The 123,744-nt window shown below is 34.2% G+C and overlaps 8 protein-coding genes, 1 long non-coding RNA gene and 1 pseudogene across 10 annotated transcripts in view; 7 read left to right on the top strand and 3 right to left on the bottom strand.

Moving 5' to 3' along the window:
* Window positions 1–11,683: 11,683 nt before the first annotated feature.
* On the top strand, window positions 11,684–17,538 carry LOC108218906 (auxin response factor 4). The gene is made up of 12 exons (XM_017392066.2): window positions 11,684–12,279; window positions 12,382–12,444; window positions 12,933–13,118; window positions 13,218–13,302; window positions 13,371–13,461; window positions 14,100–14,264; window positions 14,891–15,010; window positions 15,096–15,171; window positions 15,622–15,784; window positions 15,958–16,700; window positions 16,796–16,986; window positions 17,110–17,538. Exons 1-12 carry the CDS (start codon window positions 11,911–11,913, stop codon window positions 17,225–17,227), a joined length of 2,370 nt encoding a protein of 789 aa, XP_017247555.1. The 5' UTR covers window positions 11,684–11,910; the 3' UTR covers window positions 17,228–17,538.
* Window positions 17,539–19,526: 1,988 nt separating this feature from the next.
* Window positions 19,527–23,876, top strand: LOC108218907 (general transcription factor IIH subunit 2). The gene is made up of 4 exons (XM_017392067.2): window positions 19,527–19,878; window positions 20,686–21,147; window positions 21,492–21,864; window positions 23,456–23,876. The coding sequence occupies exons 1-4, from the start codon at window positions 19,570–19,572 to the stop codon at window positions 23,599–23,601; spliced, it is 1,290 nt and encodes a 429-aa protein (XP_017247556.1). The 5' UTR covers window positions 19,527–19,569; the 3' UTR covers window positions 23,602–23,876.
* A 14,808-nt stretch (window positions 23,877–38,684) lies between these two features.
* On the bottom strand, window positions 38,685–56,108 carry LOC108218558 (E3 SUMO-protein ligase SIZ1). The gene is made up of 18 exons (XM_017391543.2): window positions 55,968–56,108; window positions 55,593–55,733; window positions 53,162–53,242; window positions 52,498–52,540; window positions 50,795–50,867; window positions 49,231–49,390; window positions 48,253–48,386; window positions 45,620–45,688; window positions 44,549–44,636; window positions 44,386–44,461; window positions 44,070–44,143; window positions 43,754–43,861; window positions 42,259–42,420; window positions 41,510–41,614; window positions 41,326–41,406; window positions 40,081–41,245; window positions 39,099–39,194; window positions 38,685–38,988 (listed from the first exon to the last, which is right to left on the bottom strand). The coding sequence occupies exons 2-18, from the start codon at window positions 55,614–55,616 to the stop codon at window positions 38,906–38,908; spliced, it is 2,622 nt and encodes an 873-aa protein (XP_017247032.1). The 5' UTR covers window positions 55,617–55,733; window positions 55,968–56,108; the 3' UTR covers window positions 38,685–38,905.
* Window positions 56,109–62,029: 5,921 nt separating this feature from the next.
* Window positions 62,030–62,839, top strand: LOC135151974 (BURP domain-containing protein 3-like; annotated as a pseudogene).
* A 3,939-nt stretch (window positions 62,840–66,778) lies between these two features.
* Window positions 66,779–70,349, top strand: LOC135151955 (protein FAR1-RELATED SEQUENCE 5-like). Its single transcript, XM_064091176.1, has 5 exons — window positions 66,779–67,119; window positions 67,446–68,352; window positions 68,448–68,706; window positions 68,801–69,358; window positions 69,518–70,349. Exons 1-5 carry the CDS (start codon window positions 67,095–67,097, stop codon window positions 70,109–70,111), a joined length of 2,343 nt encoding a protein of 780 aa, XP_063947246.1. The 5' UTR covers window positions 66,779–67,094; the 3' UTR covers window positions 70,112–70,349.
* LOC108217743 (uncharacterized) lies at window positions 70,314–74,649 on the top strand. The gene is made up of 11 exons (XM_064092140.1): window positions 70,314–70,330; window positions 70,442–70,523; window positions 70,679–70,758; window positions 71,193–71,373; window positions 71,620–71,692; window positions 71,784–71,963; window positions 72,047–72,108; window positions 72,200–72,271; window positions 72,356–72,429; window positions 72,516–72,657; window positions 74,462–74,649. The coding sequence occupies exons 1-11, from the start codon at window positions 70,314–70,316 to the stop codon at window positions 74,567–74,569; spliced, it is 1,071 nt and encodes a 356-aa protein (XP_063948210.1). The 3' UTR covers window positions 74,570–74,649.
* Window positions 74,650–75,537: 888 nt separating this feature from the next.
* LOC135152380 (uncharacterized) lies at window positions 75,538–82,142 on the bottom strand. The gene is made up of 17 exons (XM_064092529.1): window positions 81,769–82,142; window positions 80,117–80,541; window positions 79,196–80,011; window positions 78,945–79,112; window positions 78,736–78,864; window positions 78,474–78,572; window positions 78,245–78,343; window positions 78,085–78,169; window positions 77,898–77,977; window positions 77,701–77,814; window positions 77,519–77,569; window positions 76,933–77,438; window positions 76,679–76,856; window positions 76,436–76,582; window positions 76,204–76,341; window positions 75,928–76,125; window positions 75,538–75,852 (listed from the first exon to the last, which is right to left on the bottom strand). The coding sequence occupies exons 1-17, from the start codon at window positions 81,776–81,778 to the stop codon at window positions 75,715–75,717; spliced, it is 3,381 nt and encodes a 1,126-aa protein (XP_063948599.1). The 5' UTR covers window positions 81,779–82,142; the 3' UTR covers window positions 75,538–75,714.
* Window positions 82,143–94,170: 12,028 nt separating this feature from the next.
* On the top strand, window positions 94,171–102,261 carry LOC108215727 (uncharacterized). 2 transcript variants are annotated; one of them, XR_001805979.2, is made up of 4 exons: window positions 94,171–94,432; window positions 95,152–95,268; window positions 95,340–95,430; window positions 102,028–102,261. It is a non-coding gene; the product is annotated as an uncharacterized LOC108215727 (long non-coding RNA). The 2 variants fall into 2 exon arrangements; XR_001805980.2 differs by having other exon boundaries at window positions 94,172–94,432; window positions 95,340–95,396.
* A 7,395-nt stretch (window positions 102,262–109,656) lies between these two features.
* LOC108216749 (elongation factor 1-alpha) lies at window positions 109,657–112,153 on the top strand. The gene is made up of 3 exons (XM_017389587.2): window positions 109,657–109,726; window positions 110,377–110,853; window positions 110,947–112,153. Exons 2-3 carry the CDS (start codon window positions 110,392–110,394, stop codon window positions 111,832–111,834), a joined length of 1,350 nt encoding a protein of 449 aa, XP_017245076.1. The 5' UTR covers window positions 109,657–109,726; window positions 110,377–110,391; the 3' UTR covers window positions 111,835–112,153.
* A 7,153-nt stretch (window positions 112,154–119,306) lies between these two features.
* Window positions 119,307–123,744, bottom strand: part of LOC108215763 (ATP synthase subunit d, mitochondrial) — a 4,456-nt gene continuing 18 nt past the window's right edge. The window contains exons 1-5 of the mRNA XM_017388330.2: window positions 123,539–123,744; window positions 121,266–121,347; window positions 120,334–120,398; window positions 119,902–119,988; window positions 119,307–119,635 (exon numbers count right to left, since the gene is read on the bottom strand). The exon at window positions 123,539–123,744 is cut by the window's right edge and continues 18 nt beyond it. Coding sequence (XP_017243819.1) covers window positions 119,534–119,635; window positions 119,902–119,988; window positions 120,334–120,398; window positions 121,266–121,347; window positions 123,539–123,703 — 501 coding nt within the window. The 5' untranslated portion in view covers window positions 123,704–123,744 and the 3' untranslated portion in view covers window positions 119,307–119,533. The remainder of the gene's footprint in view (window positions 119,636–119,901; window positions 119,989–120,333; window positions 120,399–121,265; window positions 121,348–123,538) is intronic.

The following is a 123,744-nucleotide window of genomic DNA, read 5'->3' as shown; positions in this document are numbered from 1 at the left end:
CAGATTTATCCTTTTGTCTGATATTTGTTAAAAAGTTTGTTGTTTTGCAAAATCGAACTTGAGTGCATCCAATAACATCCACTTCTTTAATATCACTACGCTAACCTGTCATTTGTATTTTAATATCATACATATAATATGCATGTGTCGTGTGAACAAAAGAATATTTGATATTTTATCTTTTCATATTATAGTTTAGCTTTAATAATATACTCGCCTATAACCCGTGCTATACACGTGGGTATTATAATAGTTAATACTTTTTTTAAATGTGTTTGAATCAATAGTTTATTGTGATATGCTGTTGATGGGATTCAAAACTTGAACCTTTGTAGCATGAATGGAGAAATATAGAAAATTCAAGTCAAATAAAATCGTTCAAACGAGTAAAATTCTTAAAATTAATGTAAAATCGAAATACTAGAAACAATACCGGTGCCTTGCACGGGTTTTAGGGCTAGTTTTATATTATTTAGTACTCCTCCTCGATATATATTGCACCCAAAAGATCGACGATACATATATTTTGGGGCCGTTTGGGTGGGCTTAAAAGAAGTGTTTCTTGCTTAAAATAAATAAGTGGAGTAGAAGTTAGAAGCAAGATAAGACTTATAAGTGATTAAAGTGTTTGGAAAATAAGTAGAAGCCCTTAAACAAAAGCTAGCATTCCTAACTTTTTTTAAGTGTTTCTTGACTTCTTACACAAACGGTACGAATAAATGCTTCTAACTTATAAGTCGAGAAATCCAGCTTAAAAGGGCCAAACACCCACAAAGTAACTAAATTATTTAAAGAGAAACGAAGAGGCTCGAATTCAAACTCACTCCTGCATTGAATTTTGATATAAAATAAAATAATTAATCAATATAATAGAAGTAGAAGTTTAAGAAAAAAACATGCAAAATCTTATACTCAGCTAATAATCCTGGATCAAGTTCAGATATAATATAAAATAAGTAATCAATATAAAATTTTAAAGTATGTGACACCAATATTTTGTACTCGTTAATAACTCGATCAAACCTGTTTCAGGAGAACCCAAATTTATATACTTCTTGTATATTTTTACATTATACATATATAATTATTTTAAGAGAACTCAATTAGATCTCAAATTTATATACGTCTTGTATAATTTTAAATTATATGTGTCTAATAGATTCTAAATTTCAAAATCGCAAATTTTTGAAATGGGACAAGTTCAGCCGCCTATAGAAAGGAGCAGTCTTGATTTGAATGATGACGAGATCTTTTCTCAATAAAATTATATATATATATATATATATATATATATATATATATAATTGATTCTAAAATTTCAAAATCTTAAATTTTTGAAATGGGGCAAGGTCAGCCGCCTATATGAAAGAGCAATCTTGATTTGGACTATCTACTCACGAGATTTTTTTCCCTAATATATGTAAGTTGGAATACACACACATATAATAAAATTAGGACGCTTAGAATTCGAATATAAATTTATTTTTCTTCTAGTTCTTCTAAAACTATTATTCAACAATAAGCTAAAGACATCAGAATTTTCTTTCCCTTTTCATTTCTTTGATAAAAAAAAAAAAAAAGTCTGAAAACAGAGCAGGCGAGTGGACGATGAATTGTAATAATCAAACAGAGCACAATTTGTAAGTAGTGCTAAAAGTGGATAAGTTTGTCAGCATGAATTTCGAGGGCTTTCCTCTTTTGTTTGAAGGTGGCAGTGAGTTTTCGCTTTGATGAGTATGTGTGTCATGAGTATTATTGTGGCAGTGTTTTCTTTAGTAAAGTCACCCTTATCACTTTTCATTTGGTGTGACATTTCACATCATTATCTTTCCTCGCATCAATCTTACATCTTTATCATACTATTTTCCTTCATTCGTATCTTCATCTCATTTCCTTTTCATTGAGTTGATGAGATTTTATCATTGTGACAATTGGTAACTTGTACCAACTTATGTTTCTTCTTTTATTTTTCACTAGTATTTGAATTGATCAGACGTTTAAAATTATGAAGAGAAAAAGTACCAGAAAGTCCTTAATTTTCAAAACCTTGTGCAATAATAAAGTCAATCAATGACTATAAAATCTATTCGGAAAAACAATCATTAATTCAACTTTAATCTTTTGTCCACAAATCCGGATCCTTATAAACGTATACAACCCACTTGTATTACTATTTTATGAGAAAGAAATTACGCTAGTTTTATTATGTATATGGAGAAGGTCTGCGAGACTCATCATCGATTTTATTAGACATTGTTTTTAGAATTTTTTTTGTTTCAAGTATTTTATTTTATGATGGAAAGATTATGCTAATTTTGTTAAGTACATGGAAGAGTTCCACGAGACTCATCAGCGATTTAGATATTGGAGGGGATAGGAGGGAGTATAAAACGGAATACAAATATGACGAGAAGCACCTAGCTAAGAGAAAAAATATTACTATACTTTTAGGTACAGGTATGGACCACCTGCAATTTTGATAGAAGACCTTTGTAAATTTTGTTGTTACAAACATGTGGGCTCTGTGCAGACGAAGCCTTAACCATAACATAAGCATGACTTTCCAAATCGACCCACTCGTATCAATTTATACCCCTTTTAATATGACCTTTGATTATTTATATATTTTTTATTAATAACTATGTCATAAAGTTTAAAAGGAATAAAAATAAATTTTGCTCAAAACTTCACCTTATTCCTTTAATGTATGGTACGTCTTTCTTAACGAGAAAGCTTACAAATTTATGAAATAATAGGCATTCTAACACCTTATTTACTCCCTCAGTCTCAATATGTAAGTTCCTTTTGACTTTTGATTAGTCAAATTGACATAATTTGATTGAAATTTATAGATATCACATAATTAAAAAATCTCATCAAAAGGTAAATCAAGTCTATTTTAATATGTAGTTTTTTATTTCGTAAAATAACAAATAAACTTTATTTAATAGTTGGTAAAAAATTAGTCAATTTGACTCTTGGAAAAGCAAAGGGACTTATAAATTGAAACGGATGGAGTATTTTCTATAATTTTAAGACAGAAAGAACCTGATATGGTACCTCGCTGTAGTGCCCGCTACAGTGTTCGCCCCCACTACAGTACGCGGACATCCCAAACTAAATCTTATCATTACAAAGTACAGATAAACATGATAAAAAATACGCACAAATCCCAAAAGAACATCCAAAAGGACAATTGATACACCAAAACAGACAACCATGATGGGGGTAGGTATGGGTCCGCGGCCACCACTGTAGCTACAGTAGCGGACTAAGGCCTATATAAAGGGCTCTCCAACCAAAATCGAAAGTAAGTGCAATTTCTCTCACAAAACACTCCCCACAAAAGCATATCACACCTCGCACATCTAGAACTCTGGCTCTCTGATTACCCTACTGTTCAAGCATTCGCAATTGATTTGTTCTCGGGACACACCTCGTGCGGCGTTGTTTTGCAGGTTAGATCAAGACCTGGACTTCCCGGAACAGTGTACGGGTAGCCTAGACGAGAAAAGAAGTTATAAAATATAAATAAATATATTTTTTTATTTTAAACAATTGATTTCTTCTCGGATCACTCTCGAATAACAAATTAACTTACGTTAACGAAGTTCGTCGATCGTTTAATATTGACACAATTTTTATATCTCAATGATGTTGAGGGTATATATCGTCTGTTTTTATTAATGGAATATAAAAGTCAATAAGAATTACTCTAGCAATTGCTTAAAATTTACTTTTATATTAAATTCGTGTACAAATATTTACGAAAGTACTCCCTCCGTCCCAATGAATTATATACATTAGGATTGGACACGGAGACCAAGAAAAAGTGTAAGAAATGAGTAAAGTTAGATGAAAAGTGGGTAAAGTGATGGGACCCACATATTTTTTAATAATAGATTTGAGATAGTGGAGGAAAGTAGTGGGTGTAACAGTATTTTTATTATTATAGAATGGAAATGGTGGGAAAATGTAGTGGGTGGAGTAGTGTTTTATATTATAAAAAATTGCTATTTTGGGAATGTATAGAAATGATGGGACATCCCAAAAAGGAAACTGTATAAAATTGATCGGGGGACCGAGGGAGTATTAACGATTTAAAGAAGTCGTTTTCACTTTTCAGGGGCCGTTGGATCATGGATGGAGACATGGAGTCTTGGAGAAATGAAAGTGGGACCCATGTGAGGCAGTGGTCATGTTTTGTAAAAGACAAGTGAAGATTGTGTCAACTCATGTTATGGTGTGCCCTACCTGTCTTTCAAATATCTCGTTCCAAATTCCATTTGTCTACTTTACCTTTAATTTAATTTCTTGGTGCACAATATTTCAAAATATCTAAATGACAATTTTATTGTTAAGTATCTAAATTACAATACATCTTTCGAATATCACGATGCACAAAAATCAATAACTAGATATGAACTAGTACATCTTTCGAAAATCACGATATCTTTTTAGTATATAAATTTAAATAATTATATAAATTTCAAGTGAATAGAAATTAAATGTAGAATTCGTGACTGCAGGAGGGAAAAAACTTATCATACTGGAATAGCACGTACCTCCTAAACCATTATTTAAACAATAATATAAAATATGAATCTCAGCCGTGATAGAAAAACATATAGAATTGAGTAGGACAAATAATAAATAGTTATACCTGTTAACAGAGAAATTTGGTAGTTAACAAAATTCGAGCTTCGTGGCCGAAATCAAGATCTATACCGGTGGCTGAGCGGTGGTGATGAAATTTTAAGGGTGGCTGAGATTAGGGTTTCGAGTTGCCTCCAGATGCTCCCAACTCGTGTCCCCCTAATTTGCCTACGTACCCCTATATTTATAGGGGATCAAGCCAGTACGTAGTTCTTTTCTCCTTAGGAAACCTAAACCTAATAGGATTAGGCTTCCCCTTCTGCTATCTTCCTCCTGAAAGGGGCCCAATACGATGAGGCCTAGTCTTGGGCCTTGTAGACTCTCGAGCACCCAAGACTTACCCCAAATGCAAGGACGCTTCTCTACTCCCCGACAGGGACAACCCGCCAGACTACAGAGATAGAGCCTTCCAGGGCGTATCTTCGAGAAGGTTCCACAAGCTCCCCGACAAGGACAACTCGCCAGACTACAGAGCAAGGCCTCCTCTAATCTTCATTCTCTATCTCCCAAGGAGGGCAACTCCTCAGACTACAAGGTAGAGTCTTCGATAAATTAACAGTAGGATCTATACACACCCAAGGGCGTCCTCCTAGGTAAAATATGTCCCCTTCTGTCCTTCAAATGACGATCTTTCTCTGTAAGCTTCAACTTGGTGCGCCCTGAAGATAAGGCACGCCCAATCTTCTTGAAGTGGTCTCTTCTGACTGATATGGCTAGCTTGGGCTTGGTCCACTCTTGAGCCCATCATAGTTTTCTTTTATGGGCCGGGTCTTCATGGTGATTTTTGCGTATAACAATACCCATCAAAATATCCCAAACTTATAAAATTTAGTACTAAGCATGTGCCTATTGATACACACTAGACAAACCCAATAATAAATATAACTTAATTATGAGTTGAAAATTGATAAGTACTTTTACTCACGTCACCTATTTTATTATGACCCTGTTTGGAAGCCAGAGGTTTAGGTAAAATTAGAGATTTGGGAGTGGTTTAGAGGTTTGACCATTTCAATCCGCTAATGCTAGTGTTTGATGGTTAGCAGATTGAAATAGAAATTTTGGCTCAAAAAGCTAATTTTCAAAAAGCTAGTTGGAGGAGTTTTTTGGGTTAGAGATTTTGATATATGTCACAAAAAACTAATCAAACAGCTATTTTCCAAATAGATTTACAATAAACCGTTAATCCAATCCGCTAGTCAAAAAATCTATTTCAATCCGCTAGTCAAAACATCTAATTCAATCCGCTAACAGCTAACCGCTATCAGCTAATCCCCAAACAGGGCCATATTTAAGTATAAATGTGCCCAGGTAGAATTTTAAGTAGGGGATGAGCAGAAACCGAACCGAAAACCGAAACTGAACCGAAAACCGCAAAAACCACACAAAACCGCACCAAATAAAACCGCACCGATACTTTGATTTTGATTTTGGTTTCGACAATTTTAAAACCGAATACAAATCGAACCGAACCGCAATAATATTTATATTTATTTTATATATTTATGGGCAACAGCCTCTATTATAGTCTTTCGATGTTCTGTAATTTAAACTATATGAATTCTGTAATTTAAACTATATGTTCAGTAATCTAAATTCTTCCGTGTATTATGGATTCTACGGTTCTTATTTTCATGTTGGGTTCTTATTTCTTATTGCTGGTCTCTTTTCTCGTTTGCTCATAGCTGCGGCCATAATTTGCTCGAATTTAAATGATTAGCTCAGAATGTGTTGATATTTTTCTTATTGGTGATGTGCCGCGGAAATATTAACCGCACTTTCACAGTTTGATAACCGAACCGCACCATATAAAACCAAAACCGAAACCGCATCAATGGTGTTTGGTTTGGTTTCGGTTTTCAATTTTAGAAACCGCACATTCGTGGTTCCGGTTCCGACTTTAGGTGCAAACCGCACCAAACACAACCCTAATTTTAAGAGTTTAAAAAAATAAAACATAGTCCAAAAACAAAATATATTCGAACCCAAGACACTCTCATCGAAATGTTAAATTGATCACAAATTTCTTGTCAGGTCATGATCGGTAAACTCAAAATAATTTACCTATAAGTCTAGAACTCACTGCCATATACGTAGTTCACATTCAGAAAAAACCTGGCCATGATGTGTAAATTAGGAATCTTAAAAGTGCTGAAGAGAATATAAGAAGCGTTTTTGTTGTAATGATATTCTAACCCAAACAAGTAATTATTAATTCAAATATAATATCTTGAATCGAAATTTATTTGACTCTCACTAAGCGTTTGGATGAATATATATTTATTATATAGGGTTGTCCGTGTGCACGTCATGAGCACATTTTAAACACCAAAATTTATGTCCATCATTATCAAAGGGAGTTGGTCAATCAAAACAAGATGAACTTATCAAATTTGCGTTTATTTGTGCGCCAACGAGTACATCATAAAATATCGTATAAATATTTATCAGCTAAAGTTATTAAGAAAAGTTGAAATTTGAAATTAATATTCATTTTGTTTTATATTATTGATAATTTATAACTTATTCAACAACAATATAATAAAACTATATAAATAATTTATTCAAAGATGATAATAGCTAATTATAAAATGTTAAAATAAAAATATTATTAGTAAAAAATTTATTATCAATGAATGACAATTTTACTCGCATCCCACATACTAAAACTGTATGAACACGAGCACGATTGGATAGCCCAAGTGGTGGGTTTATCCTCTGTTGTCCCCGGAGACCCGGTTTCGACTCTGGCTCATCCGAATAGTACTAGAACAGATACTAATTTGTAAGGTATATAAACCTCCATTGTCAAAAAAACTGTATGAACACCGGTTTAACATAGATTTTTTATTTAGTAATGTTCGACGCCCAACCACAGAACAAGCAAATATACGGAACGGAAGGATACGGGGTTTTCTACCGAAAAATCGATGGAAGCCGTCGGAATGGTAAAAGAGGGATGCGGTTAGAAAAAAGAGAGAAAGAAGGCCAGGGTTTTAGCTGATACACTATAACATTGTTAAATTTTACTCCTATTGTCCCCCTCATTTTTTTACGTTACTGTTTGGCATTCTTTTCCACATTCATTTAAAGTATAATTCCTTGATATATTTTTTAAATTTTTTTCTCTGAATAAAAATTTGATATTTAAACTTTTATTCAAAGAAAGAAAAATTTGAATTTTTTTTATGAAACTATACTTTACAAGAGTCTCAAAATGCGTGGAAACAGTGAACGTAAACAACCACGGAGGACGGAGGGAATAATAAAAATTGACATCAATAATAAGATAATATATTTGTATTTCATTCTATTACTTTTATAATTTACTTAAAATAATACAAGATATGTAATACCAGTAACATACTTTTAGACCGTGTTTTGAAAATTAGAGATTTGAGGTAAAATTAGATGTTTTGAGCTGTTTTAGTGGTTTTACCATTTCAATCCGTTCATGCTGGTGTTTGATAGTTAACAGATTGAAATAGAGGTTGAGTTTTAAAATTAATTTTCAAAAAGTTATTTTGAGTAATTTTTTGGGTTAGAAGTTTGATTATGTCTCATAAAAAGTTAATCAAACAGTTATTTACCAAACAGTTTCAGAAGAAACCACTAATTTAATCCGCTAGTCAAAATATCTTCTAACAAGCTAGTCAAAACATCCGATTAAATCCGCTAACAGCTAACCGCCATTCCCAAACTGGCCTTGATCTACCCATTTTGGGCATGGCTTGGAATCTTGAGTGCCCGAACACAGGCTTTGACGGAATATAATTGTGATTCAAACAGAAACGACCAGAAACAGTTACGAGAATTATTAATTCATATACAAAGAAATAGTTGTACGTAAAAAACTCGTACAAAAGAGGAAAAAGGCATCATAAGTAAATGATTTGTATCTATATTACTGTCATACAGTATTGTGTAAGTAGGTAAGCAGAAAAAGTGAGAGAAGAGGGTAACCAACCAGCTTTTATAAATGCCCGTGCGCTGCAAGTCTGCAACAGCTCAGTTTCATCATGTACCGCAAGATGCGGGGGTTAGGGGTAGTCTCGGTATTTAACTACACCTAACTCGGTTTGTGTTTTTTGCTGTTGCGGTCTGAATCATGTGTAAGTTTCCTTTTTTTTTTTCCTGGATTTTCATTAGGGCTGAGAAAAAACCGAATTAAAATTGAAACCAAACTGAAACCAGAGGAAACGGGGAAAAATCGATCCGAAAAAATCGAACCGAAACCGAAAAATTTAAAACCGATCCGATTCAAATGGTTGGGTTCCGGTTATACGTCTAAACCGAACCGACAAAACCGAACTGATAAAACCGAACCGGTTATTAAAATATGATTTAAATAATAAATATTTTATATATAATTCATACAAATTTTTGGTTTTATATCTTTAACACTGAGATCTAGGATGGGGAGGCAAGTAATACTCAATTCTCTGTGAAGATGTGGAAACTTAAATCATCTATGTGTTTTTGTACTTGCATTTTGTGTAGCTATCGATGATTTTTTACTGCTTGGCGCTTGTTGATGCTCTGCAAGTCTGCCTTAATCTGTTGCCTAGACTATCCTTTCATTTATGTCATGTTTTATGAAGTTCTAACTTACTCCCTCCGTCCCGCTCAATTGTTTACATCGGAGGGGGACACAGAGACCAAGACAATTTATAAAAAATGAGTAAAGTTGGATGAAAAATGGGTAAAGTGGTGGGACCTATCAATATTTAATAATAGATTTGAGATAGTGGAGGAAAATAGTGGGTGTAATAGTAGTTTTTATTGTTAAATATGAGATAGTAGGGGAAGATAGTGGGTGTAATGATGAGAAAAATTTACTATTTATAGTAACGTAAAGAAATGAGAGGGACATCCCAAAATAGTAACGGTAAAGAAATGAGAGGGACAGAGGGAGTAATTCCCTCTACTTGAAGCCTAGAAGGCTAGAACATAAAATGCATTCATCCTATTATTTGTGTTGAATTACGATATAAAATTATTTATTTTCGTATTGCAATTATTAGCCTATTTTGTATTTATTTTCTCGTTTATATATTTGTCGGTTTATAACCGAAACCGAACCGTTTACAAACGAACCGAGGTTTTTTAAACCGAAATCGAAACCGAATCTGAACCGACGGTTGCGGTTTTTGATTTTAAAAATCGAAAATATATGATTGCGGTTCCGGTTTTATCCAAAAACCAGACCGAACCGACCCATGCTCTCCCATAATTTTTACACTTTCCTATAATTCAGAGTGTTAGAAAATTATTTTTAGTATAATATTACATGTATCTAATTTGAATTTTTATCACCGGTTTCGACTAGGATATTTCACAAGATAAGAAAAAAAAGTATTAATGAATCTTATATATAATCCTTCTGTCTTATTTAATTCTATACAATTTTTTCATTCCTCAACACGCATTTAAATATTTTAATGAAATATAATTCTGTAATTTGTTTTTAACTTTTTTTCTACATACCATTCTCATTTAACCATAAGAACCAGAAATATGTCATCCAAAGTCCAAAGCATCAATGATCTTCAAGATTGTAGTATAAACGTGTGAGAGCACCGTGACATTACTAGTTTATACCCACTCCACTCAGTGAGTTTGAATAAGAGATCCCTGTACATGAGTGGGGCAAGCATGGAATACAAAATTAACAGAGTTGATGAGACTAGACTAGACTAGGAGAGAGAGGTTTTAACCGATTCAGTCACTGAGTCATAAGTCATAACTTACATATAATGCCCCCACAACTACAGTTGCTGACAATAGGGTCCATTTTACATTTGACAACACATAATTATTTCCTCTTTTCTAAAGTTTATTTACTCTATTTTTTCTTTTTATTTATGTCTCATTTTTATCATTTCTTCATTTATCATAATCATCAACAAAGGTGTAGCCCATGTTTCCACTTTTATTTTCACAAATATCTTACCCCTAAAAGGAAATTTTCTCCTATTCAGAGTAGCCCCTTACTTTTGTAATTATATTAACAAACTATCCGCTATTTTTTATGACAAAAATACACGCCGGTTCATCCGTCTATTTTAGAACCCATTCTGAGATTTTTTTTCTCACATAAAAATTCACATTGTTGACAATGATCAATTACTAAGGACATCTCCCTTCTTATATTTCGACTCTAGAAGTCCGTTTGACTGAATTTAAAATTGTGACTTATGAATTAAACATGATTTAATGTGACAAGTTCATTATATAACAAAATTTTTGACTTATGGGTTATTAAAAATGTAATAATAAAAATAAAAGCAATTATTAGTATCTCATAACTTATGAATAATTTTTGTTAAAAAAAAAGTTTTAAAACAAGTCACTCAAAAAATTACCTCAAATTAACTTCTCAGCTTTACATTTCCGACTTATTTGTAACTTTAAGTTGATTTCTAACTTATTAAACAAAGAGATATTTTTCAGTTTAAAGTCGAAAATGGCTTGAAGTCCGGGTTTTGAGCTGGGCAAACAAGCTCTAGGTATTAAATACAAGTTTAGAGAACTTAAGATTGAAATAGCCATTTTTCATGGGGTGCATTTTCACCTGGAATATGCTCTTAAGTTTCACCAAAGGAATCTCTAGAATTAACACTCAGTCAAAACAACTGACTGCTGTAAGAAGTTATAGTGGTGCTAAGTTGTCTTGCATAAATTAAATAGCTTGACAATAAAAAGGAGAAACACATCTTTATCTCCTTGGTGCAAGGGGCCTTGAGCATGAATGGTTTTAGCAAGAAATGATGGTAAAGCATGAGGAGTGAGTATAAAACTAAAGTTAAATAAATGTGTGTGTGTTTTGTGGGTGCTGTAAACTGTCCCCCACACTCTCATACATCTCCATCTATCTAATACAGTTTTGTGTGTCCAAAAACACACTACCCATTGGCTTCTTTTGCCTTTTGTTTCAGTGTTTTCTAATAAACAAATATGTGAATAATATTAAAAAAAAAATTGTATTTTTCTCTGTCTGTTGTTTCTGCTGTGCCTCCCTCTTCTCAGAAGTGCAAATGGGGTAGCAAAGAATCAAACTTTGACACACTTTTTTATTTTTCACTCATCTTTTTTGCATTCTTTACCTTCTGAGCCATCCCTCCTAGCATGTCTTTCCCTTGTTTTTTCTACTCTTGATATACAAATACTTGACATCTTTATTGCTTAAGTTTCTTCTACTAGCACTTGCTTCTTTTTGTATACCAACTTTTCTGTTTTGCTACTTGGGTTTTCATGGAAATTGATTTGAACCATGTGGTGAGTGAAGTAGAGGAGCCTAATGCTTGTAATGGGGAGTGTAACAAGAAGGGAGATGCTTCTGTTGTTTGTTGCTTGTCATCTTCAACTTCTTCTTGTTCTTCAACTATTTCATCTCCAATGGCTGCTGCTGCTGCAGCAGCTGCTTCTCCAATGTTTATGGAGCTTTGGCATGCTTGTGCTGGCCCTTTAATCACACTTCCCAAGAAGGGAGATTTAGTTGTATATTTCCCACAAGGCCATTTGGAACAAGCTGCCTCTGCCTCTCCTTTCCCACACATTCAAGTGTCTAATTTTGACCTTAACCCTCAGATCTTTTGCAAGATTTTGGATGTTCAGCTGCTGGTAATTACCCTTTTAGTGTTTGATCTTTTGTTCTTTTTCTTGAAATTAGTTGATTTTGTGTTACTCTACATTGTGGCTTGATTTTAAAGTTTCTTGAAATAGGCAAATAAAGAGAATGATGAGGTCTATACACAGCTAACTCTACTTCCAGTGCCAGAACCAGAGGTATCTTTTTCACTTGCTTGTCAATGTCTTATCACTGAATTTTATGGGAAAGATATTATATTTTATAGCTTTTGCATTTTTGGGGGAGTTTGTTTTGTATGTTAAGCCTCTTTTGTTGCGATGTTAGCTCTTCTTGGGGAAAAAAACCAGTTCTTCTTTATATGTTCTTTCTTACTTCATATGTCAATTACATGGGCTGCTTATGGTAAACATTGTTTTTGTGCCTGTACTTCTGTCGTGTTTGCTAAAAAGAAGCTGAAACACTTGCTCCTTTGTTATAATCTTACTTTTTAAAATGTGCGCGTTATTTGGTTCATACGAGACATGGTCCAGCATTTTAGAACAAAAATCGCAGTAAAATTGGAAGCTAATCGATCTTACAAGCCATGTGTACATTATCAAGAATAAGTAGTTTGATATATTGTTATCTCTTTGTCGAGTTTCTGCAATGGAAAATCTTAATAATGACACATTTTGGTACTTTTTAGTTTCCGGACACAAATTTAGAAGAAAAACAGCATGAATGCCCGGGGATGGATGACGAAGAGGGTGGAGCTACACCTACAAAATCAACCCCTCACATGTTCTGCAAGACCTTGACTGCATCTGATACCAGCACCCATGGAGGATTTTCTGTTCCTCGTAGAGCTGCTGAAGACTGTTTCGCCCCTCTTGTAGGCTTTTTGCCAGCTTATTCTTTTATATCCTCGAAGGGGTACACGAAACCATTACAATTTAGGCATTCATATCTTTTTATTACATTCCTGTTGCAGGATTACACGCAACAGAGGCCATCTCAGGAGCTTGCTGCCAAGGATCTTCATGGAGTGGAGTGGAAGTTTCGTCACATTTATAGAGGTAACTGAGTGGATACTGCACTACGGATCATTATTGAGAAATTTTCATTCAGTGATTTGGTATTTTAGGCCAGCCAAGGCGGCATCTGTTAACAACGGGGTGGACTATCTTTGTGAGCCAAAAGAATCTTGTTTCAGGAGATGCTGTCCTCTTTTTAAGGTACATTTTGAAGCCCTGCACGATACTTATGTGCATCTTGTACAGAGGTGTGTAGTTGTCCATTTATAACAGATACAGAAGTTAATGTAGATTTGAAAGGAATAGCATGGAAAAATCAACGATCGCCTATATTTTGATATAGTCTAAGTCGACACAAATGAAGAAGATAAGATGATAATTATCAGCTGATAGAGTGTCTAAGCACAGTGCCAGAAGCAAATAAGTATGAATATGCCAAGACTTTAAGACAATTGAACAAATAGTGGAGAAGTAAACAATAATTATCAGCTGATAGAGTGCCTGAAACACAGTGCCATATTATACATCTTGATAATGTTTGATTTATAGTTATTGCATCATATTGCACAGAAACAATAACTTTAATTTCTGGATCAAATTTGATCTCCTTCCGTACTTCACAAGCAGCAGCTAGTTCAGCGCTCCATTTAGTAGCCTCACGGATAATTTCATTCCCTTGACGAGCAAGATCAATGAGCTATTCCAATTGACTAGTAGCAATGGAGCTACTAATTTATTAAACAAAGTGGAAATTATTACCCTGTCACTTTAATGGTTTGCTTTCTTGCCGTCCAGCTTAAAGTGCGAAGCACTTCAATCGTTTACTTTGATCTTTGCAGGGGAGCAAATGGCGATCTGCGTTTGGGAATCAGAAGAGCTGCGAGACCTAGAAATGGGCTTCCAGACTCGGTTATTGGGAGCCAAAATACTTGTCGAGATGTTCTCTCCTCAGTAGCTAATGCTATATCCAGTAATAGTCCCTTTCATATATACTATAACCCAAGGTACCACATCTATCATTTTCTTAATGAGTTGAAAGATAACTTCTGGTTGTTCATTGGTCGAGAAATGATCTCTATGTTCTAGGGACTTCAACGCTGCTTAAAGAACTCACTAGTTGAAGTAATTCGTGATAGCATACCAGACAGTACTTCACTTCATATTACCTAATTAAATATCACTTCTAAGACTAGAAAGTTTCGAGATGTCTTTATTTAAGTTAGTCTTCGGTTGCTCCACTTCCCAGAAAAAAGAACTGATGAAACTTTTTTGTTACTGGCCTTGACGAAAAGGAAAAACCATTGTATGTGTTTACTGGCAAATTTTTTCCGCAGAAGAGAATAATCATAAAAAGTGTTGTCGCAGAACTTCTTCTCAGACAAGAATAAATTAATTATCTCTGTGTTTAGTTGCATCTTGTTTAGCCGAAGAGAGGAAAAGTTGTGATGTGTATATCTAACTGCACAATGACTATATAATACACACTGTAATGTGGTTGGAAGATTAAATTTATTTGCATATAATAAAGATAAAAATAGAGAAATTTATTTACTCAATGAATTTAATCTCCTGGAATAGGTCAATGCCTGCTGATTTAAGATTATTTCTCTTTCGCAATTCTTTTATGCAGGGCTAGTCATGCAGAATTTGTTGTGAACTATCAAGAGTATGTCAAAAGCATCCGAAGTCAAATTCCCATAGGTGTAAGATTTAAGACAAAGTTTGATAAGGATGATTCCTCAGAAAGAAGGTTTCCATTGAAAATTTCTGTCAAGCATTTGTTGTATTCCGTGGTCGCGCTTTTCCCCTGATAACATGTACTTACTCTCTGGCAGGTTTGGTGGTGTGGTTACTGGTATCCAAGATCTGGATATATACAAATGGCCAAACTCAAAGTGGAGATGCTTAAGGGTAAAGACTACGTTCCACCTGTATCTGCCTTCTAGTTCTGGTTTCTATACTTTTTAACTTTACACTGCTTATGTTTGATACTTGGCACCCTGTTTTAGGTTTTTCTAGCTGATAATAACAATCTGCAGGCAATTATTTATAAATTGTTTTTCTTTAAGCACAAAAGTTGTATTAATTGTACTTAGTCATGCAAGCTGATCTTAAACGGTTATACCGTCGTATGCAAGCTTATCTTAAAAGTTTCATGAGCTTAACTGATTTTTAAAAATTACCTATATTCTTTTTCTAATTCACATAAACTTGTCAACCTAAAAAGCGGAACTATCAAACTGGCATTTCTGTATGTTGAAGTATCTGCAGTGTTTTATTGCTATATAAAAACAACATGAATGTTTTGAATATTGCATGTCTTGTAAAGTGAAGAAGAACAATGTTGTGACATTTTAACAGGTCAGGTGGGATGACAAGGATGCAATTGGTCGTCATGATCGAGTTTCCCCATGGGAAATAGATCTTTCTGTTTCACTTCCACCCCTGAGCATTCCCTCCTCTCCAAGGCTGAAGAAACTGCGGACCAGTCTGCAGGCAACTCCCCCCTCAAACCCTATTCCTGGTACATGGATTTAATCTTATTCATTGAACTAGTATCAAATATTGTATTATCAAATCTTACTATAACAAAGAGTTAGAAAGCAACACTTTCTTACATCTCCTTTTCTTATTTTATGGACAACATTTATAAATCTCTAATTTTATGCAACTCATATCCACTTTTTCTCGTGACAGCAAGGGTTGGATTTCTAGACTTTGAGGAATCGTCAAGATCCTCTAAGGTCTTGCAAGGTCAAGAAAATGTCGGTTTAGTCTCATCTCATGATAGAGGTGACAAACTAAACTACCCAAGTGAGTTTGAGATGCAATCCATAATGCATCAAAGAATTGCATCACATAGGATGAGCAACACAGGTGCCAATAATTTCACAAGGGCTCAGCCATCCAACACTTACACAGGCTTTTTGGAATCCAATAAATTTCCAAAGGTCTTGCAAGGTCAAGAAATTTGCTCACTGAAGTTCCTGACGGGGAAGTCTGATGTCAAACTCAGTGCTTGGGGTAAAACAATTGGTTATGATCTCCTTGACATGCATCAAACACCCAAAGCCAATTTCTACCCACTAGCTTCAGAAGGTACTAGGAACATGTATTTTCCTTCTAACAATGTTAATAAAGCTGCTCAAGATCATGGCATGCTCGCCTATACCAACTTCCCAAAAGAGAAACTTCCCTTGATTTCATCTTTTAATCAAAGTGGATATACAAACCATGAAGCCACAAAGTTCAACTCTTCAAATGAATCTCGGTCAGACTCTGTCATATCTTCGTTTCCTGAAGTAAAGGTGAACTCCAAATACGAGAAAGATGACATCTTAAATGGAATGGTGACTGACTGCAAACTTTTTGGTTTTTCATTAACCGGAGACACTTCAAATGTAGTCTCTTCCTGTTCATGCAAGAGGATCTGCACAAAGGCAAGCATGGATATTCAACTAACAAATTAATGTTATTAAATGTACATTCCCTTGTCCTTTGCTGTCTAGCTTGAATTTGTGAATATTTTCCTCAGGTCCACAAACAAGGAAATTTAGTGGGAAGATCCATTGATTTGTCAAAGCTGAATGGTTATGATGACCTGCTCATCGAAATAGAGTCGCTCTTTAGCATGGAAGGCCTCTTAAGAGATCCCGCCAAAGGATGGAGAATATTGTTCACTGATAATGAGAATGACATGATGGTTGTTGGTGATGATCCTTGGAAGTAAGTTCTTTTCGTGTTTTGCTTTTCTGAAAGTGAAAATCACTTTGGCTTTGCTTCATAAACAATTTTATGAATGAAATTCAGATAACTTATTATGCATTTGCTTTGTGTATTACTTTACAGTGATTTCTGTAAAATGGTATCCAAAATACATATTTACACCCAAGCGGAAGTGGAGAAGATGATGATTGGGATGATCAACGATGACACTCAAAGTTGTCTAGAAGAAGCACCACAGTAATGGATACTACAGGTATCCATTGGTTGGCGAAATTTATTGTTGCAGTCGGATAATTTTCATAGCCTACTTTCTAGTTTCTACCCTAATCGCGTGGGAGGAAATAGATTTACTCTTCTAATATGTATTGCTATGTTCATGTTATCTGTTAATTTCAGACCTTTTTATTTTGAAAATATGAGTTTTGGACTCCAGTCATGCTTAGACGGGTTCGTTTCTGTGGAAGCATATGAAAATTTGAAACTAAGGCACTGCCTCAGTGGCCTGTTGAGGCATGTACTATAAGATCAACTTATGCAATACTGTTTTGTCCACAGAGTTTGAATATGGTAGTTGGTAGCAACTGGGAAAGGGTGACTAACCTAACTTTATAAGGTCATTAGAAGGCTGAGTAAAATTGATTTCGGGCTTCTTCAAGACTCAAGTAGTGCATAAAGTATGTGTATTTTGTGAGCAAGAAAGAGAAATATAAAAGGGTAGGAAAGTAAGGTACAATACAATCTTGTTGGTTCAAATTTTTGGACGATTTCTTGGCTCAAAAAGCTTGAAAAAGAATGAGAATGGGAGTATTTAAAAGGAAAAACAGGATTTTGGTAGGGATGATGCTAAAACAAATTGGAGCTTTCTAGAGTTGCTGGAGTGATTTTATTTTCTGTGTGGTATGAAAGAAAAAAACTATGCAATTTCTTGACTCAAAAAGCCTTACATATTGCTGGCAAAAAAAGAAAAAAGCCTTACATATTTAAAGGGAAAAATAGGAAGCGACTGCGATTTCCTACGTTAAAAAAAATAATAATAATAAAAAATAGGACTTTTCGTAAGAGATGCGGAAACATTTGACCTTTAAATTAACGATGGATGTGGCCTTTTGTTTTCAAGGTAAAAAAGAGCTGTTAGATAGCATTATAAGGACTTGAAAAAATGTATGAAGCAATTTTAAATAAATGAGAGCATTAAAAAGTACATACAAAATGAAATGACTCGAAAAATTATATATATAAAAGATTTTTGGGAATATGGATCCTGCAAATTTAGTACTTGTTTTAGGCTTTTAGCTAATAATCATTACATGAATAATCAATAAAATGGAACTTGAGAGCAAAATTTGGCTTAGCATTCGAATGAAGTAAATCGATAAACAAAAAAATAGTTAAAAACACATATATCTCTCTTAATAGAATGCTATATTTTTTTTTTTTTTTTTGATAAACGAGTTAATTCAATAATAAAAAGCCATACGGCATCTACATAAACAGTCGCGTCGAACAAACAAAATACATAAACAATCACTGATTAATCCATTCATCTTCGCCACTTTCGCTTCCGCCACAAACAGTTTGAGCTATCGACTGAGAATGCAATCCCTTGACAGTTTCTATTACTAAATCAAACATCATACTCACACAAACGGTGAGAAAATAACAAAACTCACACAAACGGTGAGATAACAAAAAAATCAAAACCAAACGTGATAAACTAACAACCAAATGCGTAAATGAAATATTGGCTAAACCTAGGTAATCTTAGATCTGGGGAACAAAACTCACAAAAACAAGATAACTCGAACCACTTTGGAGGATAAAAGCACCGGGAAGAACGAGAAATCCGTAGTTCCGTGGATTTGAGATTTAAGAAAAAGAAGGTCAAATCCGAAAAGGTTTTGAATCCTTAGATCTGAAAAAACAAATGCCAAAGAAGTTTTATTTAAAGAAAAAAGAAAACACAAATAAAGAGAAATAAAAGATTTTGGGCTTTCCACTGGTACAGATCCGGTGGAAGCCCCCGCCGCTACTAAGCAAAAGAAAAGACAGAGGAGGGGAAATTAGGGTTTGCGGAGGATTAGAATGCTATATTTTCTAAACACTTTTTTTTTGACTGAATATATTTTCTAAACACTTAATATTATTAATGTTAGTATCATGAAAGTATGGATGAGTAGCAATTAATATATGGTTTTAATTTAGTAAAGTTGAAAGTTATGCTTGTATTTATTGTACTACATATTATTATTTTCGATTCAAATTATATTAATAAAATAGTTATGTATATGAAGAAAGTATTTAAAAGATTGTTAATTCAATTTTTGTGTAATTTCATCGAGTCCAAACTTAAATTTAAATTCAAATATTTATAGCTAGTCATCAGCCACCGATCATAAAATTTGTTATTGTCGGCAATGAAAGTTACGACATTGGACTAATACTATTTTGTTAAAAACAAAATATGATATATATTCCTAATTATTTGGGAGTTTAAATTTAATTTAAAGTAAAATAAAGGACAAAGAATAAAAGAGCAAGGTTAAAAGTAGTCCCACCCAAAAACACAGTGATTAAGGTATCAAGATGTTCCAGCACAACAACAATGGAGGAGGACACCAATACAACACAAACACAACAAATCAACAACAATCCCAAGCAGAAGAAGAGGAAGAAGACAACGATGTAGAAGGATTAGAAGCGTGGGAGAGAGCTTATGCTGATGAGAGATCCTGGGAGTCATTACAAGAAGATGAATCTGGTCTTCTTAGACCAATCGATAACAAGACCATTCAGCACGCCCAGTATCGGCGACGTCTCCGCACTTATTCCTCTTCTGCCAGGATTCAGAAGGGCCTCATTCGATTTCTCTACATCGTTATTGATCTCTCCAGGGTACATTTACTATTTTGCCTCGATAAATTAATGAATTATTCGTCTCGATAAATCGTGCAGATATAATAGATTGGTAGAGACTGTTTAGTGCACATTGTATAATGTTATGCTAATTTGGGACAGTAGTAAGTGGTATTTGAATGACAAGGTGATGTTAAAACCCTTTTACGGAAAATCCGGATTTTTTTTAGAAAAAAATTTGAGATGTTTTAATCTATTTGATTGATAAATGTGAGGATGAAGAATGACATTGGTTTTGGAGTGCGGTAATTGGTATGCTTATGATACTGTATAAATTTGGTGAGGAATTTATTTGTGTCTACGCTTGTGGCTTAATTTGACAAAATTTGGGATTTTTGGATATCTTTTTCAGTAAGGGTCGATTAATGTGAAACTAGAAAGTAAAGAGTTACATTGAACATATGGAAAGTTGTTGGCGGGTAATGAGTTTGTGAGAGAGTATATTTATATTCCGTGAAATGCCATGACAAAGGAATGGGTTGCTAATTATAAGTTTAATTTGGCTGGATGTTCATATTCCTCCTTTGTATGACCTGTAAGTTTGTAGTGCATTGTTGGTTATGTTTTGTTACGTCGGAAAGATATAGGCTGCTAATAAGTATAAAATGTATAGAATGGGTTGCAATGTTTACAATGTAACATGACCTGTAACTCTGTATATATGTTTTCGTCTCCAGAAAGAAACAAATATCATTCCCAAATATTAGCAAATGTATTTTATTTCAGTCCGGTTCATCAAACAGTGTAGCATTGTTGGTAATGTTTTGTATAATGATGAATATGCAGGCAGCTGGGGAGATGGATTTTCGACCAAGCAGAATGTTTGTAGTTGCAAAACAAGTTGAAGCTTTTATCAGGGAGTTCTTTGACCAGAATCCTTTGAGTCAAATTGGTTTGATAACTATTAAAGATGGGGTTGCTCAGTGTTTGACTGATCTTGGGGGAAGTCCTGAATCACATATTAACGCGTTGATGGGTAAGTTGGGGTGTTCAGGTGATGCCTCTCTTCAGAATGCCTTAGATCTTGTCCATGAATATCTAAATCAAATTCCGTCGTATGGTCACCGTGAAGCTCTTATCTTGTACTCCGCTCTCAGTACTTGTGATCCGGGTGATATAATGGATTCTATTCAGAAATGCAAGAAAGCTAAAATTAGGTGTTCTATTATTGGTCTTTCCGCAGAGATATTTATATGCAAACACATATGCCAGGAAACGGGGGGATCATACTCAGTTGCACTGGATGAGGTGAGTCCAGCTAATTTGTTGTTCAGATAGTAGTAACTTAAGTCGACACAATAGGACCAATCTTTTAAACTTCAAACCAACTGAATAAAGTGTCCTTTTACTAAAATAGTATGATAGAATGGAGGTGGAGATTAATATGGAATGTAAAGATGAAAGCCACATATACAAAAACTGCTTATTAAAAAACTTGTGAGAAATGATTTAGCAGAAATAATTAATGGCAAATGTGTTAGTCATAGAGAGATTTGTAAATCTACTCTTCAGCAAGAGTCGCTATTTACAATATCATTCTAAATGAAGGATACTGTATCGTGCCTTCAATTTCTCTAATGTCTATATGGCAGGCACACCTGAAAGAGTTGGTGTTAGAGCATGCACCGCCCCCTCCAGCAATAGCAGAATTTGCAATCTCTAACTTGATTAAGATGGGTTTTCCCCAAAGGGCAGGGGAAGGTGTTTTATCAATTTGTTCATGTCATAAAGAAGCAAAATTTGGTGGGGGTTACACTTGTCCAAGATGCAAGGCCCGTGTATGTGAACTACCCACCGAATGTCGAATTTGTGGATTGACCCTTGTTTCTTCCCCTCATTTGGCGAGGTCATACCATCATTTATTCCCAATAACACCATTTGATGACGTACCACCCTCACTTCTGAAGAACTCACAACTCCTGCCGAAAAGTTGTTTTGGTTGCCAGCAAAGTCTGTTGGGTCCTGGTAAGTGCACTAATTTCTTTTATACCGTTAAGTCTATCCGTTGTTCTGCGACATAAACTACATTTGACAACTTTTCTGCATTTTTTTTTTGTTTGAATTCTGTGTGTTGTCCATCATGTTTTGCATATTACTTGTAAATGTCTCTACTTTGAAGCATTTGAAAATATCTGATTCCCTGTGCTTACTTAGGGTAGCAGTTATTTGGGTGTACTAAAGAATCTACAATTATTTTAAAGTTTGCTGTGATTATAGTTTTAACCCTTGCAAGACTGAGTCTAATTTGTAGGTTAGACATTATGTTTACCGGTTTGTGAGTTTGTCTATCGAAATATTTTTTATCTCTTTCTTTTGTTTTAGCCATATCACATCAGTTACCCGCTTGAGTTGAGTGGCTTGCTGTGTGATCATTGTCCATCACATACCAAGTAATATATATGTTTTGATATTGGAACGAGATACAATTATAAAGACTGCTAGGAGCTGTATCATATATTAAAATTGTTATTAAATTTATCATAAATATTACTCTTTCAATATTTATGGTCAACGAACAATCTAATTTTCCAACTATACTGATAGATGCAGAACCTCCACTATTGTGTGTGGCTGACTGTGGGTTTAAGTTTATATTTTTTAAATAGATGTTGAATGCTAAACCTCCTCTCGTCCCTGAGTGATCATTAGAGAAAGTACAGGTGTGACGTATGTGATGACATGCATTAACACTAAATCAAACATTAATTCTCGACCACAATTTCTATCTTAACAGCTTGGCATGTCTGTGCAGCGTGCATGTGCCCATGTGTGTGCATGTGTGCACTGGTGCATTAGTGGCAGCTAGTGAAATATTTGAATGACTTGATTAAACTTTCATCTCGGTTTATTTTGTCATTCATGACTTGCGAGTTGCAAAAGGACCTCGGAAATTCTCTAAAGATTGTTATATATATATATAGACTATATATATACAGTACATATGTATATGTATATACATGTATTAATATATATTTGGTTGAAGCAATAAAGGTTCTTTTCATTAGTATAGCATGGATAATTAAAGGAACAGATAGATAATAAATGCTTATCATATTCTAGATAAATCAAATTGTAGTGTACTGTAGCAGTTGATGTTTATTTTGTTATGCTGAATATAATACACATGGATCTCTATGTCATCTACAATTTTCTGTCTCGAGCTGCGGATCATCAAATTGTTGTGATGAATTTGGTGATCATTTTTTTTGAATTAGTCAGCTCCTCAGGGGAATTTCCATCAGCTTGAAACAGAGTACTGAAGATATCAGTTGTAGTGCTCTATGCCGAGGTCTAGGATAAATTTTTAGTCATATTCAATATTATATTCTGCATAAAGCTGGTTCATCCATTCATTGGGAATTATGAACTTGAGTTATTATGGCATTTCTTATTTTTTAAGACATTAGACATTTATTGATTTGCAAGCAATATGCAAGGTGCCCAATTTGTAAGTTTGTAATGCAGACAGGCCATGCACGGCCCTGATATGTATTTTAATGTTATAGGTATTTTGTTGTGTCGTTCTTTATGCTAACTGTTTTAATTGAATTTGCAGCAAACTTGCCCGGTCCTTCTGTTGCCTGCCCAAAATGCAAACAATACTTTTGCCTTGATTGTGACATTTACATTCATGAGAGTCTGCACAATTGTCCTGGTTGTGAGAGTTTTAAGCAATCCAAATTGGACAGGGGTACAGAATAGACAATCTTCTGAGAAATTTAGTTTCAGAATTTTCTGTGTTGCAAAGACACGGGCACTTTAATGGTTACAAAAAGCTTCGGAAGCTTATTGTATCAGTTTCTGGATGAGTTCAGAAGTACTTAACAATATTGAATAGTTGAAGCAACCAAACAACAAAGTAGAAGTAAGATACAGTGATTTGGCCGTTCAACACCTGAAAGTGCAAGGTCCTTGTAAAATATTTTTGGGTGTGCAATTTTGATTATATATAATTTTGTGATAGACTTGATATCCAACAGTATCTTTCTATATTTGGAAGTCAGGTCACTGATCACTTAAAACATCAGTAGATTGAAGGATATGAGAAAAAATTGTTCCCAGTAACCAGTTCACAAAACCTAGGAAATTATGCACCAAGTTCTATCTGTTCATACTGTTGTTCTATTATTAGCCTGGGAGGTTGGTGCCTTGGATTAATTATTGTTGGCTCGTCTTGAATCAATTGTCTGATTTATTAAATGGATTTTATATCTGTAAGCCTTATGAGTTGAATCATTTTAGTTCAAGATAAATGGAGCTAAAATCTGGACTAGAGGGCGGACAGCTGCGGAGGTCTTTCTTATAAAAAGTATGTAAAAGGGATATTTTCTTTCTGAAAATAGGGAACTTATTTCTGTAAATAAAAACATCAATAATTTTTTTCGAAATATGTTCTTATAAGTCATAATCATAAACAAATTGGTCTAGAATTAGGATTTGAAGAGTTACCTACCATCCTCTCCGTCTTTTTCAAGCTCAACTTTTTGTTTTCTTTCATTTTAGGTGATTTTCTTTCAACGAAATCATATTTTTCGGGTGTTCGTGTTTCTCTTTTCAGAATGCGTTTGTTTTGTCTTTGGAGTATTTTCTTATGTTTTCGTCGTTGCGAGTATACACTTTCAACATATGTATAGTTGCTATCTAGCATTTAAATAGTTAGGGTGTTTGTAACATCCCACATGGGTTGGATAAAGAGTGTTTGAGTCCTTTGTAAGCACAAGTAAATTATTAATATATACCAATTTGGTAGCACTTTTATGCCGACCTCTGTGAGTTTTGAATATGCATCTAGTTGTGGGTTTGAATGTTTCAGTAACACTCCTCTAATCTCATTTAATGTGATTAGGATTTCTGAATATTAGTCTATCAATATTTTTTATGTGAAAGGAAAGTCACGAGATGACTGCCCATATATCTTAATACTTGGTGTGTACCCGAGAAACTAGCGCGTAAGAGCATCTCCAACCCAATATCAAAACACTAAAATGGTGTCACTTTTGGTGTAAAAGTTACTCCAATGCAACACCAAAATAGTGTTAAAATTACACCAAATAAATTGGTTGACACCAAATTTGGTGTAAGTGTTCATTTGGTGTAATTTTTACTCCAAATTTGGAGTTTTTAAAAATACCTATTATACCCTCACACTTATGAGACAAAACAAATTTATTCCTTCTATGTCCCATTACACTTATTTTATATTATGTTTTTTATTTTTCAATCATAATCACTATAAATTTTCTTCCTTTACTATTTAATTCACATTCCTTATTTATTCCAAAATTTCGATAAATTTATATTCTTGTATAAAAAATTAAATAATTAAGTTGTTCTCTTGAATTGGTTGATGAATCTATAATTATTTGAGATCCTTGTTTAGTTAACTTGTTAAAATTCTATGTTAAGCAATGATATTGATAAATTTTGATATAAATAATTTAAAAAGTGGAGAATATTCCATTTTATATGTAAAAAGATTCTTTTTGGTGTAGGATATGGTATTGATGGGTTGGAGTGAAATTTTTAAATGGTGTAATTTTCACACCAAAATGGTGTTAAAACTACACCATTTTGGTGTTATGGGTTGGAGATGGTCTAAGCTTCCGGATTAGCCAAAAAATTGTAATCCCTCCGTCCCATTGAATTGTGTACAGTTTCTTTTTTGAAACGTCCCATCAATTGTATACATACTAAAAATAGTAAGTTTTTATAATATAAAAACTTAACAACACCAACTACTTTCTTCCACTACATCCACTTTATACATTAAATATTAGTATGTCCCACTACTTTACTCACACTACAATCATTTTACACATTAAATATTAACGAGTCCCACCACTTCACCCACTTTTCTTACTTTTCTCCACTAAATTACACTTTTTCTTAACCTCCGTGCCACTCCTCATATGTATACTAATCAATGAGACAGATGAAGTAATAGCATTGCGAATTATTGCGAATTATTGCGAATTTTAATATACAAGAAAAATGTTTTCAAGTATGTAATATACAGTGTTAAATTTATAACTTTTTGTTTAATCTAATTTTTAAAAGTATATAGATATCTGTGTTCAAAAAATATATAGATATCTCCGTATATGTATTAAAAATCACATGTACTCACATAATATGTACTTGGAAGTATCAATTTGATTAAAAAAAAAAATATACAAACGACATCTAATCAATTGAGTTGAACAAACATAAAATAAATCACATAATTTATTAATTAGTTTTTCTCGGAAAGACAATCAAATGATTTGTTTGAGTTGTGTACCTGCTTTATCTCAACCGGTTTAAACTATCGCACGTTTTGCAATCCCATAATTTTTTTTATCACTCAATCAAAATCTTAGAAATCGAGCGGATCCAATGCCCTAAACATTGAACCCTACCACAACAACAAAAAAACTCAATTTTTACAAGAAGGGATAAATAAAATTTTAAATAAATTGGGAATAAAATTCACCAATAACATATTTAATCAAACACACAAATGATCTAAAAAGCAATATTCCCGCGAGGAGTATCATTAAAAAACAAGAATAAATTAAAAAAATTGACTGTTTGGAACTTCACTACTGAAAACTCTCACGACTATTAGGAAAAAAGAAAAAAGCTGAAAGGCTTATTGAGAAATTTATGTTTTAGCAGTATAACTTCTTTAAGAAACAAGAGGAATGTTCTTATTCTGATGCCTTAGGGTTTGGGAAAAAAAAATTAAAATGTTTTCAAATAATATATATAAACAAGAATTTTCTTATCATGTTGAATCGGGTTCCTTTGGTTTGGTAAGAATTTAGGTACGATTTGACCAGATATAAAAACCTGATTTAGCGTTAGAAATAATTTATTCGTACTATTATTATAAACAATTTACAAGTCAACATTTGATTTATAAACCCGAATACCCGAACCCGAAATCTTAAACACTAAACCCGAAACCCCCAACCCTCAACCCTGAACCATGAACCCTTAACACTCAACCACAAATCATAACCCCTAAACCCCAAACCCCAAACCTTAAACCTGTAACCCCTAACCTCCAAACCCAAAACCTTAAACCCCTAACCCTCAAACCTGAACCTGAACCCTCAAACCTCAACCCTAAACCCCTAAACCCTAAATTTGAAACACGAAACTCAAAACCCTAAATCCAAAATTCGTGACCCCTGAGCATGTCAGACAACTGGATAAAGGATATAAGCAAACAGTGAAGATCATAAGGAGTGATAATATCAATGAGTTCAAGAATGCAGCCAAGGAAGATTTTTGTAAAGAAAAAGGATTAGTGGAGAGAGAGAATAAAACTTTTATAGAAGTTGCTAGAACCATGCTTGATGAAGCACTGTCAACTCACTTCTTGGTTGAAGCTTTGTAAGCTGTTTGCATCACACAAAATGTAAAACACATCAACAAGCATGGAAAATCACCATATAAGATGGTGAAAAACAAGAAGCCCAAATCTGAAGTATTTCCATGTGTTTGGATGTAAAAGTTTTGTTCTTAAGACTCATCTAGAACAACTTTCAAAGTTTGATCTAAAAGCTGATGATGGAATCTTTGTTGGATACCCGTTGTCCACACAAAAGCATTCGAATCCTATAATCTAATAACAAGGCTGGTCATGGAATTAATTGATGTATCTTTGGATGATAAGAAGATAACATGACTTGAAGATTTTGATGACCATGGTTGATATTTGATAATGAGGAAATAAATGATGATCTGCCAAACTCTAATAATCCGGAAGACTCTGATATCCCAAACTCTAATATCTTATTATCAGACTCTTGTTCAAAAATTACCAGTTGATCAGACTACATCACATGTTGAGAGGGAGCAAGTGAACACTAAAACTGAACCCTAATCAAGTGAAGAAACATTAGAAAACACATCTTCTGATAATGGTTCATTAAATTCTGATGAATCAAACTCTGAAATTTCTTAGAGCATGACTTTAGGGGACATGGAGTAGAATAAATTACACACAGAGACAACATGGATCAATGGGGAGGATCCACTTCTAGAAGCCAACTTCCACATGCTAGGAAGTGGACAAAGTCTCATACACCTGACATAATCATTGGAGATCCTGATACATGTGTATAGACAAGAATTTCCATTATAAATGAAAGTCTCTATCATTCATTCCTATCTCAGACAGATGCTAAGAAAGTGGAGGAAGCTTTTCAGGATGTTGACTCGGTTACAACAATGCAGTAAGATCCGTCTGAATTTGAAAAAAAATTAAAGTCTAGACTAATGGCAAAATGACACTCCCAACAAGAAGGTATTGATTATGATGAAACTTTTGCTCCTATTGCCAGGTTAGAGGCCATCAGAATATTCTTGGCCTATATTGTTCACAAAAAATTTAAAGTCTTTCAAATGGATGTCAAGAGTGCATTTCTCTATGAAGAATTGAAGGAAAAAGTATATGTACAACAACCTCTAGGATTTGTGGACCATAAATAGCCAAATCATGTTTACAAATTGGATAAGGCACTCTATGGACTTAAGCAAGATCCAAGAGCATGGTATGAGACTCTAGCACAATTTTTGCTGGAAAGTGGATTCACTAGAGGTACAATTGATAAAACCCTTTTCTATCTCAACCATGGAAAGGACTTGCTGTTAATTCAAATATATATTGATAATATCATTTTAGGATATATTAATAACTAATATTCTATTTGATCCTTGAGAAAACATGCGAAAGTTTTATCTAGTTTTCCAATCAAGAATCGTAGAAGTGATATAGTAGGCATATTTACCCTATATATAAGGGTTCAATCTACCACTTAATTATTTGAAAACAAATAACCTATATAGTTTAGGTTTTGTTCGGTCCATCAGGGCATAGGTTTAATGGACCGTGTAAGCCACCGTCAAGAAGTTTGGACTCGTATGGCCCAAGCCTCAGATGGCTAAAAAGGCTGACATGGAGCAGGTCGCAGAATGGATAACCATCCAGTGCATGGCGGTAAGGAGGAAGAGACCTCAAGAGATATACTCATACGGGCCGAGCCGGGAGTAGCCAGAAGCCTTTATGCCTTGTTTATCCTCTTAAGGGCTAAGGGAACCACGATAAAGCGTAGAGAGAGTCCATAAGAGAATTAGAGTCTTTGTCATATAGTTATATATTATATTTATAATTATTTTAATATATATATATACACACACAATTTTTTAAATCATAATAATTAAATATCCTAAAATCGGTCGGTTGACTAATAATCAGACGGATTTTAATCCGATTTGATAAAATTCGGTTAAATAGATGATTATTTGGTCAAAACTTGATTAATTAGACGAAAATCAGGTAGAATATTAAAATTTACAAAATTTGTGGGGGAAATTTATAATTTTAGAAATGATTACATATATATTATTTATACACATAATATTAAATTAAATCCAAATAATGATCATGTTAATATTTATAGTGAGTAAGGATATATTAGTCTCTTTGAATTAAATCACTCATTAGGGTTGTATTAGATATATAATATAATTTGACAAAATTCGGTTAAAATCGATGGCTAATTGGACAAAAGTTTGATTAATTGATTGAAATTAGGCCGAATATTAGAGTTTACAAAATTTGTGGGGGTAATTTAAAATTTTAAAAATCATTATATATATTTATTATTTTTACATATATAAAATAAATTTAATTCTGAATAATGATCCTACTAATCATTTTGATTAATCGTCGATTTTATGATTTCCGCTTATTATAACAACAGATATTTATTTATTTAGTATTAAATCATAAATATAAATATATTACACATATATGTATTGGAGTTTTAAATATGAAGTAATTTAATGTATACTAATGTTAAGACATTAATGTCTAATAAATACGTTACTGCTATATATAAAAATTTGTATTTTAAGTAAAAGGTAGTTTAGACATTTTGAATTAAATTGATCAAGGTTACTCTGTTAAATATATAATAATAGATAGATGAGAGCTGGTAGCTCAGTGACTCCCCACCCCTTTCAAGGCTCCATAATTCCTTTATATCCAAACATGATATATTTAAGAAAAATTACGTAAAATGCTCAAAAAATGTTACTGACCTCAAATTTTTTTTAAATTTAGTTCTAAATTTTAAATGTTAATATCTTTTCAGGTATACACATGTGCATCACCAACTAAAATATTTTTTAATTCAAAAATATAATAATATATTTTCATGTATAATAACATACTAGCTTATAACCCGTATCATTAGGAGAAAATGCCTTAAATATTATATTTTTTAAATGTAAGTGTCCAAAATATCAGATTTTGTGTTATGTATCCAAAATAACCAATAAGACACGCATCTGTAACGTGCGTATATCTAAGTTGAACATGTTTTGATGAAAAATGCATTCACACAATGCATCACTTTCTAATTGCTTATTCTGGAGAGTACTGTACTTAAATTGAGGTTATTTTAGATTGTTGTATTTGCAAGTTATGTGTCATGTTAGTGTCTTGATGTGTGATGATTGGCATATTAGCGTATTACATGTGAGATACAGGTGAAGTGCGCTGTTCGTACAACCGCAAGAGAGAAGAATAGCGAAGTCGCATCACGCGGATGCGTGCATAATTGGTCTTGCGCATCCCCTAGATGTGTGTGCAAGATTAAACAGGACACTCGCATTTGTTAGATACGTAACAAGAACTGTCGGATACATATATAATGCTTACGCATTTCATGAATACGCATACAAGTGGGTATATCGGGCACTCCTTTCGCTAATAGTCATTTTGGGCATTTCGTCATAAAAATGTGATAAACATGGCGTTCACCCTGCCATGCACTGGTGGTCATATTGTAATTTGTTAACAATCTTATATAATTTTAATAAGTCTAATGTCAATAATATTAAAATAAAATACGATAATATATATTTCATTTTTAGAACTAAATGATATATACATAAATATATAATATTAATATGTTGTGTACATGATTCTAATCTTATTTTTTTTTATAGATGTTATAATATAAATATTTTGATATACTCTTGAATGAGATTTGAACCTTAAATCATTAATAGCATCTTATACAATGTTAAATAGAAAATTCAGTCTAACGATTCTTATCAAATTTGGTTAAGCCATCTACCTGTTATATTGTATTGTATGGGACTAGTGACCAGAATTTTTTACTTTAAGTTTTAATAATATAGCATAGATATATGAAAAAGTCAAACATACAGATAATATATGTTTGATCGAGCATTGAATAACAAAACAAACAAACAAGTATATTTTATAAGAGATAAAAAGTCAACTCCAACCAAATTATTAAATGCACTTGTAAAGTCAACTTAGAGATTTACATTTGTCTAATGTTTATATTTAGTAATATCCACATAACTTAAAACCATATTATAATTGAAAACATATTTCTGATAACATAGAAAACACACACACACACACATACAAATATATGTATTTATAACCTCAATGCATCAACCATCAAAGACCATCATATCCATTTAACAAACCTCCAATGTCTTCCATAACAAAAGAATCTCACATCCACTTCTTAGTTCTTGCATTTTGCATTTCGATATATTTTACAAACACACAAAATGTTTCAGCTAGTATTGCAAGACGTGTTGGTGTGCATATCACAAACGCATTCTCTAATAGTAAATTAGATCTTCATTGCAAATCAAAGGATGATGATCTTGGTCCTCATGTGTTAACAAAATACCAATATGTTGAATGGCACTTTTTTCCAAATTTCTTTGGTAGAACTTTATTTTGGTGTAATTTTGATGACAGGTTTAGAAGTAAAGGTATTGATGTTTATAATGAGAAAAAATATGGTAGTTGTCCGATATATCATCCAGCATATTCTTTCATATGTTATTGGGAAGTGAGAGATGATGGCTTCTACTTTAATCATTATCCTAGCCCTAATCCTCCACTTCCGTGGAAGAAAATGGCGGACTGGTCTTAATAAATATAGTACAAATTCTTGTATTCATATATTCTCTATGTTGGGATGTGTTTATTGTTTTATTAGTTTTTGTACTTCTTAGAAAAAGATTGTTTGGAACATAATTAATTGCAATACAACTATCAAAGATTACCTAGACACATAAAAAATTAATAGGTCTTGTCATAAAATTGTCCTTGTTAAATTTGATATAAAATCAGGATTATTTTATTACTCATTCGATAAAACTTTAAGTATGCTACCTTATTAAGTCTTAGCATGTCTATCATTTTAAATACTGAATATATCATCAATAATAATAAATTTGGTATTTAAAATTTATATCACTTGATATTGGGGACATAATTAATATTCATTAATATTCATTAAGGAGTCCTCAATGTTTCATTGAGGATATTGTAGATTTAGATATAAATTTTGTCCTCATTCACTTTGTATTTTTCTTAATTATCTTGACTCATATGAAAATTTGTTGCCTTGTTTAGATATGAGCAAAATCGAACCGAACCTAACCTAATCATATAAATTCGTTCCGGTTTGGTTTGAAATTTTTAAAAAATCTGGTTAGTTCGATTTTCAGTTAAAATCGTACAAAAAATTCAGTTCGGTCTGGTTTCTAAAATAATAATTTTGGTATAACCGAAATGATACACACACACACACACACACACACATATGTATATAGATAATTACTCAAATAGAAACCACTAAAATGGAAACCAAGAGAAATTATACCTAAATGACCTCACCCACCCCCTATATGTCATCACCCACCCCCTATATGTCATCACCCACCTAGGGCCCACGCTCCCACCCTCACCCCCACTCAATCCACTCCGGTCCCGCTAGGGCCTCGCCAAGGCTCGTCACAGGCCCTTGACAGGCTCTAGACAGTTTTAAAGAGCCAAACTTTGGCCCCACCATGGTCCCACTAGGCCCCGACCTGGCCCTATTAGGCCCCACTTAGACCCCGTCTAGGCCCATCTCGGGGTCCATCCCTGTTCCCAAAACCCGCATCATTCTATTTAATCGCATTGGTTTCTATTTAGTTTCTATTCTAGTAGTTTCTATTGGAGTAAGACTATATATATATATATATATATATATATATATATATATATATATATATATATATATATATATATATATATAGAGAGAGAGAGAGAGAGAGAGAGAGAGAGAGAGAGAGAGAGACAGAGAGAGAGAGACTCCAATACAAATCAATTAGCCTACAAACTAAAAATCCAATTTTTAGTTACTATTTTTAACTGCAGTAATCACTATTTTGTACATCATAGATCACTATTTTGTATATAACATATCTCTCAAATATAAATACATACATACATATATAGAGTTGGGCTCAATGGAGACCAAAAACTTTGGAGTCCTTAAAGACTACAAGATCTACCGTTAAAATAATCTGGCAATTAATGGACATGATTAAATATTCTTTGTCCTACATTTGTTGTCCTGCATTTGTAGTAATCTAATATTAATAAATTACACTATTCTTGTCCTGCATTTCTAGTAATGTATTATTAATATTTTTGTCCTACATTTCTTGTTTTAGTTTTAATTCAAAACTATCTTTATAATTTACACTATTTTTGTCCAGCATTTCTAATAATGTAATATTAATAATTTGTCCCGCATATTTCCTGATATATCTAAGTGTTATTTTGTCTTGCAACAAATTCAGTTCGTTGCAGGACAATGATAATGAGTTCAGTGCCAATCATAGCAATGTCCAACTACATCTTTGTTTTGTATGCAATTATTATTTTGTTTGTTAGGATTTCGGTGATTAAACATTAATATTATGGAATTATTATTTTATGTTATGCGGGATTTAGAAGTACTGCTTGTTGTTCACCGATTTAGAAGTGCATGACATGATAGAGAGAGAAAACGAATGTGCTGGACAAATAACATGAGCCCTTGGATGTGTAAGAAATGGATGGCTATGATAAAGTCTCTCCATCTTCCACAAAATTCGGTCTCCATAGAACTTTTCTCGACATATATATATATATATATATATATATATATATATATATATATATATATATATATATATATATATGGGTTGCACTCCACACAGAACACTTTTAAAAAAGAACAACACAGAACACTATCAAAACACTATCATAACACTTTTTCCCTTCATAAAAAATGATTTGTTATGATTATAATTACATAGTTAAGCACTAACTAAACTTAATATATGAAATCTAACATCCAAATCTATCCAAATTATTAATATGAAATATTATAGAATCCTGAACAGAATACAAAACAGAATCTAGAAAAGAATCATGTATATATTCTTTACATGATTAATATCACATAGAATCATGTTATTTTTTAATATATATATATATATATATATATACATCTATATATACATATATATATACATATATACATATATACATATATATATATATATATATATATATATATATGATACGTATACTACCATCATCTTCACCCGAATCGTAATAACAGCCCTCTTATCATCATTACTAGCCATTTCTATGACTTGCCGTCATCGCCTACCATCACCAATAGTCACGGACACTTCGCATCATAACTTACCAAAACTAGCGACTACTTACCAATACCATACACCTTCTCTTACGGCGTGTTACCGTCAAGAACCTTCCTAAAATTGAAATTGATCATCCATAATCAATCATCAATAGTATAGGTAAGTAGATTTTCTAAATTTTAAGTAAATTTTCTAAATTTTGAATAAAAAAAAATCACTATTTATATACTGTATAAAACAATGATTAGTGCAACAAAAATTAGTGATAGTCGTAGTTATAAATACTGGTAAGGAAACTAGTTTTTAGTTTGTATTTAAGAGTTGGTTGGTATTTGATTATTTGCTTATATATATATAATTTTTAAATTATATTTTTATATAAAATTACTAATAAACCTAATAAAACAAGGAAGGTAAATCACCATGGAGACACATCATGATCATTAAATTCATATTCATATAATGAAAATATGTGGTCCTAAGTTCTAGTTTTAATATTGATTCTAATTTGAACCTCACTCTATATTGCTCAGATACGGAGCACTAAAATACAAATCAAAAGAAATTACCCGTAAACAATAACACCCACCAACTATATGTCGTCACCCACACCCACTCCTTATATGTTGTTACCCACCCATCCTCACCCTTAGACTTGACATAAAATAGATATGAATTGGTTTTAGATCAATAAATTTGGATTTGGATTTGGTCGCGATCCAAAACCATATTTGATCCATTAAATATAGTTTAAAATTGATTTGGGTAAAAAAATAGCTTAGGGTCAAAATATAGATTAACCATTTTTTTATTTAATTAAATGAGAAAATTTTATACGTCCAAAACTACTAAATGGAAACGTCGGTTCACCACATGGCAAATAACAGAAGCCAAAAGTGTGCTTGCTTCCCGAAAAGCATGTCCCTCTTGACGATAACACCCTCATCTCTCACGCGAAATGTTCACGTGTAACCTTAACCAGCTCGTACAGAGCAGTTGCGTTCCACCCGCCTGTGCGTGCTCCTCAACTCCAGACGCCACTCATTAAATATAACAATCAAAACAAACATGTTCTTGATTGATATTATGGGTAATGTGGATATCAGATATTTTTAACTCATATAATTTAAATAAATATATATACCTTAAACCCAACCCATATCCAAATAAAAATATGTAATATGTGATATGGACTGGTTTGATTTGGATTATTAGATTTGGATAAAAATTGTCATGCCTACTCATCCTCAATCCATCCTGAGTCACTAGAACCTCGTCAAGACTCTTTGCAAGCCTTTGGACAAGCTCTACACAGCCCTATGTACCCGAAAAATGTAGATCAATATAGTCTGTGAGTTTATGACTAATAAGATCATGAATAAATATATCCAGATCAATTTCATGACAAATAAATTAAAATAAAAAAAAGTAACCCTCATAAGAAATTAAATGTAGACAATTGTACAGCCCACTTTTACAACCAACAAATCGTGATCGTTGGTTGGGTGAGATCTACGGTGCCGGTTGCGTACATCAGTGACTTAAAGTCACTGATACCGTGACTTTTATCACTGATGTCCTCTCCATAATTTCTTTTCCTATCATACCCTTACCGCATTGATAACAACAGTGAGTTCAAGTCCCTGATGGTGTATACATTAATAACAACGGTGAGTTCAAGTCTCTGATGATGTACAATATTATTTACATTTTTACTAAATGATCCAAACTTACGGATGTTAAGGTTTAAATGTATTAATGATATTAGATAAATTTCAGAAGGAAAAAAATAACTCTATTTGTATTGAGATTTTAGTAGTCAAGTAGTAGTTTGTTTGACTTGTACTATTATCGTGTACTTTATCATGTATTGCTCTTTATATTTTTAAAAAAATATTGATTGATAATCCAACAGTACGGATGTCAAGGGTTATATATTTTGATGATATTAAAAAAGTTTCAGAAGAAAAAAAATAATTTTCGTTTGATATTTTAATAGTCAACTAGTGGTTTGACTAATATTTTGGTTATTTGTAAATAAAATTATTTTTCAAAAATATGTCTGAATGATAATAAAAAATATAAATTATATTATTAGTTATAAGTAATGAGTTTTTATGTCAAGCAAAATAATCATTTAAATTGAAAAGATACTATGTGTTGTGTTGAAATTGTGCAAAATTCCATCCTTTTCATTTTATTGTTCTTAAAAAATCATAGACTTAGTTTTTTTTCGTTAATTGTAGATATAACGAAACTTCTATACCTTATGTTAATCAAATGCTAAACAAAAATCAACATTTTTTTTTGAGTTTTACTTAAAATCATGTTAGTGACTTGAAGTCACTTGTATTTACTTGGAATTTTTTTCCTGTGTCGTTTATTTGTTACTTGGGATTCTTTACAAGCCTCTATATCAATCTCCAGAATTACAACAGTGACTTGAAGTTATTGATATTCTTTATTTAGAATTTTTTTCAAGATTACGCATTAGTGACTTCAACTCACTAATGTTCTTTACTTAGAATTTTTTCCAACCCTCTAGTTTTGGGGAGCTACTTTAATGATTTCATTAGTGACTTAAGGTTACGAATATCCCCAGAATTACATTAGCGACTTCAAGTCACTGATGTTTTTGACTTAGAAATTTTTTCCAGCCCTCTAGTTTTGGGGAGTTACTGTAACGTTTTCATCAGTGACTTAAGACCACGGATATCCCCAGAACTATAACAGTGACTTGAAGTCACTGATGTTCTTTACTTAAAAAAATTTCCACCGCTCTAGTCTTGGGAGCTAATATAATGATTTCATTTCATCAGTGACCTTATTTATGATTTTTACTAGGTAGTTGGGGTGTTGGTATGTTGTTGGCTGATGTAAATTAAATGCAACATCAGTGATCTCATGTCACTGAAGGTGAGAGGGATAATACCGATATTTTAGATTTTTCGCTTAACGTCAGTGACTTCCAGTCACTGATTAGTGATTTAAAATCACTAACATAGCTATTTAATATTTTCTTCATGCGTCCGGTAGATCATGTCACTGATGTACTTCAATTAATGCACACTATTAGTAACTTGAAGTCACATGATGTGTGCATATACTGTGACTGATGGTGTACACCTTCCTCCCCTCCCCTGTACAATTGTGTACGTGTAACCGGCCCCATACATAAAATTAAAATGGGTAAAGACATACCAATATGATCAATAAGTATCTTGATAAGATGATTTCATTTATCAGCACGTGTTAATAATATTTAATCAGATTTCAATATATTACAATTTTCAATATAAAAAATATGTTGATCTTAAATATTACAACTATAAAATTTTGAATTATATACTTATCTTTGATTTGCATAAATAATTTTGTTTAAAAAATAATTTTTTTGACAAATATGACTTATAGCCTTAGAAGTGAATATTTATTCTGATGAATTCTCAGTTGAGTGAGAAATAAGCTCTTAACCACTGAGCTATCCAATAATAAGAGACATATCAGCATGTATATATATATATATATAACCCTTGGGGGCCATGTTTGCTTCTGAGGGATTATGTCCCTAACGATGAACTTATTTACACCAAATCAAATTCAAAGTTATTAAAACTAATCTGACATTTTACTTCATAATTTGAGTCTTTTATTTTAAATGACCTCTTGTAATGACACATCAGGGAATTTGCCAACATCCCGTCCCGAGGCCGCTTGCTTTCATGCAAGGCAATTCCCCAAATCTTATGCTGACTCAATAAGATTCTGATAATTATATTATTTATTACTCTTGCTCCTCCCTTGTTAGGGTATACACCATGGTGTGTAAATCTACCCAGGAACCTCATCATTCGGGGTCCTCTAACAAGGTATCTATCTGATAGTACTGGAAACTTGTCAAACATTTCTTTCATGAGCTATACGCCACAGTTCAGACATAAAAAACCACACTGGTTGCAATTTGCAAGTGCGAATAACCCATTCTGATATTTGTTGTAAAAAAATCTATTTTCACAAGTTGTAAAAATACAAAACAGGAAAGAGTAAAATTGAGATTAAACAAGCTTCTTCTAGAAAACATTGTTTTTCATAGAAGGGGTCTATCTATGTGTATGTGTATATATATATTAAGATGCTACCCGTCCCATATTTATGTATATATTACAAATGCTCACCAGGAGACCAGCGAGCCCGAAAGATGCCTAGGTAGAAAATCTATTGTTAACCTGCAGAATATAAAACACATACACAATAAGAAACTTGTACATATAAAGTTTAAAACATTCTGAAAATTGACCAAAAAAAAAAAATTGACAGCTCACCAACAAATATATATCGCTGAGTTCCAACTAATGTTCAAACTGTAAATAACTTTAAACTGGTTCTACTCTGTGCACCTTTGTACCCAAAACTCTTGTGGACAAGTAAAATGTTGGTCAGACTTCAATATCGTATATCACAGACCAGACTAACTGTTAACTCTAGATAGATCACCACATTGGCCAATCTGAAGGCACAAATCAAGAGGGCAGCAATCAAGGGCGTTTCTCTCTAAAAAACAACAATTGTGCATTGACGCCTTCAGTCAGAATCTGAGTCTATAGAAAGATATAATCTGTGTCTTACAGAACGCCGCTGGCGAGGAAATGTGAATGGGCTACCTGAAGCTGATTCTTCTCTATTTGTATTGCGGGGTCTACTGTCATTTGAAGAAAGGTTGGAAGATCTGTTGTCATTCCTACCAAGATGCAAAGAGGCTGCATAACCATATATGAAACGAAATCAGCAACATGCAAATTTTTCGTTTTTTTGTAGATGATACAAAGATAAAAGTCTATCGAAAAAGGAGAAGGCGAGACCCAAAACAAAATTTAAAGTCCATTGAGTTATAAACTGCAGGACAAGCAAAATATTTGGAGAAGTATAAGGAATACCGCTGAAAGAAATTGATTATTTGTAGCATGAAAAATAAGAGTTTGTCCCATTAGTACAACATATTGCATGCTAACACTGGTCTCCTTGTCAACTAATCAGACTGTCAGGTAAGCATTTAATCTCGCTACCAGGACTTCTCAATTCTGCCATCATCCATGTGAGACATACTTAACATGGGTGTGGTTACAACATTTAATTTGAAACCAGACAACTAACCCACTTGTGGTCGAGTCCAAAATGTATTCTGTGGACTCTATCCAACAGGATATTAACTCAACCTTTTATTATTATTTAATAATATTCATATATAATTAATTCAAGTGACTAAATTTATATATAATTATTCAAGTAAAAGCCAATATTTTACTGAAAAAACCATGACACACAGACACACATATATTTATAATAATTCTATAACTTACTATAAACGCTTAATTCTCACCCCCATGTCCAATTATAAATCTAGATACAAGTTCCCTAAATTTTTAAAAAAGAAATCCGAAGTTTGGATGCACACCCTTTAAAGCAAGAAAAGAGCTTTGCAAAGGTCACATGTAAAGTAGCTGTTATAAAGAGACAATATTCAGAAAAACAAACAGAACAGGCAAAAAGAAATGTCACATATACAAAGCCCATTGTCACGGGTTTAGAGTTTGATTTATTTGGGGCGTGACACCATGCACGTGCTGGCCAATGAAGTGATCGTACCTTCTTCTGAGGGTAACTGCTGCTGTTGATTTGAACCACTTGCAGCTGTATGCTCAACGTGAGTTCCATTGTTACAGTTCCCAATCCTCAGAGAAATCCAATCCTCAGTAGATATTCCATGTGACATATCTGGTTGGCCGCTCAGACCAGTCTGCACTGTTTCATCAGACGGCCTTGTAGGAAGAAAAATTTGAAGGGAGGGATCATCTCTACCAAAGGCCAAGGGGTTATCAACCAGTCTATCATGGGTGTCGATAGAATTATGGAAAGAAGAGTCGGGGAGAATAGCAGATGAGCCCAATGGGGTATCGGCATCTAGTGAATAGCTATTTATTAACGGACGTGAGACATGTGGCAGATCAACTATTGTAGTTGAGATATCTGCTTCAGAGCCAAATAACTGAAAACCCGCGCCTCCTTGATTAGGAGGTGGTAAATGCCAGAGAGGCACCCCAAATTCTTCATCATTAGTATTAAAAAGTCCCAGACTCGACCCCCCTGCAGGATCAATGGTAGAATTTCCAGGATAAGGATCTGAAATTCCTTGTGCAGGAACTGTATATGTAAATCCAGCAGTTGATCCATTGCTTTTATAAGTTGGTCCAGAAGACATAATAGGCTCAATTTCTTCTTCTGAATCACTGAGGATGATAACATCAGGCTCTCCTATAGGTGCAGATAGATTTTGGTCCCCAAATCCATATAATGGGTCAGTGAGGAGAGGAACAGAGTCGAGCTCAATCCCATTGTTCGTCGTGAAATCACAGTTCGTACCCCCTTCCTGATTGACACTGGGATCTTCATCTTTACCACTTCCAGTGGCACTGCTGCTCATTATTATATTATGACCATTATTGTCAAGATTACCTTGTCGTCTATTCCCAAAGGAGTCGTCAGGTTTGCTGACTTCCCAGATCCCATTATGGTTCTTTTTTATCCCAAGCTTTAAACCAGTATGTATTTCTGAAGTGCATTCCTGTTTAACTTGATTGATTCCTTCGTACTTAGATATAGCTTCTTTGTCTGTCTGCATACACAAAGTGCCATCGGCGAAGTGCCATTGTGTAAGATCCCCAAGACCTCTTCTTTCATTTACCGGCTTCACACGCCAAGAACCATCAGGTTTTACCTCAATATCCGTTATATCTTCCCCACAAGTTAGCATCTTTATTCAAGCAAAACAAAGAATTAAAAAAATGTATCTGGTGTAAAATTTACAAATGGAGTTAAGAGTATTTGATTTACCTTTGATGTAATGCGATTAAAATATGGGTCAACAATGATATTCTCCAAAGAATAATTCTTTAGACAAATAGGGCACTGCCACTGCAGAAACACAAAATGATTGGCAAGTTAAATAGCTGCTAAAGGAAAAAAAAAATGAATGAACTAACAAGATACCACGGCCTAATTACTCGTAATTGCTTGCCTTTCGTGATCTTTGATTCATTTCCACGAACACATCAAGATCAAAGCATCCCATGTGGACGCAAGGTTTAAATCTTCCAGCGACCTTCATTCTTGAGCCACTCATCTGTATCATATACACATCAATTAGAAGGCAGACCTTACCTTCATAAATATCACAATTATAAAAAAAAAATAAAAATAAACCAATGACCTTACTTCAAACACAAATATTCATATTGATAATAACTAATACACTGTATTTTTCCTGAACCATGACATAATTGAAGTCTTGCACAGCAGCTGACAACGTTCAAAAGCAATATTTATAAACAACAAATGGAGCAATGCTTTTATTTCCAACTATATTTTAGATGCTTGCAACATGATAACAAGTTCTGTATTGATAATTTAAATTCATATATACAAAGTAAACTAAAAGAATCGAGATAATTTTGTCAAAAAAGAAAAAGAAAAAAAAAGAATCGAGATAATGGAGAAGAACTAGAGTTACATAATCAAAATCATAGTTTTCAGGGCTAGGAGGAATATTATGTGAACATTTGTCGTGGCAATAAATCATAAGAAAATTAAGCAATATAATTCTTATTAACCATGTGCCACATATAATGACAAACTTAGCAGCTCAGGTACAAGAACTTCAACGGGGAAAAATCTAGAATTTTACAAGATTCAATTGCTACAATTATTAAAATAAAATTAATATGAGCAGTAATATTATATAATAGAAAATCAACAACTACTACTTACAGGACAACACAGCTTAACCGGAATAGAATCAGCAACTACTTCCAGATCACTGTCGCTATCAGCATTCTCTGTGCTAGCTCCACCCCCAACACACCGCCGAACACGGGCAAGAGAATCTTCAAATCGCTCTCCATCAGATTCCTTTGGAATCAGCGCAAGAATCTATTGAACAAGAGAAGAGAAGATAACCAGAATATGAAAATAGTTAAGAGATGCCTACAAAAAAGAGAAATATTTATAGCCAGAAAGTTTCGTATTGAGAAGATTTCAATTAGAATGCGCATGCTAGTAGAAAATTTGAGTGTGCAAAAATAATAAGTAAACGAAATAGAACAGTACCAGAGAGTCTAAGCATGTATACTAGCTAAATGCAATACCCGAAATGAAAATCAACTTCAAAAGCAGATGAACATTATCAAAATACCCAGAAAACATTTATCTTAACAGAAAAATGAACCTAAACATTTGTTCACGAGGCTACTAGTATAGTCATCATATGTAAGTGCCACTATGATGTCACTCAACATCACAGTTAGCAGTAGAATCCTACAATCAGCACACTACTAATATAAATGTATGGAAAAATCATTTTACACCAGGATTGAACCAATAATGCAAAACTACGGCAGGCCTACAAAGAGTTCACTCCACTTTAACTGCATTCCCATTTTCATTTCTCCACTTTTGGAACATGAACAAAAACTATATTCCTTTCCCCACCGATAACAGAGTTGGAGCATACTGTGCGTTTGTACTTGCATAACCAAACAAGACAGTCTACTGCAGCAGCATTCTAAGCTCCTGTCTGACTGTGCTTCATGCAATATTATGGTATATTACTACCCTCGAATGAAGTACAACTAAGTAATGTTTGAGTAATTGCATGAACTACACATACAATATACTGTAATAAAACTGCTGTGAGGCCTGAGGCTACCAAGATTCTTGGACATCAAGGCACACACTTAAAGAGTTTATAAAGACCTTGAAAGCGCCACAGCTTCTAATTATCTCCGGGCATGCACACCCATGAGGCTTTTCAGTTACAACTATACAACATACAGATAGTTATTTGTACAATGTAAAAGCGTTCCTGATTTATGTATATGGAACACTTCTCACTATTCCATAATTATTGATAAATTTGATTTCAGTCCAAGTTCAGTAGCCATTAGACAAGCCATAAATTCATACGTTGTGAATTAATAGAACTCCCCATTAATTAGCCACCGCTTAGAAATTCCAAGAACACTTGATTTATGATCTTATATAATAAATAAAATCCTATATAGTATTTAAATTTGGAGATTCTAAATGGTTTATGTTAGTTTAGATCGAAGGCACATAATAATGTATTACATACAACTTCATGTCAACTAAGAGGTACAAACAAATTACAATATACATAAACAATAAGCCACTTCTTCAACAGGAACACTTTGATATGTGGTTTTACAAAAAGAAAATATCCTACTCGGGAAAGAGGCAGGCCTACCTGTTGAATTGTACGCCTCTTTACAATTCTTACGCCCATACAGAATACTCGAGCATCACATCCTGTCAAGGAAATCTTATTGTTTCCATCTCTGGTGCAAGGTGTTATCTGACAAAAGTACAACCACCACTGTCAAACAAGGGGACTCAAGTGTTTGTAAAAGTAAATACGATAATTTTAATTTAATTCAAAAAAGCTCTATTCTCATTTGATCAAACTAAGAACATCACACAAAGGAAAGGAAGATAAATCATGGATGCATGTTTGCAGCAATTATTTGGATATATATGGAGTATACAGAAGTAAAAACACTCACAACAGGACCATCATCACGACCATTGGCTCCTAATAATTGCGAACCAGGTCTATTTATTACTCGCACTGGCACACCTATTTACCAAAATACAAATTCAAGAGTAAGTAAAAGAAGAAAACTATAAGCTCAGAGCAATTACTTAAAAAACATCAAATATTACGGATAAAAAAAAAAACAAGATGGCAAGTCATTATTAATATCAAGGTAATGCAGCATGAATTGACAAAATAAGTCCACAGCAATGATTAGGATTTAAAATTAGAACAAGGAATGTTGCTTAAATAACCCGTCAAAAAAGATATAAGAAAGTCCATACCATTGACCTGTAGATCTGCATATTGCGGCCACTGCATTCTAAAGGAGACCTTGTCATTTAGAAGGATACACCATGCCTACATATTGATGAAAACCATTATGAGAATAGCAAATTCTTAATACAAACGTAGAAATTATAAGAAATCAAATATAAGAGATCAGACCTGAACATCATACTCTGGTCTTGCCAACAAGTCCTTGTCCGCTCTTGTAAGTTGAAAAGTTTTCTCAATACTCTGAACTGGATTGGTACTGAAAATTTATTTTAGTAATTGCACCACAGGCTAAAATTTAACTCGTCTACAATATATTGTGCATCACACACATTACCACACATTTAAAAATCACATATTCATCATTAAATTTAAATTCCCGGTAAATAATCCGAATATCCCACAAATATGCCACAACAAAACATATATAAAAAATTAAAAAGCATGCTAAGAATATAAAGTGAAATCAGAAATGGATGCATAACCTTCGATGACTAAACACATTTATCTCCAAATTTTATAAACATAAAAGTCTTTTTTGCTGGTATGTCCCAACTATTTATAGTTGTAATTTCAAACATGTCCTACTAACAAACTTCTTCATCCAAATAATTTTACAGAGACACTTTACCCTTACAAAACAAAATCAATTGAAATTATGAAATAAATGTAAAACAAATATAATACAATATTTACAATTGCAATACTTTAAATCTAAATTTGACATCAAATCATATAAGTGCATATATAAAATAAAATTTGTTCCTAAAACTTTAACTACATAACTTGGTAAATAAAAACAAATATTACTTTTAAAGTCCAACCAATCATTATACATATCACAAGAATCAAAAATTCAACCTCATCATCATTCAAATAATTAGATAATAAAGAATATGCCTTTAAACATCCATTCTTAAAATATAATCGGTATTGATCAGATTATAATCCATAAATTAAAGCAACAAAATAAACTAAGGGTACTTAGTCTTAGATCTCGGATTGAAGTGTGATAATAAGTTAACGGACATATGTTAATGAACAGTTTTAAAAACAAAATCAGTTCCAAACAGAAAAGTAAGAAAGACACTGCGGAAGGCATTCGTTCAACTAAAAACAGTATTAAATAGATCACCTGACATATTCACAATAATCACAAGGTTTTTACAATGAAATGTACAAATTTTATGCTATAAACAATCAATTTAGACAAGGAACTATAACAAAATATAACTCCCTCACCCATCAGTTGGAAGATTCGTAGTGATCAACTTCACAGGATATAAAGGATTTGCAACTGTCACCCAGAATCTGCAAAGGAATACATTCAGAAGATCATAACCAATAGTTCTTACTGCCGGAAAGAATTAGGAGTATAAAGAATGACATCAGCTGAATAAAAAAGCATCAGGAAATTAACCAACTACAGTAGCAATCAATTAGAGATGGTTTATCTCCCTATATTTTTCCCTGTAGGATGTATTTGTTTAATAATGACATTGTGTCCATTAGTAAGAGTATAGCAGATTGACACTAGCTATTGAAATGTTGTACAGTTTCAACACTGGCATCAGCTACATAAAAACCATCAGGAAAATTAGCCAACCAAAGTAGCAATCAATTACAAATAGTTTATCTCCCTATATTTTCCCTGTAGGTATGACAGAGATCAGCATTAGTCTCTTTTCCCTCCCTTGTGGCCGCTGGCCAGAATATCTGAAAGAAGTGTCTCAATTTGAAACTCATCTTATGCAGCACAGGGACGTATTTGTTTGATGATGCCCCTGTGTCCTTTAGTGAGATTATGGCAGCTTGACACTATGATATTGAAATGGAGTACAATTCCAACACCGGCATGGGTTTCAAAATCAAATATATTATATTTCCGCGTAAAAAGCATCAAATAAACCTGTTAAGACATTTCTTTTTTCAAATATATGTTACATGTTACCCAAAATTATGCATCGACTGCATATTGGTCCAAAACCAATTTATCTATTGCAGCACATGTGAAAGTTTGCTCTGTTGGTTTCCTATATCAAATAGATTAAAACCGTTAGACATTTTAATAATTAAAATGCTTGCAAAGGTTTAAGGTTCAAATCCCCTCCACGATATATTAAAATTATATATATACATGTGTGTGTGTGTGTGTAAGTAGTTGTAGAAGTAGAAACAAAACATGTTATTATATTTTATTTTAATGAGAAACTATAATTTATTTACACTATAATTTTTTTAAAATTATATATATATATATAGGCACTTGCTCAAATGAGAACTTTCTTAAAATGAGAACCGTGAGAACTTTTCTAATTTATTAATATCTCATTCATTTGAAGGGCCCCGCCAGGGGCACCTTCACAAAAAATGTATATTATTAAGGTCTCCACCTAGCTAGACGAAAAAAAAAATAAAAAAAAAAAAAATCACTGATGACGTGGCAGTGGACTTTTTTTTTGAATTTTTTTTTTTTGACTAGTTAGGGAGAGACTAGTTTTATATACACTTTTTATATTGGGTACCCACTAGTTTGATGTTTAGATTAGTCAAAATATGATAAATTAAGTAAGTTCTCACGGTTCTCATTTTAAGAAGTTCTCAATGGAGTAACCCTCTATATATATATATATATATATTAATAAAAGTGTATATAAAATAATTATTAAACATTAAGGTAGACCTGTGCATCAAACAGGTCATAGGTTAGTATATGTATACAAACAATGGACCAGAAAATGTAAAAAAAGAGCAAAAATGTACTAAAAGAATAGCAAGACATAAGTATTAGTCTCTTTGAATTATGACACATTCTAAAAGTGCATTAGATTTATGTATAATATTAATTTTAATTAATAAATTTGGGAATTACAAATTATATAGAATTGGATTTGACATAATAATTAATATTTAATAATAAACATAAATATTTTGTTTACACTTTAATGTGTGCCAAAAAGTCAGAAGGACTACTAAAAAGGACAGAGTGAGAATGGAAACAAGGAACATGGTACGCAGCCACGTATGGCGATCCGCCGGAAGTGACAACGCACAAGAACACACTTGATTCTTCTTCTGAACAATATATCTATGTCTCTGTCATATGATAAATCAATCGATATTTGTTAAATAGATTATGCATGCAGAGAGATGAAAAGCAGCGAGAAAAACAAAGAAGAATACAGATATATGTATATGTAATTATCTGTATTAATGGCTGCTGGATAAAGTGGGTTTACGTTTACCCCATTGCATCAAGGACTTAAATATGCAGGCCCAATACTAATGTTTTTATATAACTTACTTTTTAATGTTTCAATAACACAGCCCAATAAACATTCTACTTTTTAGGCCCAATTACTGAAAAGGTCAGTAAATTTATAATACACATGTTGTAAACAATTTTATCAATAAAAGTGTATCTCTTATTTGTTAATGAAAATCTTTGCATTTCAAAAAAAAAATGGCTTATTAATTGTTGGACTGGGTAACCTTCCTCTAAATGAATTATAAACATACAACATATACCAATCCAGTTTGTCCTTCTCTGGCACCATATCATCGTTCCAAGTCCTTTGTAAGTTTGTACAACCCCACAAGATACCGAGGACGAAGTTAATAACATACGAACTAGATTAATCCACTTGACTATCTTTAAAAGATGTCACTTTTTACTACATGTTACGTTCAGATGAGAAAACAGGCCCATGTATGGGACATAACATATGCACAAATTCTCGCAAATCAACAATAGAATTTATGCTATCAAATAAAAATGTTATAACCAATATTAGGCTAATATCAATTTAAAATTTAATGCCATATATACATAACAGGGAACTAAAATGTCAAAAATAATCACCGAAATCACTTACGGGTCTGCACGACTCAGTCTGCAAAGCTCACAGTAAAATTTCTCAGGAGGAACTGGTACAACACCTTCTGCATATTTTTCCGGAATAATGACACAACTTTTGTGCTGTCCTATATTGCACTGTGAGTCCTCACACTGCATAAAAGATAGCTATCATGATATGTTCATTTCCATAGTAAACAAAAGACAGAGTTTACATCATATGTGTTTAGCAGAGCCACCTACTAGCACAGCGGGCAATATAACCCCATTATAGTATATATAAAATGAATAGAACCATCAATTACCAGGTACACTAAACAAGTTGTAACTTGTAACTAAGTCCTGGTTTCCTCGTTAAACAATTTTCTATTATTAGTGCAAAGAGTAGCTACTACAAACTCAAGCAAAAAACTTGTATGACTTCTCCATCCTCAGCTGGCAACAGTACAACAAACAATACCCATCCTTCACTATAGACTCCCATTGAATATCACACACTTGTCAGAAGCTACAGGAAACATCTAAAGTCACTTAAGATACATTAAATCCCTTATTTGGCCCCACCACATGATTCGTGTTTTCTAGTTACAGGGCAAGTAACTAGATTAAGTACATCCAACGTTTAAGAGAAAGCAAAGGATAGCACTAACAGTAACTTTAACCAGGTATATTCAAACAGAGACTCAAAACGTAAACAGGTAAGCATAATTGAGCAAGAAAAGCTACTTAATCGTCAATATGTAATCATCAGCGAACGCATTACAGCAACCTACACATGTGAATACAGAACGCACGATAAAACACTAGGGAGTATAAAATCCAAGTTGCATGCTAGTAGTACTGCTATATATCAATTACTAGACATTACAGACAAAAAAGCAAGTCTGTGTTACACATAAATGTGCATGCATGTGTATAGTATATGTGTGTATATCAGTAGAGATGGGGGGATTTGGGGTATAATACATTGATGAGATAATATATATATATATCTGACCTTAATCAATGAATCCGGTAATGAACTGCCACAGGGACACCGAATCTTTTCCATTTGATAATAATCTTTAGGATCTTCATTAAGCTTCACATTACTGGTATCTGAAACAGCCTGCCCTTTGGATGCTATGTCAACTGTTGCACCGGAGACCTGCATTTTTCTGGTTGCAGCAACAAAATTTGTAAATTATGCTGGACTACTTTTTAGCAAAAGATGGTAGTGTGATGCATCAAATAAGGGAAGAAAAATAACTTAATCTGTCCCGGAAATAGCCTTGCATTTTTTCAGAAAGTCAATTGTAACAAATATAAATTTAAAAAATTGCAAGTTACTACGTTTAAACCATCAAAAGAATAAATTTTGAATTTTACAAAATTGTAAGACAGTAGTGATTCTTAATTGTTATTTACTGTATTGTCAATTTGTTAACTAAACCATAAATAAGCAAGTTTTGCAGGAAATTTGAGTAATTCAGAAAGAGGGAATGTAAACCAGATATATAGATATAGCCTAAACATCCACAAATCAGTACTAAAACAAAAGACAGACAAGAAGAACACTAAGCAATTAGGGCCTACTAGATTCCTCGAAATTCACAGAAAACACATACCAGTAAGCAGAAGCGGAAAGACAAAATGCCAATTCTCTTTACGCGTCTAATTAGCAATACAGCTTGCCTCACAGAATAAGAATTTTGGTTACTCACAAAAGTAAAACTTGAACCATTCGCCAACTTTAGCATATTACAGAGCTATGCTCATTACGAATATAATTAATTAAGATGGGCATGTTAGCTATGTTACTCCAACTCTTCTATTTAAGTAGCCGTACCCGTGTCGGACACTTGGACACTCGGACACGATACTTATTTCGTGTCGGATCCTTTGACTAAAATGAGGACACTTTGACCAATTTTAAAATCAAATATGAGTCAAACTTACAATTCAAAAGGAATATGTGAGAAAAAAGAAGCAAAAATGTGATTAAAGCACAGAAGACGCCTAATTTGCAAGATCCCCTACAAAGTCATGTCTAATTTGAGTTTTATTGTTAATTTTTGTTAAGATGTCCAACTTTCCATATTTATTAGTATAATACGACGTGTCCCCGTACCCGTGTCCAAAAATAGGACAGTGTCCCCGTGTCCCCAATTCTCAAAGTTCCCAAGTCCGACACTCGGATACGTGTCGTGTCCGACACTCCTTACCCGAGTCCGAGTAACATAGCATGTTAGTACTCCCAAAATATGAAAACCTTTTCTATTTGAGAGGGGAAACAACGGGAGCAAAAGCTTATTATAAAGATGTGGTCTGTGTGGATATTACTTTAGCAGCAATTACTATGCTACATAATCTTGGTATATAGACAAAGGAAACAAAATCTGCACCCTGAATCTGTAAGTCTTTCGACTTCTGTTTTCTTCGAAAAAACTTTCAGATTAACAGGCATGTGTCGACATACATATTACACAGAAATCATAGCAGAAGTATAGGATATAGCACAACCAAGATAAGTGCATGGCATTATTCAAAGGTTAGCTACAGCCATGAAATACATAGGCCACCTGTATGTGTCATCAATAAGTTTTGCCACCATGTCCTTCCTGGCAGCATTTTTAGGCGCCAACATTCCAGAACCTGCTCAACAATGTACAATAATATTGGATAAGTGCAGAAACAGGATTATACAAAAGAGCAAGACAGTTGAGTTCAAAAACTACTAAAGGATAAAAGATATAACAATCTACTTAAAAGTTTTTCTATATCAAAGCTTAAGCAAAAATTAATACCAATAAACCTATTCCTTTTTAGCATATCCAGAGCGTGTATAGTGGAATAGTGCAAGTTTCATGTCAACACTTCAAGCTTTAGTGAACCACAGTTCGTAACACACACACACCGAGCAAGTAGTAATTACATATGGTTTATTAATTATGGCTTATTATGGCCAACTCAATATATTTTTACATGTGAAGCCCAAGACTTAAGTTAAAAATTATAAATTATTTATAATGTGTAAAAGCCTAATTAGAAATTCCAGACCAATTTCAAAATTGACCATGAAGTTGTAGATCATGCGAAAATTTTACATAAAGTTAATAACATATAACTTTAATTATATGTAGAGTATAGTACATTCAACATTGTAGAGTCAAAAACATAAAATGAATTTAACTGAAAATAAGGTCAAATTTAATTCATAAAATGGGGGACTCGATTTTTAAGCCAGAAAATTTTGTTCGAACTCAAACTAGAAAATATGTTCTGAGTTGAGTTGAGTTGAGTGGAGCCCAAAATAATATCGAGCCGGCTCATCTCAAATTACAGCTGAAAGACTTTCAGAAATAAGCATTTATAAGCCACACCAAACAGACACTTCATAGCAATATACAAGTTATTACATCAACCAAATTTTATGTTTTTGAGTAGCACTTAAAAATATGTCATGTGTGATGAGTAGTGTTCAACAAAAAATAGGAACGAGATAATAATGATAAGATGGGTAATGTAGGGAAACTAATGGAATCCAGTCCTCCCTAGTTTAAAGATCACATTCATATCTCTTTCCCACTGTTCAGCATTCATTAAATTTTGATTCCTACCTTGTGCCATCTCAACACTGTTTGAATAGAAGTCAATTGTACATTGAACACATAACAGCAAGCCAGATGCTAAATGTTCTGAAGTGTCTCATAATTTTAGTATTGAAGCTTGACTACAATATACAGGTGTCAGGTGGCATCTGAAAAGTGAAAGGGATTGCCCAAAGAACCTGTGCTTATTAAATTAAATATAACTTATATCATGCACATAACAGAATTATGCATATATAAAATATAGATACATAATTTTATTATTTCATAGTTCTTTACTCCCTCTGGTCCTTATTATAAGTCACTAAGACTTTTTGCACACAATTCTAGGTGCTTTGACCACACACTTAAAATTATTTTTTTTAAAATTTTCTTTTTCTGAATTAAAATATATATCACATATTTTAATTCAGGAAAAGAAAAAATTTTAAAAAAATAATTTTAAATAGGTGGTCAAAGCACCTAAAATTGTGTGCAAAAAGTCTTGGTGCCTTATAATAAGGACCAGAGGGAGTAGTTGATTACATATGTTGTAATTTATGTGACCCAATTTAAATTGTTCAGGTCAAACTCTTAAACCATAAAACTCCAACTGCATCTTTGTGTGAATGAAAGGATAACTGCATAAAAAGCAGTGTCTGCCGTATTTGAACACGTAAGATAAAACAGCTTACCTTGCTCTTCAGAGATAATTGTCAATATCCGACCAACTAGGTCCTACAAATGGAAATGCAAACAAATCAGATGTAAAATCCACCTAGACAATCCGTAATTAAAAAAACATTACAGAGAACAGTACGCAGCAACACTCGATAGAGAATAGCTAATTGTTCAAAATGTTACATCACAACTTAATTAACTAACTGTAGAACACATGTAGTACACTATACTGCAGGCATGATCATATGGACACTGTGAGAATTCTAGACTAAGAATGTGCGATATTAAATTAATTCCAGAGGTTGACAATTTCCTGTCCAACAAACATTCAGTTTTTATGTTTAATGTCAAACAAACATTCAGTTCTTATATTTCATCAATTCAGGCACATATCATTAGCCACTAAGGATTTATCATTTCGCTTACCCTACTTCTACTAATTCAGCTAGCATCTATTTTCAACTGAAAATGATATAAAGGAAATCCATTCGGTGAACCATGTTGACCTTCACTTTTTATACGAAAGGGGATAGAGATTGAGAGCCACGGACATTAGAAAACTACTTAACTACTGACTGGATGATTAAAAGGCCTAAGGTATTCAACAGAATTGAACAGTGCAGTAAAGTTTTCAAGCAAATAAGATGATAAAATAAATTAAAATTGCAAACACTGGACCTGCTTCTTTCCCTGCTTAGATAAACCAAGATGTGTTAGAACATCCTTGAGCTCTTTTATTCGAAAATATGCCAATTTCTCCTGCAAATGAGATCAAGATGTGCAGACCACTTGTGACCAAAGAGACATTTATAAATTTCATGTATGAGAACAAGCTAGAAAATCTTATTATAATATGCAATCACGCATGCATGCAGACTACTAAGACTAGAGCCGGCCAGTCGGGCAGTTTGGCTAGGCATGACCCGGCACAGCACGTTGACAAATCCAGACCGAACAGGGCCGTGCTCAACCCGACACAGCAAGCATATGTAGACGAGCCAGTAGGTTGGGGGGTGAGGACCATGAACCGGCACGGACCGGCCCGGTGTGCCAATCCAGCACAGGCCGTGCGGCACTGATCAGATGAATAAAGAAAACCGAGAACAAGCTTGGTCTGCCCAACTCGCGTGGTTGTTTCCCAGTATTAATATGTACACAGATTTCCCGAACACATTACATTGCATGCATTATTATCTTTGGTTCTCTCTCTTTGGCTTCTCTCAGTTTTCTTGTCAGTGGAGAGTGTGTAAGAAAAAGAAACTGTAGTTGTATGAAAACAACCGAAATCCGCCAACCCACCCCGCCTGGCTTGCCGTACCGGTCACTGGTTACTTTTCCTGGCTCAAGCCCGGCGCCTACCAGTAGTGCCAGTTCCGTGACTGAGCGGCACAAGCATGGCCCGGCTGTGAAGCGGTAAGGCACGGCTCGAACCGCCCATTTGGCCGGCACTAACTAAAACTGCCGATTCTTGTCAACAGTAGTTCGCTAAATTATCCCATAAAAACAGGAAAAAAATTATTGTGGCCGAGAGGCAGATAAAACTGAAACTTTTACTACTAGTATTTTACTTTTTCAAAGAAAAAAAAAAGGAAACTATATGTAGGCAAAAAAAGAAGGAAATTATTATAATGAAAGCCGTAACTATAGATTCATGCTAGTAAATCCATCCGAGACACTGGAAAGTGAGATACTTTAGATAATATTATAGAGTATAAAAGATACTCGTACTGCAACACACTGATCTTGGAAAAAACAATACAATAAAAAGTCTTTTCATGTTAGTTATAAGACAAAGCAGCACTCACAAGTGTGCATGTACGAATGACCCTCCCTTACATATTTTATTTTAAAATGAAATAGGATTAATCACTGTAAAATGAGTAAGCCCCTCTATTAATATAAATGCCCCTCCCACCCCCCAATTGTCGGTATAAATTACCTCTTATTCAGCTTTGTCCCAACTTCATATGCACATATTTACATAACCCTCCTGTCACATGGTTATCAAAAGCGTGCTTTAAGCGCAAAGCGCACCTATTGGCCTTTACTTTTCCAAAGCGCAGAGCAAATGCAAAAGGCCCACTTTATGCACGCTTAATGTTGAAGCCCAAAGCACAAAAAAGCGATAAAAAGCACGCTTTTGTGTAAATGGGTGTTCTTATTAGATCCGGACATAATTTTAAAAGGGCGGTTAATATTTTATTATATATGGCTTGTTTTAAAACCAAGTGCAGTATACATTCTAGACTTCTAGTCATATACACAATCTGAAAAACCTAGCCTCCTCAATCAACCTCTACAAACCCTCAACAAAGCACAAGTAATTCCCAACGGCTACAAATCTGCGATGCACACAAAAGTGGATCATCTAAATGGCAGCTAGTTGATGAGATCAAAGATGAGGATGTCAGAATGTGTAGGAGATTCAGTTTTCCATCACGATTTTGATGATGATTTTGGTTATTTTGAAAGTGAAGAAGACATTGATGCCCAAACATAAATTTTATCCACTTCTTAATATATTTGAGTACTGTGAATATGGACCTACTTTTTTCTTTTGATTTTATAAATAGTAAGTAGCATTACCAGTAATCTTGGTATATAAAAATATAACACTGACTGTGCATAATAAAAATGGTACCCGACTCTCGTATTATGTCTGCAACAAATTGACACGTGCATTTACCTATTAAGACATCCCACTGCCAATTAACAAACAACAGCCCATTTACATTCTAATCTCACAAATCATCGAATTGATTGGTAGGACCCACACATACACATCCCAAAATGTTATAATTTCACTTTGCTTACACGAAAAAAGGATCTTTTCATTCTCTTCTAGAGAAGAAGTTCAGATAACATATTCCGTGAACCAATGCAATGTATTATTTTTCTTCGGAAAATAAAATGCCGCGAACATACATATAAACATTTAAAGTTAACTTCCGTCACCAAAAAACCACAAGCAGTCAACTCATAACCACAAATACAACTATACTGCAGCAAAACGATATCCAAAAATCACTTTTTTCCCATACAACAGCAATCAGCTGACGAAACACCGAGACCGCAAGCAACCAAACAATCAATTGGAGATACATATTACCTTACAACTTGTAACCAAATCCATATGATTACGTAACCGCGAAAAACCAGCACAAAATCGTTGTTTCTTCAGCCGAAACAGCTCCGCAATCAGCAACCAACCAATCAAACCAGCCTTTCACCTCTCCGACTCCTAATCAATCTAACCACAACACAACACAACAATCAATCAATCAAAACTCCACAATCACACACACACAAACAATCAATCATAATTCCACAGTCAAACACATACAAACAACTCAATTACCGATTAAATTCAACAAATCATCACAAAACTATTGAAAAAGTGTGCGTGTGTGAAGTGATTGAAGTGAAGTGATTAGAGAGATATATAGATACAGAGAGATATGTAAGTATAGAGAGAAGAACATACCGAGCGGTGAGAGGTGTTGATACAGCAAAAACAAGCCGGAAATCTAACCCTTGTGCCATTACATACATTGTGAACCGGACTTATTCACCATTATTCAATTGGGTTTAATTCATGCCAACACATCCGGGTTCTGATTGTCTGTGCTCACGTGCAGTTTTACTCTCGAACTTATCCATCTACTCGGAAATTAAATTTCGATAATGATAGTATTTTTTGGAAGACCTAGTTTTTAGGAACGTAATGAAATTTTTCTAAAAGCAAATTGTACGGAATTCCAATAAATTACCATTAAAACAAGTTTATAGGCTTCCTATTTTATGGGAAATAAAAGAAAAGTCTAAACATTTCAAGAAATAAAAACGACAATTTTAATTTTACTAATTTCAAAAACGATTATATTAGAATTCGGATGAAATAATATTAAAATATTATCATTTTGAAGAGTCTGTGTCATATAAAAGAACATATTATATTACGCATTTATGCTTTTGAAAAAAAAACCTTAAAATCTTTTAAAATTTTATGAATAATTTTGCAAATACGATATGACGAAATCACTCAGTCAAATATATATTGAATGTTATAAGGCAAAAATATGTATCACAAATGAGTTCTATGTATTTTAAAATTTGTAAAGTTTCTAAATTTATGTATTTAATTAAAAGGTACATTACTAATTGAAAGTCAAAAAAAATTTCCAGCAAATGAAGATTTTGACAAATCAACAAATTAATATCGATAAGTAAGAAGTAGAAAATGTAAAAAATAACTCTTTTCAGGGATCATGTGCCCAAAATAATCATCTACAGAAAAAATGCCTATTTTACCCACTCAAATACGCTATGCGTATATACTTTTTTTTAGATCCGGGACTTGCCTGCCCCCCCTAGATTTGTATAAATACATGTTATATAATCCATAATCACATGTTTTATGTAGATCAAGTGGTAGAACATGGGGTGTAGCAGTGGCCCTCCCTGGTTATAAACTCTGGCTCCGCCACTGATCTAATTTTTTTTAACTTTTATCAACATAATCTGGCCTTTCTTATGGGTAAAATTTTTCAAGCATATTCTGACCCTCCCTGGTTATAAATTCTGGCTCCGCCACTGATCTTAACTGAGTCTGTGCAATAATTGCTTTAAGCAAGGACAAGACATACAAGATTTATAGGAAGACAGGCCAGTTGGCACGTGACCGTCAGTATGATCCTATTTGCAATATGTGGGCGTATCAGGCCATGTTGTTACTTGCTAGAGATTGCCCGAAATATAATATTACTGTGTAGCCTTGATGATTGTCATAATTGTGGGAGCCGAGTGATGGCATACGCATGTGGAAAATGCGTGAATGTGCTTAATCAATACAATGTACGCATACACGGGAATGCGTATTATTTGTTTGTTTTTTTTGTTTACTATACACGCAGATTATGAATACGTGTTTGAGTGGTCATTTAGGACACTATTCCTGCACATGATCATTTTGGACATTGTTATGTGAAAAATAATTGTAAAAGACACTCACCCGGTATAAAATGGTTATATATATATAAAGTGGTTCTTGACTATTGGTATGACACGCTTCACGGTCTACAGAATCGAGTCAGAGAAGAAAATCGATATATCGTTTATGTAGCTTACCCATTAAACCTTTTCAGAGAAGGTTCTGCTACTAACATGTTTATTTCTATTGCAGGTAATGTATTTGGGTTTAAAGTTTTGTGCTCTACATTAGAAGATTTGCGAATTCCTATTGCTTATGTTAAAACTACATCTAATTAAAGGTTATAATTTATTATATCCAGTTATATTTAATTTTGTTATATTTGTTTTTGTTTGACATACTTATTATTATTTATATATATTAATTTAAGTTGTCAAATTTATTTTACAATATTCAACACATATTATATACTTATATATAATAAGCGTATGGGAGATAATTTGGTCGCATGGTCACATGGTCCAAAAGCTTATCATCGGTTGGATCGTATATTGAACAAATAACCACCGTTAGATTAGAACAAAATTAACTTCTAAATATATAAGGCAAGTGATATCTACTTGCATGTTTATAATTCTTTTTCCTAATCCAAAATAAATTATGTCTATAATATAAATTTATATGATTCTACAATTAAAACTGGTTGGAAATATTTATTTTGAATTAAAATATCTGGCTTATTAATTTTAAAATATATAAGATAAAAATAATTTTGTGACGGTGCCATTTATATGATTCTACAGCTAAAACTTGTAGGAAATATTTATTTTGGATTAGAAAAATCATAAACATGTGAACGACAAATTTTGTTTTGGATTCAGAAAAAGAATTATAAACATGCAAGTAGATATCAGTTGCCTTATAGAATAGAATTTAATTTTGTTCTAATTTAACCGTGTTTATTTGTTCAATATACGATCTAACGGATGATAAGCTGTTGGACCATGGAACCATGCGACCAAATTATCTCTCTTACGCTCCATGGAACCATGCGACCAAATTATCTCTCTTACGCTTATTATATATAAGTATATAATAAGCACCGTTAGATTAGAAAAAATTAACTTCTAAATGTATAAGTCAACTGATATCCACTTGCATGTATTTTATACTACATCGCCACTGTCGAGGATCCAACATGTGTGATTAGTTTTTTTTTACACAAACATGTCTGAAAAGTAGAACCTATATATTTTTACAATAGTTCTGACTTACAAACAAATCATAATTTCAAATTTTATTTAATTTAAAATTTTATCTTATTATTTATATATTAAATTCTTTCACACCATTTACAATATATTTTAAAAAAAAATTATAAATAATTAAAAAGCTCTCGTGCTTTGCACGGGCTATAAGCTATTATAATTATTTAGGTTACAATATTTTTATTTTAGAAATAAAACATAACATAATTTTGAAATATAATTCTTGTCAACTTTTTTAAAAAGTGATAAATTGTTAAGATTCATTAAGTTACTCGTATATATCTTATAAATTTGAAATCTTTTGTTACGAATAAATCATTTTAAAAGAGAAAATGTATTTTTTGCCACTCAATTTATTGTGTCTTCAGAATTTTATTACTCAACTATAATTTTTTTATTTTACTCACTGATGTTAGGTTCGGATTTTTTTTGATCACTAAAGTTAGGTTCAGATTTGATTATTAATAATTATATTAATTTTTTGTTGCATTATTAAAATATAGTGATAGTCTATAATATTTTGATGATTTGATATATGTTTGTATCTTTATATACAGTACTTCTTATGTCCCGAAGGTCTTTCACTTTGGGTGATAAGAGTTTGACACACATTTTACGACTTTTAAAAGATGTAGTTTCATAAATTATTTTATTTTTTCCTTATGAATAACAATTTAGCGTTTGAATAATAAAATCTCAAAAATAAGTTATGAAACCATGTTTTGTAAGAGTTTTAAGGTACGTGCTAAGTAGTAGAAAAAGCTGTAAACAAATTAGAGGGACGGTAGAAGTAATAATAACATAAAATGATGCATTATAGAAGACAATTATCGGAGATTAAGTTTTCCTCTCTGTTTTTATATCTTTATCTTGAAAATAGTAAAAAGATAAAGTTTATTAAAATTTATGAAGATAAATTTAAGAGAGATCTTAGGCTGAATTAGTCGATTGAAATTTTAATAGTGAAAAATGATGCATTGTATTAATCAATTAGACTTATCTTATCAGTGACGATGATTTGTTTGAAATCATTGATTCCATATAATCTTAATTAGATTTTTCACGATTTTAATTTTTTATTGACTCATTCTATGTTATTATTGTTATATAAAAAGATACAAACATACATGACATACAAAATATTACATACTATCAATATATTAATAATGATACAAAAAATTATCATAATACTAGCAATCAAATCCGAACCTAAGTTAGTGACTAAAAAGAAATCCAAACCAAACATCAGTGAGTAAAAGGAAAAAAATTTAGTTGAGCGATAAGTTTCTAAAACACAATAAGTTAAGTGACAAAAAAATCTATTTTCCATTTTAAATAAAACAAAATGGAGTACATATGATGCCTCGAACCGAGCTATTCGCGAGCAAACTCGAGCTCGACTCGATAAAAGATCGGTTCGGCTAGATTCGTTAAGAACTCGAGTTCAAGTTCGAACACGTAAATGTGTTCGTTAACAAAACGAGCTCGAGCCGAGCTTTTAGTGTGTTCAGCTCGAGCTCGACTCGAACTCCTTAGGCTCGAGTTCGGCTTGTTAAAACTCGAAAAAATGCAATATTTTCAGGATATTTTTATAATGTATACATGTTATTAAACTCAGAATTTAACATCTAATATATCTATAGATTTTAGTGATGTTACTAAAGTTTCGGAAAAATAATTTTATTTGATTTACTATTTTAAGAGTCAGTTAGCGGTTTGACTTTATTTTTTTTCTGGCTCAGCTCGGCTCGACTCCGCTCATTTTTATCCGTGAACAAGCTCGTGTTCGGCTCGTTAATTAACGAGCTCGAAAACGATTTTTGTCAGTTAAAAAAGCTCGGATCTCTAGAAAAAAATTAAAACTCGGCTTGGTCAAAACTTGGATCGTCTCTGTTCGTGAACAACCTACTCCTTAATAAGAAATGGTCCCTCGTCCCTGTTGGCACAGTTTAGAAGAAAAAATATCCAGAACAGTAGAACTTGTACGCTGTAACTCAAATTAGTCGAGTTCAGTTTTTGGCTATTGAGCTTGAGTTCAATTTTTTGATCGAGTCGAGTCTAAAATATATAGATTCTATAATTTGGTTCGAACTCAGATATATATTAAATGGAGTCGGAGTCGAGTTTGGTTTTGGGCTCGAAGTCAAGCTTGACTGCTGCTCGAGTCAAGTTCTAGCTACTCGATGTAACATGTAATTAAATCTTTATGAACCAAAAAGGAGGTCAGGACAATATCATCTGCTTATAAATACTAGGCTACACTTCACTTCTCTTCATGCATTCAGCAGCTAGATATACACAGTAGTCTCCAAAGGCTTAATAATACCACCATATGGAGTTCAATCTCTTCCTTTTCTTTGCACTTCTTTCGGTATGTTCAGATTCCTTACCACTTTCTGGTACAACAATTTCAACTTCTTTAAAATCGTCAAAGGAGTAATATATTGACAGAGGCGTCTTCAGGGGGAGTCTCATCTATTTGTCTGGGGCCTCCATCCATACACGGGCCTCCTATATATACAGTCCTTTAACTTTAGGCCCATGTAATAAAATAAAAAATAGATAAAAACCCAATAAAATATAATGTTTTTCAATATTTTAAATTACTTTAAGTCTTTAATATATCCAAAAAGGTAGAAAACCTCAATTGAGCCAGAGCAGCAAACCAGCAAAGGTAATATATACTATATAGTGATCTCTTCGATTCTTCTCTACTTTGAGATTTTTATTTCAAAATTAATTTTCTATACTAGATACTACATATTTTTGATTCTTTGTAGTATATTACTAGGGCCTCCGAAATCCTGGAGACGCCCCTGTATATTGAGCATAACATCATGTGCAGAATTGATGGATGACAAAGGCACAAGTTTTAACAGGGAAGTCGATCCAAACAAATTCAATAGGCTTAAATGACCTTTTAGCCCTCGAAGTATGGGTGAAAGTTCCGATGCGGCCTCGAAGTTTAAAAATATACCTGTCGACCCTCAAAGTATCTTTGTCGTACCTTTTAACTTTTTAAAAAATACCAGTATAAATCGGGGGATAAACTTGACAATTCATATTCGGGGTAAAGTTTGGGCGTACCTTTTAACCCTTAAAGTATACATCTCATTCCTTTTAACCCCTAAAGAAAGCATTAAAGTACATTAGATGTTCTTTTTAACTCTTAATGTTTAATGCCCCTTTTAACCCTCACGTGTGAAATGTCAACTTTGTCCACCCCGTTATATACCGGTATATGCCATAACGGCTAAAAGGTACGACAAAGATACTTTGAGGGTTGAAATGTACGTTTTTAAACTTCGAATCCGCATCGGAACTTCCACCCAAACTTCAAGGACTAAAAGGTCATTAACCAATTCAATATATACGATGCCTCTGCTGATCAGTACACTCTCAGAGGTGGTGTAGCAGTTAAGTCAGGCAACAAAGAAAAGCCTGTTGACGTTGGAATCGAATCATATATGTTCTTCTATAATGGCGCCTTGGGAGAACATGTTTCGATGATACCGGCACATCCCTCTTTTTCTTGAGAAAAGATTTACACCAGGAACAAACATGAATCTACATTTCAGCAAGTCCACTACTCCAACACCTGTCCTGCCTCGAAACGTTGCAGACTCCATTCCATTCTCATCTAAAATAGTACTGGAAATATATACTAACCAAATTCTCTATAAAGGAAAACACATTGGAATCCAAAGCAATGAAAAATACGATCACTGTATGTGAAGCACCAGGAATCAAAGGTGAAGAGAAGTACTGTGCAACAGCACCAGAGAAAATGATTGATTTCACCACTTCTAGATTTGGGAATAAAGTCAAGGCACTATCAACAGATGTTGAAAAAAAGAGTAAAATGCAAAAGTACAGAATTCTTAGATAAAAAAAACTAGGAGAAAAGGCGTGATTTCTCACAAGCAAAACTAGGCATATGGTGTGTTTAATTGCCACAAGGTAAACGATGTCAAGGCTTACAAAGTTTCACTTGTTGGATATGATGGAACAAAAGCGAAGGCAGCAGCTATTTGCCACACATATACTTCGTCTTGGAATCCAAAACACTTGGCGTTTCAGGCGCTCACTGTTAAGCCTGGAAGTGCTCCTATTTGCCATTTTCTTCCCGAGGATCATGTCGTCTGGGTTCCATACTAAATATTACTGCTAGATTTCTCAATATATATGTGAAGTACAATCTTGAAGGACTTATGTGCAAGCTGTTGCTTTCTTCTGCAAACATTAGTAACATTATCCCATATCCTTAATATCATTCTTCAGAACTCAACAAATATTTAGATGAAGGACTTCATCTCCGACCACTTAGTTTGCGCTAGCCAATATATATGCATTACTAGTGGGACTGATATAAAGATTCACTAAATCAAAATAATCAGATACAAAAAATCGAGGAAGAAGAACAGGAACATTAAACAATTTTGTTGCAGAATATTTTTCTAAATACACATCAATTCTGCTATTCTTGAAAACACATATCCAAGTCGGACTTGATTTGCATGGATACTCGATTTGAAACCTAGGACTTGTGGAAATTAGTTTTGCTGCCGAACACTTGTATGAGAAAAGAAAATGAAGTATGGATACACTTCTTATCCTAATCGAATTCGGCTTAATATGTGATTTTATTACCTAGGCCTTGTGGGAATCAGTTTTGCTGCGCAACACTCCTGTGAGAAAAGAAATTTAAGTATGAACATAAGTATTAGTTAGAGTTCTGCTGCAGAACTTCACATGCAAAAAATGTCAATATCTATGTATTATATTTTAAAATTATTTTTGAACACACACAACGATGAAAAAACATGATAAAAACATGTATTTGGATTTAGATACTAAGAATTTAGGGTTCTGCAGCAGAAGTTCTATGGTTTCATTTTAAGATCTGGTTCTCTCTCGAGCGCGACCCTTGAAGTTTAATTAAATTTTATTAAAAATCTGATTATATTTTTCTCTTAAAAAAAGTTATTTAAATTTACTTAAAAAAAAAATTAAGTTCCATGCTTTAAAATTTCGCACGGCTGTTGGGGGGACAGGAATAAATTTCGCACGGCTGTTGGGGGATTCGAGAGATCAGTTCAGTTAAGGAAAACATTCCCTTTCTTGAAGTAACGAGATGTTAATATAATTCGACTCGACGAAAATCAGATGAACTCAGTGTCCAGAGAGCTAAAAAAGCTCATGTCCTTGAATGGCGAAGTATACATGTCCGTATACGCGAACAAAAAATCTTCGTTTTCATGTTTCATCAGTTCTGCAGCGCCTGAACGAGCCGCAACAAGTGAAATATACATGCACTGTGCATACGTGACTTGGACATACAAAACTTACACACAAGTAAAGAAACTCAACTCAAGCCTAACAAAATGCGAAGCCTGATCTAGAAAACAATACATGTACACTTAGCGGTGAGCATACGCGATACATACCGAAGTTAATAACGTCGCGCATAAAAGAATTTCTACGCCGGAGACAAGACGCCGCCGACTCATATCGAATCAACCAATGGAATTCGGATACAGATGGTGGGCGTCATCTCTCCTGCGTAGTAAGCCATTTCATGCTTTTCATGTCTTGTTCACTTGAAATCTGTAAGACTTGGAGTTCATTTATAATGCAAATTTAATTTATTTTTTGTTCCTTCTTATCCTGAAAAAAGTGATTCTTGTTTTGTGGTTGGGAATATTATTGTGCCTTTTGATCCACCAAATCCATGCATATTTTGACCATTCCCTTTTAGTGACGTAGAATCCTCTACGTCATCAATTAAAAATATCTTTTGGCTGAGGAAATTACTTCTAAATTTATTTTTAATATTTAAATTTATGTATTTTATAAGTAAATAAATATTTAAGTAAGTCTCAGGAAGACTAAGATTAGGATGAGAAGATACAAATGTTAGAAAATCTGAAAATTATATTAACTTTTAGATAATTTTTGTAAATATACTAACTTATCTAAAATTTTGCAAATTTACTATGTTTTAAAACATACAAGTAATTATACAATAATATCATATTCACACCCATTTCTTTTTTACTTCTCTCTCCTCTTTCTCCCCTCTCTCTCACTAACTCTCTGGCCAACAATTTCTCTTATGCACTTTTTAAAAACATAGATCCGAAAGTGACGGCGGCATCGTTGGGGATTCCCTGGAAAAAGAGAAAATAGCGCCGGCGAGAAACTCCCAGTTGTCACTCCTGCACTAAAAATGAGTAGTAGATGGAGGTGGACGCCGAGCTCTGGCAGCCGGGAGGAAGTCGGAGCTGGTGGCGGTGATCCAGACGATTGAGGCCGATGCGACGTTGACGGAGAAGGAGAAGGATCGGAGGAGATAAGAGCTTCTGAAAATTAGTTACTTTTAATTGATTTCATTGTTGCTTTTGTTATATTAGTATTGGCTTTTAAAGACACTCACTTTCGTCATTTGCAACTTATTATGTAGATAAATGTATATAATAACAGATTTTTTAATTTACATCTATGGTTGTATATATAGTTGCTAGTAGTATCAAAAATGATTACAAATGCAACTTCCGTATTTTTGCAAATTTTTTAGAAGATAGTTTTTTTTTCAATTTGTTTTAAAAAATGATAATATTTTTGCAATAATTCTTTTAGGCTTGGGTATTTATGAATAAAGCTTTAAGTGTTATCATTCTTATTTTTCAGTATCTTTGTATTTGTCCTTTAATTTTTATATAATATTGATATTTATATAAAAAAAATTATATAACACATATATAACTTTTAGATTTAGCTTCAAGCTAAGTATCATAGCTTGAAATAGAAGAATTTCAAGTTGAATAAAAAGGGATCTCAACTATTTATACATAATATGCCCGTACATTAAAATCTTCTAAAATTTAAATAATTATATTAATTGGAATAATCAAGCTAAATAAGAACACTATTTTAACTAGATCATGACGACAAAGCATTTTAAGATATATGGTAATCTATCTGCTGACTTCGAGAATATAATAAACACAAAAATTCATTCATCATAGTAGAGTTGAAAAATAATCTATAAATGAAATAAAATGATTGCAAACATCCTGTTGAATCAAGCCAAATAACGGAGTTAGGAACAATGTTTAAAATCATTACAATCACTTATTAATACAACAAATTCAGAGGAAAAAATTTCATGAGATTGATTCCAGACTTTAATTTCAACAACGACAAGTCATTGAAACACGAAGCAATTTTTATTTATCATGCATGAACAAGAACTGTTTTAATATTAAACCAACTATTGTGTTAATAAGAATAGTAAAATAAACAATCAAAACTGTATACAAAGACCAATAATATAACCGTCTCAATTTTCTTGTTTGACAATTTGGATGAGCTTGGTGTATTACTAGGAGTGCTTTCAGATTCATCAAAATCGAATACACTGTTTTGTGAAAAAAAAAAATTGAGTAAGATTACAGCATATAGTGGTAATGAAACATACAATGTCAAAGATATCCATATAAATATTAAGACACTCACATTGCCCATTGCAAAAGCTCGTCGAAGTTGTTGCCTCATCCCCCAAAGTTGATGAATAACCAAATTCACATGCATCACGTACATATTTGAGCTTGATTTTCATCAAGATGTTCTCACTTCTAAGATGGATTTTAAGCGTGATTTCCTTACCAGCAATATTCTTAATCATTTGAGAAAATTCTATACTTTTCAACTGCTGTGGAGATAAGCACATGTGAAAACTTTACAAAACCTGACTCATAACTGATTATAACAAAAAAAAGATTGAAAAACCAACCGCAACATTCATGCATGGCTTTATTGTAATTAGGGATGGCAGAAAAGACCGATCCGAATGGATACCCGACTGTTTCGATCCGAATGGATTTTACCGAACCCGATATTTTGGATTTGGATTTGGATTTGGATTTGATTTTTAGACCCGAACGAGTTTGGATTTGAATTTGGATATTAGGTATTCTGTATCAAAACCCAACCCGAAATCCAAAACCGATCCGAACCCGATCCAAATCCGAAACCCAAAATAAAATCCAAATAATATATATAATATTATATATATATATATAGAAGAAAGTTCCTTGTAGACCACAAAAAGAGTGTAGTATCGGAGACTAACATCACAGCCATCCATCCTAAACAATCCAACGGTTACAATTATTTCCACTTTTTATTAAAAGATATTTACATATTAGGCAAATACAGCAGTATACGACAAACATACGCTTTTAACCGTCTTTAAGGAGTTAAACGAGCGGTTTCCTCCCAGAACTGAAGATTGTTTCGGCAGTTAAATATGGTATCTGTGGCTATCCACCGGAGTAGCCCGTTCGTGTAAATGTCGCACTAATTTTTTGTATCAACCGTGAAGGAAGAGATTTTGTTGTGCTGCTAAATCATGAGTAAAGAGAAGGAGTCATCAGGTTTGTAAATTTGTATCCTCTTCTGGTTTAATTGCTGTAATTAGTTACATAGTTCATATTTTTTTTCTTGCCACTCATTGTTTTAATTGTATTTCGTGTTCAGTTTTTCTCAGTGATTCATTTCATAATAGTTGTCCTGCATATGTCCATGTAAATGTGACAAAAAACTATGTTTGTTATATCTCTGTTTAGGTTGATAATTATTTGTGTGGAATTTATTGTCCTATATCATGTCAAAACTTCATTTTCTGTCACTATGATTGTGTGTTCATGGCATCAATTGCAGAAAGTTTTGTATTGTCTGACCTTGTTTAGCTAATATGCAGATCCTATTCCCCATGTGGAAAGTTCTGATTCCGAGGAATTCATGGACGATATGGAAAGGGGAGGTTCGGATTCTGATAGTCATGTAGAAGAGTCTACAGAAGACAACAATGACGAGTACACCTGCCATATAGGTTTAGATGGTATTAAATTCTATACTCCTAAATGTGACGAGGAGCACAAGCCAAAGTTAAATCAACATTTCCCAACTTTGGAGCATGCATATCAATTCTATAGAGAATATGGAAGGCTTTGTGGTTTTGATGTGATTAAATCAACAGAAAAATCTGACAGACGTGGCAATTTGTATGCAAAGTATTATCAATGCAGTCGTGGAGGCAAACCAGATACCAACTACTCTGAAAACTATGTTGATAACCCTGTTCAGGGACCACGTAAGAGGACAACATCTAAAAGATGTCAATGCAAAGCTCGGATTATCATGAAAGTTGCTGGTCTAAGAGGTTTTGTTCTAATGGGTTTTGTGGAGGAACACAATCATCCCCTTGCTACTGGAGCTGCTAACATGTTTTTGCGCTGTAATAGAAATTTATCATATGCTTATCAGAATTTCATAATGGATTGTTCGCGAGCCAACATAGGTCCCACACGTGCTCATAATTTAGTGAAGGAGATGACTGGTTCCTTCGATAATATAGGTGCAACTGTGGAAGATTTTAAAAATTTTAACCGAGATGTTAAAAGTCGTATTGGTGCTCATGATAGTGATATGATATTGGATAGGTTCAAGAGCAACAAAGCTGCATCCAAAAACAGCTTTTATTATGACTATAAGGTTGATAGTGAAGGGCGTTTGACTGGCCTTTTCTGGACAGATACTGTAGCACAAGCTAATTATGATGTGTTTGGCGACATAGTGTCCTTTGATCCTACATTCCGCACCAACAGGTATTTACATAATAACAGGTTTTTTTTGTGTGTCTGTTTTTTTGTTTTTTGTTTCTACAAGAAACTCAGTATTCTCTGTTTCCCCTATATCTTAGGTACAACATGGTTTTTGTACCTTTCACTGGTGTGAATAATCATTGGAAGAACGTGACTTTTGCTGCGGGACTTTTGGAGAAGGAAGATTACAAAAACTTTAAGTGGCTTGTAAATGCCTTTGTCGATGCAATGGGACGCCCTCCCAGAACGGTTATAACCGATCAATGTCCTGCCATAAAGAAGGCTTTGGATAAATGGTGGCCTTCTACCACTCACCGCCTCTGTATGTGGCATATCATGAATAAGCTACCAATGAAGGTTAAAATCTATTTCGTATATCTCATACATTTTTTTGATATACATAACAATTCTTCCATGCTTTTAAAAGAAATTATTTCTTTGTTTTGCACAGGTTGGTCCTAAACTTTCATCAAACAAAAAGTTTGTTGACAGATTGAAGTCGGTTGTGTACTCTGATCATCTAACACCCTCCGAGTTTGAGTCTGATTGGAAAGCTGTGATGGCAGAATTCAATTTGGAGGACAATGCTTGGCTCAATGAAATGTTTGACATTCGCGCTCAATGGATACCTGCATATTTCTCTGATATAGAAATGGCCGGCTTACTTAGAACAACATCACGGTCTGAGAGTTCAAACTCTTTTTTCCAGCATTTTCATGAAAGCGGTGACACTTTACGTGAATTCTACTCCAGTTTTGAAAGCGCTATGGACAAGCAGCGTCTTATAAATGCCACTGATGACAAGAGATCTCATGAGACTCCAAAGACTGAGACTTCACTGCGTATAGAGTTAGATGCTTCCAAAGTGTATACGCTGGAAATTTATTATCTTGTGCGGGAGCAAATTAAGTCAGGATGCTATCATAATATCCTAAATGACAGGATGATAGGCACTGACTCCTCATACTTTAAATTTAAAGATGAGCTGCTTAACAACAAGGTGTTTGAGGTAAATCACTTTATTAATTTATTGGCAAGAGTTTATAAATTTCTACATTTTATAATTAGAGAATAATGATATGCTAAGACAAGAAAACTATACTGTGTAGATTATTAAGTATTTGGTTGTATATTTGTTTAACTATAAGCCTGATATTCCTTGCCTTAGGTGACGGTGCGCCACTGTGATAACTATGTTGAGTGCACTTGTAAGTTATTCTTTCAAAAAGGATATCTTTGCAGTCACGCCTTTGCAGCTCTACACCATTGTGGTGTAAAAGAAATTCCTCGTGAACTTGTGAAGGCACGCTGGACTAAGGATGCAATAAAAAATCACTCATTCCTGTTGTCTTCTGAATTATCATATGGAGGGCACAAAAAGGACAGAGCAAAGCTTAAACGCACTAGGGCGTGGTTTGAATTTAATAGCTCGATTAACCTTGCCGGTGATGACATGGATCAGCTTGATTTGATAGTAGCGGGGTTAGAGTCCATCACTAATTCTCTGAATGCAAAGTCTAAGTCTGCTAACACAGATGATTCAAGTCATAGAGCTGACAAGTTTGTTGGCACAGTACCTCGTGATGAAATCCTTATTCAGAATCCGAATATTAGCAGGAATAAAGGCTGTGGTAGTCGGTTGAAAAGCAGTCGTGAACTCTCTGCTCAGGACAGGAAGAAGCGAAAGTGTGGTATTTGTAACCAGCTCGTACGCCATAATGCCCGTACCTGTCCAGAAGCGCAAAAAGATCCTGCAATTTGATAATATTGTTATGTTAGTCTGCAATTTTTAATATGAATTTGCTAAATTTTCTTGTTAAAAGTTTGTAGTTCAATCTCTACTAGGAGCTTAATTTTAATCATGGTTTGCTTTTATTTATTTTTTTCCAAAACCAGATGTTGATATTTACGCTTTCATGTTATAGTTAAGCATCCCGATTAATGCTATTTCAGTGCTTAACTTTATGCCTTCAGTTGCTGGGTTTTTTTTCTGTGTTATCTGACAGAAGGACGATATGTTGTTATGAAATTTACATTGTTTAAAATATCTTGGTTTTGAATGTTTTTTCTTTTTCTTATTCCTTGTTTACAGGGATTACTCTGGTGTTAGTTCGTATTCTTGTCTTATATCTGCCAAGATTTTTGGTTTTAAGATTAGCATTTTTAGTTTACAGGTTTTTTGGATAGGTTTTTTGTTGTTGTGACTGCATAGTTTACAAGTTTTTGGTCCTGGGACTTTGGTCTTACACATAGTTCCTCAGACATAGTACTAATTTTGAAGTGATATGTTTGCAGGATAATCTGTTTAGAAAATGTCATATGTTTGCAGGAAGATGAAAACAGCATGTTATTCTTCAACTTATTTTTCGACTCTGCTAGAGGCCCTGGTGGTCGCATGTCCGGGAGAAGGTGATTAGATCCTCTCTCTCTCCCTCCCTCTCTCGCTCCCCCTCTCCCTCTCCCTCTCCCCCTCCCTCCCTCTCTCTCTCTCCCTCCCTCTCCCTCCCTCTCTCTCTCTCTCTCACTCTCTCTCTCTCTCTCATTTTATGTGACCCTTCTAAGGGGTGAATATGTTTGTGAATCAATTTTATACAATTAGTGAATTTGGTATATTTATGTAGTGAATCTTGTAATTTTGTAGACTTTTGTTGTTTAAGATGGTTTGGAGCAGAGCTTGATCATATCGATGCTTTCCTATTTAGAAATTGATAATTGCTCTGCAGATTCTTTTATTGAGCCCTAATTTACAATATAATGTATTCATTCGAAGTACCAGTCTACTTGAGGAGTGCAATTAGTAAAATGTGGCTTGCATCTACTGAATTTATTATAAATTTTGTCAGAGAGACTACTGAGGATGGGAAGGAACTGGTATTTGATCATGGTGCTCCTTACTTCACGGCTACTAATGCTGACGTGCATCGTGTTGTTGCAGATTGGGAAGCAAGGGGTTTTGTTGCTGAATGGAAAGAGAGTTTCGGATCTTTTAATTTTATCTCCAGAACATTTTCAGACTATGAAAAGGTTTTCCCCGCCTCTTTGTTATATTTGTGTTTCCTGAACTCATTCATTATCATTTACCAATAGTTAACAACCAATTTAGCGTGTCTTTGTCGTTTTAATTATAAAATTTCATATAAGTATCATCTATCGCATCAGAGCATCAAAGTTCAGAAATTTTGCAGAACTAAAGCGTCTTATTAGGTTCAATCGAGCCTTTTGTCTAAATTTTGCAGAACCAAAATGCCTCTAAATGTTAGCTCTATTTAGGATGGATCATGCAAGAAATTTGTCGGCACCCCAAAAATGAATTCTATTTGTAGAGCTTTAGTCTCTGAGCCAGGTGTGATTTGGATTACTGATATCTTTGTTTCCACTACGGACATTCTATTGTTGAAAGGATATCTTACCTGGCCTTTTCGTATTGTCCTCAGGAGTGGAAACTAAATTTGGGGTAGGTGTTGGGCGATTAGAATGGTTGGAAGACGAGGGCTCCTGGTCCTTGAATGGAATGGATGGACAAAATCTTGGACACTTTAAGGGAGTGATAGCATCTGATAAAAATGTTTTCTCTCCGAGGTTTACAGACTTAACAGGACGACCACCTCCTCTTGGTAAGACTTCATATTAATACATAGGACCTGATTCCACATTTACCCCCTACGACGATACAAGTCTGACTGTATATTCTGAACAGGGGTGCTGCTTTTCCGGCTGCAAGCATTTCAGAAGAAGGCGATCAAGCTCATCATTGTTTTTGTATTATACTGTACTGTTTCACTAAATCTTTATCTGGATTCACTATTTTATCTGACATTGACATTGATGTTTTTCAATAAATATTTTGAAGAGAGTTCTGTTTGAGTTGGTTAGCGATCCAAAGATTGTATATCACTCAGGATTGACACCAAAAAAGTTACCGGTATGTTTTACTCTATCTTGCTTTCATTATTATACTAATAACTGACACTTCTTTATATATTAAGGCCTCCTATTTTGCTTACAGGAAATGGTGGAGAATAATCCTTTAATTGCTGTTGAAGTCCTGACCAAGATGATTCATTCAACTGAGATTTCAGAGTATGTTCCTTATCCTTTTTATTCCTGATTACTTTCTCAGTATAATGTTTCATATTAGTTGTTTAATATATGTTCAATTAGTTCAGGTACTTCACAGTTCTCGTTAACATGGACATGAGTCTTCATTCAATGGAAGTTGTCAACCGACTTACTACAGCTGTTGACCTCCCAACTGAATTTGTACACATGTACATAACTAATTGCATATCATCCTGTGAGAACATTAAGGTATTACTTAACTCGAATTAATAATCAATTTGTTTAATTTTCACTATTTTGTACTAATTTGCGGCAGCTCTTTTCAGTAATAATCTATTTGTTTAATTTTCACTATCTTGGACTAATTTGCGGCATAATAGCTCTTGGTAGGACCTTCATATGCTATTAACCTTAATTGTAAGTCTACTAAAAAGTTTATGCCTTGTCTCATTTGTTAACAAACATTCAACTGGGAGGTGAAGGCTTTGTTTCCAGCCCTCATGTTGTGGTCCTCCGTAATCTACTAATCTGAATGAACTGTGGACAGGAAAAGAAAAAATAGTTTAAAATTGTACAATCAAGACATTTGCAGTGGCTTTCAGTGTGTCGATATTATATCTAAATAACTACTTTACACATGTTAAAGAGGAAGTGTGTTCAATTGTAGCTAAATTATAGCTGAAGGGATGATACTAACAGTTGCAAATTAAAGGGGAAGAAATTTCTTACTCGTGCAATCTCTGTTGATGACTGCCTAGTTAGATTGATTCTTCATATGATTTCATACTCTGAATATTCTTTTTCCTTCTATTTTTACTCTCTGTTCTCTTGTTAGTCAATATACTTGCTTTAAGTACCAAAAATTTCTGTTTATTGAGGATATAAACTAAGGGAACTATCCTGTGTTGTAACTCACCTTGCCCCTACCCCCAAGGAGTAGAGATGGTTCTGTTGAGACACCCAGCTTTTGAAAGACATACATGTATGGAATAATTGTAATAGAACTTGTGAGGGGGTGAGGCAGAATTTTGAAGATCGTAATGTAATATAAGGATTAGTTTTCTGCTTGTTGCCCAGGCCATGTACATGAAAGCCACAACTGAGACATGGGTTATGCACTTTATACTTGTTTATTCTGTTTATAACTTCTCTTCCTTCTCACATCTTTCTCTATTCTTGTTTAGTTGTTTGTTACTGTATTTCTTATTTCTTTCTCTCTTCCTAGCTAATACAATTTCTCTCTCAGGATAAGTACATGCAGAACAGACTTGTGAGGCTTGTATGTGTTTTCTTGCAGAGCCTGATACGCAACAAAATTATCAACGGTAAGGCACTCATGACTCGACCAGTTACTTTCTGTTCATTTAATTTACATATAGTTATATATTGTTATTTCACATATGACACATGGAAGCAGAAAGCTTGATGTTCCAAACTCTATATGTGGAATCTGAGTAGAAGTGAGAGTGTAAAGTTATTGTATAAAGGTTTTTTTCCCGATATAGTATGAAGAATGCATATGTGCAATCAAATTTTTACTAAAAGCTTTCTGGATTATATTGCATGAAAGTATATACTCCCTGATACTTTGAGGCAATCACACATCTTATTGTATACAGGGCAATAGGAAATATATAGTGGGAGGACTAGCAACAATATAAAACTGTCAGATTATTTACTGATAACTACCAAATGTACAAGTAGCATTTTGCTTTCGATAATTTGAGATTTTATTATAGTAAAGCTGAATTGATTTTTTTGTGAACATGTACATACCAGGAAATAATATATGTCAAACATTTGATTATTTTATCTTATTCGGCTGTTAAAATTACAGATTCAATATTAATGCGTTCAAAGGACAGAGTACAGTGTTAATTAGCAAGAAAAGAGTGCAGTGTAGGCTTTTGGAAAAAAAAAAGAGAGAAGAAGCTTGCAGTGTTCGATAATCATGGAGAGCCCAAACACCAGAAGGTGTTAAAGGCACTCCTAATACTAAAAGAGGTTTAGAGCTTGATCCCCTCCCTCCCCAATACTAAAAGATGTGAAAAAGAGGCTGGCGATATGCGGGGATTTCTGTGTCAGTCCTAATGTAGAAGGCGCAATCTTAAGCGGCCTGGCTGCAGCATCAAAGTTCAATGATATCTTCAGCTCCTTGTGATCATACTGCCAGCTTACCTCTTTAGAATTCAAACATGATCATCTTTTGGTACCTAATTTGAGACTGCTTGAGCTTCACCATGTATATGTTCTGCTTCTTTAATGAGCAGGCCCTTCATGTTTGTGTAGTTTTCGAGGCCAGAATTGCACTTGTTCTTCCAATATCAGTTCCTCATACTACTGAGTACTGCCACAATGCTACTATATTATTTCAAGGAAATGATGTTGCTACCTTTAAGATGTGCTTCGGGTGTGTGTGATTATTTGTATTATTGGATTTCGTTGAGATCCTGTTCCAATTTATCAGTTCTGCTTGATTTTCTGTAGTTAAATTGATCAAAAAAATTATTGGGGTAATTTTAGAAATTTATAAAAAAAAATGTCACAAGAAACTATCACTATTGTATGTTAAAATGTATTTTTCATCCAAAAGCAGATAGTGACCTTGCAATTATTTATGAAGCATGTACACATCACTTACCTATTAAGATTCTAACTCAGAATTAACAAGAATCATTTTTAATTCTTTTCAGAATAAAGATTCACAAGGAAACACCTACAAGTTATCATAAGACCTATAGAAATATATTAATAGCATAAAACTAATGAATGTATATACTAATCTGCTGATGTTGTTTAGTGATTGATATTATTTGTGAAATTTTATCTAAACTTATCAATGAAATCCACTGCAAATATAGTATAGTTCCAAATTAAAAGTTTGCAGGATAATGAAAACACATAGTTATATGTTTGCAGGATACTCTATTTAGATAAATCATGCAGTGTGCAGCATCACAACTTTCACTTACAAGCAATAATGCAGTACAATGTAAATACTGCATCATGACACAAGTCTTGTTCCAACTCAAAAGTTTGCAGGACAATGAAAACACATAGTTATATGTTTGCAGGATAAGCTGTTTAGAAAAATCATTTTGTGTCAAGCTTCACAGCTTTCACTTACAAGCAACAATGCAATATAACATAAATAATGCATCTGGACAGAAGTCTAGTTCCAATATATTAGAATTTCATAAGGTTCGAAATCTGAACATAAGTCAACGAGTGTGTACAGAAATCCAATAAAAGATATATTCAGTACCCTGCGTCCGATAAAAACTTATAACCTAGTTATATCCATAGTCACATTGCAGACTTTTTGGCCTTTGTAAAGGTTGCTACACTGCGCATTACCATCGCCCTCCGCTTGTTTCCATTCCAAGTTAGAATCTTATGGCAGTAGATCATTCTCAACTTCTTGAGCAAATCCCTAGTTTTCCCCTGTAAAATATTGTATTAGACAACAAGTATTTATTTGCAATTTCAAATTTTTAATTAGATTATAAAATTTTTTACATCTTCTGCTCGTAGTCCAGCTTTCCATGTATACAAGGATCCCATGTACGTCTCCAAGTGACGCATCACATATACGCCACAATCCATCCAGTTGTCAGTTGTCTGCCATCCAAATTTCACGACATTTGGGAGCATGTTTTTGATCTCGTCACCCTTAGGTAGATTGTATTGCGAAATCCAATCACAGAAAAGATCGTGCTGTCACGACAAAGGCAAAAGATAAGCACCATATATGCGTAATGGTTAAGCTGTTGTTTTTCAATTGCGATTTCTTACCAAAAGAAACGGGAGATCTCCAAACATTTCTCCAAAATGTGATGTCTGCACTCTATTGTCAATAATTTCCCAGCTAGGTTTCTTCATGTTATAGCAAATTATATAATGGTGTGTCGCATTATATATTGGGAATACAAACTGCAAACAATTCAACAATAATAGTCATAAAAAAAACTAGCAACTATTTTTAGGCAATTAAATAAGCCAATCTGTAACAGGACATGTAGATTACCATATCAAATTCTTGTACATTATAAATTTTCTGATGGATCCCGTTGACCATTTCTAGTACGATTTGCATATTGTCATCGAATACACATTTACGCTTAATTATGTCATGAACATCATCCTTGTTCACCAACATATTCATTGGGCCGTACTGTTCCATTTAAATGGTTAACACAAACAATTAAGATGCTAGTATATTAAGATCTTCAAGCAAATTATAATAGAAGGATCTAAAATTAGCATATACCGTGGTCTCCGTGTTCAAGAACAGCCGCATGGGAGATGAATCAGATCTTAGGATCTCATTTTCATTTAGTATGCACGTCCAAGCATCAATAACAGTGCCCTCTACCATCTTGTTGTAATCCAATGACTGAAAGTGTGCCTTCGTGCACATTCTTGTATTCCACTCAAATAAGTGTTCCCTGCCCAAGATACATATTAAAATCTACTGAAAATATTAAAAACAGTTATCTGTACATAAAAGTTAGAATGTCGTACTTTTTGTTTCTTTTGTTTGAGAACAACCATTCCCAAATTCTCTTTTCCTCCGCGCTGATAGCATGACTACTGACATCAACCACTCTGCTGACAAAAGGTGACCTACAAATCTGAGAAATCTTAGTCTCTCGTCTTGGCCGAACGATATCAGTAATACTACTTTTCTGGTTGTCACACTCTTGAGCTACCACGATGCTCTCCAGAACACTGTCCAGTTTCTTTGGTGTGACTTGTGAAATGCCAAGTGAGAAGCTCGGCACTACTGTTGAATCATTGCAATGCGCGGTTTTGGTGGTATCTTTATCAGCTTCTACACGTGTAAACAATCTCTTTGAAAGCGGACTAGTATCACCGAATAACTTGAAAAAATATACAAAGTTGGTCCTCAATTCCTGCATCAAAGGATTATCAGGGTACAAAGCATGGGATACTTCGTATCTGTCCAAGCATATCCCAAATAGGTCTCTCAGTTGTGTCAGTTTCTCAGCAAATTCTTCTAGATACATCTGCATATGTAATAAGCAGTACAAACAATTAAGATATAGACACGCAGACTTGTACTTAATTAATTTAGAAATACAATTACCTGCTCATCGAAATGTGTATCAATGACGTCGTCTGCCCCCGGAAATCTTTCCTGGATCATCTCAAAATTGTCAATTACAGCCATAAGCATGCAAACAATAAAATTCATCCACTCATATCTACTAAACGCAAGAAGGTTTTACTTTGCTTCCTACTTTAGACTTTAAATGTTATTGTACTGACCTTCTTTTTGGTCACATCAATTTCTGGAGTTTCCAAAACTTTCCCTTGTTCTTCATTCAATTTTGTAGAGTCCCCCTTTTTGGCGACAGTTCCAGTTGATTTCATTTGCACTGCCTGCTGATATTAATCATTTAGGAGAAAGTTGCACTGAACAAAATAAGCTTTCAAAGGGTCGATGTGCTGTGATTATTTTGTACCTTGCTGATGATGTCCTCAGTATTTACGTCCGCGTTGTTCTTCACACATGATACCACTTCTATAATCCGCTCAAGGAATCCTTCCTGTGCACATTATTTAATTCATCTGAAAATGTAATTTTACAGGCCCCCCAATTTTCATTCAAACAATATTCAAAGAAAGAGTCATGCCACAAAAAATGTGTACTTGCCATGTAATCTGTCATAGTCAATAACTCAGATGTTCCTCCCAGGTACTTGCTTTCCTTTCTCGCTTCATTACTTCTTTTAACCTGCTTAGATTCATGAATATAAGATCCCAAACTTTGTACTACATGAAGACATTGTTTTGGTTTAATGTTACAAACTTTATCTTCATCTGCAGCTTTGCTTGTACCGTCTTTTTTTGTAGCATTGCAACCAGCAGGTTCACTAGGCTGTGCAAAGTAATTCCTTAAGTCGCCATCCTGTTTAACCAAAATTAAGTAACCTATCAAATATTTTAGGATTCATGTGTAACACAAAACTCATTTAACTAAATTTGGTGGACATAGTGACTCAACTCTAACTGTAAATATATATTATTTTCAAACTTACCTCGTCTTCCCACCCATCATTTATACATTCATCATGGAGTGTAAACGAATCCTCGACCACTAGCTCTTCATCACTGATATTGTCTCCATCACGGTTCCCCTTAGACACAAACCAAAAAAATTAATATATATACCTCTGCGATGCCAATTATTCCTAGAATAATAAATTTTACCTTACTATATAATTTTACCTTACTATACCTCTGCAAGATTAATATATATACCTCTACAATGCCAATTAATCTTAGAATAATAAATTTTACCTTACTACCACTGTCGTCCATCGCATCCAAGTTTTCATTCTCAGCTGCCATAGTTTCTTGTTTATCTTCACCACTAGCTCTCTCAGAATCTTTGACTTGTAGCCCTATTTCCGTGGAGCTTGTAATTCCCTGCAGAATTTCAGAAGAACAGAGACGTTATGAGTACAAATCTGGATTCAAATAATTCAGATTATGATTTATTGTCCTACCTCTGCCTTATCCTTCAGAGTTACTAAATCACCGTCTCCAAAGCAATCATTGCTTGCTTCAAATTTCTGCCTCTCACGTAAAAACCTATCTGACCATCCTCTAAATGCTGGATACATTGGTGGAATATGTATGGTTCCCTTGACCCTCAATGTGCTGACATATAAATACTGCACGACATGATATTTGAAAAAACTGAGCAAACTGTCATCAAATTTTGGCTATTAGAAAAGAGAAAGGAAGGATAACTTACAATTAGGAATGTCAAAGATCCTGTAAAGTAGCGCGATTTCACCGCTGACCAGTAATCATGTGACACCCTAAGCTTTTCGATAAGCAACCTGCACCAGTTGTACTTCCCGCAGTGGTCTATATCCATTGAGTATCGGAGGACATCACGATTTAAATACATATTCTGGTTACCATCAATAAAGAAGTTGTACAGCAGAACGAGGAAGTTTAGTTTGAATTCTGTGTTCGCTTCACGATTTCCTTGTATTCTATTGCTCAACGTCATAGGGGAAACTTTACAAACTAAACAGCCTTCAAATTGTTCCCCCCACAGACTCACCCTTTCTTCGTTATCCCCTGGTTCAATAATCTCACTTCCCATTGGTAAGCCTAGCACACTCCTCACTGTCTTGTCTGAAATTTCAATAGTACCGGCTTTCAACTCTAGACTACAATTTCTGCTATTGAAAGCACTAACAACATTGTATCCCAACGTGTGTGCGTACCACATCTGCCTAAAACTCAGAATATCTCCAAATCCGGTTGTAGTCACCCATTTTCTCTGTTCATCGGACAAGTTTGCAAGAACATCACTCATTATTCCAGGGGAAAACTTTTTTTGTATGTAGTTTTCATATGTTCTCGTCTTCTTCACCTTCTCTTTTTTCAAAGCCACAGCACTAGACTTCTCTGCTGCTAATTTTCTACGCCCACGTTTTGCTCCAACAGTGATCCTTGTATCCTGTTTTTTTCCTCCATGATCATCATTTTTTGCAGTACTTGCTCTGGTTTTAAGCTTATTTGTCTCAGTTATACGTATCTTCGTTTGTCCAGCAACCTATTAAAACCAATCAATACTTGTCATTAATACCTGAGATGAACTTTATATAGTAGATATACGTCGAATTAACAACATTTTTGTCATTAGTAGATGAGACAATACCTCGCTCTGCCTTGGTCTCTTGTTGCTTTTCATTTGATGATGTGCTTTCTTCCCTGACCTCAACATTATTCCCTTTGAACTTTCTTCTGGAAGTGCTGCACTATCCTTCTCACTGTTAACCTTTTTTTTGCTGTTATCAAAACACTCCATCGGAGTCCTAAAGTCGGTATCTTCATCACTGAAGTCATTATTGTTCCCCACCCCTGCAGATTTCCATTCATTTATCATGTCTGCAGCCACTGCTAAACCTCTGCTATCACTCACAGCCGCTGCTAAACCTCTGCCATCACTCAACTCCTTCTTCCCAGAACTGTCATGCACAAATACAATCTCTTGACCCTCTTCTAAATTGATATAAACCGGTCCCTTCTTCGGCCTGTTATGAAGCCAAGGGCTTTCAATAAGCCGATTACTACGACGCAATCCTGCAATAAGTACAAAAAAGTAACAGCATTATTACTCATGTACAACAACATAAGGACAGCTACACCAAACGGTATCTATTGCAGTACAATTACGTATGCTCGGTACAATTTAAAATCTAACAAGACCACCAATTAAGTTGTGTCAAAAACGATTTCACTATTACTGCGCAAATAATTTTGTTTGCAGAACACTTCCAACATTGTAAGATACTTCCATTTTGCTCTAAACAGTTTCACTTAATTAAATTGTTTCCTCAAATTGGGAGATAATATAAAAAAATTTTATGGACATATGAAAAATAATAATTCACATTTTAATACATTGTGGAGTATTCTGTACTAGATTAGCTTACTTATTCCCCATTCAAAGTTTTATATTTGTATTTGTCCATATAAAACAAGACAAGGGATCCGTTTTTAGATGCAGGAACAAAACACCTTAACTGTAATACAAAGTACATCACTGTGGTTGCATCCATTAAAAGAATCTCAGTACAAAGAGATTATAGCATTTAGTAATTAGTAAGTGTTATGCTAATTAGATTTTACTGCTAGTACAATGAGGTGCATTTGTTCACAGATTAAGTAAACAGGAAAATGGTTGACCGAAATTAGTGATCATTGATATATATGCTCGGACGTTATGCTCACTGAAGTTTGAGTTTGCAGCAATAGCACCTTTAGTAAATGTTCTACAGAATATCGCGCGTGCAGTACAATTCCACTAAATGTTCTACAAAATACCGAGTGTGCAAAACAGTTCTAATATTTTAAGGCACCTCAGAATCTAATTTACCGAATCGCAGAGCGAGCACTAATACTCCTAAGCAGTGAAAAACCTTAAATAATTTCATTTAACCTAAGCTCTGTCTCCTCTAAAGACAACTTATAATATACTACAACACAACAAATAAAGCAAAGAACATACACTTTACAGCACCATCTACGCTTACAAATCCAACCAAATAATTAACTCAACAATTTCCATATTGTTCACAGAACTTTAATCCACAGGAAACAATCACATGCAACAAAATATTAGGGGTTGTGATCTTGCCCACCAAACTCATAGTTGTAGACAGGCCATGCATTGTCCAAATTAAAAAATCAACTACAGAACAACAATGTGGTTCATAGACCTACCACACCCAATATATTAATCAATTTCACATTAAAAAACGACTACTCACAACTCTAATTACATTAATAAAAAATTATGCTACATACCTCTGAACATCTCTTTTGATGGGCGAGCTTGAATGTGTTGATGCTGCAATAACCGGCCTTTAAACAACGTTTTCACCGACTCGTGCTGCAAGAATCGTGCTTAAGTGATCTTCGTGGTAAAGGATTTGATTTTGAGTTTGTAACGGTTATTCTCTCGAGAGTGCTTTCCGGGATTGTAGTCGCGTGGAGTGGGTTTAGAAAACTGTTGTCTGTACATACGTATCTTTTGGATATACGGTCATTACTTTTTTTATTTTAATAAAAGTTTTAATTCAGCGGACAATCTCAGCCGGACGTTGTTATGCTCATCCAACGGTGTCTTATGTGGTCTTCATAGTCTTTAAAAATATAAGTCCTACACTGAACCCAACTCTATATATATATATATATTACATACTATACATATTATTTATAATTTTTTGGGCCATTATATATATATATATATTATATATATTCAATTTTCAAAATAAATCAATTTCCAATTATTATTTAATATATTATATATTATAGTAATATAGTAATATACTACTATAAATTACTAAGCAGTAGATAGTAGTCAATTAAATATTCATTTGAATCATCTTAAAGGGTCAATACAAGTCTCAGAGCCCTAATATCCTCATTTCTCAAGCCGCCTTCGAATCGCCGCCTGCAACCTCGCTCCCACTGTCCGCCTCCGCTATCACTTGTTCGCCACCGTCTCTCGCTTTCCTTTTAATCAAGCTTTAGGTGCAACCTCATTTTCTTACCAAATCCATTTCCACGGATGTAAAGTTGGGTGCAATAGGTGTACATACTCGATCCCTTTCTGTTAAATATTTTTATTTTTATGAAATGTATGTGATATGGGTCAGAAATAATATTTAATTATTATTGGATATTAAAAGCCCAAGAATACTAAAGCACAGTTAAATAGGGCCTGAGGCTCTTAAATATTAATTAATTTCGTAATTAATTAATAGAGGCCCAGTTAGAGGTCCAGTTGCGAGTCTAAATTCTATAATACATCTGATTCTAGCAGATAAATATTCAGAAGTTCGGATAAACGTCAACAACAAGAGGATGAGAGTTCTATCTTATCTCTTGCTTCGAGGCATACTTCGATAAGAAGTCTGATACACGGAATCATACTTCCACCCGACTTCTGACTCCGAAGCGCCTATATAAAGGGCTCTACCCCTCATAACTAGAACTACGTTTTGGACTTGATTCTTCTCCACGCAGAAGATACGTAGGCATCTCGCACCGAGACCAGTCCAAAGCACGAATCGCTCACCCCCGTTTTTAGTTCTATAACATTTGGCGCCAACTGTGGGAAAGACAACAACAACCATGACGAACCCAACCGGACCACGTTCAGAAATTCATGTTCCACGCGGTCGAACCACCACCGGAGTCTCGACTGAATCAACCCCTGTGACTACCTCACTCCCGCTCAGTACGACCATTGCTCAAACTACTACTCCCCTGACTTTTGGCTCGCTGCCCCCTCTGACTCGAGTAATTGCAACCGTCACCGACGCCGGCACGCATTACTCAACAGTCACGACAACCACTCGTGGAGGCACGGGTGATGACTATGTGCACGTAACTGATTACGACTCCTCGGAGTCGGAGCAAGAGCGTGATACCCCCCCTCGAAGGAGGAGAGAAACCGATCATACTCGGCACCGTCGACGTCGCCATAGACAAGAAGCTAATGAGCCCCGGGGGCCAATAACTTATGAGGAAAGGATCCGGGCCCATGAAGAGGAAATCGCACGGTTAAAGAGAGACCAGGCAAGGATGCAACCCCCAGAATCTAGGGAGGAAATCCCTCGTCAAACCGTGATGAATCAAATTCACTTGTTACCAGCAGGCGATCCTGATAACCCGGTTCCCCCTTTTACACAAGAAATCATGGGTGCAAGGATTTCCCGAAAATTCAAGCTCCCCACCATTAAAGCTTATGATGGTACGGGTGATCCCGCTAATCATGTTCGGACCTTCATGAACGCTCTGCTACTCCAGCCCGTCACCGAAGCAATTAAGTGCCGCGCTTTCCCCCAAACCTTGAGTGGGATGGCCCAACATTGGTATAGTCGCCTACCCCCTAATTCTATCTCTTGTTTTGCTGACTTGAGCAGGGCTTTTATAGGGCAATTTGTTGGAAGCAAAACACATGCTAAGAGCTCTGCCTCCCTAATGAATTTGCATCAAGGTAAGAACGAATCGCTCCGAGAGTATATGAATCGTTTTACCAAAGAAGCCTTGAAGGTCCCAGACCTTGATCAGAAGGTAGCCATGATTGCCCTCCAACAAGGCACCACTGATGACAATTTTCGCCGATCCCTAGCCAAGAGGGCTCCGGACAATATGAACGATTTACAAGAGAGGGCCGGAAAGTATATAAAGGCGGAGGAAAGTTTGAGAAAATCCCAGAACAATCAGGGACCGAATACCAACTTCAAGAAGCGTGGGAATGATACGGAGTATAATGCTGAGAATAAGTACTCCCGGAAGGAAGATGAGGAAAAATCGCCTGCTAAAAAGAAGATGGGGCCGAGGTTTACTGAGTATGCCAGGCTTAACGCCCCGAGGAGTCAAATCCTGTTGGAAATTGAGAAGGACGAAAGTGTTAGATGGCCGAAGCCTATAAGGACCGATCCGGAGAAACGTAACAAGGATTTATATTGTCGATTCCACAAAGACACGGGACATAAGACCGATGATTGCCGACAGTTGAAGGATGAGATTGAGTTCTTGATCCGAAGAGGCAAGTTATCCAAATTTACCAAGGATGGAGACAAGAATCATCGAGATAGTGATAATCGTGGAAGAGACAACGATGACAAAAGAACTCAGCCTCGAGGGCCTGTTATTAATGTAATCTCCGGAGGACCTACGGCTGCAGGCACTTCAAGCAATTCAAGAAAGGCTTATGCAAGGGAAGTGATGAGTATAGTTGGAGAACCCCCGAAGCGGGCAAAAATTGACTATGCAATGGCATTTGATAACGTCGACCTTGAGAAGGTAAAATTCCCCCATGATGACCCCTTAGTAATTACACCAGTGATTGGAAACTCGTCCGTAAAAAGAGTGCTCATTGATAATGGAGCCTCGGTGGATATTTTGTTCTATGATGCCTATGAAAAGATGGGATACTCCGATAATCAACTAACACCCTCGGATATGCCTATATATGGCTTCAACAATGTGGAAACCAAGATTGAAGGCATGATCCAACTCCCTGTAACTATGGGTACCGAACCTAGACAAGCCACATGCATGATAAATTTCTTGGTTGTTAAAGCTTCGTCGACCTATAATGCCATCCTTGGAAGGACCGGGATACACGCTTTTAAAGCAATCCCCTCCACTTACCACATGAAGATCAAATTCCCGACTAGGAACGGAATTGGAGAAGAATTAGGAGATCAGAAAATGGCCCGAAGCTGTTATATTGGGGCATTAAGATCTGGAGGAGCCGGGGGGCAAGTATTACCTATAGAGGACCTTGATGTCCGAGAAGAAGAGGAAAGGAGAGGCAAGCCTGCCGAAGATTTGGTTCCAATCCAATTGTATACAGAAGAACCTGAAAAGGTCACTTATGTTGGAGCATTACTCCAGGAAGATTTGAAACAAGAGTTTGTCAGGTTCTTGAGGAACAACCGTGATGTTTTCGCTTGGACAGCAGCTGATATGCCAGGTATCGACCCCTCATTCATAACACATAAGTTGAATGTAAACCCCGCGAGGAAACCTATTAAACAGAAGAAAAGGAACTTCGCCCCTGAAAGGCAAGAAGCCATTAAACAGGAGGTCGATAAGTTGTTGGAAGCAGGTTTTATCGAAGAGATACAATTTCCAGAATGGTTGGCGAACCCTGTTATGGTCAAAAAGGCCAATGGAAAATGGAGGATGTGTGTAGACTTCACTGATCTGAATGATGCTTGTCCCAAGGATTGTTTCCCTCTTCCAAGAATAGACACGTTAATAGATGCCACCGCTGGCCATGAGATGCTGAGCTTCATGGATGGCTTCAGCGGATATAATCAGATCCGGATGGACAAGGACGATGTACCCAAGGTATCGTTTATTACTGACTTTGGTGTATTTTGTTATTTGGTTATGGCCTTTGGACTTAAGAATGCAGGAGCAACGTACCAACGCCTTGCAAACAAGATGTTTAAACATCTGATTGGAAAGACTATGGAGGTATATGTAGACGATATGTTGGTGAAAAGCTTGAACAAAGCGGATCACCTTGAACACCTTAGAGAAGCCTTTGAAGTCCTGAGGACGCATAAGATGATGTTAAACCCAGCTAAGTGTGCCTTTGGGGTCGGTTCTGGGAAGTTCCTGGGTCTAATGGTCTCAAAGCGTGGTATTGAAGCCAACCCCGACAAGATAAAAGCTATCCTAGATATGGAACCCCCAAAGAGCGTAAGGGATGTTCAGAAACTGACAGGAAGAATTACAGCCTTGGGAAGGTTTGTATCCAAGTCGGGAGACAAGTGCTTGCCTTTCTTCAAAGCGTTAAAGAAGGTTAAGAACTTTGAATGGACGGATGAGAGCCAAGTGGCCTTCGAACATCTAAAGAAATATATGGCAGAGCCACCACTCTTATCAAAACCCCTAGAGGGCGAAACCCTGTATGTATACTTAGCTGTCTCGGAACAAGCGCTAAGTGCCGTCTTGGTTCGGGAGGAATCCAAAGTCCAGAAACCAGTATACTATGTGAGCAAGGTGCTGCATGGAGCGGAGCTCAATTACTCAGTGATCGAAAAGTTTGCCTTGGCCATGATTACGGCCTCGAGGAAGTTGAGACCTTACTTTCAGTCTCATAAGATAGAAGTCCTGACAGACCAACCTCTCCGAAATGTTATACATAGCCCTAAGGCTAGTGGAAGATTGATCAAGTGGGCAATTGAGCTTGGAGAATTTGATATCCGATACAAACCTCGAACGGCGATTAAAGCTCAGGCCTTAGCTGACTTCCTAGTTGAATGTACCATTAGCAACCAGGAAGTCGGGGGGCAAGGAGACAAGGTAGAAGAACCTACTAAGGAAGAAAAACCTAAAGAATACTGGCTACTATTTTTTGACGGGGCTTCAAAAACAAAAGGTAGTGGTGCAGGACTTGTGCTCCAAAGCCCTGATGGCTTTACTGTGGAATATGCTATTAAGCTAGACTTTCCGACCACCAATAATGAAGCAGAGTATGAAGCGTTGATAGCTGGACTTGGTCTAGCCAGAACCTTGAGGGTAAAGAATTTGAAGGTCTGTGGTGACTCAAAGCTTGTAGTCTTCCAAGTGAATGGAGAGTTTGAAGCCCGTGAGGAAACTATGCTAAAATACCTAAGGATTGTAAAGACCCAGATGGCCCTATTCGAAGAATGCTTGGTAGAATATGTGCCAAGGGAGGAGAACACCAAGGCCGATGCCTTATCGCAATTTGCATCCTCCGACGATGAGGTATGCTCAGGAAGTGTTTACTATCAGGTTCTGAGAACCCCTAGTATCGAAGCAAAGTTAGTTGCCCCCATTGACACAGGGGCCACTTGGATGGATGAGATTAAGTTGTATTTGCAAAGTGGTCATCTGCCGCCTAATACTGATGAAGCACGAAAGTTACAGGTAAGGGCCCTTAAGTATGTACTCATTGAGGGGGTCTTATATAGAAAATCGTTTGTGATCCCTTATATAAGATGTTTGAGGCCGGATGAGGCTCGAGAAGCCCTTAGAGAAGTTCATGAAGGGGTATGTGGCCAACACCTCGGTGGAAGAGCATTGGCTCATAAAGTGACTCGCCTTGGGTTCTATTGGCCAGATATGCTAAAGCACGCTCAAGACTATGTGAAAAGGTGTGATCGTTGTCAAAGGTTCGCACCTGTTGTACGACAGCCACCTGAGATGCTGACATCTATCAATACTCCTATCCCCTTTGCAATGTGGGGAATGGATATTCTTGGACCGTTTCCACTTGCTAGTGCACAAAGAAAGTTCCTCTTGGTTGCAATTGATTATTTCACTAAGTGGATTGAAGCCAAGCCGCTGGCCAAGATAACCACCAAGCAAGTTGCACAATTTGTGTGGGAGAACATTATTTGCAGGTACGGAATACCTCGAGTCATGGTTACAGACAATGGGACTCAGTTCAATAACGCTGAGTTTAAAAGTTATTGTGAGGATTACTCGATTGAGTTACGCTTTACTTCAGTGGCTCACCCTCAAGCTAATGGACAAGCTGAGGTGGCCAATAGAATAATCCTCGATGGACTGAAGAAGAGAGTTGAGAAAGCCCAGGGATCATGGGCCGATGACATACTTCCTATACTATGGGCGTATCGAACCACTTGCAAGATTTCAACAGGGGCAACCCCCTTTCAGCTGGCTTATGGAGCCGAGGCAATGGTGCCACTTGAAATCACTCATACATCCTCCAGGGTCCAGCAGTATGAGCCAGGAGCCAATGAAGAGGGTATGAGACTTGCGCTTGATATGATCGATGAGATTCGTGACGAAGCTCATGCTAAGATTGTGGAAAACCAGAAACGAGCTTCCTATTACTATAACCTACGGGTTAAGGAGCGATATTTCAGGGAAGGAGATCTGGTACTTAGAAAAATTGAGGCTTCGGGGGTAGGTCCCAAAGGCAAGATGGCTCCAAATTGGGAAGGCCCCTACCAAGTTAAGACTGTCACAGGCCATGGCTCATACAAACTTCAAACCCTGGAAGGAGTTGAAGTTCCCAGAAGTTGGCACGCAACCAACTTGAAGATATATTATATCTAATACTTATCGTATGAAAGTAGGAGTTAATAGGTATCACGGGAATAAGGTCATGTCGACCACTGCCATATAGTTGAATTCAAGCTTAGTTTATCTCTTTTACTATGATATTAATGAAAATCCCGAGGATTTTAGCCTTGATTTTGTTAAATTGCTATGAGTTTATTTGTGCTTACCTTTGAATAAAACATCCTGAAAAAGGATACAGGCTTGAAGCTGAGAAAAAGTACTAAGTAAATTCCAAATATGACGGTCAAAAGTCGACTAACCCTGAAGGGTCATCTTAAGACAATTTGGAGTTTTGAAATTCTAAGTATGAATCACTTAGATTCATATAAGTTAAAATCCCGAGTGGACTATTTCGAGGTTCGAATTAGCGAATCTTATAAAAGTTGGCCTAAAATATTCTAAGTAAGGAATGTTAAAGGCACAAATTGCAAAATACGAAACAAAAGCGACTTAAATAAATAAGTTAATAAAGTTAAACCCCGAGGGGCATAAACATTCGAATAATTAGATAATTACAAAAATAGCCACGCAGGGCATAAAATTAACTAAGGCAGACCGTCGTCAAAGACGTCATCCCCTTCTTTGGCGTCCGCCACCTTTTCTAGAACCTCCCCCACGTCCTCGGGTTCCTTCGCCGCGTCCTCGGCCATTGGGGAGTGAACTTCATCCTGGGGGACTCCATCCTGGGAGTCGACAGGGTGAGAATCCCCGAGCGCCTCCTCCTCGAGGTCGATCGGAGAAGCAGGAGTCTTCCCCGGGATAGGAGGGACGGGGAACTTCTCTAGTGAAACCCCTTCTATCTTGGAGCTTAACTCCGCGATAATCGACTCCCAACACAGAGTGAAAGTCTCCGGGAAGCTGGCATCATACTCCGCCGCCAAAAGGTCGTCAGATTCCTTGGACTTTTTGTAGTCCTCGATCGCCTCCGCGCGCGTCCGTGCCAGCTCCGCCTCCAAGGTCCGAACTTTCTCTTGTTCGGCCACTAACTCGGCCTCCACCTTTCTGAACTGCTCGAAGTTGGCGGTGGAGGAGGCGAAGTAGCGGTCGCGGTCGCGTTCCGCGATTGCTTTCTCAGCTCTCACCGCCTTCAAATTATGAACGGCGGCTTGCAGGTACGTATTAACCTGCACAGTGAGGGGAACTGTTAAAATAGAAATCTTAAGTTTAAAGATAGTAAATTACTAAGTTGAAAAACATACCGAGGCTACGGCCTGGGCCCCCAACATCTCGATCTGTAGATCGTCCGAGGACTCGACCACATGGGCCCTGTCCCGCGGAGTGACCACATTTTTGGACCACTCTGTGGCGGCCCGAGAATCACCGACCACAGTGTCCTTGTTCAGAAGCCCCCACTGGACCACGTAAGGACTTGAATCCTCATCAATGGCAGTGGGCCTTGGGCTTAAGAAAGCCGGAACTTCCTCCACGGCCCCAGAAACTCCATCCTTCCTGGCCCGCTTAGAGCGGGGAATCACTGTCGCAACGGCCTTTTCTGCGGCCGCCTCCCGTTTCTTAAAAATGCTCCCTAAAGCGGCTTGGGCTGCAAATAAAAAAACACACAAAGAATTAGAAGCCCATTTTGTAAGGATAAGAGAAATACACAAGTAAACAGGGCATACCCTCAGGGCCCAAATCGCTAAGCCCATGCAATTGGAGGGAGGCCTCTGAAATAAGCAACGAGCAATGATGGAGATTATCTCCTGTCAAAACCCTGATGGCAGCCTCTTCCTCGACCCCCAATTTAAGGGACCGCATCGTTCCGTCCTCGGCCCGGCTAAAATCCGAGTAGAAGTAATCGGCCCAATCGGCCCCTTCCATGTATAGGTAAAACCACTGTTTCTTCCAATTTGGAAGAGAATCGGGGGCCGAGTCAGAAACGAAGATACTGCGGCCCAAAGTCCGATATTGGATTTTAACCCAGCCTTCGTCGTTTGGGGCATTCACAAACTTAAACAGATATCTAAATACAGCCACGCTGGGCTCTAAGTTATGCTTCTTGCACTGGACCAAAAAACAATTTATGAACCTCCAACCATTGGGCTGGAGTTGGGTTGGGCATACCCGGGCTTCGGCTAAAAGCCTATAAACGAACATCGGGGGAGGCAACCTAAACCCAGCATAAAAAGTCTCTTTATAAATCCTAATTGTCCCGGGCTTCGGGTAACAAGCCCGGTCATTTGGGCCCGGAAGTTCGGCCCTATAAGGGTGTTCAATCCCAAAGAGTTTGCTCATAACATCGATATCTTTCTGGGTAAGCTTAGAAGGGTAGTTGTAAGCATCTAAGTGGAGCAAGTTGGGGAACGCTTGGCCAAACTCACTTAATAAATCTCTAAGTGAAAATACACTTGCATGAACAAGAGATTTTTTACCTCGGTTTGCGCGCGAGCGGGCGGCCTGAGGCTCAGAAAGTTGAGATTGCTGGGATGATGAGGAATCCGCCATTGATGTTCTTCGTAAGAAGGTTTGAAACCCAGAAAGTGAATGAAAGAGATGAAGATTCGTCGGAAACTGGAAAAACGCTTGAAGGTCGCCCGGATTCTGCAAAAATCTTGAAGATCGCCGGAAAAATTGCCTTGAAAATCGCCGAGAAACTAGAGAAAACTAAAAGGCTAGAGAGTGTTTGAAAGTGTTTAAGCTCTTGAACTTGTGAAGTGTTTTGAGTGAAATGAGAAATGAACTCTCAGTCCCTCAATTTATAGAAACCCACAGCCGGTTCCCCTACCGGTAAACCCTAAAATGAACTGGCCACAGCCCGTGAAATGGGCCTTGGGCCGGTCATCCAGCCATATCAAAGGCGGGAAGCCCATAAATTTAAAAAATTGAATCCATTCTAGAAGGATCTCAAGAATTCTGGGGACACTTGGAAAATTAAAAGAAAAATGAGCTATATAGGCCTGACAAGTATAGACTATGGCCCACAACCTATAACGGTAATATGCACCTAAGACAGTTATAGGGATGTATATTACCCATAAATATGCCTCCTTGGCGGGTGTACCCACGCCAAGGGAGCAATTACAAATCAAGCCTGTGAAGGCCTTAAAGACAACCACGCCCAGGGAGCATATTTCCTAGGCGTGGTACAACACTATGCCTCCTTGGCGGGTGTACCCACGCCAAGGGAGCAATTACAAATCAAGCCTGTGAAGGCCTTAAAGACAACCACGCCCAGGGAGCATATTTCCTAGGCGTGGTACAACACTATGCCTCCTTGGCGGGTGTACCCACGCCAAGAGAGCAATTGCAGATCAAGCCTGTGAAGGCCTTAAAGACAACCACGCCCAGGGAGCATATTTCCTAGGCGTGGTACAATATTGTGTCTCCTTGGCGGGTGTACCCACGCCAAGGAAGCACTAGCAAATGAAGCCTAGGTAAAAGCTTTGAAGTCAACCACGCCTCTAGGCGTTGTATGGAATTATGTCTCCTTGGCGTGTGTACCCACGCCAAGGAAGCATGTCACAGTGGAAGCTACGTCAAGCACGCCTAGGAGACATAACTCCTAGGCGTGGCATGCTAAAATGCCTCCTTGGCGTGGGTACCCACGCCCAGGAGGCAGAATAGCCAAGACATCAACCAACCACGCCCAGGAGACATAATTCCTGGGCGTGGCAAGCTAAAGTGCTTCCTTGGCGGGGGTACCCACGCCAAGGGAGCATCTCAGGGAGAGGGATGAGTTTCTATTAAAGAATTATTTAATTCTTAAAAAAGAAATGTCCCAAAAATTCCAAAAATAGGGAAAATACAAGAAAAATTCCTGAAAAATCTGGAAAATAGAATAAAGCTGAGATTTATTTCTCAAAAATTATTTTGAAAATTCTTTAAAGGCTAGAAAAATTCTAGAAGATTGAAATTTAATCGTAAAAATTTCGATTAATTTGAATTTAGCCCTGGAAAAATACGAAAGTACTCGAAAGTACCATTACAAACGTAATTTCGAAAAATACTTGTTGACTCGTAGTATCGTGGAAACGATTCGAAAGGTCAAAAGAAAGACTCGTGTCTTCCGGTACTCCAATCGAAAATGAAGTACGATCCCGAAGGATACGAAACAGAGCTATCTTTACTCTACAGTCAATTCAAGTCATCTCTTGAATTGTTTCAAAGTAGTCAAGATCGGTGAGATCCTTGCGCTATTTATGGAACTTCAGACCTTGGATGATAAGAGTTGGCAAAAGTTAGCTTTCTCGCATGATGTATGAAGCTCAGAGAGCCGATAAGGTCTCAGCAACTTTTGAAAAGTTTCTACAAAACTTTTCGAAAGTTGGGGGGCAAATGATATGGGTCAGAAATAATATTTAATTATTATTGGATATTAAAAGCCCAAGAATACTAAAGCACAGTTAAATAGGGCCTGAGGCTCTTAAATATTAATTAATTTCGTAATTAATTAATAGAGGCCCAGTTAGAGGTCCAGTTGCGAGTCTAAATTCTATAATACATCTGATTCTAGTAGATAAATATTCAGAAGTTCGGATAAACGTCAACAACAAGAGGATGAGAGTTCTATCTTATCTCTTGCTTCGAGGCATACTTCGATAAGAAGTCTGATACACGGAATCATACTTCCACCCGACTTCTGACTCCGAAGCGCCTATATAAAGGGCTCTACCCCTCATAACTAGAACTACGTTTTGGACTTGATTCTTCTCCACGCAGAAGATACGTAGGCATCTCGCACCGAGACCAGTCCAAAGCACGAATCGCTCACCCCCGTTTTTAGTTCTATAACAGTATGGGAAAGAAGTACTGCTGGATGTGAGCTGTGAAGTGTGTTTCTTTTTTATGCTTGATGATTCTGGTTTGGATAAAACCCGATCCGATCCGAAATCCGTTGAATCGGGTTCGGTTTTGGTTTTTCAAATCCGTTCGAGTTTGGATCGGGTTCGGGTTTGGTGAATATATATTTTCGGGTTCGGGTTCGGATATCACAGATATCCGAACCGATCCGACCCGTTGCCATCCCTAATTGTAATGTATTTCAGTATTTTTTAGCAATCTTCCAGATCAAACATTTAACAACACAATCCAGGAGAACAAGATTATACCTTTTAGTCGGGTCTTTTGCCAAAATCACCATATAATAGCCAAACCAAAAGTAGTCAAATATTTAGATGACCTTGTTAAGAATTTAAAACAGTCAAGAAGCCATAATGATAAATATTTACTATCAACCTCAAGCTAAGACACCTGCATTGACTGGATAGCTTCCTTGGCATTTTGCAATACATTTGAATTTTCCCTCTATTGTGTAAGCCTCTTCCCCACAGCCAATGCAACTAAAGAACCACCAAGCATTAAACTCTTCTACGATTTTTCACTACGTCATATATGGGCTTCAGCAACACTTATTTTAGTGTTTCAAGCAAAAGTGTAGCCTTATATAGTCTTGAATGCATTGACTTTCATCTACGGTTACACTTTTTTTTTGTGTTACAAGTGAGATTAATAAATGTTATCATAGACATAATCAGGTATCTATGGTAACTACAATCTCGGTGTAGCTGTTGTTCTTTAAGAAAAATGTAACTAAAAACTGTAAAAATGAGCGGGCTAATGAAAATATTGAGGCAGGCTTCAAAACAAAACAAGCGGGCTTCTAAAAAAAATCTCTACTTATCTAAATAATAAAACACTCTCATAAAATTAAAAAAATCACTATCGCAGGTAGTCTTCAGTCTCTCTCTCACTCTTTACTCTCCATCTCTTTCCCTCCATGGTGACCAGCTAGCAATAAAGGTGAATAGCGACCAAAGAACACTTCTCTCTCACTCTCCTCTTCAGGTTCTCCCACTATTCTCTCATCGGATTCTCTTTTCGGCTCTTCATGATTTCAAATTAGGGTTACAGAAATTGGGGCTTTTTCCGATTAAGCATTCTACAGGTCTTCTTCTCCTTGTTTGAATGTCTTCTCGTTTAAGCTATGTTTAAATCTGTGGATATGTGCAAATATATATAAATATGTTAAGATAAATGGATTATGAAAAAGACTTGTATGTGCTTTTAGTATTCCTGCTTGAAACTAGGTAAACAGCGACCCAATATCACTATTCTCTCACTCTCCTTTTCATGTTCTCCCACTATTTTCTATTCGATTTTTCTGTCAGTTCTTCAGAATTTCAAATTAGGTTTATAGAAATTTGGGCTTTTTTGCGATTAAGCATTCTACTGGTCTTCTTCTTCTTGTTTGAATGTCTTCTTATTTATGCTATGTGTAAATATGTTGATATGTGCAAATATAGGTTGGGATAAATGGATTATGAAAAAGACTTGTATGTGCTATTAAAAACTTATTTTACGTACTCTGTTTTTTTTTATAATACTTTTAAGCTTGATGATTGTTACCATTGAGTTATGAAACCAGCTGCTAGGGTATTTAGATATCTTCTATTTCCTATTTTGGCTTTTAAAATTTTCTGTTTGATATTGTTCTTTGTAGTAAAAGGTCGTAGCATCGACAATGAACCGGAGCATCTAAGCGCCTTAGTTAATTTTCTAATTTTCTAATAGACTTTAAAATATTGTTTCCTTTCTCCAGGTGTGTGAGTGACTATATATCTTATATATTTTTGCATCTACCTTTATTATATTTCTTAATGCCAGGACTTAGCAAAGGCTTTCATTGAGGTACTTTGTAATGAAAAAGTGATGAAACAATCATTTAATATATCTGGGAACAAGTATGTTACATTTTATGGATTAGCAAGAGCATGTGCCAAGGTATGTTGTTCAGTGTACATACTCTACGCCTCATGAAATTTTAAATTAATGTCTATGCACGTTTGTCACAGGATGGGGGATTCCCTGAGCCCGAACTTGTTCATACAATTCCAAAGAATTCAGTTTTGGTAAAAAGAAAGCTTTTCTCTAATCAGTGACCTGGTACATTGTTGTAGATTCTGCCAATGTTTTACTAACATGATACTACACTTTTGTGCTCTACTTAGTCTAATAATTATCTCATACTAGCTTTTCTTGCCCGCGCTCCGCGCACAGGTGTCTTGATATTATAGTTGGTTTTTTGTGGTGTAGTAAAATAATTTTTGTAATTAAGAATAAAAAATTAAACTATCAAATAATCCCAAATGAAGAATAAAATTTTTAAAAAAATATAATCCAAAATAAACATAGTCCGGATGATAACCTCATAGTCTATAAAGAATTTGAGCATAATCTCAAATACTTATTATATTATTATTTCATAAAAATCTAAATATTGTAGTACGATTATTCAGCATTCTTGGAGATGTTATAATCAGAGATCTAGAAGCTATATATATCCATCACGATCAAGTCTGGAACAATATAAAAAATTTATAAATTATTCTCATATTATTTTGATATGAAATATATAATTATACGATTCTGTGTGAATAAATGAGCAAATTAAATAAATAACTATGTCTTATGCTATATACCGCACTCAAATTTAAATTAACATCGACTTTTGATATCGGTGTGTTGATAAAGCCGATATTTTTTGTAGTTGTATAGATTCATAGATTGTCACCAAACATGTTTGAGAATTAAATGTATTTAGATGTGTATATGATTGTGACGAATGAAAATTATGATCCAACATTCACACATTTGAACCTTCATACTTGCTAGAACCAAGATCACCGTCGTTTCTAATCGTCTTGATAAATATGAATCAAATATTCTGCGAGTTCTCCACTCAAGTCAACAATGATTGACTCCCTACATACCTATACATGCATGTAATAAGTTAAAGTATGAAATATTTCTCAATTATTATTTTATTGTATATCTATTTATCATTTTACCTCCCATTACAATACATTACTATACCAAAAAAGTGTAACTGTAAATTAATATATTTCTTCAATGTAGCGGCAAAAATCTTTGTATATATATTGTTACTGTAGCATATGCAATTTTATAGTTGGAATTGACGTAGGTATTTTATAATAGTAGATATGCAGTTTTTTTTGTGAGAATAGAGATCTGCAATATATACAAAAACAACATTTAAATAAAAAGGAAACTAAATAAATAAGAGTTTTTGATTTATGTAGTTTATATTAGTAGCAGATTTAATTTAGCGAGTAAAATAGTGAATGAGATTTTGTATTATAATATTTGATGAGTATTCAAATTCAAAATTTATAATAGATAGAATTTATTTTTCAGCATTATCAATGATTAAAATGCATTTAAAATAGATATTTTTTTGTTAACGTTTTTTGGCATAGTAATGTATTTAAATTACGTAATATTTTTTGGCATTGTACTAAATTAAGACATTGATTTTTTATAAAAAATTTTACTAAAAAATTTAACTATGTTATAATATTTTTATAATGAATTATTTAACTAAACTATGATATTTTGGCATACTAATGAATTCTATCGTTTTGGGAATAGTAATGAATTATTTAACTAAATTTAAATATTTTGAAAGTGATATCTATATCTATATCTATATCTATATATATATATATATTATTTTTATACACTTTATTTTATCACAAATTAATAAATTGATAAAAAATACGTTAGCAAGCTAGCAATTTAGATTCTTCAGATCGAGTATCATCCATGAAATTTAGGTCTGATGTTCCATGTATTAGTCAGAATACATGATTTGTATTTCATCGAGCATTCAGAGATGACAATCAAATAACACCAATTAATTATGTCAATTAAATACAAATGCTATAATATATACAGAAATTCAAGGATAGTCAACCTACATATATAATTGATTCACTTCACTTGACATAAATATAATTTTTTTAAAAAAATATATAATATATACATCTTTTATAAAAAAATATAAATAGATTTCGTTTCTACACTTCATTTGATTAACAATTAAATAAAATAAAGACGTCTTTAATAAAGAAGTAAACTAATTATATTGTTGATATTTTAAACCGCATTGAAATTTAAAATTTGCAACGACTGCCATGTACTTAACTGAATTTGAATGTTTCCTAAATCTAGGGGATACGCTATACCTAAATTTACATGGTACATTTTAGTTGTTTAGCATTGAATGAGTAACTATATATTTTAATATTACCAAATGAAATTGATTAATCATACTTGTGAATTATTCCATCTAACTTAAAAATCGAATAAATTAAAGAAGCATAATAGTAGATGCGAATTTTTTTTTATGATGAGTAACTATATATTTTAATATTACCAAAAGAAATTGATTAATCATACTTGTGAATTATTCCATCTAACTTAAAAATCGAATAAATTAAGGAAACATAATAGTAGATGCGAATTTTTTTTTATGATATTATGATTTACAGTGAGATTAGAGATTTGCAACAGATACAAAGACAATATTTTAACAAAAAAGAAAGTAAATAAATAAGAGTTTTTGATTTATGTAGTTAATGTTAGTAGCAGATTTAATTTAGCGAGTAAAATTGAGAATGAGATTTTGTATTATGATGTTTGATGAGTATTGAAATTCAAATTTTGTAACCGATAGAATTTATTTTACATAATTATCAATGTCTAAAATGTATTTATAATAGATATTTTTTGTTACAACTTTTTGGCATAGTAATGTATTGTAATCTATGTGATATATTTTGGCAGGATAATGCATTAAGACATCGATTTTCTAGAAAATATTTAACTAAAAATTTTAACTAAATTATAATATTTTTAAAATGAATTATTTAACTAAATTATAATATTTTGACATACGAATGAATTATATCGTTTTGGGAATATTAATGAATTATTTAACTAAATTTAAATATTTTAAAAACGAATTTTTTTTAAATATATATTATTTTTTTACACTTTATTTTATCACAAATAAATAAATAAATAATACATAAAGAAGCTAGCAATTCAGATCCTTCAGATCGATTATCAGCCATGAAATTTAGGTCTGTTGTTCCATTTAGTAGTCAGAATACAGGGTTTGTATTTCATCAAGCATTCAGAGATGACAATTAAATAACACCAGTTAGTGTATGTCAATTAAATATAAATGCTATAATATATGCACAAATTAAGGGATAGTTAACATAGATATATAATTGATTCACTTCACTTGACTTAAATATAATATTTCTAAGAAAATATATAATATATATGTCTTTTATTATAAATATATCTAGATTTCGTTTATACACTTCATTTGATTAAGAGTTAAATAAAATAAAGACGTCTTTAACACAGAAGTAAACTAATTACATCATTGTTACTTATATATGTTACCTCAATGAATAAGAGATTAAATCAATAAATTAAAATCACGGATTATAATGATATTTCCATCCGCATTGAAATTTGAAATTTGCAACGGATACACTATACTTAAAATGTTTCCTAAATCTAAGGGATACGTTATACTTCAATTTACATGGAAACACATATTCTTTTCATTATTATCATTGTATTTGTACTCAAGTCCTTTATGTTCTTATAAGTTTTTATAAAAATATTATAAAATACAAATTATGAAAATTTTATTATCTCTTTCAAAAACAATAGATAAAAAATCTAAAAACCCGTCAATGATTAATTTAAATAGATCATGTGATCAAAACTATAACTTACTCCCGAGACAATGCATGAGCCAAATGAGAACTTGCAATATAAAATTTATGACTAAAACAACTACTTCTCAATGAACTTGAGTGACTAAAAGTGCTAACTTGCGAAATTATATATTCTCAAGATAATAAACAAAGACTACACCAATGTAAATAAGGAGACAATTACATTGACATCATTTCGTCAGACTTCTCCATCTCACGTGATGCTTCCTCAATGTTAACTGCATTGCTAGCCTCATTGTCTACTTTTCTCACTCCCGTCTGACCATTTCAGATCCCTTTACAACTTCCTTTGTATTGAGAATCTGGCTGATGATCTTTACCAAAGTTTCACACACCAAATAGTCTCCGCGTCAACTCCTTTGAATACATGCTGCTCAAATCAATAATTAGTTGTTTCAAAGGACTTTGAGATTGTTAAAAGAGCACCCAAACTTTCGTCATTCCTTTCTAGATGCTTGTAGACAACTGACAACTATCTAAGCAATTGTATCATACATACACATAAGTTATACATACATATGTAAATTCTAATGATTGATATTAAATTAATAAATGATTCCATTTGTTATATAATCAATCTAAATAAGTATTAATAAATTTTTTCACAAACTTGCACAAAATAGGCTGAGATTCAATTTACCAAGTGAGACAACAATAAATCATTCTCCTTTTATTGACAACTCTAAAATTTGTATCAGATGAATCTGTATAGCCAGATTGGTGTGTTGCTAATCAGAGGAACTGAGCGGCCAGACAAATGGTAGTTTAAGTATTTTATATACACATACACAAAAATTAATAATTAGTGTTAATTAAATGATAAATATGATAATCAAGCTAGCAAAAAATATGATAACACCAAAAATCAGTTGAATGTAGTAGGAAATACGACGCCTTTAGGTTATTTGAGTCTCACGACTTGTCTCAGCCATGCTTTCTTCATTGTAATGTAGTTTCCCCGGCCTTTGATAGCTACAAATTGTAAAAAGAGATTCCATTAACATTCACATTCACATACCTTGTAAATTAAAAACATGTTTGAAATTTTAAAAGAATTGCTTACGGATATAGAAAAAAGAATGAAAATCTCAAACTATAAACTCAAAAAAGAAAAAGAAAAAGGAAAACAAAGATAAATACAAACAATCAAAGATATGAGCATGAGGTCTTGATAACGGTTATATATATACCCAATCTCTACCAAATATATAGATATATAGACATATACATATAAATAGATGTGAAATCAATCAAACAAATTACCATAAATAAAATCATTATTTTAAATCTTGTCATACTATTGTTCAACGAAAGCTATAATCAAGGAAATTTGAATATCAAATTGAAGAGAGACAACCAATATGATTTCAATTTTGCAAATACTTACTTTGAATTCAAATTTTTAGATGGAAATGGAGAGAAACAAATGAAATTCACTCCCTTCCCATTCTGAAGCACCAATCATGCATATAATCAATAAGCTACATACTGACTACACGCGTGCCTTCTAAATTGCTTACAATTTCTGATCCTCAAAAGATATTATTCTTCAAACAAAATTAAAAAAAATTCAAACCAATTAAATATTTAAAAAACACCGATTATGCAGCTGATTGAGCATGCTTAAATATCAACTAAATGCTGCTTCACACACCTTACCATTACGACGCTCTGTTACTGCTCTGATATATAAATTTGAACTAATTTCATATTTATTTTAAAATAAAAAATTATAGAGTAAAACATATATAATGACGTATCTCAAATTTTTTATATATAAGAATTACTTTATTAAAATTGAAAAAAATAATATAATGAAGAAAACGATAACACATAAATAAATTTAACAAAACAATAGTCGAATCATAATTTTCTAAAGTATAACATATTTAATGGTGCATCAATACCTTAATCTTTTTTGTATAATCTTATGAAAATATTTTAACACTGCTTTATTTTTAAATATTTTAAGAAAAGACTATTAGCAGTTTAAAAGGTAGTAATCACTGTTTCAATATATTGAATTTTTAATGAAATATCATACAAAAAATCCTCTAAGTGCTTAGGAAGCCTTTCCATATTTAATTCGAAAGAGATAATAAGCTAACAATTACAATTAAAAATAGGTTAATGTACAAAATATACATGTAGTTGTGAATAAATTAAATGTATAAAGATAAGAAAATTATTGTTTGAAATTTTTTTAAATACATTTTAATTTTAAATATTTTAAGAAAAGGCAATCAACCATTTAAGAGATAATTATATTTTTAAATTTTTAATTTTTCATGCAACATCGTACAATAAAATCTTCAGAGTGCTTAGGAAGTCTTCCCATAAATGGTAAGATGAATTTGAATTTTTAAAATAAATGATAAGAATTGATTTGATTTTGAATTTAGAAATAATTAATGATGATTAGTTTCATATCTTGGAGAGTACTTGAGAAGTCTTTTCATTCATAAATTAGAGAGAGAGGAAGTCAATAACTACATTTAAAAAATATGCTAAAAATTAGGAATGAAATGATTTTTATTTAAGACAATTAAAATCAAAAGAAAGAATGCATGCATAATTCGTGGGACTGTCTAAAACTTGACTTATATAAATCAGTTGATTAGATGGCGCTGCTGATGTGGCATGATTAAAATATGTGGCTTTATGACGTGGCATTTTATGAATTACGTGGACTTCTTGACGTGGCATCGTTCAGGAATTATAAATAGAAAATAGATAAATAGATTTACTTTATGAGATCCTATAATAGTAAAAATAACGACTTAGATTATCTAATAACGAGAAACTATAACACAATCCTAAGCCTACTGGAAGTTTGAAATATGCATATCTAAATTTAAACTTTCTTTCAAAACTTAGTTGTTTGGTTAACTAGCTACATTTTTCTTTTTAATTGCAGTAGTTCTTCACCTGTGGTTGAAAAATTGAAGAGTGTGCTTGGAATATATAATCCCAGACTATGGTCTGGTAGAAGGTTTGACAAGGTTCGACATTTATGCTCATGAAATGTATTCATTAACTTGTTTTTGCATTCCTTGTACCATATGATTTGAATTGTAAATGGAGACTTAAATTATCTAATATTACTCTACAGTTAAGTGATGAAATCTAAATTTTAGATCTTTGTGAATTATATTAGAGCACTGCTTTTAGTATTCCTACTTAACACCATAGCTTGTTGGCACCGCTGCCTCTCAGTTCATCAAATTTTTCTCTTTCTTTTTCCACTTAATACTCACTCTGTGCCTCTCATTTTATTTAAGTTTTTTTACATTGCTTGGCAAGCATATAAAATATAGTTTCATACTTATTTTTAAAAATTTTCATTTTTGTATAAAAATTTAGACATTAAACTTTTATTTAAAAGAAAAATGTTCAAAATAATTTATCAAACTATATTTTATGTGAGCAATAAATGCATGCTGAGCCCCGTCCCTCAATGTAATTAATTGAGAGGGACATAAGGAGTAATAGTCACGGTCTTACCTCATGCATGTCAGTGCTTGAATTTTGACTAATCTTTTAGTGATACAATTTGAATAACTAGAGCAGATGTAGTGGAAGAATTAGTTTGTGTTGACAAAATTTTTCAATAGCGGTATAGCCATCATCATGCAGCAACATGTAAATTTGTACGAAAAGTCTGCAAACAGTGGTATACAATTTATGGTAGTCTATTAGTACAAAAGTATGGAGGGTATAACAATTGAAGCTAAAAATTATAAATATGATAACCTCTGTCACATCGCAGCTACAATATCAGTGTCTATGTTTAGGTACATCTTTGAATACGGTAATGAACTTGACAGGTAGATTATACACACGAAACAGTTTGAAAGCATTTCATAAGCAATAGAGATAAGTTGAAAAACAAAAAATACTGTTGAACCTAAACTTACTTTTAAATATCTTCAATTTTTTACTTGACAGTATAGCTATAACAGGATTTTCAGAGACCTCGCTAATATTGGCATCAGTTGATGTAACAGGCCTTCGCCATATAGTGACCTAGTGTGACTGCATATACATGGGAAAAAAGATAAGCCATCAAATTATAAATATGTAATATAAGTGACAAGACATGTGAATTATCGATGAACATAATATTTAAAATTAAAAGAATTAGTTATGCATTTATACCTCCCATCAGTTAATTAAAACCTTACTCCCTCTGTACCAAAAAACATTTCCTGTTTTGATTTTTTGCACTGTTTATTGTAAGCAATTGACTACTAATTTATACATAATTTATAAGATAAAATATAGTCATGAGTGATCTTGTTTGATTCGTATTTATGAGTACTTTAATACAGTGAAATTTTTATATTTAATACTAATACAAAATTAAAAATATTAAAGATAAGAAATGTGTGTTGGCAAACACGCACATGATTAACAGGAAAAGTATCAAGAGACGGAGGGAGACGGAGGGAGTACTATTTTTCTGTCATCATACATTGGTTGCTAACAGTAAACCGTTCGTAATCTTCAACGGCTCCAATAACATCCGAATGTAAGATAAACCATACTCCCTCCGTCCCAATGAATTGTATACAGTTTCCTTTTTGGGACGTCCCACCAATTGTATACATACCAAAAGTAGTAACTTTTATAATATAAAATAACATTACACCAACTACTTTCTTCCACTATCTCCATTCTATAATAATATAAACACTATTACACCCACTACTTTCCTCCACTATCTCCATTCTATAATAATATAAACACTATTACACCCACTAATTTCCTCCACTATCTCAAATCTATTATTAAATATAAATGGGTCCCACCACTATACTCACTTTTCATCTAACTTTACTCATTTTTTACACTTTTTCTTGGTCTCCGTGTCCCAGCCATTTGTATACAAATGACTGGGACGGAGGGAGTCATAGATAGATGACACAACATGTAATCGTAGCTCACAGCCTCACATCATAAACTACAGTTAGGTTATTTAAAAATGAATTAGGGAATCATAAAATGCAAAATATTCAAGATTTTCTCGGTTTCCATAAGAATTCGCAACAGTGAACAGCTCGCTCAAGTCAATACACTTAGGGGCCGTTTGGTTAGGGGTATTCTGGAAAGGGAAAGGTAATCAGCCTCATTGATTCCCTTTGTGCGTGTTTGTTTTGTAAATATCATCATTCCCTTTCCCCTTTTTTAGTAGTGGGTTTACCCAATAATGCTCATAACTCATTCCCCACCCCCAACCAGGTATTTGGATTCCCTTTCCTCACTTTTTATTTGTTTTGAGTTATAATTCATATTTTAAACAATTAAAATAAAAGATTATCATATAAAGTATTTTTAAGAATTAAAAATAATTTCTAATTTAGTTTTTTATAATAAATATAATTGTGACATAATTCACATGTTAATTTATTTTAAAAAATCAATAGTATGGTTAAATAAATTATATTAATTTATTAGAATGTAAATAAATAATCTTGTTATAAATATGAATACATTTAACTCTTTTGAAATTATATAATATTAAAAAAATCGAATATAAAATTAATCACACAAATTTCCATTTCGTTTCTGCAACAAAACCAAACAGGTAAAACAATTCAGGATCATTCCTTTCCTTTCTCCGCGTTTCTCTTTCTGGATTCCATTCTGTTTCCCAGAAGCGAACCAAACGGCCCCTTAAACTTGTGAAATGGAATCATGAAATCATCCTCTTTAATATTTCTCCTTGCATAAGAATAGATGTTAATATAGTAATATAATTCCCCTGCATTTAAAAAAAAAAACTATCAAATATATATGCAATCATAAGTGCAACTAAAAAAAATTATTGAAATTATATTTAATTGCATTGCAACTGATTGCATATGTCACAAAAATAAGTTCCCTGTCAATACTAATATCATAAAACAACTAGAAAATCAATTAAAAATAAACCTATAAAAACAACAAACAATACTTAAAAAATATAAAACTAAAAGAAAATGACCTAATGAGCTATTAGTGTTTGACCATATTAAACTTTCTTAACAAAGAGCATCAATAGTGGATCCTATATAATGCATTTTCTTGCATACAGTACGTGTAGACCTCCGAGAATCTTGCTAATGTTAATGTTATATTCCGCTGAGCTTTCAACATTATTATATAGTGTCAGAAGATGATTTTTTTACTCATGCAGCAGAAGAGAACCCTTGCTAACAAAGAAATTCCACTTCCGTTGAAACCGTAAATATTGGTCAAATTATAGAATATGAATTATGGAGGAAGTGGTTGGAAAACTAACTAGCTAGATACAAATGTGTTATAACCAAATTTAGCTAGGCCCTTATTAGACCGGGTACGTACTTGGTTGTTCATAGATATGAACTAGACTGTTTTATGTATTTCTTGATATATGGTTGCGCCCTCAAGTGCGGTGAAAGGAGGGGTGCAACCCTTGGTGTTGTTTAATGAGATGAAGGTAGTCAAGAAGAATTGACCCCATGTTTGAGACATGGGACGGTCCCTTAGGGGCTTAATTCTGTTAACATTTTATATTTATTAAGTTAATGTCGTAAAAGACTATCCTTTCGGGGATACGAATACTATACTTCCGAGGATATGAAGACCTATGCACATGGAGCCTATCAAAGTATGATTTGCAATCCTCAATTCTGTACTTTGTCGGGTCGTCCTCATGCGGGGCTTGAGGTGATCATGATTCTTAATGAAGGCCCCTTGAGGTGGTATGAAGAACGGTCACATGTCTGGATCCTGCATTCTGGTGATTTACCCTCATCGGGGGATTGAGATGATCTTATGTCCCAGTTGTTTAGGGGAGACCTTATCCTGTATTCTGGTGGGTTACCCTCACAAGGGATAAGGACGCGTCCTTACACATCAAGGATGGTCATGACTATACCGGACAACTCCTTCCATGATACGAAATGTAGATATTAGTCTTAACTCCGATAGTTAGGGGCAATGCAGAATTCGTGATGTACTTTGATTAGGAATCAGGTAGTTGGCCTCAAGACTAGTCCTTGGTGGAGTAGGACTCTCCTTCCAAGCATATTGGAACCGCATTGGTGGAAGACTCTTGAAGACCTTAGAAGACTAGTCCATTCGCCACCGTCTTGGCTTGGGACATATCTCAAAAAGACCTATATCTAATAGAATTAGGTGTCCTGAACACTAAGAACTATGTATGGTTTGATCCCTATAAATGTAGGGTCGTATGCACATTAAAGTGATTGAAAGTTAGGAGCGAGGAAGCAACCTATCATCACTTTGATCTCAGCCACCCCTAAACACACAACCACCGTAACAGATATTGATTCTGGCCACAAATCTCATCTCTGTTGATTACCAAATTTCTCTATCAACAAGATGAAAGAGAAAGTGGGGTTTGATCTTGGGAGTTGGATATAAAAAAAAAGTAAAAAACAGAAGTTGCATTTTGTTACATCAGATTGGAATGTATTTTTGTAAATATTTTCAAAAAATAGTAATATTATAAATAAAATTACAAAAAATAATAATCTTGATAAAAACCCAAAAATTAAATTATAAGTAAAAAATTTCAGGGTTTCGACACTCAAAGCTAGTATTTTATACCATCTATCTATCTATCTATCTATTCTATTAATAATAGCCCAACATGGGGCATGTGATCAAGTAAATTATGAGACTTTTTATTCATGTGAAAAGACTGATTTATCTTTTTGTCTATTATTTGTTTAAAAAATCATGGTTTTGAAGAATCGAACTCTTGTACATCCACCAACATCCACTTCTTTCATACCACTACGCTAGCTTGCCATTTGTGTTTAATAATAGCCCAACATGGGGCATGTGATCAAGTAAATTATGAGACTTTTTATTCATGTGAAAAGACTGATTTATCCTTTTGTCTATTATTTGTTTAAAAAATCATGGTTTTGAAGAATCGAACTCTTGTACATCCACCAACATCCACTTCTTTCATACCACTACGATAGCTTGTCATTGTGTTTTAATACCATACATATAATATCTATGTGTCGTTTGAACAAAAGAATATTTGATTATTTATTTTGACAAACTTAATTACCGTCAATTTTCAATTAATTCATAAGTTATTTCATTCATTCGAAAAGAGAACTGAAATACAAACTCTCAAATAAGTTGTAAAAATTGATAGCACTTAGCTTAGTTAATATTTAAAATTATTTTAATTCATTAATTCGAGTTGCATAGACTTCCAAAACGTTTTAACATGAACGTCTTTGAGCTAATCATAATGACATCAAAATCATCCGCATTTCGTCTAAATAGAACGCTACACTTGAGAATATTAATTAGCATCTTATTATGTACGTATACATAGATATGAGAATATATATTTAGTAATTAAAACTTAAATTATGAATAGATATGATTGATCGGATTCAAAGACGAAATATGTTTGACTGAATATCTTTCTATAAGTGAAAGATCAAATAAAATCATCAATGGAATGGGAAACGAAAAATTGTATAATAGTTATGATTGAAAATACAAAAATGATATATACATACCGAATTAGCCTTTCAGGTTAAAATAATGAAAATCAATTTTATGTGTTAAGATTTATAAAAAAATATATATAAGAAAATAGTTATTCTCTATCATATATTTAAGTAGCTAGTCGTATCATATCTTTAAATCAGTTTTCATTTAAAAATTTAACAACCTTATAAATTGAGTTATCCATCTTTTATAGTCCAATAATTAAATTATGTTTCATTTTAAATATATTATATGATTATTAAAATTAACAAACAAACTAATCAAATTAAAATATAAATATTTGTCCATACAAGATAAGATATAAAAATAATGTAGTAGATGACTCGATCGTACATAATTGTATAAGGTGTATTGATCATTTGCAATATTGATCAAATATGTCGAAAGTACAAATAGGTTGTCTTAGATTTGTTCAAAATAATGAGTGTATATTAGTTTTTCTTACTTTTTGTAGTACAATCTTTATGAGAATTATCTTTGTCAAGTTAACTTCTATAATTTAGATGACATACTTAAATATTATATTTGACATGTACGTAGTAGATCATTCCGAACACAATATCTTATATCACTTGATTACATGTAAGGCTGTGTAAAACATACTTTTCATACTCTACTTTAGAGCGGAATATAATTGACTATAGTTAAAAATTTTATATTGTTAATTACAATATACTAGCATATAACTCGTGTGATACACATGTGTATTTAAATTGCTAATAATTTTCTTATATGTGTTGAAAGTGATAATTTATTGTGATATGTTGTTGACGTGATTCAAAACTTGAACCTTATGTACCATCGATGGAGAAATATAGAAAATTCAAGCCAAATAAAATTCTTAAAATTGATGTATTAAATAGCACGCATGTTATTGTTTAAACACAATAATATTAGAAAGTTGGAGGGATAGTCAAGACCATAAATTAACTATATGTTCATAATATGCATGTGTGTGTATCAACAATAATTTTAAATTTATAATATTAAACTGGTCGCATTAAATTCTTCAAAAGAAAAAGTAAATCTATCTATAAATCGAATTACTGGAAACTGTACCCGTGCCTTGCACATGTTTTAGGGCTAGTATATCATAATAAGCGAACATGGATATAATTTGTTAGTAATGAAATTTTGGTTAGTCACATATTTTTGGTCAATCCTAAATTACCTTTTTTTATTATAATAAGCCAACATGGTTATATTTCGTATTATTAAAATTTGATTTGGTCACATATTTTTGATCCTTTCCAAGTTACCTTTTTCTCTATTTCTTCAAAAAAATTAAAGATAAAGAATTATATAAGCAATATTTTTTCTTATTTATAGCGTATTCTATTTGAAAACAAACACAAATCATCACATAACTCTTTTTAATTCGAACTCTAATGTATACAAACTCGAACTATGTAACTCTTTTCACTTTAACGTTATCTATTTTAAAATGAATATGAAGTTTATACAAGATAAATAATATATTTTTACTTACAATCGAAGAAAATATGAAAAAATATAATTTAAAACTAATAGAAAACACATTATCACATATTAGTATTATAAAACATTTATAGAAAGAAATTAAAAATATTTATTGGCTATACTACCGATTTACAATATAAAACAATAATGTAAAAATTAAATTTGTAAGAAAAAATATAATCACACGGTTCATATGATTCATCGAATTTCGATTCATTATCATGAAATTGTCCATTTAAAAAAATTATGACATCCAATAATATTAGATAAATAAATAAGATAATATTCAGAATTAAATAATGAATAAGAAATTTCGAAGATAGCTCGTACTTCGCACCGGTTTAAGACCGGTATTATTAATAACAAATATAAAAAGAGAAAAGAAAATGCACATACTTGCACACCGTCTTGCATAGGAGGCGGTCGAAGAAAACGTAAATCCAACAACCGTCAGATCAATTTTAATCCAACGGCTGAGTAAAACCCTAAGCCCTAATCGTTTCTATAAATAATCTCAAAGATCACATCGTTTTCATTTGCCTCTCATTCTCTGCAGATCGTCCGAGCGTGCGTCCTCTATTCACTACTATACTAACCTGTTCATAAAGGTCAGCTAAAATTCTTTTCGATCATATAATTCAATAAGATATTATAAATGTACGTGCATACATATGTTATTCCTCTTGTTTAATCATCTATTGCCATGTATTTGTTTAATATTTAATTTGCATCTTCATCTTTACATCTGTTTCTTGTGTGTTTAAACTTCTATTATGCAGATTCTTCGTGTTTAAATGTATAATTCGATTGTTTCTGTACTCGTATTTCTTCGGATAATGTTGATAACATAATGTATACGTGTTACTCCATGTTTTGTTTGTGAGGCATACTGATTTTTGACTGTGTATGCTGCATGCTCTAAATTATGTAATATTTTTCTATTTGATTTGGGATTTTGATAATTAAATTTTGATCTATATTATCCGTTTAATTTTTTCATAATTATTGCTAGTCTGATCATCATATCCCGAATCAGTGTGGATAACAACTTATGTATTAGAACTAGATTATATACATTACTAAAGGTTTTAAATTGTAATATGTTTGTGATAATTTCGTTCTATTTTTTATTTGTTTTGAAACTTGTGATGTCTTCTTTGAAATTACCCATATTACTTATACAGTTCAGTTGGTTTATATTGAAGTTGTAGCGTATAATAAGTAGATTTTTTTATTTAATTTTTTAAAACCTTTTTAGGCATTTTTCTGAGTCATGGGCAAGGAAAAAGTTCACATCAATATTGTGGTCATTGGCCATGTCGATTCTGGGAAATCAACCACCACTGGTCACTTGATTTACAAGCTTGGAGGTATTGATAAGCGTGTTATCGAGAGGTTTGAGAAGGAAGCCGCTGAGATGAACAAAAGGTCGTTCAAGTATGCTTGGGTCCTTGACAAGTTGAAGGCCGAGCGGGAGCGTGGTATTACTATTGATATTGCTTTGTGGAAGTTCGAAACTAATAAGTACTATTGCACTGTCATTGATGCTCCTGGTCATCGTGACTTTATCAAGAACATGATTACCGGGACCTCACAGGCTGATTGTGCTGTGCTTATTATCGACTCCACAACTGGTGGTTTTGAAGCCGGTATTTCTAAGGATGGGCAGACCCGTGAGCATGCATTGCTTGCATTCACCCTTGGTGTCAAGCAGATGATTTGCTGTTGTAATAAGGTGAGGGGCATTTATGTGAAATTTATTTAGTTGTTTATAAGTTTATGTATGTATTTAATTGGTTGCTGTTATTTCTTCTGGCTTGTGTTATAGATGGATGCCACCACTCCAAAATACTCAAAGGCGAGGTACGATGAAATTGTGAAGGAAGTCTCTTCATACTTGAAGAAGGTTGGATACAATCCTGAGAAAATTGCTTTTGTTCCAATCTCTGGTTTTGAAGGGGACAACATGATAGAGAGGTCTACCAACCTTGATTGGTACAAGGGTCCAACCCTGCTAGATGCTCTTGACCAGATCAACGAGCCCAAGAGGCCCTCAGACAAGCCTCTTCGTCTTCCCCTTCAGGATGTTTACAAGATTGGTGGTATTGGAACTGTGCCCGTGGGACGTGTTGAGACCGGAACTATCAAGCCAGGAATGGTTGTCACCTTTGGCCCATCTGGTTTGACCACTGAAGTCAAGTCTGTGGAGATGCACCATGAATCTCTGCTTGAGGCTCTGCCTGGTGACAACGTTGGCTTCAATGTGAAAAATGTTTCTGTCAAGGATCTCAAGCGTGGTTATGTGGCCTCGAACTCCAAAGATGATCCTGCTAAGGGAGCTGCCAGCTTCACATCTCAGGTCATTATCATGAACCACCCTGGTCAGATTGGAAACGGTTATGCCCCGGTACTTGATTGCCACACCTCTCACATTGCTGTCAAGTTTGCTGAGCTCTTGACCAAGATTGACCGAAGATCTGGCAAGGAGCTTGAGAAGGAGCCCAAGTTCTTGAAAAATGGTGATGCTGGAATGGTTAAGATGCTTCCCACCAAGCCTATGGTGGTTGAGACATTTGCTGAGTACCCGCCCCTCGGTAGGTTCGCTGTTCGTGACATGAGACAGACTGTTGCAGTTGGAGTCATCAAGGCTGTTGAGAAGAAGGATCCAACTGGCGCCAAGGTCACCAAGGCTGCTGCCAAGAAGGGTGCCAAGTGATTTTTTTTCCTTGTTCTTTGGTCCAAACAATCAGTTTTTATCAATTTCCTTAGTTTTCGAACTTTTTATTACGGAATATTAGCAAGTTTGGGTTATTGGCTTCAGATGGCCTTCCATTGCAGTTCTCTAGCCTCGTTCGCGAGGGTATTGGAGGCATTGAGCAACAAGTTGCTTGATAGGCAGTGGTGGAATGTGCCAGGTTGCCAATTTTTATCTTATTTTACTAGTGAGTTGTATCTGGTTTTTGTTCAATATTTGTATCTTGTTATTTGACATTCATGCATCATTTCTAATTATGCTTTATTATTTTTTATTCTTACGTTGCTGACCGTTTTTTGTTATGTAACTCTCAATTTTTTGTGCCGTATTAAAGACTAACCCGAGAGAAATATCAGCAGCTTACTATCTTTGATTTTTGATAAACATAATATTGATTATAAATATTTAAAAGGATGGAGTAACAGCGGTTTAAAACTATATTCTATTATCTATATTCTTTACATATATCTTTATGTGTCAAGATGCATCTGAAATTGTATAAATTGAGTTGTAATATATGTTTCAAGTGTATTTATGATATGAATTTTAGCTTGATGATAATCTATTTGTGCCAAATAGATAATCTGCATTTTCAGCATGCATGTTCCACGCCTGAAATATGTATTTATTACTCCCTTTTTTCTATCCAGTTATTTACGTTTGAATGTGTATTTATCACTTTCTCCTTCCCTCACTCCCTCCATCCTAATTTATCTGTCTTGTTTGACTTTTCATAGTCAAATTGATTAAATTTTGACGAATAATTAGTAATTATTCTTACATGATCTTGAGAATCGAAAAAATATATTTTAAACTAGAATAGATGTAGATTCCACTAATATATTTTTCATAATTTTTTTATATATGTAAAGTTCAGTCAAAATTTGATCAATTTGATCAGAAAAAGTCAAGCAAAGCAAATAAATTAGAACAGGGGGTATTTTGTTTATATTTGAGTCAAAAGAACCCGTTATTTATCTTTCCTTCCCATTCAGTTATTTAGATTTGGGGGTGAAGGGCCGTGTGCATTTATGTGAATGTTTAAATTTGATGTTAATTTTTGTGCCAAATACTCTCTCCCTCTCATTTTATGTGAGCTTTTTCGACAAACGACCGTAAAAAAGAATAAATTTAGTTGGAAAGTAGGTAAAGTGGTGGGACCTATCAAAATTTAATAGTGAAGAAAAACATGGGGTGTAATAGTGTTTATTTTAATAAAAAGAGTGTAAAATATGAAGAAGTGGTGGGTGTAATTGAGAAAATTAGTGTTCAAAAATAGTACGCATAATCTGTTCATTGTTTTTGGAACATCAAAAAAGAACAAGGGTCATATAATAATCCGTTGAAAGTGCAGAAAGTGATGTAATTAAATCAACTGATTATTATTAAATGATTCATGTCTTGCTTTTAGAAAAAAATTAGGGTTTTCTCTCTTCATCCTCTGTTTTGAGAGTCAACCCCCGTGTTTATGGTTCTAGCCGCCAATTCTCCATCTTCAAAATCTTCACCCCTTCATCAATTAAGCCACTTTTGCTCTCCCATCCTTTATTCTGTATTTCAGTTTTTTCAATAAACCAAGATCTGTGAGATCTTGTTGAGTACCTTGTTATCAAGGCCGTGCCCATATTTTTGGGATGTTATTATGTCATGTTTTGAGTTTTGTTTGTGTTTTCGTATCGTTGTCGGAGGTTTCTCTAAAAAGGATTCATACGGTGTTTTGGGTGATCGGTAAAACTCGCATCGATTCTGGGATGACGGTGGATATTGCAAAAGCTCACTTTTCACAACAAAAATTTGTTCATATTTTGGGAGTCCTTGTTGCTCCAATATCAGTTGATATAACTGATAGTTCTGAACATTGGGCTACATATGATGCTTATGTGAAGGTCAATTGTGATGCTACCTATTATCATAGGTGATGTAGGTTGGATTGCTCGATATGTCATTGTATTACTTTTTAGATCAAAAAACATGAATATCCTATGTGTTAAACAATCTGAAAACAAAACGGCTATTTGTTTAGCCCGTTCTTTGTTTCACAATCAGATTGTAGTTGACAGTTCGGGGATTTGTCTCGGTTGGATTCCGATGAGTGATTTATGTTAATAAAATCATTTGTTTATCAAAAAAAAAAAATCAACTGATTATTACCCATATATCATCCGTTGAAAGGTCACGTCTGAACAGGTAATTAGAATTATAAAAGGTTAAAAGTCTTATCCATCGTCATAACCCTGTTTCAATCTTAGCCGTTAAGTACTTTTCTCTCTCACTACTTTTTTTTTGTCAGGGTCTACATACACGTAGATGAATTGTATCGAATACAATAGCTGCATCAAGAGAATTCCTTCATTCAAGAAAGTTTATTTTCTAACTGAAGGTCATGCAAGATGTCCTCAGAAATTTAGAAAATAGAGTTAATTGCATTTCGCACCCCTTGGGCCCAAAAACACTTTAGTATGCAAACTTTAGATAATTGCACTTCGCCACCCACTGGTATTTTGTGCGCGGCAATATGCACCCCTTCCGTCAACCTCCGTTAAATATTCATGTTTAACGTTACTTTAGCGGGGGTAAAACGGGAAAATCAAGTTTGTACCTATCTTCTTCCTCATTTTACTTTATATAAACCCTAATCTCATGTTCATTAGCCCTAATTTAGTAGCACTTTGTTTTTCTGTTTTTTGATATCCTAAGAAAGATAAAAAAGATTCAAACCCTCTCATGAATGAACATGGCTTGCTAAGTTAACTTTGACTTCCTACCATGGATGAGTTGATAAAATCAATAGGTGACATGGCTGAAGCAAATGCTCATGTTCCTATGCTTTCTCGTACCCATAGTTAGGTACTAGAGATTTCTTAATAATTTTAAGACATTCTATCTTACTGATGGGGCACATCTTTATGGGTTTTAATATTGCCATTCTCAAAGAATGTGGAATAAAACAAGAAACAATTATAACTTAGCAAGCCACTTTAGATTGCCAATTATTTGTTTGTGGTGTGTTCTCTTTTTAAGATTCATGTGAACATTGTTACTGAAACACACTGCAGTTTTCTAGTTCCCATAACAATGAAAAGCATTGCAGTGACCCGACTAAGCTCATACCTAATCATTCTGCTCCATCAAAAGCCAGTGGCATTGATCTTTGCCGCTGGGTTCATCACGCTGTCAGAGATCATAAATCTTTGTCAATGGAGGTTGGATTTGGGCGCACTATTGCTGTTTAAGGTTTGGGCAGGGTTGAGTGGAGTTGCTGTATTAAACTGTCTAATTAACCCACTAATAGTGGGTTTGTATTTTAATTATTTTTAATGTCACAATTGCCCTCAACCTTTTAACGGAACTGTTAGTTTTTGACGGAAGGGATGCATATTGCCGCGCTCAAAATACCAGTGGGTGGCGAAGTGCAATTATCTAAAGTTTGCATACTAAAGTGTTATAGGGCTCAAGTATAAGAGTGTGAAATGCGATTAACTCTAGAAAATAAGACTTTAATGATTGAAGAGATGAACCCCATCTTCTAGAAACATCCTCATATTCCTTTGCTCCGATCCTGAAAAAAGAAACAAACAAAACAAGACATAAATCAATACAAGAAAATTATATATATGTTTATAAATATTTAGAAATTTAATAAATATATAAAAAAATAATGAATCTAATATAAAACAAAAATGAAAGGAATGTATCTATTAAAATAGAGAGGAAATAAAATAATGAAGAAATAATAATTAATCTAAAAAAAATTCTAACCAAAGGAAAATCCCTTGGTTAGACACATAAAACTTAATTATTTAATCGAGGAATAAAATAATAGACATTAAAATATAACTAAAAATATCATATATATATAATAACCATCAAAATGGTAACACAAGCCATAAAAATGGCACCCAATCAGGAACTAAATGCCATTAAAAGTATAATAATGTCATCAATAATGACCGCCATAAATGGCACTAAATATTCATAAAGAATATTTATCTTGGAAGAGATTTGAATCATCACAATTGCTCATAATATTAGCACACGAGATATAAAAAATCAAAATAAACGGTAATTTAGCAAAATCTAATTCCTGAACATACCAAATAAGATTCCTTTCAATTTTAAAAAATATTGCAGATTAATATACATACATATAGATTATATAAAAACAAAGACATAAATAAAAATAAATTGAGAACATGCACCTAAAAACATGTTAACATGCTAAAAATTTTAAATTTGAAGATCAAAACATACATTATAACATACCCACATAACCAAGAACACCAAGAACACATATCGAAATCTATGATGGACCTGACTTCAAAATAATATTCTGGCCGAACGAAACAAATCCGACTAAGACAAAACATGTCTGAAAATACCTCGACCTGATCTACAAGGTAATCCAAGCAAAATACAAACCCAATAAAAATTCATGATTTCGATCACCTAAAAAATCTATACAAAAAATTATAAAATGATTCCATCAAGTAGATCATATTATATAGAAAATAAACACATCAAGCAATAAAACACACAACAAACATTTATCTTTGATCACAACAAAATAATCAAGAAAAAAACATACATTTTCACAAGACGGGGACATCTTGGCTGCATATAATATTGAGAGAAGAAGACTTACCGAATCCAAAAATTAAGACCATAAAATCACCATCAACAACTGCTATGAGTATACTTTTAGATCTGACGATATCGATATGGTGCTAGGGTTAGGGTTTATTTGATTGGGCAGATTCTGATGAACCAAACCCTCTTCATTGGATTTTGTGGTATTTGTTTCAAATTGAAGAAAAGGAGGATGAAACAGAGGAGAAGGAATGAAGTATACCATAACTTACGATTTGAAAGCACTGACTCCGTTGATCTACGAAACCTCGGAATATGATGAATCGATATACTGGATTATACATACAAATGTGTGTGTATTTTTAAGGAGATGTAAAAGTAATTTACTTTATCTTTATAACGATTAATTTCTTTTAGCCAATAAGGAAATTTCTTTAATTTCTTATTAGTATTAATGTGTGCAATTTTGAAGTTAGAATAAAAGGATTTTTCAACTACTCATTTTCACTGTTATCTTACTCTCGAAACTCTCAAGCATCTTTCTCTCTCAAAGCAAAAACCCTCTTCAAGTTCATCTTTCTCAAGCTCTTACGACACCAATTGTGAAATTCATGTAGGGAACCGGGTCACATAAGAAAAGAACTAGCTCTAGTGAACACATCATTACAGCCCCTGAATACCACAAGATAATGACCTTCATTAAGAATTGCAAGCTCTCATATGCAATGCTGAAAGCTCCCACTATATACTAGAAGATGATCAAAGAAATATGGACTATCATTATCTTCGATGGTGGTAACAATACTCTTTCCTTTACTATTCAAAAAGATTCTGATGTATTTAATTCTGATGATATCATTGTTTGTCTTCAGTTGCCTGAACACACATGCAGATACTTACCCACATATGCACAATTAGTTGCCATGCTTAATTCTATATGGTATACACTTTCCACCACATACCTAGAAAAATTTGTCAGAAAAGGTATAAGAAAAGAATGGAGCTATCTGTATGATGCCTTCATTTAGGTCTTTTCTAGCAGGATTAGTAACTTTGATGCTATCACCTTACAAATTTTGCAGATGTTCTTATGTTGCTAACTGAAGAGTACCATGATTTTGGCTCTATAGTTCTACATGAAATAAGTAAAAAGTTAAGAGACAAGGACCACAGACCTAATAACATTTATTATGCTAGGTTTCTTATGCTCCTAACTAACCATGTAAATGATAAACTTGTTATTGCTAATCCACAAGCCAAGTTTGATAATTAAGTGCAACACAAGAGGGTGCTAAGTTACCTCAACATATTGAATCTCAATACTTCTGTTGAGATTAGTATTTGCCTATCATGTAGGAAGGCAAGAAAGGTAAGGAATGTACAATTGTCAGTTTCCCATCTTCTCTAATCCCTACCACTTTTTCTATTTCCACAACCACTATGGATGTTGGCAATGTCCCACAACATCCTACCCAAGTGGGTCCACCCAAGTCCAAATCCAAGTCAAAGAAGCCAATCTCAGTTGCATATCAAAAAGCACATGTTGTAAAAAAACAAAGAAACAAAAATCTAAAAGGAGTGTGAAAGAGGCTAATAAGGCTGAGGAAAGGGTTGAACATTAAAAAACGCCCTATAAAAAAGAAAGGAGAGATGAGTGACTCCCAACCAAACCACTCTACAATCTCACAAAAGATTACAGATGTTAATATGAAAACTACCACTTCTCTAGTGGCATCCTCCCAAAATGATGCCACTATTGAAAAGAGTCCCCAACAAGGGAGACATAAAAAGAAGGGGATGGATACTCAGTCTGAAATATTCTTCAGTACATATGAAAGAAGAAGGGTGAAACGCTGAAGTACACAGAAATCACAAACAACACAGGACAAAATCACAGATTTTATGTCTGTGTCATCTTAAAGTTTGGTTGACTTAGCTCCAACAAATGTGGAGTCAGAGTCCCCACTCTCAACTGCTATAACCTTCCCAATAGAATTTTCCAGACACTATCCCCAACTTCTTCTATGGATGTAGATCTAATTCACACTACATAAGCTGATTCTCCATCTTTAAAAATCATGGATGAGCCCTTTTGATGTTGGTCAACATTTGCTAGATGATTTATTAGACCACATCCATTTTCTTTTACTATATCAACGAGTTCTATGGCACAACACTTCAAATCAACCTCCACAAACTCTATTGTTAGTTTGTTAGAACTTCAACAACTATTTATTCTACTTCTTCAGCGGGTATCCTTCATCCCTTGACAAATGTTTCTCTTTGTTCATAGAAAGGACAGCGGTACTTTTAGGATCATTAGTGCGCGTCTCTAAAGATGGTAACCGACCCGTTGTCATTTCCCCACCGTGAAAAAAAAGTTGTACTGTAAAAAAGAAATGCTGATAAAAAAGGGGATGATATAGAAATCAAATAATTATTTGATAATATTTTTTTGATATTTACATATTTTGGGTTATAATATAAAAAAAATATTTGATGAGATTTGATATCTATGTCCCACAAAATCAGAAAAATAATTTTTTGCAAATGCAACTTTTAAGCTAAGAACTGTTGTTTTAGGGTTTACCAAACATGACAAAAAAGTATGAGAGGACCTCTTTCTAACTCCTAAGACAGCTTTTGAAGTAAAAACTCTTATTTTGAAAACCGGTTTTTAAATTTGTCACGATTTTTCACCTGAAAAAACAGTTGTTGCGGGTCAAAAAACTACTGTTGCTGTCTGCAACACTGTAATATGAACCCACTGTACCAGATTAATATGTCTTGTTTGAACTAAGCATAAAAGTAATTCTGTTGTAAGATCTTTCCCTTGTGATTCTGGATGATCAAAACATAACTCAATTTTTAAACAGGTTCTCTTCTCAGATTGTAAATTCAGGAATACTGCAGATAACAATATAACATACAGTACAGTATACATAAAATTATCAGAAACTAAATCGTTGATATCTCTATTTTCCCTTTATTTATCCCTGGAAATTTAAAACAAACAAAAGGAGCCATATATGGTTGCTAAGCCACCAGCAGATATCACTCCTCAAAGTTATGCTCAGTAGCCCCAGTAATCATTTCGAATTTCATCATCAAACTTCTTCTTTAGCTCTGGATGCTTGGCAAAGTACTCATCTGCAGTCATGGTACTGAGCTTTTTCTGTAGAACAGAAAAACTTGTGAAAATTCTGAGATAATAAAATCGAGATTCGCCATATTCATATATTGACAACATGGTGAAGAAAAGGGATATTAAAGTATGACGAAATTATCAGTTCAGGTGACTTAGCACCTCAGATGAAAAAGGGTTATTTCCCACAGCTAAAGGAAATACTAGTCGTTATTAAAGTGAGTATGTTCTTCACCTTATACATGAGAAAACCCAAGGACAAATTTACACCAAAATCACAATGAAACTACTCTCACCTTCAACTCTTGGACGTCTGCAATTTCTTTTTCTAGTCTTTCAGACTCCTTCAAGGATTGCTGCTCTGCTTCTTTCAACTCTACCAACTAGTCAAGTTCAAACAGACAAACAGAACTTCAGTTCAATTTATCCCAATATCTAGAGACCGGGAGTGGTGCAGCTTACAGCTTACTGAATGACATGTTTTCTTTAATATATTTTTACACATTCTGTAAAGTAGTCTATCCTGGGACTGAAATTTTATCATTAATTTCATCTAGCTTTCTACAAATATATTCTGCTAAAGTTTCAACAATGTCATACAACTGGCATAAGCATGTTTAAGAGGTTTTTTTTTCCCTCTTTGCTAGTTGGGAAAAGAATAGGATCTTCATACACTTATCAATCATGTAGGCAAAAATAGTAGGGCAAAAAATGATATGAGCTCTAACCAGTTTATCAAACTTGGGCTTGTATTCAGGAGTCACCTCGTCCACATACTTGGGAATTTCTACGTCTGTAAAAAAACTAATAATTAGTTTCACTTCAAAGATGTCAATTACAAAAGGATTACAAGGAACACCTAGAGGAATGTGTGTGTCTGTTACGAATTAGGATAGTCAAATAACACCGAAACCACATTGTGTCAATACCATATGATTACTGATAACCTCGCTGCAAATTTCACATTCAAGTGTGCAATTAACATTTCCTGCCTTAAGATTCAACTCTTAAGGTTAGGCCAGAAGCAGAGTAACTGTGAAATATAGTTTTCATTAGCTGTCTTTATAGTAGAGAACTTTTAAATTACTGATTTCACAACTAACACACATTCTAATCATCACTTATAAAAACCTTATGGTAAGTATAAAAGCTAACAGAGAATAGAGTTACAATAAGGATGTCCACCAGAAAATTTGCAAAAGTAAACTAAAAGCAAATCAAAAGTGGGAAAATAACATAGAAGTGTTAAAAATATATGAGCTACCATTGAGAAAATTAGATAAATTGAAACAAGGGGTCAACTACAACAAAGGAATTTGGGAAAAACAACATATATCCATATCACAATCTGGCTAGCCAGAAGAAATTTCCTTTAAAAATGTGGAAGCCCATATTCTTTCAATTCTCATCATATCTTGTACTTTTCTACCTAATGTATCTCTAGCTACTAACTACAAACAATAAAGATTCAAGTAATATAATCATGCATCTATTTACCTGAGCAACTTATCCATTTTAACTTTATTAAGTTTCCTGAGACAGCCATACTAAATTATTACATAAAGAGGCACTAAAGGATGTCTGTCACTCTCAAAATGGGATTGGAAAGAACAAGCAAAAAAATGAAACTCTAATGAATATGTGGCATATTTGTACATACTATCATATGCTTCCTTGTACATATCAACCAAACGAGAGCCAATTCCCTTCCTGTAGTATTCCCAGTCCACAGGTTCCGGTTCCTACAAAGGTCAATGATCACATCACTACCATTTAGAGTTATTCAATTCATGTGGCTTTTCTTTAAAGGGCATAAACAAATTATAGAAATAAGGCGGTGTTTGGCTTCATAATTAAAAAAACTGTCTTCTGTTTTAGTAAAAAGAAAAAGAGTTTACAGAAAACAAATTTGGTGTTTGGCCCAGATTTTATAAACAGTTTCCAGAAAATAAATAACTAGAAAACAGTTTTCAAAAACAGAAAATTCCTGAAAACAAAAACTGAGAACAATGCCAAACAGCACCTGCGATTTCAGGATCCTATTCAGGCAACTGAAAAAATAGATTCAAATATCGTACACAGGCAACATTTACTAACAAATATTGTAAATTACGACATAGAGAAAGTCATAAAGGATGCAAACCAGATTAGCCAATCTGTATTGATAAAAGAATTATTACATTAAGTATACTTCCAGCCACAAGACTACGCAAGAACTCTTGTACAAACTCAAAATAGACAATTTAGAATATTAAATACTGAAAATAACAAAGCATTAAATCTATTGTTCTAACATAATTATTGTGAATAGCGTGAGGCGTTACTGACAACAGAACCAACCTTTGTATACATATATCACTTCTTCCTCGATGGCTTTTACATAGACACATGTTAGACAATATTGGCAAGGTGGAGGAATTTCAGCATCTCATCACAAAAGAGAAAACATTTCCGATTCTAATCACAGATATTGGACGCTTTTTGATCTAAATGCTCAAGGATGTGCAAAGTGCATACTACAATGGTATATATTAATTTGCAAGTGTATATAAAATTAGATATGTCATGAGATATTTGTTTGTCCATGTTAATCTGATCAAATACAAATCAGTCTTGTCTTGAAAATCACAAGCAGTGACGATAAGACACAGTTAAATAGCCTTGGAAAGTAAATTTTCATAGAACACGGAACAAGGCAAAAAAATGTTGCGGGAATTTCACAGATAATATACAAAAATGTTGCAAATATTATGTAGAGATGGAACGACAAACTTTATAGCCTTTGAAAAAGAATTTCCAAAGTATATGGAACAATGTAAAGAAATAATATACAACAATGTTTTGAATATTGTTAACAAGACACGGACAAACCAAATGGAAGAAATTCTATTTGACATTGTTTTATTTCTAAACTAGGTCAACCACTTTGCAACCAAGAAGAAAGATATGGCAGTGCGACCAAGATAAGTATGAAATCAATAAAGTTCCAAAATAAGGGTTCTTGAAGAAGACTTGGTAGGAATTATAAATGATCAAGCAAATAACTGTCCAATTGGGTTTTGTGTGTGTTTGGGAGGGGAGGGGGGGGGGGGGGGGGGGGTGGGTAGTTTGAGAAAAATATTGGCATCCAAGGTAAGGATTAAATGGAAAATTATAAAAAAGGATTGTTGAACAGGACATGGTAGGAATGATCAATAAAATAACTATCAAACTGAGAACTTTACCCATGGCTTAATTTAGGTCTTAGAAATCATGTAACAATAAGCTATTATAGTACCCATCCCTTAGGTTTGGGCCATACCCCATAGGCCATTTTAACTTTACAACTCAGTATGGAAACATGAGCTTTAGTTATGCTAAAATCTATTCTCTTTACAATTTGTATTTAGGTCATTTCCACCAGCACCGTCTATTTCGGTTGCCCCAATCTTATAAATAAGTGCAATAAGCGACCATTAAAGGTTTACTATCGGTTTCCTAGATGGCGAAAGTAACCAACAACTATGAAAGGGCAGCCCATTGCAAACGTTTTAAACAGTAAGAATTGCTGTAATTCGGTCAACAACATGCAAATTGAGACACAAGAACTAGACAATGTTAAAGTGCATATTAAAACTATAGATACTGAAGACAATGAGCCAAATTCAAAGATGCCAATTGCAAGGAACCACCATGACATCGGGACTCAGACGCTCTGTAACAACAGCTACATTCTAAACACACAATATTTCCATATAAAACAGCAAACAATCCTTCCACAAATAAACTTATAAACAAAATTCCATAAACATTTTGCATAGACAACTAAACACAGAAATATTCCAATTAAATAACAGCAATAATCGTAGATCTGAACAAAATAAAACAACACGTACAAATCCCTAGATCCAAAAGAACACAAAATATAATAAAGAGAGAAGATGAAGAAGATACCAGACTGAACTTGGTCTGAAGAGTGGTATTGACTTCATCAAAAGCACGACGAAGATTATAAAACTCTCTGCGAGCCTCGTCGGAGACGAGCATCTTGGCCATACCATCCCAATCGATGCTCTTCGATGCCTTGAAGGCTACATCCGCTACTTTCTTTCCGCTCATCTCTCTCCTCTCTCTGTCTCTCTCTCAATCCCCTTTTTACT

This window comes from Daucus carota, chromosome 4 (genome assembly GCF_001625215.2).
Source record: "Daucus carota subsp. sativus chromosome 4, DH1 v3.0, whole genome shotgun sequence".
Taxonomy (NCBI): Eukaryota; Viridiplantae; Streptophyta; class Magnoliopsida; order Apiales; family Apiaceae; genus Daucus; species Daucus carota.
This window is presented reverse-complemented; position numbering and strand designations above follow the sequence as displayed.

Bases quoted from the DNA above. Each gene is read 5' to 3' on its own strand.
- LOC108218558 (XM_017391543.2), bottom strand. From the start codon at position 55,616: ATGGATTTGGTTACAAGTTGTAAG. The intron at 44,462-44,548 runs GTCTGATCTCTT...ATCAATATGTAG, and splicing joins GACCAGAGTATGATGTTCAG to GCATGGTGTATCCTTCTAAA. The intron at 38,989-39,098 runs GTAGCCCATTCA...GTTGTTTTTTAG, and splicing joins TAGAGAAGAATCAGCTTCAG to AGAGAAACGCCCTTGATTGC.
- LOC135151955 (XM_064091176.1), top strand. From the start codon at position 67,095: ATGAGTAAAGAGAAGGAGTCATCAG. The intron at 67,120-67,445 runs GTTTGTAAATTT...GCTAATATGCAG, and splicing joins TAAAGAGAAGGAGTCATCAG to ATCCTATTCCCCATGTGGAA. The intron at 68,707-68,800 runs GTTAAAATCTAT...TGTTTTGCACAG, and splicing joins TGAATAAGCTACCAATGAAG to GTTGGTCCTAAACTTTCATC.
- LOC108217743 (XM_064092140.1), top strand. The intron at 70,759-71,192 runs GTGATTAGATCC...AAATTTTGTCAG, and splicing joins GGTCGCATGTCCGGGAGAAG to AGAGACTACTGAGGATGGGA. The intron at 72,430-72,515 runs GTATGTTCCTTA...CAATTAGTTCAG, and splicing joins CATTCAACTGAGATTTCAGA to GTACTTCACAGTTCTCGTTA.
- LOC108218906 (XM_017392066.2), top strand. From the start codon at position 11,911: ATGGAAATTGATTTGAACCATGTGGTGAGTGAAGTAGAGGAGCCTAAT. The intron at 13,303-13,370 runs GTAACTGAGTGG...TTGGTATTTTAG, and splicing joins GTTTCGTCACATTTATAGAG to GCCAGCCAAGGCGGCATCTG. The intron at 14,265-14,890 runs GTACCACATCTA...TCTTTTATGCAG, and splicing joins CATATATACTATAACCCAAG to GGCTAGTCATGCAGAATTTG.
- LOC108216749 (XM_017389587.2), top strand. From the start codon at position 110,392: ATGGGCAAGGAAAAAGTTCACATCAATATTGTGGTCATTGGCCATGTC. The intron at 110,854-110,946 runs GTGAGGGGCATT...CTTGTGTTATAG, and splicing joins TGATTTGCTGTTGTAATAAG to ATGGATGCCACCACTCCAAA.
- LOC108218907 (XM_017392067.2), top strand. From the start codon at position 19,570: ATGTTCCAGCACAACAACAATGGAGGAGGACACCAATACAACACAAAC. The intron at 19,879-20,685 runs GTACATTTACTA...ATGAATATGCAG, and splicing joins TCGTTATTGATCTCTCCAGG to GCAGCTGGGGAGATGGATTT. The intron at 21,148-21,491 runs GTGAGTCCAGCT...TCTATATGGCAG, and splicing joins ACTCAGTTGCACTGGATGAG to GCACACCTGAAAGAGTTGGT.
- LOC135152380 (XM_064092529.1), bottom strand. The intron at 76,583-76,678 runs GTATATGCTAAT...TAAATGGAACAG, and splicing joins TCTTGAACACGGAGACCACG to TACGGCCCAATGAATATGTT. The intron at 76,342-76,435 runs GTAATCTACATG...AATTGTTTGCAG, and splicing joins ATGTACAAGAATTTGATATG to TTTGTATTCCCAATATATAA.